This window comes from Zootoca vivipara, chromosome 3 (genome assembly GCF_965207765.1).
Source record: "Zootoca vivipara chromosome 3, rZooViv2.hap1.1, whole genome shotgun sequence".
NCBI classification, from domain to species: domain Eukaryota; kingdom Metazoa; phylum Chordata; class Lepidosauria; order Squamata; family Lacertidae; genus Zootoca; species Zootoca vivipara.
The window spans coordinates 91,658,675-91,786,860 of NC_142586.1; the positions used below are offsets into that span (position 1 = coordinate 91,658,675).

General features: G+C 44.1%; 1 protein-coding gene across 1 annotated transcript; it reads right to left on the reverse strand.

Moving 5' to 3' along the window:
• Window positions 1–28,517: 28,517 nt before the first annotated feature.
• Window positions 28,518–114,104, reverse strand: TGFB2 (transforming growth factor beta 2). Its single transcript, XM_035111355.3, has 7 exons — window positions 112,372–114,104; window positions 52,678–52,841; window positions 36,992–37,124; window positions 36,766–36,876; window positions 34,543–34,717; window positions 31,823–31,976; window positions 28,518–29,909 (listed from the first exon to the last, which is right to left on the reverse strand). Exons 1-7 carry the CDS (start codon window positions 112,715–112,717, stop codon window positions 29,751–29,753), a joined length of 1,242 nt encoding a protein of 413 aa, XP_034967246.1. The 5' UTR covers window positions 112,718–114,104; the 3' UTR covers window positions 28,518–29,750.
• Between the last annotated feature and the right edge of the window lie 14,082 nt (window positions 114,105–128,186).

Below are 128,186 nucleotides of genomic sequence, written 5' to 3' on the forward strand. Positions count from 1 at the left end.
AAGGCGTCCTCTATTTTACAGGTTCTCCGGTTTCAAGGTAAAGAAGGGAGGCGGGCAAGGGGCAAGAGCCCCCAGGACTTGCTTCTCTCTTCTCCATTGTGACCTGCTTGTTCACTCATGTCTCCCTGTGGCCCAGCAGTGGTGAGAAGGAGGAGTGGCAGGTGGCATTTCTAGCAAGCAGGTGGTGGCAAGGATGAGGAAGAGAAGATGGCGTGAGAATGGTGATGAAGAAGTAGATTCACTGAGAGTGGGCCCTTCAAATCTTGGGGCCATCTCTGGCAGGGCCTGTGAAGTTAAGCCTGAGCAATTGCTCCCTCCTATTTATTGGTGCAATTGCTTGCAGTTAAGTAAAAGAGAAAGGCAAGAGGCATAGCTGCACTTTACACATTAAGAACAACTTGTACAGTACTGTACTTTGGCCCTCAGAGACTTGGCTCGATAAATTATTAATTCGTCCCAATTTAACTTCCTGTGGACTTTGTGCAATATATCACCTGGAAAATATTTATTGATAAGAGCAGATGACTGGTGGCAGCTTAGTTAGGAACATGCTCAAAAATAAAATCTGTATATGATCATTTTGGCTTGCAGGAATGTTACAAGCTCATCTAGGGCTATGGTCATTTTCAAACTGCTTAAACCACACCCTCTGTTTCCTTATGCTTGTGACTGTTTCAGACAGGTCTAATGTCAGGTGTGGTTCCCCTGCCCCCCTGCCCCCCAAGCCTTACTGGCTTCCCTCTCCCAGGCTTTGTGCATTCGGTGTGAAAGTCTGAAGGGAGATTGGAACTGTGTTCCATTGAACTGTGGTTAGAACAGGCATCCCCAAACTTCGGCCCTCCAGATGTTTTGGACTACAATTCCCATCTTCCCCGACCACTGGTCCTGTTAGCTAGGGATCATGGGAGATGTAGGCCAAAACATCTGGAGGGCCGCAGTTTGGGGGTGCCTGGGTTAGAATCTTTCCTGTAACCAGGAACCTGTTAAGCTAAATGTGGTTAGGTTCTTTAGGATTTTCTGCAGATTTTTATGCTCACACAGAAAAGAGAAGGGGATGGGGAGGTGGACACAGGAACGTGGGGCACAGGTGTGTTCCCCCACCTGCTCTATGACCCTGTTCAACTCATTCATTTGATGCCTGAAAAGGGCTTAATTTACTATGCAGTCCTATACATATCTGCCCAGAAGGAGGTTCCATTGAACACAATTCTACATATCCACTCAGAAGTCACTCTGCTCATTTCAATGGGATATACCCCCAGGTTAAGTGTGCATATGAGAGAGAACATTATATGCCGTTATACACTGCCTATGATTTATGCTGTGGCAAGATTAATTGTTCTGGGAAAAGTCTTGCCATATGCTTATTTAACCTGTTTTTTTTAAAAAAGAACCCAATAAGGGAGATTCCCCAAGCTCCCACGGGCAATTAATTTTGTTGCCTATCTGTTCCTGGTAAGGCTGTTACAGTTCCTGAGCTGTTGCCCTAGTTGTTCTTCCTATACCATAAATCCAGCTTGCCCTCTCCTAAGAGGCCAAGCAGAAAAAAATTGTATTTTTGCATCATTTCATTCCAGATTTTTACATAACTAAAGACTGTGACCATGTTCTCTTTCAGCTCTCTGCTCTTGAGACTAAACATTCCCATTTCTTCCAACCTTTCCTCAGAGGTCTGGCATTCTGAATCTTTTATCATCCATGTTGTCCTCGGAATTCTTTCCAGTTCATCTTCATCTTTCTCAAAAATGTGTGGAACAAAAGCACGGACAATTCTCATAAAGCTGGTTGCTTATTCTTTTTGGTTAAGAGGACGTGTCAACATAGTAACTATTTTGTAGCAGCAGCATCGAATGTTTAATTCCTCCCACCACCAACACAGCAGCTACATCAGATGTACCTGAGTTCTGGTCTTCATGTGGGAGCTCTATGTGTATTATGCCCTGGCACATGTGGCAGGAGCCCTGATGTTCTCTTTCCTGAAAGTAAGTCCCATGGTGCACCATGGAATTTACTCATGGAGAAGATGCATAGACTTGGCCTGCACCTCTCTCCATCACACCACTTGGAGGGAGCTTCAGTGGCCTCTCTAGCAGGGTAGGAGAATGTTGTTGGACTTCAGATCCCATCAACCCCAGCCAGTATGGTCAATGGTAAGAGATTATGGGAACCAACCACATTTAGTGAGCCATAGACTCCCCAACACTGTCCTAGAGTGTCCCTTCTTAAACTGGAATCTTGTTACAGTGGTACCTCTGGTTACGAACGCTTCAGGTTACGAGCTCTGCTAACCTGGAAGTAACTGCTCCTGGTTGCGAACTTTGCCCCAAGATTCGAATGGAAATGGCGCGCCAGAGGCAGGCCCCATTAGCGAAAACGCACCTCAGGATAAGAACTGGTTTGAGCTTAAGAACGGACCTCCGAAACGAATTAAGTTCAGAACTAGAAGTCCCACTGTACTTATCTTTTCTTTGAAAATTCAGATAGACTAGTTTCTCTGAAGTCTGGAAATGATCTCCAGATCCGACTTCCTATAAATAAACTTTACAAAGTTATGAATTGGCCTGATGCTCGTCATCTTAACACTAATTACCCTGGCTTAACCGAGTTTTAGTTCTCTGGCTAAAACTCTGATACAAAGAACTAAGGAGGCTTCTGAGTCAGTGGTGAGAACTGGCTGGTGACATCTTCCCTGGTGGGTCTTCTTAGTTTTTTTAATATAAAGAAACCCCAATGAATAAAGTGGTAACATAACTGAAGAACTTATTGTGCTAAAGTGTTTAAGAAAAAGCAGTGTGTAATCCCCCTATCATAGTTCCCGTGCCAACCCAATAATTGCATCCAGATTATTTGCAATTTTGCTTTGAACATTAGTGGCGCTGGAAAGCGTTAGTGATCCTAATTGCAAAACCTACCATGGCTCAGGAGGATCAGCAAATGCACTTGCCCTGCTTAAATGACAGTGTTAAGTATGCACTGAAAACACCGCTAAAATAAACCTAGTCAAAAGCACACAAAACTGCTAGCCTGTTCAATATGCTTGCTCACACAACTTAAATCAACTTTACTTCCATTATTTTCCAGCCCTACAAGCTGCTCCAGGGGAAAACAGCAGGTTAGGTAAAGCACAATGACCAAAGTGCCAAAGCAATGTCACAAACTGTGGCTGTTGCACTGGCATTGCAGACTATATTATGTGTTCCACAATTTGGGTCAACGCTACCATTCTGGCAACCACAATTTTCAAAACTGCACAGTAGAAAAATAGCAGTGTTAGAAGGTAGAATTCATATTCGAGTTAGGTCTCTAAAGTTCAAGTGTGCAGATTCTGATAGGGGAAACTTCATGTTCTCTTTTCTGTTATTCATTGGAGTTTCCCTCCAAGTCTATTACTTTCCTGATGACATTTTTTTAAGCATCAGCACCATCTATCAAGCAATGGCATTGTAGGTCACTAGGCCAGCTTTCGGCTTAGTGACCATATAATGGATTGTTCATGTATGCACAGGCAGTTCAAAACTAGCAATGTCAGCATAGCCAAGGGGCAGAGGTCAGTATGTGAAAGCAGATTGTAGGCAATCAGGAAATTGTTTGAGTGATCTGGATCCAAGGCATCAAACAGAGTCAAAATCAGTTTCACCAAACCATACTCGTAGTCCAGGTGAGAAAGAGGTGATTTAGAGTTAATGGCAGGAATGGTCAGGTTGGGAGGGGGGAGAGGCAGCATACAGTACTAAAGACCTGAATACAATGGTGATTCTTATTAGTATTCTTATGACCCCTAAATCCCTGGGTCCAGTAAGTGTTAGATTCTAATCAAGCTTTGTGTGTGTTAAACTGGATTCAAAACTCCTAATCCCTGCACCCAGCTTCCCATGTTCAGCTTCCCTGGGAAATGGGCCATTAAGAAAACAAAGGCTTTGGCCCAGACGATCAGTGGGTGGGGCCATCTCAGAGTCAGTCAGAAGACAAAGCCAGAGTCTGAAGTAGAGATGAGAGGTGGCTGTGATGTGACCTAGGCAGGGGGTGGGGGGTGGGGAGTTGCAGGCTGGGAAAGGCAGGAGAGAGGATCAGAACACAATGGTTGGTTGATGCTTGAATCCAAGGCTGCAGCTTTGGGAGAAACAAGACCCTCTTAATGCTGTGAATCCCTCCATCATGGGCTCAGGTTGTATATATGTATAAATAACCATATATCATAAGGACACCACAGTCTCTGCTGTGCCTCATTCCCGAAAGGAAACACAAACCCTGGGTAAGCATGCCTGGAATCTCACACTGCTGGGAGACTTGGGTGGCGTGTAGCAATATTGATCATCTTTCTTAGCCATCCACCCTCATAAGGGCAGGTTGCAAAAAAATAAAAATACAATTTTAAAATCCTGTAAAACAAATTACAGAAATGACAAATTACAAGAACATAGGGTGAGTCCTAGCAAGAGAGAAATGATGATGAAATAGCATATCTGGAAAACACATAAGGAGGAAGGAGAGGAGGATAAAGCGTTTCCTTGTAACCTATAAGACTGGCAGGGCAACTGACAGGCATCAGAGCAGGGTGTACCCAAGCAGAGGATGTCATCACAGCTGCATTGATGGTACCCACTCTGTGCACTCTCACAGCTACAAGTAGCTTGAGGATTTGTGTAGCCTTGCATCAGAAAAGTTCAGAAAAGTTTCTAGTCCGCACATTTACCTCTCCACCTGTCCCATATACCTGTATTATTTATATGTGGCATACTGACAGTCTAAATGGAAATATGAAGAAACCAGTTCTTTTTCCAGTTTACAGAAGATTCCCTGCTGCTCACTTGGGGAGGATTTGTACTCACCGCTGGTGACTAGGTGAAGGGCTATTTACACACCCAATATAAAGTTAATCCTTGTGGACTTCAGCATTGGTCTGGGCATCTCAGCGAAGCTAGATGCTAATGAAGCCAAGAGCAGTTCCCCCAGTGCATTCTCAATGGAGGCAGCATCCGAAATGCAAAAGTATGGAAAAGCATTTAGATATCATTTTGCTGAAAGAATTACAAGGAGCCTCTTGCCACACACACACACACACACACACACACGGGCTCTGTTGACATGAAAGAATAGCTGACCGTTAGTCTGAATAAACTATTACATAACAGCTAAGCTATAATAAAACCCTGATTCCAAATCAAATAAGTCTCCCAGACTGCTTTCAATGAGTCACCAACAGCTTTATAAACATACAAAATACTTGACAAGGAAGTCTCTGATAATTTTTTAGCAATTATGTCTGCGAATTGTTCCTTGCTGACATCACCGTTTGAAATGGTTTCCCATAAGTTTGTGTTCCCTCTTTATGTCTGCTCATTAATCATTACAGCTTGGAATATTTCTTTTTCCTACCAACCCCCCCCCCCCCAGCAAAACCCATTATCAGAGCGTTTTCATGGCTCTGAAGCCAGCTGATGTGTCAGATTCTAAATTATCAGTGGCTCAGGAGAAACCATTTCCCCCCTTTAGGCTCTGTAGAAGGAGGAGGGTTTTGTCTATACAAATAAAAGGACTGCATGGTTAGAGCAGCTCCATTGTAGTGGTTTGCAAACGTTTCACTATGAAATAAATCTTTCTGCATTGATCTGTCTTGCTGCCCACCTGTCAAAATTGCTTACACTGCATTGCAAATCTCCTGCACTCCTGTCTGAGCAAAAATGCTCTTTGAAGCAGCTGCCCCTTTTCCTTTAAACACCACCATCCACCTGCTTGCTCTAATGTTTAAAGGAGGAGGTGGCTGCTTCAAAGAGCACATTTGCAAAGGGCTTCTTCTTTGCATCTCTGATGTCAGAGGTGCAAAGCAGAATGGGGGAGGATCCCACAGGGCTTTCACTTCATTCTCATGTGGCTCCTTCCCACCTCTTATGTCCCAGATGCCCTCCATTCCCATCACAGAGCTACAATTCCAGGAGTTCACTGGGAAGAGGAATGGACTGTTAAACCACCCTGAGAACCATAGCTTTCTGAGGGGAAATGAATTGCCTAACAACTCTCAGCACTCTTAACAAACTACAGTTCCCAGGCTCCTTTGGGGGAAGCCATGACTGCCTTGGCTTTGAATTACTTTTCCCCACAGCATGTGTGTAAGTGGTAATCATGGTTATGGAGAGACACTCTGCATATGTCCATTAGGAAACTTCGTTCTGAATACTCCACAAGGTTCTCAAGCTAAGGCCTGTGTAGCCCTAACTCCAGCTAGGCTCCAGGAGAGTGGAGCTCAGCAAAACATCATCTGATTCCTGCACAATTTATCTCCCTCTTCTTGGACAAGCGGATTGACATTTTGCAGCAACATACAATTAAGAAGCAAAATCAGAGCCGCCGGCCCCAAGTGTCAAATGGTGAGTTCCATAATATGGCCTGGCACAACTGATGCAAGGGAAAGAGAATTTTAAAAAGCACACCACAATAACAACAACATCCAAGGCAGAGCCGGAGGAAATGGCCTCATAATGTGGACTAGAAAGGCCCGCGCAGTCCAGTCATTCCTTCAGATCTGAGCTTGGGAACTAAGAAGCTGCTGAGTTCAAATGGGGGACTGAGGTACCAATCAGTGTGCAACCTCAGGCAAGACATCTGATGCTCGCTGAGCCTCGGTTAGCCCCAGATTCAACTGGAAACCAGATGTTGCCTGTGCATTGAACCAAATAAATAAGTTGTAAGAACACCATGCTTTCAAAACATGCCATCACTGGGGGGTTTACTAATGGCAGGCCAAATTGTGCACATTTCAAATGTATCTTACCGACATGTGAATGCTTAGCAATGGTTTGAGCTAGGGATGGGGAACCTGCGGCTCCAGTGAAGCTGTGCTGGTCCTCAAATGGCTAACCAGGTGCATTAGCATTGCCTGCTCATTCCTGTGCAAGAGGCTGCTGTTAAAGTCACAATGGCAGAGGCTGACTCATCATTTGGCAACAGTGCCCAATTCAAAAGTCTGAACCACACCACCATCCCAACCATTTTCAGTTACAAACTTAAATGTCCTTCATAACACAGATCTTCAACAGTCGAGGATTATAGTGTCTACTATTTTAGGTTGCAGGCTGTTGCCTGTAAGACTCATCTTTTATCACTGCACACATTCAGTAAGGCTACAGGACCATAAGAAAGATCCTTGCTGAATCAGACCAATGGCCTATCTAGTCCACTATCCTGTTTCCCACAGTAGCCAATCAGATGCATCTTTGGAAGCCCAGAAGGAGTTCCAAGTCACAAGTATGCTCAAGTGTGTCTAAGGCTCCTATCTTGCCCAGCTAGTGTAGCTTTTCTGGTCTACTTCCACATTGTGGCCCTCCAGGACCTTTTGCCCAGCCCAGCTCTCACCTTTTAGGAATAAGTACAACTCTATAAGGTCAGGAGTGGGGAAGCTGTGGGCCCTCAGTTGTTTGTTGGACTCCAACTCCCATCAGCCACAGCCAGGTGAGCCAATATTTAGAGATGATGGAGGTTGTAGACCATCAACATCTGCATACCCTCCAACATTTCCCCAGTAGATGGCTTTTCTAAATCAGGGACATCCCTGAAAAATAGGGACACTTCTCTGGAGAGCCACACCCTAGCATAGGTGATCTCAAAGAAGAATGACTTGCTTTCTCTGAGATACTGGATTTCAATCTTCTTTCATAAGGGCAAGCTAAGAAATATTGAGTGAGAAGGAAGATTTTGACTCAAAATCTAGCCAGGGCTGTTACCAGAGGCCAAATTCAGTAGCTAGTCTTAGCCCACCCTTCCTGAAAAGATTGCCATTGATTTCAGGGATGTTGCGACTATTTCCGAACGAATTACCATTGCTTATTGGAGAAGAACTTGAAATTCTAGCATAGCGTTGGCTTCTAAGATTCTGGAATTTTTATGGCAATGATGACTGAAAGGCCCATTTTCACAGCAGCTAAGGTCAGCTCTGCATGATGACTCACTTACACCACTGATCTACACAAATAGCATGTGCTATGATTGTCATCTGGTATAACAATCTGCATCACAAGACTCCACATTTCCTGTTCCCCAGCGTACATCCACTGCAGGCCTGAGGGAAAAACTTAGCAAGTTTCCCAAGTATCTTTACAGAGTGAATAACGTAGCTTACATGGTGTTGGAGGAAGAGTGATGGGAAGAGTGAAGGGGGAAATTATGAGGTAACTCCCCTTTCCTTTGTCCCTCCTCATGATGCTTGCCATTTCAGAGAAATGAAATCTATATAATCAACATCCTACCTGAACAAAGGATTAGAGTGGTGCAGAGTGACTCCTTCCTTAAACCCTGAAGGCCTGCTGCCAGTCAGTGTAGGTAATACTGAGCTAGAAGGACCAATGTTCTGACTCACTATATGTTTCAAAATAAGGAGAATGTGCTTTGCCAAGAAGGATAAATTACAGCATTCTATTGGAGAGGTTCTCAGACCGTGTGCAGAACAGTTGAATATATATATATATATATATATATATATATATATATATATATATATATGACATCACATTAGATTTATTTATTTTGATGGCAGAAATTAAGGCTGTTCTGTCCAGGGCCAGATTTAGCAAGCAGCATAACAACACCCAGAACTGGGGACCTGTGATAATTTCACAGTGTAACTGGAGCAGTCTACTAATTTCCTCCCCTGAAAATTATTGGCTAAAAGGCAGAACTATGGTTATCAAAATATGAGTTATGGATATAGGTTGAATTGTAGACACACACACACACACACACACACACACACACACACACACTGCGTATTAGGTGGTCCACCACAGCCCCCTGCAAGAAGGCATTACGATTTACAGTGTCGAAAGCCTTACTCAGGTCAATATACAGTGGTTGGTTTTGCTCCCTGCATTTTTCTTGAAGCTGTCGAGCGGTGAAAATCATGTCCACTGTCCCCCTAGAAGGCCGAAAACCATTTTGGGATTCAGAAAGGGTCACCTCGGATATTGTTACAAGATGGTTTGCTAAGATCCTTGCAAGAATTTTGCCGGCTGCAGCTAATACAGTTCCCATCAGCCCCAGCCAGCATGGCCAAAGTGAAGGATGATGGGAATTGTAGTTCAGCTACATCTGGAGGGCAATAGGTTCCACATTCCCTGCTTTAGGGCATAAGCGCCAGCCATTGCTGCTAAGTGACCTCTGTTCATATTAGATTCTAAACAAGGAGAACATCACACAGTTTCAGGTTCTACTGAAGACATGACAGAACCATGTCATTTAAAGCCAGTGTGGTATAGACTGTTGGACAAAGACTTGGGAGATCAGGGTTCAGATCCCCTCCCGGCCATGAAGCTCACTTGGGCCAGTCCCTGCCTTTCAGACCTACTCCACAGGGTTGTTGTGAGGATTAAATGAGGACAGGGGAACCATGCATGCCACCCTGAGCTCTTTGGAGGAAAAGGTGGGATATAAATGAAAGAAAGAAATAGAGAAACAGAACTGAAGTCTCGGCTTGCCTGCATGATTTTTTCTTCTTTCTATAAACAAGCACAGAGAATTCCTTTTACGCTTCCAAAATGCCCTCCATGGGCTCATGACCCCAAAAGACAAGAAATTCCTCCTCTGTCAAATAAAATAAAGTTCGATATGGAATGAGGTAAATAGAAAACAAGCTACTAAATGTCAGGCATTATGCAAACAAATGGAGATTCTGGAAACCTTGGAGGTTTCTGGCAAAGGACAGCCCTAAGCTCAAGAGGTCAATGGCGTCTTTCAGGGAAGAGCTGTCAGAGCAAGTCGACCCAGGGAAAAGGCCTCACTGAGATTTCAGAGATTTCATCTTTCATGAAGATTTCAATCAGGCTCTGACTGAGGAAAAATGACCCTTTTAAGGCTGGCTTAAGGAAAGGCTGCCGTGTCATCTCGGGAAGTGTTGCATGTGATCCAAGAAAACAATTTAACTTTATAAAATTAGAGGTGGTGGATGTTGATTTAACATAATTAGTGGTGATTTAACCTACACTGCCTTGCAGTCAGAAGTTCCCAAGTTCCCTGGCATCTCTTGGTAGGGCTGGGAGAGCATTCCTTCCTGACAACACCAGAGAGACACTGCCAGTCTATGTAGAAAGACTGAACTAGATGATCCAATGGTCTGATTCGGTAGAAGGCAACTTCCTGTGTTCCTGTGAGGGCCACTTGTAGAGGCCATCTTTTCAGGAGGTCCCTTCCACACAATATTGCGGGTTCACTAGCACGATTTGCGGTGGGGGCTTAGCAAACCACTCCTGGGTTTCCAAAGGTGGGGGCATGAGTGGTCACTCGGCTGTTGCTGGGCAAATTTGGATGTTGCAATTTGATGGGTCAGCCCCCTTGGTATAAAAGCCAAAGGGAGAGGTTTCTTTTTCTCTTTGGCTGCGTTTTTCGGATCCCCGCCCTCCCTCCGCTGTTTTTAGGCCTCTGTATTGACATTGCTGTGCCTCTCATGGGGTCGCCTGTATTCAGGGGCCTGGTAGGAATTTTTCCATTTGGCTGATTGGCTGGTGCTATCTGGTTTTTGCCTACTGCATAGCAAATAAGTCACAACTTGTAAGGTTGGCGGTTAGGCATTGGTTATTGGTTGTATATGGGGTCGGTTGACTTCATTGGCCCCTTGTGTTAATGCCTGAGTTAGGGGAGATTCCGGTCAGGAATACAGGGGCTCTATGCAGTGTCCATAACCCCGGTCGGGGACCAGCAACACGCATGAGCCCCTGGGAGCCTGAGGGGAGAGCCTATTGGACCCGACTCCCTGTCTCTCCCTGTAGGGTTTCCCCTTGTTGACAAGGCGAGTTTATTTCTGTCCTTGGGTGACAGTTGGAGCATAGCTGCCAAGTTTTCCCTTTTCTTGCGAGGAAGCCTATTCAGCATAAGGGAAAATCCCTTAAAAAAAGGGATAACTTGGCAGCTATGAGTTGGAGAACCAATGCCTACGCAACCACTCACTGGTTTGATATTTGTATTCAATAAAAGTTGTGGCCAAATTCATGTCAAAAACCATTGAACAAAAATTCTGTCTATGGGGTGGTTTTGGGGACCTCCACACGCAAAGGTATTGGGCCTTCAGTGTTGTGGCACTTTTACCTCACAGTTGTCTGAAATAACATTAAGACTGTTTTTATTAGAAAAGCAGAGACGAACTCGATGTATGCACCTATCCACCCCTAGACTGGGGCGGGGGGGGGGGGGAAGCTAAAATATATTGTGCACTTTTGAGTTGTCTTCTGAAGCATTATCCGCAAGGATATGCTCAAGCAGAAAACAAACAGCCAGAGAGCCAACAGCACTGCCAGTTAGTCAAGCTCCTACGGCGCCCAAACCAATTTGTAACTCCATCCCCTTCTGCATCTGTCAAATTTCGTTCAAAACGGAGCGGTCCCTGTATGAAACCCTCTATTCCCACGGAGAATTACATTACAGGATGATGCTCCATGCGAGTAGTAATTTTGTTTTATTTGCCTTTCGCATATGGGAATATTTATCTTCAAAGTTTTCTCCTCTGGCTCGGAGGCTGCTTTGTAAACCAGATGGTCTTGTGTGGCCTAATTGTACGATGATTTGTTGTGTGATTCAGTAGCATTGTTTATTTGTACAGTGGTTTGATGGAATTTGTACACTGCATAATATTGTTCCACTGTGCTCTCTTTCAGGAACAAGTCCCATTTCACTCTTAACGTTTGTGGCTGCGCTTGTAATTAGATGGGGTCCTGAAGATGCTTTGATCTCGGTTCATTTGCAGTACTGAACTGGCAAAACTAAGGCAAACGAGTCCTTTGGAAATTGTTGGCACGATCTAGAATTCGCTGACATTCAGTGTTGTTCAATGTGGAGCTGCACTTCTGGACAGTACATGCATCTCTATAGATCTTTTAGTTTGGCAGCACTTACATTTTGAAACTGCCTGCCTATTGATATCAGGCAAGCGTCTTCCCTTTTTTAAAAAAAATAAACCTTTATTTCGTATTTTATAGTTACAAAACAAGATCCTAAAACATAGATCATGAATCATAAATTATATATCAAAGTTACAAAACAAAATCATAAATCACCCCTCAGATTTACTCAAAAAAAACCAGAAAAGCAACTCCGAATCAGTAAAATAGAAGAAAGATAGGAGAGAGAAAGAAAAAGAAAAAAAAGAGGAAAAAGAAAGAAAAAGAAAAAAGAGAGAGAGAGTATAGCATATAAACATAGGAATATAATACAGATTTTAAAAAAGAGCATTTCCTATTGTTTGAACATCACTTCCCTTTGTCAGTTCTTCCTTAACCTGATTTATCTCTGTCCCCACATTATCTGCTAAGTTGACCTTTCCTCCATTTATTATCCATTTGTTGTTCATCCTATATGTATTTTAATCGAAGCATATCACCAAATTTGTATTTATCTTTTCTTTTTTTAAGTACTCTTCAACATATTAAGCAAACGGTCTGTGAGCACCTAGAAAGAAACTCTGTGATCACTAAAAGTCAGCATGGGTTCCTGAAAAATAAGTCATGTCAGACTAATCTGATCTCATTTTTTGACAGAATTACAAGCCTGGTAGATGAAGGGAACGCTGTGGATGTAGCCTATCTTGATTTCAGCAAGGCCTTTGACAAAGTGCCCCATGGTATTCTTGTAAAGAAGCTGGTAAAATGTGGGCTAGACAATGCTACCATTCAGTGGATTTGTAGCTGGCTTACTGACCGAACCCAAAGGGTGCTCATCAATGGCTCCTCCTCATCCTGGAGAGTAGTGACTAGTGGGGTGCCACAGGGTTCTGTCTTGGGCCCAGTCTTGTTCAACATCTTTATCAATGACTTGGATGATGGGCTTGAGGGAATCCTGAGCAAGTTTGCAGATGACACCAAATTGGGAGGGGTGGCTAACACCCCAGAGGACAGGATCACACTTCAGAATGACCTTAACAGATTTGACAACTGGGCCAAAGCAAACAAGATGAATTTTAACAAGGAGAAATGTAAAGTACTACACTTGGGCAGACAAAATGAAAGGCACAAATACAGGATGGGAGACACCTGGCTTGAGAGCAGTACATGTGAAAAGGATCTAGGAGTTTTGGTTGACCACAAACTTGACATGAGTCAGCAGTGTGATGCAGCAGCTAAAAAAGCCAATGCAATTCTGGGCTGCATCAATAGGAGTATAGCATCTAGATCAAGGGAAGTAATAGTACCACTGTATTCTGCTCTGGTCAGACCTCACCTGGAGTATTGTGTCCAGTTCTGGGCACCACAGTTCAAGAAGGATACTGATAAGCTGGAACGTGTCCAGAAGAGGGCAACCAAAATGGTCAAAGGCCTGGAAACGATGCCTTATGAGGAACGGCTTAGGGAGCTGGGTATGTTTAGCCTGGAGAAGAGAAGGTTAAGGGGTGATATGATAACCATGTTCAAATATATAAAAGGATGTCATATAGAGGAGGGAGAACGGTTGTTTTCTGCTGCTCCAGAGAAGCGGACACGGAGCAACGGATTCAAACTACAAGAAAGAAAATTCCACCTAAACATTAGGAAGAACTTCCTGACAGTAAGAGCTGTTCGGCAGTGGAATTTGCTGCCAAGGAGTGTGGTGGAGTCTCCTTCTTTGGAGGTCTTTAAGCAGAGGCTTGACAGCCATCTGTCAGGAATGCTTTGATGGTGTTTCCTGCTTGGCAGGGGGTTGGACTGGATGGCCCTTGTGGTCTCTTCCAACTCTATGATTCTATGATTCTATGATTCTATGATTCTATATTTCCATTCTGCTTTACTTTTCTGTATCGGGATATCTCTAATTGCTGCTGTCATCTTTGCCAAGTTCATAAATTCCACTAATTTTTCTTGCCATTCATCAATAGTTGGTACTTTCTCTCCTTTCCAATTCTTTGCTATAAGGAGGCGAGCTGCTGCGCATGCATATAGTAATATATTTTTCCTATCATTAGGGAAATTATCTGGCACCATACTTAATAACAATATTTCTGGTTGTTGTTTTTTTTAATGTAAACTTAAGCATCTTTTTAAACTTTTCATACACTTAATTCCAGAATTCATATATTTTATCACACTGCCACCAGCAATGGTAATAATTTCCTAATTTCTCTTTACATTTCCAACATTCTTTCGAATTGGTTTTATAAATTTTGGCTATCTTTTCTGGTGTGAGATGCCACCTATATATTATCTTCATCATGTTCTCTTTTATATTTGTACAGGCTGTAAATTTCATACACAATTTATCCCATTGCTTTCTGTATATCGGTCTTCCTAGATCAAGCTCCTTCCCTGTACTCCTTTCCCTGCCTGCTAAAAACATTTTTGTTTAGACAAGCCTGCCCACATTTCTAGAAGGCTGGTGCATGTTCTAATCTGTTCTTGATGAAATTTTAATTTTCTATGTTTAAAATGGTTGTTCTTAACTGTGTTTATGGATAATTTTATTCTTTTTGTAAACCACTTTGATGTTTTTGGGGTTTTTTTACACTCATGTGGTGTAGAAATTTCTTTTTTAAAAAGAAAAATCCACTAATTTTATTAATCTAGATTTTCCAAGATAGCCTACAAAAGAGAACCATAAAACAAATATAAAACAGATCAAAAACATCAGAAACAAAAGCAGTTATCATAGCAACAGTAAAAATACATAAAGCAGTAGATATTTTATAAAAGTCACCCTACTTGCCTTAAAGGTAAAGGTAAAGGGACCCCTGACCATTAGGTCCAGTCGTGACCGACTCTGGGGTTGTGGCGCTCATCTCGCATTATTGGCCGAGGGAGCAGGCGTACAGCTTCCAGGTCATGTGGCCAGCATGACAAAGCCGATTCTGGCGAACCAGAGCAGCGCACGGAAACACCGTTTACCTTCCTGCTGTAGCAGTACCTATTTTTCTACTTGCACTTTGAGGTGTTTTCGAACTGCTAGGTTGGCAGGAGCTGGGACCAAGCAACGGGAGCTCACCCCGTCGTGGGGATTTGACCTTCTAATCGGCAAGCCCTAGGCTCTGTGGTTTAACCTACAGCACCACCCGTGTAGGTCGTGCCGGGCAAAAATCCACCATGACATGATTCCCAGACATATGGCAGCCCTATCCACTTGCTTTGGGCAGCTGTGTGGGTGAAACCAAGCTGGTGGGCAGCAGTGACTGTGTGAAGATGAGGAGCAGACCCAACTGAGAGCTGCAGGGCCTACTGAGATCCTCTTGCCCAAGCCTTCACCAAAGTTGGATTCATCACTGATTACAACCTTCACTCTCAATCCAGCAGAACTCACTTACACCAATTACCACCCGCTAAGTCCTGTGCAGAGATAAAAAACAGGTCAGTTTCTCTACCTGGTGAGCTACATTCAGTCTAGCTCAGTGTCCCCCAAACTTAGGTTTCCAGCTGTTTTTTGCACTACAACTCCCATCATCTCTAGCTAGCAGGACCAGTAGTCATGGATAATGGGAGTTGTAGTCCAACAACAGCTGGAGACCCAAATTTGGGAAACACTGAGCTAGCTGATCATCAGTAATGGCCAGCAGGGCAGCATGGCCAACAAGGCTTCCCAACATGGAGGACACGGCCGGTAACCAAGAGGCAGAGTGGGAGAGGTGAGGTGGCAGGAAGGCCAGAGATACGGAGTTGCACTGAGGAGCTGTTCCCTCACCACAATGAACTCCACAGCAACTTGCCCTTCTCCCTCTTAATAACTGGCAACAACCTCCACGTTCGGAAGCCAGGTAGGAAACACAGTCTCACCCCTCTCTGCTCTGCCAGCCATTACCACTAGTCATAAATGTTGCATGGGCGTCTTTTAGAGGCAATAGGAATTGCAGCCTCTTTTACAGGCCAAGAAAACTTTTGAGAAATTGGAGAACAGGTTTCGGCACAGCACTAGGTGTCTGGTGGGCTCAACAGGGGTCCTGGCAGCTGCCCTAGGATACCAGGAGCTGATTCTTATAAAAAGGTCCTGAAAGAATCTGGCTGACCTCCCACTTTTCCTTGAGATATATACACTGTCGTTGTTTTTTCAGCTCAGTCTACAAGCCGGTACCATGAGGAGTTATCATTGCCAACTGGCAGTCTTTCAAAGGAGTCCATCAAGCTAAAGGGACAGGACTTGGATTATAAAAGAGGTGAGAGGAACTCCAAGCCAGGCTGCATTTGCTCCATGAACTTCCCACCCTGATGGGAGGCTGTCATGTCATCATTTCATATGATACAAGTAAAAGAAGAAGTGGGGAAATGTGTACTAAACTCTTGACAAATTCTTGAGAATATTTTCTTTCTTTCTTTTTTTTAATTAAAAAGCAAACTGATGTTGAAATGGTAAGAGGTGAAGTTAAGATTAGAAGAGTGAGAAACTGAAACCACAATTGACAGCACCATCCATCCCGTCACGCAACCCACAGCCACCTCTCAACAAGAAGGTAAGCTCAGTCTCTGAAATTCTTCACGCAGAAATTCTTCAAATACAGATCATTCTCCAGCTTTTCTGCTACGGAGGAGCTATCCAGCTAATACATTTCTCTACGGTTGGTCTTGAGCTGAGAGATTGACTACACGGAGTTCATTCCAAGGCCTCTGTCAGGCTATGTACCTACTGGGTCAAGTTTTGAGATCGGTCTTTTGGGCACATCCACACCCAGAGCAGCCCATGTATGAGGCAGGGGGAGGCAGCTGCCTTGGGCGGCACTCTGTAAGGGGCAGCACCCCCCCCCATACTGCCGTCCAGCTGTGCCGCTGGTCTCCCAAGTCTCTAGGGGCAGAGAGAGACCAGTGACAAAGCTCAGCCCTCCTGCTGAGTCAGTGAAAGGGGAGGCATTCCGCCACCCAGCTGTACCACTGGGTGGGGTGGGGTGGGGAGATCTCCCCACCACCTAGCAGGGTGGCAGGGCTTTACACTGGCTTCTCCTGAAGGAAACAGCCAATGCAAAACCCCACCTCCAGACGGAAGGGTCCAGAAAGGATCTCCCCCCACCTCATGGAGAAGGCCTTGCGGAGTTTGCTCCCCCCCCCATCGTGGGGGCAGAAGTGGAGCAAAACACCTCAGGCTTGCCCCTGTCCACACCACAGATGTAAACTGGTTTAGCAACAAATCCCTCTTCCCAGGGAACTCTGGGAGTTGTAGTTCTGTGACGAGGGTCTCTCGACAATTCTCAGCACCCTTAACAAGCTACAGTTCCCAGGATTCTTTGTGTGTCAGGGGAGGGGACAACCATGACTCTTAAAAATGGATATAAAATGTATAATGTGGATGCTACTTTCCCAGGATGGATGCCACTTTCAAGCACACAGGTGTGAGAATGGAAGAAGGCCTTGTTTTCTGCCTGCCCTGCATTCGTCACATAAAGCACTGTCTCTGTTCTACTGCAGTTTGTCTTCCACCCAAAACTATGTTGCTCACCTCGCTGTCCACTGTGGCAAAATTACAAAACTTACAGAATTTGTGAAATTATGTAAGTGACGTTGTTAAGTTGTCCACCCATGCATTTCGGTGCAAAGGAAATGCAATATAAATAGTGAGGAACGTGATCAGTTTCAAATCATCTGTGGACTGAAAGCAACAGCAACCATAAAGATCTCAGGGTGGTTCACAAGATAAAAACACAAATAAATAGTTAGAACAAAAACAAAACAAAGTCATAGCCCCCCCCCTCCCACAAACACAATTAAAAGGCTATATAATATTAAAGCTAAGCAAAATCAAGGATTATCACCTCTAATGGCAAATTATTATAATGAACAAATAATATTTATTTATTTATTTATTTCTACATACATACATACATACATACATACATACATACATACCCTGCCCATCTGGCTGAGTTTGTCCAGCCACTTTGGGTGACTCCCAACAGAATATTAAAAGCACGATAAAACATCAAACATAAACAGGACTGCCTTCAGATGTCTAAAATTCAGATAGTTGTTTATTTCCTTGACATCTGATGGGAGGGCGTTCTACAGGGCGGGTGCCACTACAGAGAAGGCCCTCTGCCTGGTTCCCTGTAACCTCACTTCTCACAGTGAGGGAACCGCCAGAAGACCCTCGGAGGCGGAGACGCTCCTTCAGGTATACAGTACTGGGCCGAGGCCGTTTAGGGCTTTAAAGGTCAGCACCAACACAAATAAAGGGAAATAAAATAATGTTCCAGTATTGAATGAAGTTGTCCAAGGCAATATAATAATGGCATAAAGAGAAGTGGCTGAGGACATTGATACTACTCAAGAGAAAGAGAAAAGCAAATCCTATTCCCAGGCATCCCCAAACCTCAGCCCTCCAGATGTTTTGGACTACAATTCCCATCTTCCCCGACCACTGGTCCTGTTAGCTAGGGATCATGGGAGTTGTAGGCCAAAACATCTGGAGGGCCGCAGTTTGGGGATGCCAGACCTATACCTATTTAGCTTGGAATAAATCCAGTTGAACTTCTGAGTAGGGATAGATTGTGCTCTAAGAGATTAATATGCATGGCTGGTCGATGGTATCATGGACCAGTGAGGTTGGTCTAGCTCAGCCACCACATCCAGTCACATGTATGCACTTTTACAGCCCTCTAGTTTCAGTAGGAGGTCCAAGCATAGGCTTACATGAAATAAATGACTTTGGTTATTTGAATTCTGGCTGATTCATGCCTCAAAATGAGAGAGCTCCCTTTGAGAACTGGAACACTGAGACCTTGGCACGTGCTTCTTCTTCAGTAGCATCCTCACAGTGCCAACTTTGTACATGTTGGATTTGCAGTTTCATAACAGCCATGTAGTTTGTTCATGGATAAATTATAGAATCCTAATGGCTGGGGGGGAAACATTCCTCTATTTTCTTCTTCAGTTGGGACTTCGAAGCAGCCAGTTCTAAACGTGATCAATATTGCACAGGGGAGAGAATTTTAAATAATGATTAATAGTAACTTAATATGGTCTGGGATTGGGTAGCAGCATTTACATGTCCACCATCTACCCCTGGAAAAAAATCCTTCTACTGATTTATGAAGGCCTGGATTCTTACACAGCCACTGGATTTTTTTCCCCCAGGTTGTGCTTAAATTTCCATATACAGAAAGTAGTCGAGTAATTCTTCTTTGAATTGTAATGTATTAATAATCTGAATGCTTTCATTCCTTTTCACAGAACTGCATGTTTTGAATAATTCTAGGCTGCATCAACAGAAGTATAGTGGCCCGATCAAGGGACGTCATAGTCATAGTTCTGCTCTATTCTCCCTTGGTTAGGCCACACTTGAAGTACTATGTCCACAATTTAAGAATAGTATTGACAAAGCTGGAATGCGTGCACAGGAGGGCAACCAAGATGATCAAGGGTCTGGAAACCAAGTCTTATGAAGAATGGTTGAGGGAGTTAGGTTTGTAATATAGCCTGGTGAAAAGGAGGTTGAGAGGAGATATGATAGCCATCTTCATATATCTCAAGGGCTGCTACATGGAAGATGGAGCAAGTTTGTTTTCTTCTGCTCCAGAAGCTAGGACCCGAACCAATGGATTCAAGGTACAGGTAGGTAGCCGTGTTGGTCTGCCGTAGTTGAAACAAAATCTGAAGAAGTGTGCATGCACACAAAAGCTCATACCAATGACAAACTTAGTTGGTCTCTAAGGTGCTACTGGAAGGATTTTTTTTTGGCAATGGATTCAAGTTACAAAAAAGGCGCTTCTGACTAAACACCAGAAAGAACTTTCTAATGGTAAGAGTTGTTTGACAGTGGAACGAACACCCTCAGAACGGTGGTGGACTCTCCTTCATTGGAGGTTCTTAAGCAGAAGTTGGATGGCCATCTGTCATGGATGCTTAACTGAGATTCTGGCATTGCAGGGCATTAAGTAAGATGACCCTTGGGGTCCCTTCCAACTCTACAATTCTATGATTGTATCCGAGTCTTCCTAGACTGATCCAGGCAACTAATCTAGCATAGAAGGTATCTGAATCGAATGTCAGTTCTATAGAGTTTCCATATTTACATTTTTCTAAGTCTGAGAAGTAAATTGTTATCACGTAATTAATTATGTGTACTTGCATCAGTGTGGGATTTTCAGCAATAGGGTTTCTCTGTCTTCCAAGTAGTGCCGTGGGTACAACACCATATTTCAAATCAGTGTATTGGAAGGAAGGTACATCTACAAAATTGTCAGGTTATTTTCAGAGAAGAGGCCAGGCCAAAATGGATGCCTAACAGGACAACAACTTTATTGCTAAAAAATAGTCTAGAACAGCAGCAATTCAGATACAGCACCACCTGTGGTTTGGCATAGCAGCATAACAGTTAAGCTCTCCGTTACATCTCCACTCCTCCAATTACATTTAACCCTTGCTATATATAATCATGTCCTACTTTAGTAATTCAAATGTATCAAATTAGTAATTAATAGTCCTCAAAATGAACCAATGTCCTGAAATCCCAACTATCATTAGTAACAACCTGGTCACCAGCTTTTAAGACTGCAGGTATGAACTGAGAAGTATTGTCTGCTACAAGCTTTTTCAGAAAGTCCACAATGTGCAAATATGCTCTGCAGCCTGCCTGTTATGACATGATTCATCTCAGACATACTATTTCTATGTAGTTTGTGAAATAGTCCACCATCACCAAGTACTGTACCGATTGCTATTTACATTCACATATACCATCTGCTAGCCTCCCCATTACAAGAATGATGTTCTGAATTTGGCAAGAATAAGGGTGTAGAATACCAAGGACCACCCCATACATTTTACCCACCCCTCATTCTTTATTATGTAAGCTCTCCATACCCTACTATTTAGTTGGCATGTGGCTAGTTTAAATAATAGCAACCAATCTCACAGCTTTAAGACACAAAAGATGAATTACTTAAACACTGTAAAAAAGGGGGGCCTCTGGATGCCGAATCTACTTTATAAATAGTAAGCATTGCTGAAGTATGTGCAAGCAGAACAAAAACCCAGGAAATAGTGGTCACTGGACCTTTCTTGCCAACTTTTTGGTTTGGCATTAAATGGTTCATTCAAAGGGAAGATTAGATTGTTGGACCAACACAGTGTGGTTTCTTTTATTCCCCGGAGACTCACTCTTGGATTCCAGCAGGTTACTTCATTAAACTAGCATATCAAATTTGATTGGGAGTTCTCATAGTTTTCTGTTCCGTTTTGTTTTATTTTATATACAGATGAAGAAATTACTGTTACACCCATACCCAGTGACAAGCCAACTACATGACTTCACATCTACTTTATAACCACATATAATTACATAACCTTGCAGTTTATTTTCTCCCAGAACTCATGGCTCCTGATAGACTTTGTTCTGTCTGATCTAAGAGGCAGATTCTGGACTTCTTCTTCTTCTTTGGAAAAAGAAAGTTTTCAAGGCACTTATACAATTAGGTTCTCCTCCCCCACCCTCCATATCAAATATTTTACTTTTATTAACGACATATTGACTCAACCAATATAGAAGGAGTGTAGGGAAAGTGAAAAGACAAGCACTGCTAGCAGAAAAATTGGCACATGCACCCACCTTTTAATAACACATAGCTGCTTGTTCACATTGATGGGACAGTTCTCGTATTTCCAATCCTACATCATAAACTCTTTTCACTTTATGAAAGTCCCCTCCCCCACTTATATGTATTGCATGTTTTTTTTGTAGCGTATACAGTTTTGGACATGACCTTAACCTGTAGTGGTAAATTCACAGTGCTATTTTTTCTAGAAAAAGAGGTGCCGGAACATACCATGAATGCCTCCCTTGTTTTCTTATAATGGCAATGGCCCCCACCTGAGAAGTGCCGAAACTTCAGAAGTGGAGAATCCCTTCGTGGTACATGGCCACATCCTTTCTAAGGTTATATACAAGCTTCTTCTTTTTTAAGATTTTTTTTATTAGTTTTCCAATATACCCCCAATAATAGCCAAATTACAAGAAAAACAATTAATTCCCGAATTACACAATTAAAAACACAAAGTGCCAATCAACTTCCAATTAATACATTTTAGTTAAAGTGCATGATGGTTTGGGTGTATTTCTGATGTTATATCACTGCGTTCCATAATCTTAATGAATGTCTGTTACATTTCAGGTATAATAATAATAATCCCTTAGTCCAACAGCTACATAATTAATTTCTATTCCTGATGTTACAATATATACATTTATAAAGCTTCAAGTGAGGAACTCAAACTATTATCTTTATTTTGCCCTGTGCATGAAAACTGTTATATCCATGGAGATTCCTTCTGTCCATACATGGTGTTGTCTCTTTCACTCCTTAGCTGTTGTTTTCTCTCATCGTGACTTGGGGCGGAACTGAATATCGAAGTTTCTCATAGGTCTTATCTCTCCATCCCTTGCTTCGATGTCTCGGAACAGGCAACCGTCTGCTATATATACTATATACAATCTTCTAAGATTAGGAAATGCATTGCAAAGTCAGTGCAGATCTCCCTGTGCTTCAATGGGATCTATTATTTTCTGTGGTCATACATGAGCAAATGATTTGGAGTGCTCCTGTATCTTCTTTCAGAGTGACTTAAGTTGTGTTCTCCATGTAGTTCCATTGTACATAATAGAACTTGCATGTCATTGTCTTGAAACTGAAGCACCTCGTGTTTTCAGTGTTCCTATGTGCTAAGTTTTTGAGTATAAAGCTCCTCTTTAAATGCTGATTGGATGCCTCTAGAATGCTGGTGAGAGGGTCCCTCCTGCAGAAATAGTAAGGAATCGTGACCTCACATAACCATGACCACTACATCACTGATCCCAACACTATTATTATTATTATTATTATTATTATTATTATTATTATTATTATTAAACATATTTTTATTAAAGATTTCTTAGTTTACAGAAGTACCGGTATGTGCCTTGTCTCTTTTTCAAGTTACATTTTCTACATATCAGTTTCATTTGTTGAGACATTAGTGTTACATTAGGAAGAAAAGGGGGAAAGAGGCATGGTGAGTGGGGGGGTGGCAATGTTTCTATTCTTCTTGATGTATGTGTGAGGTTTTGTGTCAGCATCGCTTGTGCGGGTTTTCTTTACTATTTGCTTGTGTTCCTTTGGTGGTGAGAGAGGTTGGGGTTGGCCTAGGGTGTGGTTGTTTGTTTGTGATTGGCTGTGGTGAACTTTGTTTTCAGGCGTGAGTGGGGTGGGTGGGTGTTTTTTAATCAGGTTAGCCATATTGATTCATATGCTGTTGGTGGATTCTTGTCGTTGTCTTGTTGGGCTGTGATGTGATAAAGGGGAGCCATACTGGGGTGAAGGCATCTTCTTCGATTTGTCCCCGTGTCAGTTTCAGTTTATTGGTTAGTTTTTCTAATAAGGCTGTTTCGGATATTATTTGGTATCATTTGCTTACTCCATGCTTACTCCTGACAGGTCTCTCCGGTGTCTGGCTATGATCCCAACACAATTATGAAGCTCACTGAGTTAATTGTGGGCTCTCAAGCTAACTAACCTTTGGGAAGACAAATTGAAGCCCCCATGTACATTGCCTGCTATTCTTGAAGGAAGGACAGGATACAAGAAGTGCTCACTTAGAACACCATCTCCTGCATCAACTTGTTTGTGCACTGTGTTCAACGTCTGTGTCCTCTGCTTCCAACCACCTTAGGAGATGTGCTCAATGCAGACCTTCCTGGCACTGTCGCCCAGGTTGCAGAACTCTCTCTCAAAATAATGTGGTTCATGAGAAGGTGGGAAATACTTTTATTATTCTGCTCTGTAACTGACCCCAGCAGTTAGTATAGAGTTATGGAATAATGTAGGGTAACTGAAACATGCCTTATTTATTTATTTATTGCATTTACATCCCACCTTTTCTCCAAAGAGAGCTCAAGGTGGCATACCTGGTTCTCCCCGTCCTCATTTAATCCTCACAACATCCCTGTGAAGTAGGTTAGGCTGAGAGGCTGTGGCCAGAAAGCTTAATGGCTAAGTTGGGGTTTGAACCCTGGTCTCCTAGGTCCTAGTTCAACACTCTAACCGTTACACCACACTGGCTCTCTCCACACTGACAGTCTCCTGTAATTAAGAAGCACTTTGTACACTGAGGTCATGCGCAAGCGATGGGCAATAATCCCACTACACTTCCAACATTACAATGCCAGGAAGAGGGGATTGCCAAGGGTCAGGGCACATGCAACCATGCACATTCTGTATTCCCAGTTAAAAAGCAGCTGTGCTGGCCATGAATCCTGAACCCTGCCCTGTTTCTTGCCTAAAACAGCCATTGCCTTTATTCTGATATTTAATTTTCCATTTTAAATTGTGACACTCATAGATTTTTTTTATCAGTTGTTAAGTCATGCCAGAAAGCCATTTCCAGCAAAGCGCAATTAGCTTCTTGCTTTTCTGAATCGGAAAAGAATAGCAAAAATACGTAACACTTTGATTGCTTCAGAAAGGTTTATTCTCCTTGTCTCTACTTCAGCAAATCATTTTCATTTCAGTTTTAAACTAAATAAAGGGGATTCCGCTCAAGGTCTAATATAAACCTGTGAAATGCCCCCCGCCTTGTTCTAAAGTCTTCTATTCTATGGACTATAGCAGGCTTCCTCAAACTCAGCCCTCCAGATGTTTTGAGACTACAGTTCCCATCATCCCTGACCACTGGTCCTGCTAGCTAGGGATCATGGGAGTTGTAGGCCAAAAACATCTGGAGGGCCGAGTTTGAGGAAGCCTGGACTATAGTAGTACATTTTGCTGCTTGGGTCACTTAGGCAAAAATGCATATATCCTTCACGAGCAGTGAGATGTCAGGATGGCTATGGACTTGTGTGGGACCACATTTTGGTCCCATTGAGACTGGCCTTCCACATAAATCCATTTTCACAAGAGAAAGCAAATTCATACCCAGTTCAGAATCTCATGTCCTGGTTCAGTCTGAGAATCATACATATGTTAATTGGAGATCACAAGTTGAAGTGCAACTTGTTTAAACTTTTCTTTAATGGCATAGGAGCCGAGATTCCATTGTCTCCATGTCAACAGAGCAGGAGGGGGTGGAGCTATCCTGTGACCCTCCAGATATTACTGGACTACAACTCCCAATACCCTTCACCACTGGCAGTGCTGACTGGAACTGATGGGAGTTGAAGCCCGCAGAAATGGTTGCAGGGCCTCAGGGACCCCATCTCAGCTGTAGGGGGGGGGGAATCTCTCAAATTTTAAAGCATCCAAATGGTTTTGATTACATACAGTGGTACCTCGGTTTTTTCTTCCGTCCCAGAAGAAAAGCTCGAGTTCTGAAATTTTTGAAAACCGAGGCGCAAAGGGCGGCCTGCAAATTTAATAGAGAAAATTGTGAAAAATACAGTGGTACCTCACTGGAAGCTGTTCGACTTCCCAAGCACGTTCGAAAACGGAAGCATTTACTTCTGGGTTTACGGCGTTCGAGTTCTGAAACGTTCGTCAACAGAGACGTTTGAAAACTGAGGTACCACTGTACTTCTGTGCCAGTCCTTGAAAATAAAGCATTACAGAATCCAGCAGACCTCTTCTATATGGAGAACATCCAAGACAGAACGACCAAGCTGCCTCAAATATCTCAGTTATATCCACTGATATAATGCGACAATCCAAGATCTGTAGTAATAAACCGTTTTTTGTGTGGAATTTAACCCTGTTGCTAGAAGCAGGCTTCTTTAGAAACTGAGCTATTAGATACCTATTCCAGGTAACCTGCACTGACTTCAGTAAGAGTTACTGCCAAGACTAGAGTTGGAATAGAAATGTCCTTCTGGTCTTCTCTTGGGGATTTTGTACTTAGACCTCCAGCTCCACGTGGAGAATGTGGGAATCCACATGGCAGCCATCACAGTTGGAAACCGCTTTTCAAAAGGTTGTCCTGAGGAATGTGAAGAGCTTCCACATCAGCCTCTGCAGCTGCCAACTCGCACAGTGTTGATTCTGAGCATTTGCACATTATTTGGTTGAACCATGAGGAAAGCAGCTTTCAAAACATCACAGCCGGCATGGAGTGCAATGTTTCTCGAGCCATTTTTTGGCAGTCTCCACACGAGAGCTGTAACATTTGATCCAAAGCTTATGAGCCTCCGGAGAACGAGAGTGTGGCCATTATTCTGGAAAACTTGTTTCAGTTTCCAGTCATTCTTATTGCAACAACAGCCCTCCTCACAAGAACTACCCACACATTGAATCAATGTGCGAGTGGAGTCATGCCAAGCGACTCCTCCCCGACTTCCCGGTGCTCATGCTGTACTAGAGATGCCAAGAGCAGCCAAGTCAGTGTGCAGGATACTGGGGGCAGGGCTGGTTGGTGTGGCTTTAGCATGCGAACATGGCTTCAACGTGTGAGTGGTTCTTGGGAAGAGGACTTACTTGTACCTCGGTTTCAGTGTTTCATGAACTGATTCAGCATATATCATGATTTGGCCCAGTGCAAGTAATCCTCTTATGTAAGAAAGTTAGAGTAAATGTACTTGCTTAATGTATCACACAAGTAAGACCCAACCAAATCCCCATTTCCAAATAAAATATCTGGAAGTCCTATTTCTGGACTGTTTTCTTAGAGGGAAATGACATCTTCATTTCATTACCATATTCCTATAGACCAGCCTTTCTCAACCTTGGATCCCCAGATGTTTTTGGCCTACAACTCCCATCATCCCTGACCACTGGTCCTGTGAGCTAGGGATCATGGGAGTTGTAGGCCAAAAACATCTGGGGACCCAAGGTTGAGAAGCACTGTTATAGAGAACTAACGCAGAACCATTCATATCATTAAAGTAACAGTGGATGTCTGAAAGTTGGTTGATGTCGACAATGCCTAAAAAGGAATGTAGTTTTAATGTGGATTATAGCATACAGCTAATGCACCCTGTGGCTGAATTTATTTATTTATTATTTATTTATTATTGACGTTCGGAAGCACATCAAAGTGCAAGTAGATAAATAGGATACAGCGGGAAGGTAAACAGATACAGCGGGAAGGTAAACAGTGTTTAGGTGTGCTACTCTGGTTTGCCAGAAGCGGCTTTGTTATGCTGGCCACATGACCTGGAAGCTGTATGCTGGCTCCCTCGGCCAATAACATGAGATGAGCGCCACAACCCCAGAGTCGGTCACGACTGGACCTAATGGTCAGGGGTCCCTTTACCTTTACCTATGCACCCTGTGGCTGAATTTATTTACCTTATTGTGAGCCCCAATATGCATGGCTTGTGTTCCTCTCAAACTATCAAACCTTCCTGAAAGTATGAATCAAACCTCGATCTTGAAACCTAACACACCCTTGACTGCATCAATTTAAAGGCACTATTGTGATTTTTTTAAACACACCCTGGATTATTTAGGACTAAAGACATGGGCATGTGATGCACAAACCTAGCTGGGGCTGTGTGTGCAGGGAAGCAGGTTTGAGCTATGTGGGGAAGTGTGAGCACAACTGTGCGGTACAAATGCCATTCTCCCATTTGAGCCAGCTGCAAACCTTTTCTTTAAAAACAAACCTGAAATATTCCCAGGCAAACTAGATGCTTCTCCTTCCCCATCTAGCAGCTAGGTTACACATCACACACACAAAAAAGACAAGAGATTTGCATGGACTTTGCATGTGTTAATTTATGTCGCGATGCAAATTTTGGAAATAATTTCTAATTTAAATAGACATACAATACATATCGCCAATGTGTAGAACCCTGCACTCAGCTGCTAAGAGTTATTGGGCATCTTTATGGGCCCCCGAGTCTTCCTTCCTGTTTTTCTCTTTAAGCCAAGCTTGGCCTGGACCAGCGCAGCAGAGGACTCCTTCAAATAGAAGCCTATTCCAGCAGCCCTTCAAATACAGGACTGTCTGGTATTGCAAAATGGGATGGTTTTTCCTCTCAAGAGCTCAAGGCGGCACACATGCCTGTTATATCCTTGCAACTACCCTGTGAGGTAGGCTCGGCTGAGAAAAGGTGACTAGCACAAGGTCACCCAGTGGGTGCTACAGCAGAGCCAAGATTCAACCCCCCTGCGCCTCCTACATCACAATGGGGGTGTAGTGTGTGACTTTCCTCTTTTCATTTTGACTGGCTGAACTGACTACAGCCTGATCAGGCCAACGAATGCTTATACAAGCAGATCAATTATAAGTCCAGAAGTCTTTGCTTCTGTGTTGTCCCTGCCATCTGGGAAAACCCCCGAAAATTGCCTTCTGTTCCAGCACCCAAAGAGAGATTTAAAACTTCAGCATTTTGAAGCCTCCCGGTTTCAAATGTATGACTAAGGGGAGGGAGGGGGGGTTGCCTCGCCTTCTGTTAGTTTTGTTTTGTTTTTACTCTTACCTTATTTTCTTCTTCTGAAACAGAATGAAATTGGAGTCAGGTAGCTTATATCGTCAGGATGAAAAACCACATACAAAGCTCATGTATAGCAAATATTACAAAACATGTATTTGTAGTGCAAGTTGGGGGGGAGAAAACAAAAAAACAGGGGCTTCTCTCATACTGGCCAGCTAGAGGGAAACAGACAATTCCAAGTGATAAACAAGAGCCCCTAAGTTCAAACTCTTCAGAGTTGACAGTATTAACAGAGTACAAAAATATGGTGAAAATTTACACGTTACACATAAAGTACTTAATTTTTTAATAGTTTACAATAGAGATCTACAGATATGTTTCCAATTAAGCTGGCTTCTTACTACCCACCTATTGTAATACTATAGGTACGGTTACATATACAAAACAAAGAAACAAAAAAAAACCCGCGCGCACAAACACAAATAAAACAAACAATCCCAAAGCAATAGCTGTACAGCAACATATTAGGGTCTGAAGATTAGACCAGTACATGTTAAATATTTCACTGGTTTACTAAACTTGACGGTTTAGTTCATTTACAGTCGTTGGTGGTGGTATGTTTGCATGTTTAAAAGAATCCTAATAGACTTGTCTTTGAGACTGAAACAAAAATGTCCTTTATTGTTAAGCTTTTCAGTATAAAAACAAATGGTGCGAGGCTTTGTATAAAGCCTTCCTAGGCTCTTGGCAAGAAAAACAACGGTGTATGTGGCTTTTTCTTTTTAAGGTAGACTTCCTTAAAAATAGCGAACTACTGTTTGAACTGAGCTAAGCAAATCATGGTTTGCAGGATTTTTTTAAAAAAATCTTCTTCTTTTTTTGAGCTCAGGTTCCTAAGGGATTAAACCAGGTTTCTTGCAGTTTATTTGGTCTGCCCGTTTTTTGTTTGTTTGTTTTGCTCCCTCATCCCGTCCCCCCTCCCATGGCAATGACATGCACCCTCATTTGATCATATAACACAAAAATAAATAATGCGCTGTTAATTTCTAAGAACTACAGGGAATGGGTAGAGCATCTATGGCGTAACACGGAGGTCAAGTAAGCCATGGAACAGATACAGCAACTCCACTGAATGGGATAGTTTTCCTGTTTTTTTCCTTTCACATAAGAACTCTATCAAATTCTTCCAGTGTTTATTTTTTTAAAAGGTTTTTTTTCATTTTCTTTTCTTTCTTGTTAGTATTTTTTTTTTGCTTTTGTTTTTTTTAAAAAGAAAATTCCTTCTTGTCTATCTCACTAACCAAGTAGTTGAAATGTAGGATAAGGCCTTCACGGTTTTTGCTTCAGGTGATTTTTTTTTAATAAACAAAACACAAAACAATGAAACAAACTCTCAAACGATTTGGACTAGTACCGCTTTTTTCTCCTTTGTTTTTTTTTTTAAATCACTGCTAGACCCTATGTTTTTCTTTACATTTCTTCTTCTTCTTATGTTTTGTTTTCTTCCTTTCTTTTCCGGGGGGGGGGGGGGATGCACTTGCTGTGCCGCTTCAGAATATCCCTTAGCTGCATTTGCAAGACTTTACGATCATGTTAGAAAGTTGTTCGATTTTGGGCGTTTTTCCAATGTAATACAAGATGGTGAGGGGCTCCAGATCTTGGGATACACAGCATGGAGACGCAGAGGCTTCTGGGTTGATAGTGTTATACAAGCTGAGAACCTGGAAAGAGAGGAAAGAGAGATGAAGGCATTTCCTCCAGATACTCAGCAGCACAGCTGTTCCATGGGTTTCAGCTTGGTTTTACAAACGTTAAGAACTGGGACGCTGGATCAGATCAAAGGCTTATCAGACCAGGATCCTGTTTCCATAGTGGGCCATAATCAATTGATTCATTCATTCATAGTGGACAACCAGTTGCTTCTGGGAAGAGCACAGGCAAGACACGGGGCCAACTGCCCTCTCGCATAGCTGCCATCCAACAGCTTTTTATGCATGTGTATACTAAAAGCAGCATATAGCCATTGTGACGTATAGCCACTGAGAGTTCTAACCTCCATTAACAGTGAATTCCACAATAATTTATACCCACTTTCAGTTTAGAAAGGGGCATAGCTCAGGAACAGAGCATGTGCTCTGCAGAAGGTGCTAGGTTCCATCACGCAGAGGTAAGGATCTGGCCATAAAAGGTTCCCCACTCTGAGGTAGATGGACCAATGGTCTGACTCTGGATGAGGCAGCTTCCTGTGAGCATTTTGATCTCTTGAAACCTGGGCTTAAACTGTTTCTGTTTAAAAAGGAGAGTAGGATGGCACTGGAATAGGACACAGAGAACGGGCTGAGGTGGCACTGGGACAGAGCAGAGAAAAAAATGGCAAGGGGGTTTGAGGTGTAGAATGGGGGGCAGAGGAATTACAAAGGGCAGACCGAGAGCCACCCTTCCCAACCTTTCCTTAGCTCCTCAAATAAGCAGGCGCTGCCCCAAATCTTTCGAGCTTTCTCTCTGCAACCAAGAGAAGCTGGCTTTTGTGTTAGCAACAAAAGCCAAGATTTTCAGGATGCCAAAGTGTGTGCCAGACCCTAGATTCTGTGCTGGGTTTTCACAAGCCAGCACATGGGAACACACCCAATCCTGATCACAGCCGCCCAGGAGAATTCCTTTCTCTAGAACAGGCCTGCGCAACATAGAAGTCCCACAGGGAACCAGGCAGAGGGCCTTCTCGGTAATGGCACCCACCCTGTGGAATGCCCTCCCACTAGAGGTCAAAGAGAACAACAATTACCAGACCTTTAGAAGGCATCTCAAGGCAGCCCTGTTTAGGGAAGCTTTTAATGTTTGATGGATTTCTGTATTTTAATGTTTGATGGATTTCTGTATTTTAGAATTTCTGTTTTGTTGGAAGCCGCCCAGAGTGGCTGGGGGAACCCGGCCAGATGGGCGGGGTACAAATAATAAATTATTATTATTATTATTAGTTGCGCAGGCCTGCCCTAGAATGACTTCCATGGGTGGAGTCAGTGCATTAGGGCTGTGTGGAGGATCAAAACCTGGCCTACAGAAGGGCCTAAACTGATTTTAGAACAGGACAGGCCCAGGAAACTGTTGCTGCTACTCCTCAGGCATCTGCTTGAGCAGGGAGAAGGCACTGAGGTCGGAATGAAATCGCCCTGGCCCTGCTTGGGCATTGACTGTTTTAGGGCATGGCTGGGGAACCTGTGGTCCTCCAGATGTTGCCGGACTATAACTCCCATAATCCCATAAAACCCGCGATGGTAGATGGAGGATATTCTGCCAGAGTGTGCCGTGCAACTGGACTTAAAAATACAAGCTGTTAAGGCAGACCTGTGTTTGAAATATGTTCAGTTGGTGTGCAGACTAGACATCTTGCACCAGTTATTTTTTTAAAAAAACTTTGGCAGCACCAGATTTTATTGCATTGGAAATGTATTATGTCAATAATACACTAGTATAATACATTAGCTGTCAGGTTTTTGTTTTACAGGGGGAGGACAAAGAAAAACTCATTTTTATTATCAAAAATCCTGCTTTTCTGCACCCACCCCCACCCAATATAGCGTTAATATTCTATCAGGAAACAACTCTAACCCCACCCCCCGCAAAGGAAGAGACTTACTCTACTATGCTGAGTATCTGAGCTCCATAAATAAGGACAAGCTCCTGCGCAGAAATTTGCATGGTATCCTTTAGGTTCATGTATCCATTTCCATCCCAGATCTCTCTTGAAGTCAATATAAAATGGGCGCAGGCAGCAGTTGTCTTGCACGTTCCTAAAAATGCAATTGCACACAAGCATATTATTAGAGTCACAACCACCAAAACTGGGCTGGGGAGCAAGAAGCTGAGCTCAATGCAACTCTAAACAGAGATTCTTGGTAAGCCCTATGCAGTGTTCCATCAAACCTGGCTGGCCATGTGCCATGGATGCTTTCATTGAGATTCCTGCATTGCAGGGGGTTAGACCAGATGATGGGAGCTAGAGTCCAACAACATCTGAGGGTGCCAGGTTTGCTATCCCTGCGGTAATAGTAATAACCCCCTTGCATTTTTAAAGACTTTTATTAGTATCATATAACAAATCTTTTATATTGTCCAGTCTAAGTCACTTCTAGGTCTTCTGTTGGGGAAGTGGTATATAAATTCTGTTAATGAAATAGATAAAAGCATGTGGGCCATCCCTGTAACCTCCAGTTGGTTACCTGTTCAGTAAACGCAAGAAAAGGCCCCTGCAGAACTCCTACTTGAAACCAGAGGGCTGGGAATGGACTCTGGACCTACCAGGATCCTCTCCTTGGTTGATTGAGTTCCATATGATATGCAAGTAGGGTCCTTTTCACATGGGTCAAATGTGTAGCCATGGATGATGGAAGCATCACTGGCCCCTAGGAGATACAGCTAAAGGTAAAGGTAAAGGGACCCCTGACCATTAGGTCCAGTCATGACCGACTCTGGGGTTGCGGCGCTCATCTCGCATTATTGGCCGAGGGAGCCGGCGTATAGCTTCCAGGTCATGTGGCCAGCATGACAAAGCCGCTTCTGGCAAACCAGAGCAGCACATGGAAACACCGTTTACCTTCCCACTGTAGCGGTTCCTATTTATCTACTTGCATTTTGACGTGCTTTCGAACTGCTAGGTTGGCAGGAGCTGGGACCGAGCAACGGGAGCTCACCCCGTCACAGGGATTCGAACCGCCGACCTTCTGATCAGCAAGCCCTAGGCTCAGTGGTTTAACCACAGTGCCACCTGGGTCCCTTAGGAGATACAGCTAGCCTTATTTAATTTATCTTTAAGAAAGCAGAGTTTAGGCTTTTGGCAGTGTATGAGAAATAATTTTAAGATTATATTAAGAATTATTAATATAGTGTAAGATTTCATAAGAGGAACCTGCTAAATATTTGAATGGACAATATCGCTTAAAGGGGGGGACTGAGGGAAGTCCCTATATCATTAAAATAACAATGTGAATAATCATGGAAAAAAAATATGTGTTATTTGTATGTATGTTTTGTTTGTTGTTAATGTAAAAAAATGAATAAAAATTATATTTTTTTAAAAAAGGAGGTACAGCTAGCCTGTGGTGACTCCACGGCCTTCTCATGCCCACTTTTAATACACGAGGCAGTTCATCTGAAACTTGCCCAATGGTGTTTCTGCATGAGTCATTCCTCTGGGTACATCTCCTCCAAAAACTGTTGATTCTGATCTATCTTGCTGCTAGGGATGTTGAAGCAATCTCACGGCAATGGAAAATGGAGCGGAAATGGCCAGTAATCAATCCAGCAAATAATTATTTACATTATTAATTCCATAAAGTCCCACCACAGCAGGCAGAGAGATGACTTTAAATCAGAAACTGAACTGCAGGAGAACAGAAACAGTGCTGCGTGCGATGAACATGGGTCGGAACGGAAATCAATGCCTTCTTAAATCCCTACTCTTTCCATCAGGAGTGAATGGATGATTCAAACAAATGCAACGCAGAAACATGACAGCATTATTCGTCTCCAATGGAGGCTGGTCGGAGGGAAGCAAGACTAGAACAGCAAATCATTCAGAGATGCAGTGGGCCGCCTGCTCTGCGGAGGGACTTACAGGACTTTCATTTTTTTTTATTCACTTAAGTTTTAGGGGCACACCAGGGGTTCTCTCTTGGCATACTGCAGTGCTTTCCTGTGCACTGTATTAAAAAAGAAAATCTCACAAGTTCAGCGGGACTTTTTCCTAAGCAGGTGTGCATAGGATGTGGGCTAGCTTAGCTTGTTTCCCATGACACCAGAACTCAGGGACCGATGGTTTAGTTAACTTATGGTTAGTGATGATATACCAGGTTCAAACTGTTGTTTCAGAACTCTGGGTTCAGAAGTGTGGGTGGGCTATTAGAGCAAACCAGTTTCCTTATGGAGTAGGAGAGAGATACAAATGTACTATGCAAGCCCAAAGCTCATCACAGGTCATTCCATATTGCCAGAAAATACTGTTTCCTGCTACATCTAAACTTGGCCACAATGTCTATGCAGTTTTTTTTGTTTTCTGCGCAGGGGTGGGGTGGGGGTAGTGGGAAGTAAATGTGCTCCCTTCATTATAACTAAGGCCAGTAGGAGATAAAGGAATTTACTGGGAACAAAATTCAGATTTTGATACATTAAATCAGTTGTAAGAAGACTATAAGAACCCGGGTGTTCAACTACTGCTCTTTGTTCATACCCAGCAAGAGGCATTATCATTTTTTTTACAGAATCAATGAATTATGGGGCTGTATTTATATTCTATGAATGTTAACCTATTTCTATGCATGCAGGCAGACAGGCAGAGACAACGCCTCAATCCATAATTACCTAAAACAATAGGCAGCATCTAGAGCACGCTTCCTCCGCCGACTGGACTGTTGCGACTCAAGTCTGTAGGAGGGCAATAACATTAGCAGAAGATGTGGGGTCTTCCCACTGTTTTTTTTCCTACTGGGCTTTAAAGATTTCTCACCACTGGGATATGTGTAGTAGTCATCAATACCTTTAAAAAATACATTTTGGTAATAAATATTGTGCTGCTCTTCTGGAACAAATTATATAAACCAACCTTTTACAAGAAACTTGAACCACAGGAAAAAAATCAGGGGGCACTGGCATTGGGTGGGAGCATTTATCGCATGCTGATATGCATATGTAAATTTCATAAGAAGTTCTCATTATGCTGATTGCTGTGGCTCCTTTGAGACAACCTTCCAAACCTTTGTTTGGGGAGTTCTATAGCACTGCCTTCCTTCATCACACACCAACACTCATCTTTATTTTACTATAGTATGACGTCTGAGTTGTAGAAACTACGGTTAATGCTGAGCCCCAAACCATGATTTGAAACGTGTTTGTAAACCATGCTTTGTAGGTTAGCACTAATCATGGTTCGGCGTAGGATATCATGGCAAACTATGGTTAGAACAACCTAGAAATGGAAGTTGGAACTGGTGTACAACAGAAGGTGGAGGCTGTGTGAACCCATGGCATGTTCCTAATCTGTCAAGCTTGGAGAAGTATCTAAGCTGAACACGTATTCTGCCCTCAATCAGATAAAATAAATAAAAAATGCAATTTCAGCACATAACAATGCCAGGAGATGAACTATATCATAAACTTCATCTGCATTCATGATTAGTCACTGAGTCAGTTGTAATACAATACAGTATATTAAAGTTTTTTTTCTTTCGCAGTTATTTCAGTACAACATGCATTTAGATATTTATTTAATTCAAATATTAACTCTATGCTTCTGATATATTCTACTCATCCAAGCTAAAAATGCTGTGCAGTCCACTCCTAAGCATGCTTACTTAGAAGCAAGTCCCACTGAGCACAATAGGACTAACACCCTAATATGCATGCTTAGGACTGCAGTCTAAGGCTGAAAAACAATAGTCTGACTCATTGGTTTGTATGGGGTTAGATTGCAATAGAAGATAACAGGAAATAAATTTCGACAGGATACCGAAACCCACCCAAGTATCATCACTAAAGGAAAAACAACAACCCAATCTCTGTACACAAACACACACTCATCCTTCCAGATCCCATTATTTGAGGCCCTGTAAATTAAGCTACACGCAAAAGCAACAAACTCAGGGCATGATTTAAGATGGACAATGGGATGGGGACCCTTCATCTTGCTTTCTCAGGCAATTTAAATTATCCCTGAGTTTGATTCCTCTCAATTTTGTTGTAATTTTTTGTTAAATCGATTTATGGGTTCCTTTATTGTTGCAAGATGGATTTAATTCCAATGTATTGCACTGAGATCCAGCACCGAGGGCCTTCTGGCGGTTCCCTCATTGCGAGAAGCCATGTTGCAGGAAACCAGACAGAGGGCCTTCTCGGTAGTGGCACCCGCCCTGTGGAATGCCCTCCCAGCAGATGTCAAGGCAATAAGTAACTATTTTACTTTTAGAAGACAACTGAAGGCGGCCCTGTTTAGGGAAGTTTTTAATGTTTGATGCTGTACTGTTTTTAATATTCGGTTGGAAGCCGCCCAGAGTGGCTGGGGAAACCCAGCCAGATGGGTGGGGTATAAATAATAAATTATTATCATTATTATTATTCCACCCGGAAACCCTCTTGTGGACTGCAGTTTTTTTAAAAAAATATATCCACAAATGTTTCCTTTGTTCTCATTTGCTAGTACTCAATAACCACGATCCACTTGCTTCCACTTGATTCAGTTGACGAATCCACTTGGATTTTGGAGCCAGTCAGGGATTTGCATCACGCTTCTGGGAATCCCAGTTATCATCCAAATAATATTTGGCTTCAATAAACTTTGGTGTTACGATGAGCTTTCCCTCTTAGCTGCACTAGAGAAATGTGGTGAGCTATCTTTCAGGAAGGAGACTAATATCACTCTTTCTGCACACACACACACACACACACACACACACACACACACACACACACACACAATACACACCCAGACCTCAATCTTTTCAATGAACTGGGTTTTTGTATTTTCCATGTACTGTAAAAACTCCTCTTATTTATCACATAACAATTTTAATTTTTATGCTTTGTCATTACCTGCAAATCTTGCCTCTAGCTCTTCACTTTTATTTGGGATGATATAATTATTTGAAGGCACGAACGTGCAACATGGACAGTGTAAACTTATCTTAAATCCAAGATTCCTGTCTGCAAAACACAAGGGAAGGGAGGGGAAATTGCCTTTAGATCCAGTGCAGACCTGAAACTATTTAGATTTAGCATAGGCAGGCTCTAAATGATCAAAGGCTTAGGATACGGTCACCTCGGTGGTGGAGCCACTCGTGTACTGCATCAGTTACATCGAAAGATAGCCACTCGCCTTCAGCTCTGGTTTTAACTACCTTGCTATCAATGTAGCGCTGCATAGGTGATGTTAGATCTTTGGTTTTCAGAACCTGCAAACGAGAAAAGACAACATGCATTCTGTTGGTTATGGGCTTTCAGGATTTCACTGAGAAGAAAAACTAGCTCAAAACTAGTTCAAAACAAGATGGTACAGAAAATAATTGCAGCACCCAACAGGTTACAAACAATCACATACAGTAGATATGGATATAAATGTATAGAATGAAATTGGATTCCAACATTGAGCCTGCAAATTTTCATGTTGCAACCAGACCTGGTGGCATCCTGCCTTTCATCGGGGCTGCTGTCTATGTTCCTGTGTTGCAATGAATGAATATGGCAGGGTGGTTAGGGTTTTAAAGATCAGAGTAGCTTTAACTCATGGCTCCAAGATTCTTTGCTCATCCCATTCTTTGGCTCAATCTCTCTGTGCATTACAAAGAGGTAACAGAACTGAGATCCAGGCTTTCAAGGCCAGAAGTTACTACAAACCACAGCAAAGTGGGTTAGAATTTCATCATTGCCGGGACACTGGAGGAAAATAAAAGCACATTTCAAACCCAGACTACATCCTCTTTCACTTGTGTTGACCTGCTTTACGTATTTCTGATATAACCCAGAGTGCGTTAGCTTTTCAAAAAGCATATAAAATTCTCCACAGGACAATGTGATTCATTGAATTCAATAAGATCTTGGAAAATAAAAACGCTAGTCTTGCTTTCACTGATTTATTTACTAGCAGAATGTCCATCATTAAGACATGACCTGCTTAGCTTTAACAGTGTAGCAGCATCTGTGCCCAGATACCATTGTCCATTGCCCAGAGCCAGATTTAGTGGCAGGTGACAGGCTTGCATTGCACAGGGCTTGGGAAATGCCTTTCATGGGCTAGATACTCCCCTGTCCCACAGTGATCAGCTGAGGCAAATAGTACTAACAGTTTGAACCATGGTCCATTCATGGACATCCTATCTTTTTCTCCAAGAAACTCAAGGTATACATGGTTCCCCACCTTCTCGTTTAATCTCTACAACAACCCTGCGATGTAGGCTAGGTTGAGAGGAAGTGACTAGCCCAAGGTCACCAAGTGGGGATTTAGAACCTAGTCTCCCAAACCGTAGCTAACCATTACAGAACACTGATGGGAAAGAGACAAAGTGAGTCGGGGTCTCTAACTTTTTAAAAAAAAATTAACCACACTTTCGTGTGCTGTCCAAACCCTAAATGTAACCGTGGTTTGTTAAAACAAGCCAATTTCAAACCACAGTTTGTCGGATTCAGGCAAAATGAAATCTAAAAAGGAAACAAGACCTTCCCACCTCCGCCTCATGACTGCATTGGAAGAGGAGGTGGGGAACAGAACACACCAACCCAAGGCCCACAGCTGCTCGCTCTTGTCAAGATAAACCATGGTTTGTTGTGACATCCCAACTTGCCCAGTGCTTTTTCTTGTAAAACTGGCAATCCTGACCTGCACTACCAGTGTCGCATTGACATGTTTTAACTTGCAGTGAAAAGTGAAACATCCATGCATGCAAATTTCCCTTCTTATGTGTCAAGGGAAGTACAATGAGCTACAACTGCAATACGATGCAATACCAAAATAAGATACTTTAAAGCTGAAAAAAGGAAGAGTGACAAATCCGTACTGCACCAAGTACCTATGTGGGCAAAGCTGGGTTAGATCAGTTCCATCCAGATCTCAGTAATACATGCCAAGTCGCCTCCATCTACAATCAAAAGGTGGATGCATGAGACTTCATTGTGAACCAATAGAATACTAGCAGGCCAGAGGGCACAGCAGCCATTCCACAAGGTGCCTGCCTAGTGGGATGGCCTGTAGGCATCTGAGTCTCCCCACATAGTGTCCCCACCTTAGTGCCCCATCCCCCTACCCACAACCACCATTATGGGAACCACCACCCCTCCCTCTGCTTCACACCCAAAGTACTAAATGATGACCTCACACAAACCTCCAAAACCTATACTGTAAGGCAGGGGTCCCCAAACTAAGGCCCGGGGGCCGGATGCGGCCCAATCGCCTTCTAAATCCTGCCCGCAGATGGTCCGGGAATCAGCAGGTTTTTACATGAGTAGAATGTGTCCTTTTATTTAAAATGCATCTCTGGGTTATTTGTGGGGCATAGGAATTCGTTCATTTTTTTCTTTCAAAATATAGTCCGGCCCCCCACAAGGTCTGAGGGGCAGTGGACCGGCCCCCTGCTGAAAAAGTTTGCTGGCCCCTGCTGTAAGGTGATGGTTATTTGGTTATATAACCGACTATTTGTTAGCAGTGTATCATGAGAATACAGAGTTCGGCTGTACATTCTTTAAGGTCGCCAAGGTGAGCAAACATCCCCAGGAATGCTCTTCTGAACCCAGCGCCATCGATAAACAGACATGAATGCAACTTTAAACTACAAGTCGACTTCTAAGTTACATTGGGTGCACCATAAACACTGACTCATGCACACAGAGAGAGCAGATGGCAGTGGGGACCTGTTGATTCTATCGATTTAGTAAACTTTCCAATAAGGTACATCAAGGACAAACTAGAGAGCATCTGCTGTGTGGCTGCATTTCAAGATTTTAATGGTGCAAAGAGAGGAGGAGTTTAACCTCCCCCCCCCCAAAAAAAAAAGAAATCCAGAACTAATATCAGCTTTGTGGGTACAAGGATTTTCATTGGGACTGCAGCATGTGGTTGGCATTGTGGACCCAATATACTCCACACATATTCATCGAAACTACACAAATCACACAATGATTTTCTGGTCTAGTTTGACCATAACTCCCCCTGTTCTTCCTACTTTTGCTGTAGCAGAGGCTGTGAGTTGTTAATCTGTTCAAGCGATCCTTCCTGATGGCAGTCTGAACTCCTAGCACCAAGATCCCTATTTGTTAACCTCAATTCTCTCACCTGAACTAGCTCTGATTAAATATAAATGTTGGCCTTTTCATCGTTCTCTTGGGTGGGGGCCATCACTCAGTGGTACCTCCTAGAAGATCCATGTTCCACCCCTGGCCCTTGGCTAAGGATCTCAGGCAGAATGGCTGGGGAAGACCCCTCCCTCAGTACTTTCCTGTTGAACTGAGCCAAAGGTAGTCAACAACATGGTGCCATCCAGATGTTGATAGACTACAACTTCCATCAGTCCCAGCCATCACGACCAATGGTCAGGGGTGGTGGGAATTGTGGTCCAGCAACATCTAGAGGGGGCTACCCCTGAACTAGACAGCGCCAGTAGATAAACCAACAGAATGACCCAGAACAAGACAACTTCACATGCCCTTCTGCAGCAGTTCTAGGACTCTCTTCATACAGTGTCATCTGTAGCTCATCATTATCATTGCTGAGTTGCACCCGGTTTTTTTCTCAAAAGGAAGACCAAACCAGATAGCAATATTGTATAAAAACAAATTCTGTAATATCAGGCCCTGTACACCTGAAGGTACGTGTCCAGCCCAGACACTGAGATCCAGCTCCAAGGGCCTTCTGGCGGTTTCCTGTGAGAAGTCAACTTACAAGGAACCAGGCAGAGGGCCTTCTCACAATGGCACCTACCCTGTGGAACGCCCTCCCACCAGATGTCAGGGAAATAAACAACTATTTGACTTTTAGAAGACATCTGAAGGCAGCCTTGTTCACAGACTGTTTTAATGGTTGATGTGTTTTTAATAATTTGTTGGGAGCTGCCCAGGATGGCTGAGGCAGCCCAGTCAGATGGGCAGCATACAAATAATAATAATAATAATAATAATAATAATAATTTAATACCACCATCATCAAATGTAGGCAAAAAACATGAAAAGGTAATAAAAATTCTACATGAAACTGACAGATTTTCAGATTTTATATGCACAGGGGTGGGGAAAACGTGTTCAAAACAAATTGGTAAGTTTAACTTGCGAGTACCTTCACCTACCATCTTAATTGCTAAAGGCTGGCCCATGCCACACCTGGGTTGCAGTGCTTGGAGCACCGGGCTATGATGGGAGCGGATCCCAGTTCAGCTGCCCACTCAGCCCTGAAGCCCATTGGATAACCTTGGGCCAATATCTATCACTCAGCCTAACCTGCCTCAGAGGGTTAGAAGAATCATGGAAGTGTGGAGTTGGAAGGGACCATCTAGTGCAGGGGCAGGCAACCTAAGGCCCAGGGGCCAGATGTGGCCCAATTGCCTTCTACATCCGGTCCGTGGTCGGTCTGGGAATCAGCGTGTTTTTACATGAGTAGAATGTGTACTTTTATTTAAAATGCATCTCAAAACCACCCAAACTATCCCAGCTGTTATGAAGATAAAGCAGGGGTGGCAGAGAACCATTTATGTTTCATGGAAGGAAGGGGAAAAACTTGAGTTTTCAGCTCTGGTGTCAACTAATCTTATGTGTTTTTCTCTCTCTCTCTCTCTCTTCTGGGAAAGTGACTCAGGTTGTCCATCACTCGCTGCAAAGCCACTCCAGCACATTTTGCACGGACGTCATTCAACAGGGGTTCAAGCAGGCCTTTTTAGGCAACCAGGCCTACCTGCCAAACCATCCACGTCCTGCTCATCTGCTGGCCAGCCTTGCGTAATGGTGTGCGATTGCAAAGGGGAATGGCATTGCAGCCACGGAAGCCAACAGGGGTCTTTCCCTTGGCTTCAACGAGGTTTGGATCTGGCAATAATTGAGAGCAGAATGTGGTCCTTATAAACTATTGTACGAGGTGCAGAGTTCTTGCCAGAATACAAAAGGTACATATGACTTGCCAAATGTTTTAAAGCCTATAGTTCTGTGATCCGCTTCCTGAGAAATTGCCAAGCACGTTCATCATGCAAGTTTGCAAATAAAGAGAACATACTGGAGACACAGCCCAAACCCAATTACGGCTTGGGTGGATGTAGCAGCCACATTAGTTCACACAGTCACAACAGGGTTGCTTCCATCCTCTGCACCCATGTTGAACAATAGTAAAAATCAGACACGTTTTAAAAAATTGAATGTTACTAGCCCTCATGACTGCGAGAAATGGTTTTCAAAGTGTGCAGAGATCTGCTGACAAACTACAATGGGCTGGTGGGTCTCCTGTCTCCATCCACAGAGGGCCTTCTCAGTGGTGGCGCCCGCCCTGTGGAACGCCCTCCCATCAGATGTCAAAGAGAAAAACAGCTACCAGATTTTTAGAAGACACCTGAAGGCAGCCCTGTTTAGGGAGGCTTTTAATGTTTAATTGATTATTTTATTTCATTTTTCTGTTGGAAGCCGCCCAGAGTGGCTGGGGAAACCCAGCCAGATGGGCGGGGTATAAATAATAATATATTATTATTATTATTATTATTATTATTATTATTATTATTATTATTATTATTATTTCCTTTGGGCGCCCCATCTTTTCACTGCCAGCTCTTAATACCTGCAAAGGTAACACTACGTATACAGAACGGCTCTGTGTCAGTTTTTTCCTGGAGTGGACAGTCTGATCAAAGAGCCACATTTGCCAACAATATCCCATTTTCATTGCCGGCTACAACACTATACTGTCTAATTTTAGTCTACGTTGGAAACGATTACTCTCGATATTGCCAGAGAGTGTGTTTAAGAGGCAGGTATATATGGAAAGTGTAGAGCAGGGGTACCCAGACTACGGCCCCCGGGCCGGATGCGGCCCAATTAGCCGCCCAATCCGGCCCGCGACGACCCCCGCCGCCCGTTGCCGCCGCCCGCTCCTAAGGCGCGCGGCGCGGCGGCAATCTTCAAAATCGGCAAAAAATCGCCGAAAATCCTTTGTGCGCATGCGTATGGGTCTCTCCCGACCCAGAAGAGGTCATTTCCGATGCACTTCCGGGTCGGGGGAGGCCCATACGCATGCGCACAAGCGATTTTCAGCGATTTTTTTCCCCGACCGTGTGCGTGTGCGCATGCGCACGGGCGCGCACTTCCCCGCCCTCCGGCCCGCCGCGCAGTCGGCGCGGCGGGCACCGGCCCAAAGCCCGGTAAGTCTGGGGACCCCTGGTGTAGAGAGCAATAAAGAATGAGGAGGGGCTGGAACTGCAAGGCTGTATCCTTAACACATGACAACTACCTGTGTGGCAGAAAATGTAGGAAGTGGTACTTCAACAACCATAGCACAACAGTAACACAATCATATGGGCTGCTCATATGCTACCAGGCCAAGTTCAAGGTAAAATCTTGGGTCCAGGACATCATAAGGCCTGTCTGGTGCCTGATCACTGAGCTATTCAGGGGAGTCACTGTTAGTAGTCTCTCATGGGTCACAGGGGTCAACAAACTTTTTCAGCAGGGGGCCGGTCCACTGTCCCTCAGACATTGTGGGGGGCCAGACTATTTTTTTTGGGGGGGGGGGAAATGAACGAATTCCTACGCCCCACAAATGCATTTTAAATAAAAGGACACATTCTACTCATGTAAAAACATGCTGATTCCCGGACCGTCCGCAGGCCGGATTGAGAAGGTGATTGGGTCGCATCAGGCCCCCGGGCCTTAGTTTGGGGACCCCTGGGTCAGACGCACAGCTCATCTCCACTAGAAACTGTGTATTCAGATTTGTGGGCCTAATTCTCTGGATTTCTCTCCCGGCTGAGATCACACAGGTCCGTAGGTCAGAGCTTGCCAAACTTTTCAAGTTGGCGACACACTTTTTGGACAGGCATCATTTTGTGACACAGTACAGTGGTACTTCGACTTACGAAGGCGATCCGTTCCATGGCGCTCTTCGTAAGTCGAATCCTTCGGTTGTCGAAGCGTCTGTGTTGCACATGTACAAAGTGCGATTTAGCACTTCTGAGCAGGCGCAGAACGTGCACGTGGTGAAAAGACTTCCGGGTTTGCCGACTTTGTAAGTTGAAACCTTCAGAAGTCGAGTCATTCTGATGTCGAGGTACCACTGTAATTCAGTTTGCGTCATTTCATGACACAGTAATTCAGTTTTACTAGCAAACCGAAAGTTAAACGAACCCTGTCCAGCCCCAGAAGGAGTGTGGGGAGCATTTGTGCAACATACCTACACACTGTAGTCGACATACTAACGTGTTGCGTGACACACAAATTGAAAAGCTCTACCATAGGTGCTAGTTCCTGAGGGCTGAGGCACTTTGAGCCCCACATTGTTCAGAGGGCTTTTGGTTCCACCCCCTGGCTCCATGCGTGACATCAGGGCCCCCTCAGTCATCCTGAGAAGCTGGGCCCTTTAGACAAGTCCCTTCCCTTTTGAACATCAGGTGTCTGATGAAGACTTTTAAAGATTTCAACAGGCATTTTAAGTAAGCTTTTCTGGTTTAAGAGTAAAAGGGTAAAGGTAAAGGACCCCTGACCATAGCTGTCAAGTTTTCCCTTTTCTCACGAGGAAGCCTATTCAGCATAAGGGAATTTCCCTTTTAAAAAAGGGAGAACTTGACAGCTATGCCCCTGACAGTTAAGTCCAGTCGCAAACGGCTCTGGGTTTACGGCGCTCATCTCGCTTTACTGGCCGAGGGAGCCGACGATTGTCCGTAGACAGTTTTTCTGGGTCATGTGGCCAGCATGACTAAGCTGCTTCTGGTGAAACCAGAGCAGCGCACAGAAACGCCGTTTACCTTTCCGCCGGAGCGGTACCTATTTCTCTACTTGCACTTTGATGTTCTTTCGAAATGTTAGGTTGGCAGGAGCTGGGACTGAGCAATGGGAGCTCACCCTGTTGTGGGGATTCGAACCGCCGGCCTTCCGATTGGCAAGCCCTAGGCTCAGTGGTTTAGACCACAGCGCCACCCGCGTCCCCAGTTTAACAGTACATTTTAACACATTTTATCCTTTGCACATCTTTTGTATCTTCATTGTACACCGCTTAGAAACTACTGTATGAATTTGCTGAAACTGAAAATTAAGCAAATAAATACCACATGACATCAGTATTCTTCCATGTGAATGAGGTTATTTCTCACTAACCTCCATAATCTGGTAACACCCACGCACCCCAACAAGTGGAGATCCATGCAAAACATTTTCCTTAATCATGTTGCAGGATAATCTCATGGTAATGGAATGAGTTATCGATTGTGGGAATACACTGCAAAGAAGTCACTGACCATCTGGGCTCTGGAGTAGGCAATATTATGCCCTCCAAATGTTGTTGCTGGACCCCAACTCCCATCAGCCTTTGCCAGCATGGCCCATGGTCAGGGATGATGGGAGATGTAGTTCAGTAACATCTGGAGGCCACCACACATTGGTTGGCTGCTACCTCTGATCTAGCTAGTGGAGCAAAATAATGTCTACAAAGCTGGGAAGGCTTCCCAACAACTCGCCCTCGTTTCTGTCTTGTTCACTTTACACTTCAGCACAAAGCGGTCTCAGTACCGTCAAGCAAAAAACAGACAAACAAAGTTTCACCCCAGGAAAATGCCGAAATGCTCGGTGCAATTTCCTGAAGTTTAGGGAGATGTTGAGATTGTCAGGAACGAAGATGTCATGCAAAGCAAAACAAATAAACCTTGGCAAAAAAAAGGCACGAGCATTTAGCTGTAGCTCGCCTGAGGCGGGGTGTGTTTTATTAAAACATCAAGCCATAGAAGGCAAAGCCACTAAACCAGAGCAAGCCCACTTTTTTGTTTTGTTTTTAGGGGTGCTGATTGACACACCTCTTCCAATATTTGGAGGTCACCATTCAGTGCCATTGCATCCCAACAGGAGAATTAATAAATAAACTAGGGTGATAATTTGATGCTAGATTTTATGCCCAATATAAAGCCTGGTGTGGAATGGCTCTTGCACAACCCTGTCTTGGCTTTCCTCTAAGTCACATACATTTGCTTGCAGGAAGACTGGATGTAGCCAAGAGACAGAGCTTAGTCATCAGCATTTTGGTGACAAACAAGTGAGGCTACACAAGAGGAATCCTGTGGACAGCTGCAAAGTCTCACAGCTGCATTAACACCAATATCTTAAGGAGCAATAGTAGCAAACATTTAAGATGATCAGTGGGTGCAACCAGCAATCTTGATTTCTATACAAGGCCCCTGTATAGCCTGTCTAATTTCAGCTGGTAACTTATTCCAGAAGGCTTATTCTTCAGCAGCCTGCGTCATCTCTGCCTCTTGGCTACACTTCTGCCTCTGATTCTGGATTGCCCTCTGCCACAGCCTCTTCCTGCTCACTAAACCCTGTTACTTCTTCAGATTCTGACCACTCATCGTCGACCCATCACTAATCCCCTGGCTCTGAGCCTTCTTCTTTGTGGGTTCCCCAACTGGTGCCACCCACCAGCGGGTGGCGCTGTGGTCTAAACCACTGAGCATCTTGGGCTTGCTGATTGGAAGGTTGGCGGTTCGAATCCCCACCACGGGGTGAGCTCCCATTGCTCTGTCCCAGCTCCTACCAAGCTAGCAGTTCGAAAGCACACCAGTGCTAGTAGATAAACAGGTATCACTGTGGCAGGAAGGTAAATGATGTTTCTGTGCGCTCTGGTTTCCATTACGGTGTCCCGCTGCACCAGAAGTGGTTTAGTCATGCCGGCCACATGACCCGGAAAGCCGTCTGTGGAAAAACGCCGGCTCCCTCGACCTGAAAGCCGAGATGAGTGCTGCAACCCCATAGCCGCCTTTGACTGGACTTAACCGTCCAGGGGTCTTTTACGTTTACCTTTTACCTCTCACCACTCCTCTGCATCCAGCCAGTCCATTCCCTGCTGGTGCAGGGAGAATTCAAAAAAAGATGGCCCCCACCCACTTCCAAGTGGTACAATCCATTCTACAACTCACACCCCGAACCATTCCACCTTATTCTGCTCTTTGTGGAGCCCATCCTGCAATCCCGCTCCTCCTGGGTGATCTCTTCCCGTCTATTTCAGCAGGATCTGAAGGAATCGTACTGGTGATACGAAATCCCACACCAGTGTAACTGAGAGCAGAAAAATGCCTTAAACCTTTTGCCTCCTCAAGTCCTTCCTTGTAATATAATGTCCCCCCTGGGGTCCGAGCTGCCGCTGGAAGCCCAGTGCAGCTCAATGCGACCCCCCTCCTCCTCCTCCTCCCCTGTATCATATCATTGCATTCCTCCCTTCCAGCAGCCTATCAGGTACCTAAGCAGGCTAAAGCCTCAGATAACAGTAGTAATAAAACCCAGAATTTCAGCTCCATTCCTCATGATGCTTTATGATGTGTTACCAAAACATGGCACTGTTTCCATAGGAAGTCATTTGAAGACGTTATTGTTTTATAGTCTGTAGCTAATAAACTGCCATAAAAACAACCTCGCTGCAACCACTCCAAACAACGGATAGGATTTGTGCCCCGCTCTGCTTCCTCCCCTCCCCCCACCACAGCCCCCCCCCTTGTCCTACTCTGCCAGGGTGCCTTTTGGGGATGCCTATTCATAAAAGGAAAAATGGGAGCAGTGGTTTATTTCTAAATACAGAAGCACCTTAATAAAATAAAGATGTGGTGAAGGCTACCAAAGGGGCCGCCAAGTCGACGGGTTCAAAGACATTCCCACAACATTCAAATTTTTATCTGATCAAATTCCAATAAATCCCGCATTTGGCATCAATCTTTCAAAACATAGCAAGAGACACTGGTGGATGCTTGAGCTTGTTTGTTTAATCATTTTATTTCCCTCCCCCTTCCCTCTTTTAAAGGACTTTTATCCGTCTTATATTACCTAAAGTCTCGGTCTTTTGTTAGAAGTTATGTTTTGAGGACAGTCTCTTATGTAAGCTCCCATTAATGGGAAGAGACAAACACAGGAAGGGTACGGGGCGGTGGGAGGCTCTTTAATATGTTTTGGTGTTCACACGACCCTTTACTATTATGAGGGACAGGGGAATCCTGTGCACCCTGCCTGGATGGAGCAAGCTTGTTTACTCCTGCTCCGGAGGGTAGGACTCGAACCAATGGCTTCACGTTACAAGAAAGGAACTAAACATCCAGAATAACTTTCCGTCAGTAAGAGCTGTTCGACAGTGGAATGGACCTCTTCGGGTGGTTGTGGACTCTCCTTCACTGGAGGTTTTTAAGCAGACGTTGGGTGGCCACCTATCTGTCTTGGAAGCTTCAGTTGAATCCTGCATCACGGAGGCTGGACTAGATGACCCTTGTGTCCCTTCTATGATTCCTTAACAACAATGCTGTGTAGCTCTGAGGTTAGAATGACATAGAATCATAGAATCATAGAGTTGGAAGAGACCACAAGGGCCATCCAGTCCAACCCCCTGCCAAGCAGGAAACACCATCAAAGCATTCTTGACATATGGCTGTCAAGCCTCTGCTTAAAGACCTCCAAAGAAGGAGACTCCACCACACTCCTTGGTAGCAAATTCCACTGCCGAACAGCTCTTACTGTCAGGAAGTTCTTCCTAATGTTTAGGTGGAATCTTCTTTCTTGTAGTTTGAATCCATTGCTCCGTGTCCGCTTCTCTGGAGCAGCAGAAAACAACCTTATTGTCTGTACACATATTGGGACAGAAATATGGCTGCCAACAACACACTCTCCTGCTCAATCTGCTTCATTGGCTGATGATTGTGAAACACATTGACGATGATGTCATGGCATGGCATGATGATGTCATGGCAGGCATGTTTCTTGAGACGCGTTCTCCTATATCATCCACCTTTGGGTCACTGCTAAGCTTGCCCCACTGGGTTGTGCCATGTGCAAAGGCTACCTCTGTTGTGGGTCCCTACCTATGGAACACCCTACTGCCAAAAGAGCCGACTACAGACCCTGATGGATTTCCACCATCAAGGGAAAACATTCCTATTCTACCAGGCATAAACCAGTGAGGCCGCTTTCTGTTTTCAGTAATTTTAGGATGCTCTGGGGTGGTTTTTTTATTAGTTTTAAGGGGTGTGCATAATAAAATTGCAGATAATACACAAAAACTATTAGAAAATCAAATATGCATAAAATAATCATCATTGAAACAATTAACATTAAAACAAAAATAAAATTGGTAGGATGTTGAGCATGAATACAGGTAACTAATTCATATGTCTGGGTAGGCTTTAAAAATGTTTTAGGTGCTGCCACACTGATTCCTTGAAAATGTGGAATGAACATCATTTAGCACTTGTAAAAGGGCAAGTTCTTCAGGCTGAAATTGGTCGAGAAGGCATGTCTTTATATACCAATAGTAAAACACTCAACTTGGCCCTGTAACGAAACAGCAGCCCGCGCAGATCTTTGAACAAAGGTGTAATATGCTGACAGAATCTTATTCCTGTCAGCAATTGGGCTGCAGCATTCAGCATTAACTACAATTTTAATGATAGTTTTAACTGGTGTGTATTTTGTAAATGATGTTTATTTTATGATATTCTGGAAACTGCCCTGGGATCATTATAAGTGATGAAGGGTCATCTACAACTCTAGATAAGGAATAAATAATATAAATTACTAAACATTACTGGAGGGGAAAGGAGGCATAGCCACTGTTTTTGGCGATTGTCATAACATCTTGTTGCAGCCTGATGATGTATGTACAGCAGTCAATGGGTCTGTACACAAACGGTCCTATTTGGAAGGACTAGAATTCACACATCCGCCTTCTAGAATTACTTTCCATCCACGGAATTACAGTTTCTCCAGCCTCAAATTAATGCGGAAGTGGTAAAATAAATCAGCTGAGCACATTTATCACAGGCCGAGATGGCAACTGCAAGTGGCTTTTTGCAGACAGTATTAGAGTCCATGAATAAACCATGAGATGATCTCTTTCAGTTCAGGCTATGATCATCTTAACTAAACGTTTGCTAATTGTTAACACTTGTCATTACTGCGCGTCACTCAACATTTTGTTGGAAAAGTTGAATGCAAATATTAAATCAAGTTTTGTTACGTCAAACTAAAAAGAAGAAGAAGAAGAAGAGAAGGTTAAGGGGTGATATGATAGCCATGTTCAAATATATGAAAGGATGTCATATGGAGGAGGGAGAAAGATTGTTTTCTGCTGCTCCAGAGAAGCAGACACGGAGCAATGGATTCAAACTTCAAGAAAGAAGATTCCACCTAAACATTAGGAAGAACTTCCTGACAGTAAGAGCTGTTCGGCAGTGGAATTTGCTACCAATGAGTGTGGTGGAGTCTCCTTCTTTGGAGGTCTTTAAGCAGAGGCTTGACAGGCATATGTCAAGAATGCTTTGATGGTGTTTTCTGCTTGGCAGGGGGTTGGACTGGATGGCCCTTGTGGTCTCTTCCAACTCTATGATTCTAAGCCACTGACACTTCCACACACAGCAGGGGCTGTAACCCTGCTTTCTTCGCTCACCAACCCTGCCTATCCACACAAACCCCCTACCTCCCCAAAGCCCCCCTTCCCCCCTATTAGCTCTGGGGTGGTGTTGTTAATATTATCTGGTTGAAGATGTAAGAGTGTAAGGCAGGCTCCTAACTTCAACTAATCATTTCACAGACATCATTTGAGGGAAATGGCTAAACACAAACGCACAGAAAATCAAAGTGAAGTTAAGCTGAAAATGCCATGTCCCTGTTGCTGGTTTCAGGGGGAGTAAAAAAAGAGAAAAAGGTAAAGGACCCCTGACAGTTAAGTCCAGTTGCAGACGACTCTGGGGTTGCGGCGCTCATCTCGCTTTACAGGCTGAGGGAGCTGGCGTTTGTCCACAGACAAACAGGTCATGTGGCCAGCATGACTAAGCTGCTTCTGGTGCAACAGAATACCGAAACCAGAGCAGCGCATGGAAACGCCATTTACCTTCCTGCCGGAGTGGTACCTATTTATTTACTTGCACTTTTGGGCATGCTTTTGAATTGCTAGGTTGGCAGGAGCAAGGACAGAGCAACGGGAGCTCCCCCCGTTGCAGGGATTTGAACCGCCGACCTTCTGATCAGCAAGCCCAAGAGGCTCAGTGAATGTATGGCAAGAACTGCCCTCCTGGCCTGGACACTGTCACTGACTCTGCTCCTGGATCTGAACAGGGGGCAGGAAGAGTGCGTCCGGGGGGGGGGGGAGGTTGCACTTTATCACGGAAAAGACAACCACTGACACTGGCAAGGAGCTGCTACTTTAGACGGCCGAAATCTGCTTGAATAGAATCATATAACTGTGTTTAAAGCACTTGTTCTGAAGCTTGCTTTTTCCTCCTCCCACCCACTCCTTTTTCCTTATGTGCCATGTCTTTTTAGATTGTGAGCCTGAGAGGGCAGGAACTAATTTAGTACAGCACTGATTTTTTGTAAGCTGTTCTAAGAGTCTTTCTTATTTTTATTTTTTTTGCTAAAGGGTGGGGTATAAATGTGTTAAAAAAACAAATAAGTGAGTCAATGCTTCTTCTTCTTTTAAAGTCAGTTAAGTGACGGAATGGTTAGAAACAAAAATAAAACAACCTCCCAGGAATGTATAGCAGCATCAATAATCAAAGACGACAAAATGGGGTCAGATGGGTTGAGGATGAGATAAAGACTCCACCCAGCTTTCAGCTCTGATTTTTAACAAACTAAGGCTCCAATCCTGAGCACATGTCCTTGGGAATAAGAACTGGACTGGCTTCTGAGTAAAAGTTTATAAGACACAGCTGTAAAGTTGGGATCCCATCGTTGCTTAACTGTAGAAATCAGCGGGGCATAGTTCTGAGTATAATATAAATGTATGATATTATTTATATGTGTTTATATTATTATACATGGGTGCAGCCCTCATTAATACTATGTTTGATATTACCGTTAGTTCAGGATTCTTATAAAGTGCTCGCCCTAAACCTCACTGTTCAGGGGTGCTGTGCTATCACCATGCCAACAGGAGCAAGACACAAGTGAAGAAAGAAGCATTATTCACGCAGAGGAATATAGGAGCTGCCCTATACTATCATTGGTATATCTAGCTCAGCATTGACTATGTTGGGTGTCAGCACCTCTCCAGGGTTTGAGGAAGGGTTCTCTTCCAGCCATACTTGGGGATGTTGGGGTTTGAACCTGGGACCTTCTGCATGCATGGGGTTGACAAGACTCCACCATTTCTTTGTTAAGGGCATCTCTTCAGTAATATAGTGCAGTGTTCCTTAATAAAATACTCACGCAGCTACTTAGTTTCAGACCACCTAATACCACTTGTTTAATTCTACCGTAAAGGCGTCTTAAGGAGAAACCTTCTTTTCCAGCTCCCAAGAACATAAGACAATCCCTTCTGGATCAAAGCAAAGACCCATCTAGCCCAGCAAGAGGGAGACAATGAGCTCCAATCAAAAGAATTCAACAGATAATGGTTGTTTTCACATCTGAGGCTTAAACTGTGGTTTCTAAAGTTAAGTGTGAAACTGAATTGCCTGGGCTACATGTTCAATTTGTTCTTCCCATTTCTCTTATAGCTGACAGAAAACGTGCAAGAGATGCTTGAACATGTTAACACGTACACTACAAACTTAGATCTGCTTTATACTGTTTTTATTCTTTATACTATTTTCATTGGTCTGGCATCTCCCAAAGGATCCTGGGAATTGTAGTTTGGTGAGCTAGTGAGAATTCTGTTGCAGATCCCCCAGAACTGCCTCACATGAACTACATTTCTCACAGTTCCCTGTTAAGAGAGGGCGTACATTAAAATCAGCCGAACTCTACATTGCGCAGAAAGGGTCACAACAGGTAACAGTCATGAGATAGCAATGATCACCACAGTTTTACCTGATACAGTTCTATCCGTTGTTCCGAGACCCGAGCCTTTGGATTCTGCAATCGAAAGACTCTAAATTCTGCCTTCACCAGGTTGGAAGCATTTTTTTCCATCGCCGAGACATCAAATCTCACTCGTCTAAAATAGGGGATGGGGTGGTTTGTTGAGATGAGATCTGCAAGAAGTTAGTGTAATGGTTTAAAATTATGAATATATTGTTCTTTTACAGGCCACAGCACAAGGCAGACTCAAGAAACAGCGACGGAAATGTCTGCTGGATGATTCAGCTTCCAGCAGCCAATTTCGATATCATTAACAATTTAACCAGATAAACAAACACATGTGTTTGATTATAGAAACAGCAGATTAATAGAGATCAGCGAGCCATTTCCAACTCTCTTTCAGGGCATGCATTTAACCCTGTTCTTTGAAAGCAACGTGGAAAATCCTGGATGATTATAAATTGGAAGAAACTCATGACAGCTGATGTTTCACAAATGACTCCAGACTTGCATACGCTTAATAGCAGCTGCCAAGAAAATAGAATTTAATGACAAGCAGTTTGCTGTGGGTAGCTTTATGAAAGAAAGAAAAAAAAGTCTGGAGGAAAAAATATCCAAACTCTTGACAATATGTTTTGTCTTTTAAATAGTCCGACTGAATCTCAAAGAAGAGGAAAGGAAACAGACAATTGCATAACAAATCTAAGACTTTACACAAAGCAATAAAGTCCCTCTCCTCTAAAGAAGGGGGGATAACCAGTTGTATTTCATCATGAAACTGAAAAAAAAATCATTTCTGCACGCACCAGAGTAACAATGTAGGTGCCTCCTTTTAACAATTTGTGTAGCTATACTTAAATATTAATTGCTGGTTTAAAATGTTAAGTGTTTTAATGTTCAAGTGAGCCTCACTTTAGATTAAGAGCCATTGTCAATATTAGATGGTAGCGCGCCATATTGTCTCCATGGCAATTTCTAAAACAGGAAGTGCTCCTTGAGGAGAGGTGATCAGGATTGCAGAAGTGGCAAGGGAGGGAAGATTTAGCCCAGGCATCCCCAAACTTCGGCCCTCCAGATGTTTTGGACTACAATTCCCATCTTCCCCGACCACTGGTCCTGTTACCTAGGGATCATGGGAGTTGTAGGCCAAAACATCTGGAGGGCCACACTTTGGGGGGTGCCCAATTTAACCCTTTCTCCGCACATAATTTCCCTGCTCCAAACTGCCCTGCCCTACCCCATGACATTCCAGAATGTTTCAAATGTCCCCAAAAAACAGATCTGGAACTCCATAGGGGGGAAAGCTGCTCTCTGAAGGATCTCTCTGAATTAAGTACTAGTAAAGTAGAACGTGCTACATCAGGCATCCCCAAACTGCGGCCCTCCAGATGTTTTGGCCTACAACTCCCATGATCCCTAGCTATCAGGACCAGTGGTCACGGTTGATGGGAATTGTAGTCCAAAACATCTGGAGGGCCAAAGTTTGGGGATGCCTGTGCTACATGGTCAAAAGAGACTGACCACAAAAATACCTAGCAATTACTATGAGCTCCTCAGTCAAGGATTCAGAATTAATTATATTTACTTAAAATGTTTCTCAGACTCCTTTAAAGCTGGGGAAACTATCTCAAGTTTTTTTATTAAAAAAGTATACGAAACCACGGTTGGAACCATACCCTCCAACTCCCGGTAAGAAAAATCTGGGATCAGCAGCGGTGCAGCACTGGAAGTCACTTCTACACATGTCTGGACATGCGTAGAAGCAACTTCCGGTGCCGATTTCTGGTACCCAGACATGGGCAGAGCGGCACTGGAAGTCGCTTCTACACATGACCAGACATGCATAGAAGTGACTTCCAGTGCCCAGATATGGGCAGAGCGGCACCCGAAATCATTTCTGCGCATGTCCAGACATGCGCAGAAGGAGTCTCCCTGGCAGGTAGGAAATCCGGGGGATTTACGGGATTTTTCTCTATTCGGGATAACAGCGGGAAACAGTTTTAAATACGGGGGTTTCCCGTGAAAAACGGGAGACTTGGCAGCTATGGTTAGAACAACAAAACCATTATCATGAATGCGGTAACAACACACAACCCTAAAAAATCTGAAAGACAGAAGTTATCAATAACAAAAATTAGCATTAGGAGAACAGAGCAACTTAGGGGGTCTCCTAAATAGTTGTAGGGATAAAACTTGTCCCAGTGCAGTTGGTTACGTGACTCAGAGATGTGGGGCTACCATAGAAAAGGCCTTCTCTTTGTCTTTCATACCCACAAACTCGGCGACAATTTGAGGCCTCTGTTGATATCTTCAAGTGCTGGCAGGCTGACAGAAGTGAAAGTGGCCCATCAAATAGAGAGCAATGGTGCAAAGTCACCCTCCCCTGAAAACCAAGAATCCCCACGACTGAAATGCAAACCCCACTGGTAGATCTGATTTCAGAGGATATGGAACTTAGCCCAAGCTTCCCTTGTGCCCCTCAAATAAATGTCTATGTCCCTCAGGATGGTCATAGACCTCTGGATCAAATTGTAGATCCTGATTGGCAATCAGCAGGTGCCCCTATTGGGATTCTTCACCTCATCTCCTGGAACATTGCTGGATGGGGGGGGGGGCAGTGACCCTGACTTCATAGATGATCTTAAAAGCTTTGGTTGTATATTACTTCAAGAAACCTGGTCAGGGATGATGGGAATTGTAGTCCCAAAACAGCTGGAGGGCCAAGTTTGGCCATGCCTGCTCTAAACCTATATTCTGATGTTAACTTCTTTTCTACTGTAGTCCATACAGAAAGTGAGCACCCCCATTTACTTCTGAGTATACAGTACAATGTGGCTAATAAGATCTTGAAGCCTGGTAACTCAGATCAGGCCTCTCTCATAGTATTCTGAAAAGGATTAGATGGTCCCCACAATTCGAAGGGGTGATCGCCAAATTCCTGGACATGGACAAAATGTTACAAAATAATGGTTAACTTCTGTAATAATCCCAATTCATTTTTTTTTAAAAAAAAAAGGCGATTCTGGGCAGCCGTGTAATTATTGCCCTATTAGTCTTCTGTCCACTATAAGTATACTCTACTCTAAACAGTTAGAGCACTATCTATTGGATTGGATTAAAATGAACAGAATTATTGGCCCTAAACAGATGCGGTTTACAAAACAGTAATCAACTATTGATCACTGTCTCTCACTTGCCTTTTTAGCAGATAGGTATATGAAATCCAAAAGGGGAAAGTTATATGTAGCTTTTATTGACCTGTAAAGTGCTTTTGACTTGATACCCAGAGGGCTGTTATGGGAGAAATTGAATGCTGTTGGGCTAGAACCGTGATTACTTTTCTTGATTAAAAAACTGCATAGGAATACTATGTGTCAGGTGAAGATTTCCCCAGATGGCCACTTATCACCTAGCTTTACAACTACTAAAGAAGTCAAACAAACCGGTATTCTTGCTCCAGACATCTATTTAATGAAACAACATCTACTTGTTGTGAAAGCTAGCTTCCTAGGTTAGGTCCTAAGGTGGTTCCTATACTTTTATATGCTGATGACACTGTCCTCCTCTCCTGCACCAGAGTTGGGCACTTTTAGATGTCTAAAAACGTTCTTTCATTACTGCCAAGGAAATCACCTAGTGATTAATTACTCAAAATCCAATATCTTGGTATTTTCAAAGAGTTGGCATTCATCTAAACGGTGTATTGGTGATCAAGAAATCAAACAAGTTAAAAGCTTTAAAGACTTGGGGATCACCTTTTATTACAATCTAAAATGGGTGACCCATAGTAACAGGATAACCGACTTAGCTAAATGCTCTGGAGCATGAATTAAATGATTCTATTTTTTTTTATGGTGATGTGCCTGCAGCGGTTAGGGGCTATAGTGCAAAAACCGTTTCACAACTCCTTTATGGATAACTGAGGGTATACAGGCCTCTTTCTTCCGACAAATTCTAAGAGTTCAAAAATACGTCTCCTATCTTGCTACTTGTGCAGAGTTAGGCCAGTATCTCTTAGAATCTAGGGACTGGGTTATGACTTTCAAATACTGATTAAAAATTCGTTTTATTACAGACCCAGAAAGTTTACTAACTTCTTTATTGAGAGATACACATAATTTTACATGGTTTTCTGATATTACCCTATCAGGCAAATAGTGGTTGCAATAGATTCCCTTCTTCTATCGGATGAGTCACAAATCTTCTCTGTCACCAAGCAAAGACTGTGAGACCATGAAATCCAAAAATTCTACCCCCCCCCAGCCTTTTGTATGTTCATCTGCTTACTTAGGATTGCAGCTCCACCATGGAGCAATGCCTAATTACCTTTATAAATTAGATACTCCATAGCATCGCAGAGCTTTTAAGCAAGCTCATCTAAATGCATCCCCCTCATCTGCTTTGTTTGGAAGATTTCAAAAAAGTCCCCTCCAGAACAGATTCTGCTCCTGTAATAAGAAGACACCAGATACAATACATCACAAAATTTTGGATTGCCCTCTTCTCAACACCCTTCGCAGAGATCTCCTAGTGACTCCCTTACAGTTTAAAATATAGATTTACAAAGAGTCTGTAATCCAATTATTTCTTTAGGGATGATACTCCCCAAACTACCGAAATTGTTTTGGGGTATTTAGCCGAGATCTTTAAATCTAAATATAAAGTTGCCTGATTTATTCAATGGTGGCTATCTAGTTTTTTAATATATTGTATGTGTTTGTATTATTAATGTATTTGGATGCCTTTATATGATTTTATTTTTTTAAACCTACGCCAATAAAGGCCAATAACCAAATAACTTACACCCAGATCATTTAAGGCTATAAAGCAGGAGTAAAGGTAAAGGCACCCCTGACCATTAGGTTCAGTCGCAGACGACTCTAGAGTTGTGGCGCTCATCTCGCTCTATAGGCCGAGGGAGCTGGCGTTTGTCTGTAGACAGCTTCCAGGTCGTGCGGCCAGCATGACTAAGCCGCTTCTGGCGAACCGGAAGCAGGAGTAGGTAAGGTCAAAAGTTTGGCCTTCCAGATGTTATTGGAAGCCTATCAGTTCTAGCAGCTCTGGTGAATTATACGGTTAAAAGCAGCCACTTTAATTTAGGCTTGGAAATACAATGGTGCAACTCATACGGAATTAGTGTTACATGACTAACATGTGAGATTTGGTGCTGACTGAGGAAGCTAATACCAAAATGCATGCTCTGCATGTTAATTTTGTCCCTCTTTTTTGCTTCCAGTGCAAAAGTGCATGAAAGTCAACTCTGATTTTACAGCTGCTTTATGTCATGGGCAGTATCCAGTGAAGTGGCTCCACTAGTGCAAGGTCTTTTGACAGGGCAACGGAACTTGCCCTCTCCTCTCCCTGATCCACCTTAAATATGTTCTGTGGGTTCCTCAAGCCATCCAGAGCAGATCTGGAGCAGGTACGGAAGTCATGAGGGGAGAGGAGAGGGGGGGCGGGAGTTCAATTGCCCTGGGAAAATCCTTGCACTAGCAGAACTACTTCAATGGATGCCACCTCAAGTATTATGTTCTCTTCCAATCTACCAGTTTATCCATTTACCCCTCCCCCCTTTTCAACACTGCTGCTTACAGTGGTTGGCTCATGGACAGGTAACTCTTGCACCAGCTTTCCGTCTGTCCCAGGGTATGGTCTGAATGCATATGGAGCTGCTAGCTTGCTGAATCTAAGCAGTTATGGGTTTGGTCAATGTGTGGATGGATGACTGCTTGGGAACCACAGGTACCCAACCTTGGGCTCCATCTCAGGAAAGGTGGACTATGAATATAAGGGGGAAATGACTATCTACCTATTCACCTGTCCATCTGGCTTGGAAGCTTCTAAAGATCCTGGGACAGTCAACAGCAGATTACTAAGGAAATGGTTACATCTCATAGATAGATGACAGATAGATAGATAGATAGATATACACATACACTAATTCATAAAGGAAACATCGAAGCGGTTCGCAACAAATATACATAAAATGGTACCATAAAAACAATATTTAAAAGATAACATCAGAAATCTGATATATATCGTGGAAATATGTATCAGTTATGTTCATGGTTCCATCTCAACAAGTGATACTGACTGGGGTAAAAACACCTCAAGTAAGAAGTCAAAGCCCCGGACAGCTATGAGTCTGGCTCAGTATTTGAAGTGGAAGCTCCCAAATCACACTAAACAGGAGTTATAAAGTCTGCAAAGTCACCGCAACCAAAGTTCACCAAAACTTGGAAAAACTCCACAGAACAACACTTTCAGATGCAATGGCAGACAAGAAAAAAGATTTATTATGTTCTTTACTACTGTTTTAAAGAGATGTTGAGTGCCCCATCCCCATGCACACATGAATTTAATCAAACTGCTTCTTATTTAAAAGCAGCTAATTGATGCTGGTGTGAACCCTACTTATATTCACAGTCTGAAACTATAAGGGGACAACAATGCAATTTCCCAAGCATGCACAACTTGTTCTGTCACCACCCCTGAAGCAGAAATCCAGCTGGTGGCCTACCTTGGCCCCTTCCCCTCCAATGCATGCTAATCTACAAGGGGCACAATCTGCCAGAAAGGTTCCCTGTGCAAAAAAAACCTTGCAAAAGGAACAAGAGCTGTGCAGGAGCACGACACTACGCTGGTGTTCCAGTCGTCGTATCTCCACTGGGCTTTGTCTCGTACTTTCTGATAGAGCACACCAAGTCCTTTCTCTGTCTCCTAGTCTGTCATTGGTGGCACCCATATGGAGCAACCACTTCCGTTTGTCTCCTGGTACAGTCACCTCTAGTGACAATTTGAAGCTGCTTAGACCCACTGGACTGCAGCAAAGTGCCACGGTGCTGGGCCACAAAGGTTCTACATGAACAACAATGGCGAAACAAATCATTATTGTCATTATGCCCTCTGGAAATCTTTCAGATTTGATGAGAATCCCAGCTGATGCGCGCCTGGTCCATTTCAACTACAAGTGCAGCTTTTCTTGCTAGAGAGCAGACACACCAGCTACTCTTTGACAGACTATCCTAAGTGAGTGGAACTAATTCAATATGTTTCCTGTTTTGGGGAGACATAAACAACTTTCTCTTTGTTATTTGGGCGGGAGGGGGGAGGGTAGGGAGTCAGACCATCCGGGTTGATTTTTATTTTTTTACTATTTTGCAATCTCGCATCCACACACAGAGAGGGAAAGCTGAGAGCCCCGACCCAAGCCTTCCAACGAAAGTGGGCAATAAATGTTCCAGAGATTTATTTTTATTTCTTTCCGTGTTTGTTAAAACTTTGGCGGGCTCCCCCTCTTCCTCCGCACGTCTGCTCTCTCCTGGTGCTCTGCCCATCCTTAATCCAAGCAGCCACAAGCCATGGCGGTCCTGTTGCTTTCCCCTTTCTCTTTCATGACTGAATCACATGAACGTACGAGGCTTTGATGCGGCATATATGCAAATATTTATAAGAGTCACTTGATTGTGATTAAAAGTGGTTTGCAGAGCTCTCTTTGCTCTGGCTGGCTTCCCTAGACCTCTGCCTTGTAGAGATCTTTCAGTTGTTTAAGTTTCAGCCGATAACACACACACACACACACACACACACGGTTTCAAAAACAAAGCAGAACTTCTGTACAAGGTGGAAGAGCTACTTCCCACCCTCTGTTTTTAAAAGCCTGCTCCCTGATCTGCATATGGGATTCCATCCAGAAACATCTCCTCCTTCCACAACAATGAAACAACGGTAACTGATACTGCTTGCATGGAAGGCAAATCCAAAGGAAGAGGTTATTAGGCCGTCACCACAGGTCTTCCCGGCAAGATCCTCTCCTCGCTGTGAGGCATGCGAGGGTCACAAACCTTCTCCCCTCTTTCATAGGAGGCTTCTCCAAGAAATGAGAACTGAGTGGAGCGCAGCTGGACTTCAAAAACTGCTAATTGCCACTGTTCACCCCTTGTGACCCTGATGTTAACAGAGGGCTATTTTTCTAGAAAAAAGAGGTGCCAGAACTCACCAGGAACACCTCCCCTGTTCTCTTAGAGTGGCAATGACGCCCACCTGAGAGAGGTGCTGGAACTGAGTTCCTGTGAGGTCTGGCTGGGGGGGGGGAGAAGTGTCCCAGGCATGCATCATATATGAAAATATATGTACAAAGGAGCCAAAAAGGAGCCAAAAAACCCAACCCCCACAAAAAATTCTGAATTTCACATTCAGGGCCAAATCACACATGGCCAAATCACGGCCTGTGATGCCGTCCCTTTTATTAAAAAAGGACCACTTCTGAAGGGGCGATTGAGATTGGACAAGCAGAGGGGAGGGAAGAATTTTTAATTCCCCCCAGCCTGCCATTTTCAAGTCCCCCCTCCCCCAAGTGGGTTCACCGCTTCAAATGAGTTCCAATAGGATGTTTGCATCAGCGAACCTTGTAGTGGAGAGCTACTTTGAAGTGGGGGGGGGAGAGGGGCAAAGCAGGTTTCCCTGTTTTAAAAGGGTGCAATGCAGGGGTGGGTAGCTTGTGCGCCTCCAGATGTTGCTGGACTCGACCTTGCATCAGTCCCATCCTGTAAGGCCAATGGTCAGGGATGATGGGACTTGTAGTCCAGCAGAATCTGAAGGGTCACAGGTTCCCATATCTGATGCAATAATACAAGTGTCTGGGGGTAACATCTAGTTTGAATGTGTATATAGACTTGCTGTGACCACCCAGGAAAGAGATACTGGGGTTGGGTTGGGTAGTTCTATGAAACTGACTGGTACTGGGTGCAGGCTGTTTTTGTTTTGCAGGCACCTGCCAGGGAGAATGCAGCTACCTGAATGTTTTCAGGGCATGCACACATATTCATGATGGGAGGGAAACAACTAATTTAAGGTGAAGGATTTCGTTTGCCAATCCTCAACTTGGCTTTTTTTCGAAACCCGCAAAACCGATTCGGCCAGAGGTGACAGTGGGACAAAAGAAACGACTTTGTGCATACGGAGAAACAATGACAACCTCCTCCAAGTATCTTAAAACCTATTGTCACATGCCAGCCTATGTGTTTCAAATGTCTTCCAATGGGGTGGGGGGGGTGGGGAGGCCACATCCCCAAGAGGACGGGATGTTTTTATTTCTCTCTGGCGAAATCTGTGATTGGCAACTGAAGAGATGCTTCCCTAATCTGTTTACAGTGGCAGCAAAGCATCTGCCCACCAGATCATTCGAATTTAATAACCACATTTCCAGGGACTGTTGTTTTGAGTTAAAAATAGCTGCTCCCTACTTTACATGGCACATTCACCATATTCACAAGCTGCTGTTACTTTAGCTAAAGAGCTTCTTCTTTTTTTTAAAGGCTTCTGTGTACATCCCAGTGGTTGTTTTGAGTAGGCATCTTCAGAATTAGCAAACACCCAGGAATTGATGATGTGGTCTCCACCATGTTCTAAAAAAACAGCTGGGGGACAAGTGGTCATCCATATGTTGTTTTTCCCAAGCTCTTTGGCCTCAGCCAGTACCAAAGGATGATAGGGTCCCCCATCCCCATTCCAAGTCACCTCTGTCTCACTGAACAATAAATGCTTCTTAAGCAGGTAATAAATTTTCACACAGTGTTCCTGGCCATGTACAGGCAAAACACAGCACTAGAAAACCCTGCTCCTACTCAGGTGCCTTTGCATATTTCCTAGTCACATGGAAATATTGACTCATTAGTAGATTCGCTTCCCCAAAATGTACACTGATTGGCTCACCGACAACTTCTTCCCAAGCAATTATTCCCTTTGCGGCTGGAATTTGCTTGGTCGGGATGGGTCAGGGGAGATGATGGCATGGCTTTCAGGGATCTTACGCTGAAGAGTCCCTGCCTGTCTCATCAAGCTGCAGGCTGGCACTCGTCTCACCCATGGACCTCACACAAGCATGTGCCCCAGGCTGCCACCTGACAAGGCAGACTTGCAAGCCATTCAGGGCTGCCAACTGCAACAACAAAGAAATTTGCAGGACCCTACAGGGAAAACGTTTGCTCTTCTTTGACCTAGAAATCATTTCGTAAGGGAAAGCAGGTGTGTGGACCCAGCCCTAAGAGTAGAGGGCTTTCAGGAAAGGGACACCACTGTGGTTCTGTCTTGATCCTGAGATGCAGACAGACCTACATCTTGACTCTTTTAAACCTGTGTATCTTCTAAGCACTGGTTGCCAAATATTTGCAAACCACTGATGGAACTGATAATCCATTGATGCATTCACACAATAGTTTTTGTGGGGAGAGAGAGAGAGAGAGAGAGAGAGAGAAATGAGAAAGTGTGGAAAGAAAACAGGAAGTAAGGATTTTCCCATTTGGAAAGTTAAACAGGCAAATGATTTGATCTTCCAAAGGTACAACAGATCATACTACATGGACTTTACATTAAACTTGGCAAGAGTTGTCTTTTCTGTAGCTGGCTTTCCTCACTAGATTATAATGTACAGCAGAAATGTTTGAAGACTGTTTCCAATTCTCTGTCCAGTAGCTGGATATTCAGGGTGGTCTGACAAAAGCTTCTATTTGGACCTCCATTAGCACACTACAGCATGCAGAGTTATATATTGATCAGCAATTTTTCACATCTCTCCTGCAGTTCTCCTGAGGTTTTTTGTGGGCTGTGCTCATTCCCAGCAAGCACTGTGATTTTGCGTTCTTTGATTTCCACCACAGAAAGCAACAGCAGTGGTCTCAAAGTGAGTAAGAGGGGGGAAACACAGTAGTAGAATGGAAGTGAGATAAATCTGGAACTTTTATTGTTTGCTGAAATATGCCTGAGTTATATGGCAAGTCAACTTAGATTGCAATCCTAAGCCCATTTACTGGGCAGCAAACCCTATCAAACATAGTGTCTATCTAAGCTACTTAAGACCAAACCCTGTTCTACCCAGTGTGACTTGCTTCTGTGTTGACATGCATAAGATTGTGTCATTGATGGATTAATGCAAGAAGGACATTTAGTACAATCCTCCCCAATTTGGTGCTCTCCAGACATTTTGAACTACAGCTCCCTTCAGCCCCAGCCAAAATGGTCAATGGTTAAGGATGGGAGTTGTAATTCAGTAAAATCCAGAAGGCGCCAGATTGACAAAGGCTCATTTAATAGATAATTTAAGATCTAGTTTTTCAACTGAGAATAAATCAACTTGCCAATTGTCAAGGAAGCCCAACACAACAGTCACTCCAGAAGAAGGAACTCTCCCAAAATGAGATCGGTAAAAAGGAAGGTGAAAGGGAAAATGGAGATGGCCAAATCTCTCCAGAAAGCCTGGGTGTTGTTCAAAACCACAATAGAAGAAGCTCAGCTGCGCAGATCAGGAAATGAACCACTGGGACCAAGAAGATGCCTGCAGGGCTAACAAGCAGAGGTAAGAAGCCTTCCTTCAGAAAATGTCCAAGACTTGCCCAAATGGGGAAAACAAAAAGGAACGCAAACTTTGGCTGAAGTAATGCAAGCAGGCAATAAGGGATGCAAAAGAAGAAGTAAGGAACACATTGTTAACACACACACACACACACACACACACACACACGGAGGCCAGCAAAGGAGGCCATTGGACCTTTGGATTACAAGGGAGCCAAAGACGAGCTAAAAGAGGAAGAAGAGATTGCAGAAAGCTATGGTGTGGCTGCACTTGGAATACTTTGTATGGTTCTGCTTGCCTCAACTGAGAAACGATACTGTCCAGATTCAAAAGGAAAATGATCAAGGGGCTGGAGCAACTCCCCTAGAAGGAAAGGTTACGACATTTGGGGCTTTGTAGAACAAAGAGGTTAAACCAGGATACACAATGTAGGGCATTACTGTTCAAGTAATGCTACAATTAAGAAGAAAATTGGCATTGAACATAACAAGTAACTGGTACAACTGCTGTTATTTTAAAAATTACCCGAGTGCCTTAGCAGCAGACATGTGTTTCTGCTACTGGGGAGGTGCAAGATGCAGTCCATTTCCTTTTGCGTTGTCCCTTGAATAGAGATCTCAGGACTCATGGGGGGGGGCTTTTTTTTAAAGCAAGAGCTGATTGGGCCTTGACTGGTATTATTTGTGATCTGTTGGCAGACCACAACAAACCAATAACAAACAAGGTGGCCACCTTTGCAGCAGTAGCTCAAAAATTCAGTCCATTAGTCTGAAGCCTGTCATTTCTAAACAGCAAAAAGATGCTTTATCTTCCCTTTATAAGTCTGAGCTGTATTTTCCAGTGAAGATTTCAGTTTCTGATGGTGGGCGGGGAGCAACTAAACAAACACCCTTTGCTTTAGCAATATAAAGTTAATTTCTAGTAGGGCCAGATTAAGAGGACAGATTCATTATAAAGCAAAACATTTACAGCTATTGAAAAACAAAGCAAAACCCTGAGTTGGTTACGAGTGGAACTCTTAATCAGTATAATATATCCAAACATTTCTAGAAAACCAGGTCTGCGGATTTTCTCATTTTTGAACTGTGAGCGGGAAGTTGTCTGCAGTCTCCTCCAGAAAAACTATGTTTCTTTCCCCAAGTTATCCATCTTCTAGGTCTCATCTTTCTTCACCACTGTGCTAGACTATTATATTTGCCATGTGAGTGATGGATAATGTTACATTTTAGGGATTACAGAATGATTAATGAAGTTCTATATCCCTGCCCAGTGAACAGGGAATGCATCTGGGACTAAGCAATCACTGCTGGTGGCACAGTGACAGATTGGAGAGTTGGCTTGGCGTGGCCAGTGGTGAATGTGGAGCCTTTCCCAGGTTATGCATCTCCCGTACTACATTGCACTTTCCATGCTGAGCACGACAGGGAAAGCATTCATTGGAGGGCTTAATAATTATGTTATTTCCCACACCTGCCCCTTCTGACCCCCTTCGCAAAACCAGAAGGGTCCATTGGTGGCCGCTCTGTAAAGGCTTGTAAATTTCTTGCCAACCAAACATGGATTTTTCCTTCTTCCATCTGCCAACATGGTGTGTCCTCCAAATGTTTTTGGACTACAACTCTCATCGTCGCCTGTGCTGACTGGGGAGGATGGGAGTTGAAATCCAACAAAAGCCAGAAGGCACCACATTTGCTACCCCTCTTCCACATATTCTGCCACTGTCTCCAAAAGAGTTTGGTAATGATAAGAATCTTGAGGGCCTGTTGCCCGGATCAAAGTGGCCTAGCGCGAATGTGGGTGGAGCGGATCTGTGCTGAAATGCCCTCAAGGAAAACTTAGCTTTGGGGCAATTGCTTTGCCAACTGCAGAGCTTGCAAGTGAACCCGACTCACCACACTGCTCAATTTAGGTAGCTTTCGCCCTGAAGCAGCTTTCCAAGTCACCATGGGCTTTGGTGGTGAAGGCATGGCAGGCAATAAACAAATAAAATAATGAAGAGCATGTTCTCAGAAAGGTTAAAACTTTTAGGGCTGTAATCCTAAGCATAAGTAAAGAACCTGTGTGATGCAGTGGAGGTAAAAGCAAAAGAACGTAAGACTAGCCCTGATGGATCAGACCAAAGTTTCAACGTAGTCCAACATCATGTTCTCACAGTGGCCAACCAGATACTTATGGGGAGCCTGTCAGCAGAACCTTCCCTTGCAGAAGGGTTGTCCAATCTCCAGATCATTTCGGTTGCCCATGTCTGGACCTTTTCAACCCCCACCACACCTGTTGCACCGAGTTAGATAATAATAATAATAATAATAATAATAATAATAATAATATATTATTTATACCCCGCCCATCTGGCCGGGTTCCCCCAGCCACTCTGGGCGGCTCCAGCCACTCTGGAGAGGGTTGTAAATCTTTACTTCTGATTGCCACTGTCTCCAATTTCTGCTTGCCGGGTAGAAATTATTGATCACTCATTGGATAGGAAAACTGGTCTAATGAGGGGGGGGGAGAATTCTAAGCCACTCAAATCTGATTGGTTGAATGGTAGGTGGGCTGGATAGTTCTGACTCTGCTCAGAGGGAGTGTGTGACCATCTGACAAGAAGCAGCTAGGAGAGAAGGCTGGAGTTGAAGCAGGTGGAAGATAGGAAAGCAACTATTGAAGAGGCTAGCCTGGTAAAATAACCTGCCTTCCCCACAAAAGAGCTGAATCACTATCTTAAACTGAAGATTGGCAGAGAGGTCATCAAAGGGCTGTGAGCAGCAAGGAAGAGTTCAGCAAGGACCAGAGAGAGAACTGCTTGCAAGCTTGGCTATAGAAAACCAGCAGAAGGCCTCTGTGAGACTGACTGCTAGGAAGACTGACTGTCCCGAGAAAAGGGGCTAAGGGTGATTACAGACCCTCCAAGGAACGTCCCTGATTTAGAGAAGCCGTCCCGGTTTCTGATTTGATCCCGGAATGTCCCACTTTTCCTTAGGATGCCCCTGTTTTCATTGGAGAAATGTTGGACCCCCAAGCCGTCTGAAGGCAATCCTGTATAGGGAATGGTTTTTTTAATATATATATAAAAAGTTCAATGTTTTAATATATATTGGAAGCTGCCCAGAGTGGCTGGGGCAACCCAGTAAGATGTGTGGGGTACAAATAGTAAAATTATCATTATGTAATGGGTCATCCCTATTTTGATCAGAGAAATTTTGGAGGGTATGTAATTAGCATATAGGATTTAATAGGAAGATAAACTAAGATTTTAACAGCAAGCCTCATGCAAGCTTTTGTATTTGCAAGCAGCTGCCATTTATAACAGTAACCTTACAAGTGCAAGTCTGAAAAGAAACTGTAACCAATTTATGTATAGTATTTACATTTCCCCCTCTCTTTATAGTTAATAATAATAAAAAAAGCAACTTCTTCCTTTGATTTACTTAAAACTTGAGTTGGGCTGGTTTTGTACCACGTCTCCTGGGTTATAAATTAAGGCTTTGGCAAACACCACAGTTTAGATACATGGTGGCAGGAGTTAGAAGGTTTTGAAATTCGACTACCGTGGTGGGAGTTGGCATAAAATAAGAGCCCACCCCGGACTTATCAGCAGTGACAAGTAAAAGCACATACGAAGTGGGAAGACTCTCCACCATGATTGACACTACACCTCTCCTGATGAACAGCAGTTGGTTAATAAGGGAGGTTAGGATGTTACTAACCCGAGAGTTAGGCTCTCTGGAAAGGGCTACAGCTCAGTGACGAAACATCTACTTTGTAAGTAGTAGCTCCAAGGTTCAATCGACGTCATCTCTTATGCAGTGCTGGGAATCTGGAGAGCCACAGCCAGTCAGTATGGAAAGATACTAAGCTAGAAGACCCAACGGGTATAAAGCAAAGTATAAGGCAGCTTCTCTTGCACCTAAGTCAAGTTCTTGGCAACTGAGGCTGGCAGAGGCATTTCTAGCACAGTCTAGGCTGTCCATGTTCTCCTCTGCTATTTCAGACGAGCAACAAAAAGTCCTTCACGTTTTGCCAGAACATCTGAGAAAGGCAACGCTCCTTCCAAATCACCATCAGACTCGCATCCTTGGCCTGCAATATCCCAGGCTCTCATGTATCGCTGCCGAAATCAAATATGCAAGTCAATGTGTGTTGTGTTTGGAAAATTCTCAGGTATGCACTTTGCTATTCTGCTTATGCTGGAATCTTTTTCTTCTTCTTCTCTAAATCAAATAAAAATATATATCCAGAACACTTTCATCTTCTTCCACGAAGTGCTGCTCCTTTTCCAGCTTGGATTAATGTGTTTGAGTCACAACCCTGTCTCCTATCTGCTCCTAGGAAACAGGAGGAGGAGGGTGCAAGCCGACCCTCCTTTTGCTGGCAAAAGGTAGATCTTCTAGCTTGGTTGTGCAAAGTTGGTTGAGATGGCCATTGAGCTAGTGTAGTGTAATGGCTGAGAAACTGAGCTTTGAACCCATAAATACCCATTTCAAACTTTTACTCTGCCATGATCTCACTAGGTCAGGCATCCCCAAACTGCGGCCATCCAGATGTTTTGGCCTACAACTCCCATGATCCCTAGCTAACAAGACCAGTGGTCAGGGATGATGGGAACTGTAGTCCAAAACATCTGGAGGGCCAAAGTTTGGGGATGCCTGCACTAGGTGGCCTTTGGCAACTCTCTCTCTCTCTCTCTCTCTCTCTCTCTCTCAACATCAGGGTGAGTATGGATGGTCATATATTGGCTCAGAAACTGAGATATGATTGATCCTTATGACCTGGAATCTTTGCTCAAGGCAGCCAACCAGGATTTCTTCTCCCATTATCTAACGTTTCCCAGTTTGTTTGAACGATTGCTGTGGTTTACAGCTTCAGAACAAGCCAGGAAGGCTACTACCCAACTTCAAACCATGAGTTAATATTCAGACTTGTTCCAAACAGTTAACCATGGTTTACTGATTCATATGAAATGGCAAACTACGGTTAATGGAAGAATCCCTGCTTCTTTGCACAAAGGGCAGGGCCGGCTCTAGGTAGAATCATAGAATCATAGAGTTAGAAGAGACCACAAGGGCCATCCAGTCCAACCCCCTGCCAAGCAGGAAACACCATCAAAGCATTCTTGACATATGGCTGTCAAGCCTCTGCTTAAAGACCTCCAAAGAAGGAGACTCCACCACACTCCTTGGTAGCAAATTTCACTGCCGAACAGCTCTCACTGTCAGGAAGTTCTTCCTAATGTTCAGGTGGAATCTTCTTTCTTGAAGTTTGAATCCATTGCTCCGTGTCCGCTTCTCTGGAGCAGCAGAGTGGTGGCGCAGGGCACCACGGCGCCGGCCCGCCAGGAGGGCGCCGCAAACTGCGCCTGCCCGCTGGCCGGCCGGCCGGCCGGTCCACCGGTTCGACGCGCAGCTGCACCTGTGGCAGCCGTGCTGCGCCCGCCCGCCCACCGCACTGGGAAACGGGGCGGGGGGGCATCGGAGGGATCCGGCACTCCATGGCGCCAGGGGCGCTTAAGACGGCCCTGACAAAGGGGCTGCAAGGACTGCAATATGCTTTATATCTTGGCTTTTAAACCGACATATAACCATCCAAATGCAGTTGCACTCTCCCCCTCTGCAATGTGGGGAAATAATAATACTGGCTTACTTTACACTGTGGGTAAATCTAATAATATTTGACATCTACACAGTGCTTTCGGGTGTTCAAAGTGGTTCGTGTGCATTATCTAGTTGTAATCCTAATCTTGACAGGGTTGTTAAGGATTACAACTACATAATGCACTCCAAAGTGCTAAACATATGTTAAGTATTATTATTATTATTAGATTCACCCACTGCCACATTTGCAAGGAGGAGAAATGTTCTAAAGTAAAAGCCTTTTCCTAGTGGCTTGATGGCATGGCATCTAAAATGACATTTTCAAGGGTTCTCTTTCTCCGCTGGAAAACAGGAACAAAGAAAGCTTATAACAGGTCAGACTACAATTTGTTCATCTGTCCCTGTGTTATCTATGCTGACCAATTCTGGCTTCATTTGCACATTATGAGAAACCACACTTAGGGCTTCACCACAACTGCACCTTTCAGGTCCTTTTTACTCCACCATGCTCTTGTATAGCTGGAACAAACCACGACCCTTGGCTTAGTGTTGTACCCAAACCAAAGATAGTGGTTGGTTTTGCTCCAACAAACCACAATTAGTTGGATCAGAACGAGACTGTGGTTTGTTGGGAGCATCCCTGCTGGTTCAGATGGTAAAACAAACAGGAATTAAGTCTCAACGAAGCCCCAAATTTGTGTGCTCCTCCCTCTCCTCCTGCCATGTGCCCAAGAGAAGAAGGCTTGTGTTCACATTTAGTGTCACTTTCCATGAATTTTGACTTGTCATTACGTATGCACAAAAGATTGCAACTTAAATTGTAGGGAGTTTAACAAGACAGTTTCTTGAATGGTAGGCTGACGTACGCTTGCTTGTTTTAAACCATCGTCTCTAATTTGTGCATCGCAACAAGCCAAGATTCATGGAAAGTGAAGCTAACAGCAAACAAACTCCTTCTCCGGCCAGTGTGGAAAGAGAAAAGGCTTAGGCCTTTTCCAGCTCGTGCACACAGCACTAAATCATAGTTCAGCATTACCTGCAAACTAGCCCACTTACAGAGCTAGTAATGTGCCTACCCTCTTTGCTAGCTTATATAAGATCATCAATTTACTTTTTGCTGGCTCCTTCCTGCCCATTTGCTTATATGTTCTAGATATAAGGAGTCATGAGGCAGAGAAAGGGAACATGGCATTGGGATTTGCTTTTAGAAATAGCCGAAATCTACACAAACATTCTCAGTTCAGTATGTAGGTCATAATATTTGAGGATTCTGGGGGCCATCCAGGAGGTTGGGAGGGAACTTCCTAAAGTCTCCAGAAATTGCACCACTCCTCTCGGCTACAAAAGTGAACACATGCCTCAGCCCCGACTTCAAACGTTAGAGGAGGAGATGAGTGAGGAACTTAGGTTTTTTAAAGAAAATAATGAATTAAAACCAGAAGCCCACTTTATTCTTTCACCTGAACATTTTTCTTTTAGAATATGCAGGAGTAAAAAAACCACCTTACCCTCAAAGGAAGCTGGGCCCTGGAGTGCTCTGGGCTTGCCCTCATTCCAATCAAGGAATCATGGCTCAGTGGTAGAACATAAGCTTTCAATGCAGATGGTCCCAGGTCCAATTTGCAACATCTCTAGTTAAAAGGCTTGCGTGGTGTCAGGGACTGGCTGGACAAAGAGGATTGGGGTGGCACCAGCTGGAGAACCCCCAAGGGAAGGGGACTGGTGGTGGGATGGCGGTGAGTGGTCAGAGAGAGAAGAGGGAGCAGGCTAGGAGAAGGGGGTGTCGGAAGGTGAAGAGGTAACAAGGTTTTGTGAGCAGGAAGAGTGTTGCAGAGAGCAGTCCAGAATCAGAGGCAGCACCAGATGGGGGTCAAGAGGCAGAGTGCTGAAGAAGCCAGGGAGGTCCCCCCTCCTCTGAAACCAGCTTCCCTCACCTGTGGTCTCCCAGAACACAGAGAGGAATGAAGAGGGCAGAGCAAAGAGAGGCAAGACGAAGCTGCCTCAGGTTGCTGGAGAAGGATCCAAGGCAAGAGTCTTAGAGAGTGGTTGGAAGGCGGGGACCTTCAGTCCCTGCAACTGCCTTCTTGGGGCAAGACCTACTGTCATCACTAGGCCTGAGCTTTTTTAGATTCTTTGAATAAGGAATTAACTTTACTGATACTGGGTGTTTTATTGCTGTCTTGCCCCTGACTCCGGCCCCTGACAGCTGATGCAAAAGATCTCTGCCAGAGTCTGCAGCATTGCTACCAGTCAAAATGGCAATATTGGGGAGATGGGAAAAATAAGTCTGGCCTGGCACAGTGCAAGTTCCTATGTAGTCCAGGTGCAAAGCTGTGAACCCTGGAGAAATGTATCTGCGGATGGCTACTCTGGGCTCACAGGAGTTCTTTATCCCAAGTCTTACAAACAAGGCACGAGAGTAGGATCCAGGCTCCTTACACTCTACGCCACCAGGACAGCACTCAGGCTTGGGGAGTTAATGGCCTGATCTTTGCTGAGGAACAGCATCACCTACCAGTATATAATGGCCAAAAGGGGCAGTGTGACGCCATCAGCCCAGCCAGACCATGTGACATTGGGATTCAAGAGTGGCCTGACAGACTATATAGATACTTCTTCAAGGTTGCTTCTAGAATTTGACCACCAGCTCATTTTAGACCACATCCGTCTTTAGCCCTTGGGATCCTTGTCTGTCCACTCTAAAACCTGACCTCTGACCTGTCCTTAACCCTGTTGCTTGTCTGTGGCCCTGCCAGGCCATGACCCAAGATCAGACAACCTGACTTACTTCATAGAGCTGAGTTTTTCTTATGTATTCCTAGGACAGTGGGCTCCCTCTTTGAACAAACACTCACAACTTCATTATTATAGCTGCCTGTGTCAAAGGACTTGTAGCTACAAGTGTGGTTCCACGTCCAAGAAAATGCTTTGAACACCACTCTCTCCCACATCACGCCTGGGAAACCAAACCAAACCCGGAGGTAATAAGAAGAGGACAGATACTTGCTCTTCTTACATTGTATGAAATATAAGGCACAGTTGAAGCATGCTGTGCTGGGGGAAAGACAAATTGAAAACATTTTGAATTATTTAGAGAGCTAAATAAACTTTCTCCAAATCCAATTTTCTCCAGCAGTGTCACAAGAACCACAAAGCCGTCATCCATGACAAACTTGGTAGTGTTGAAATCAAGGAAATGGCAGTAAAACGACATTCTCAAGCTATTTCACAATTCAGCTGGGCTCATTATACTGTTGTGTTTATGTGTCTCCACCTTAGCGCAGGGGAGTCCACCCCAAATCTGCTTCTTTCAACCCTCACAATGTTCTTGCTTTTGTAAAATGTTTTTAAACAATAAAACCCTAGAAACATTTTAACTGTTTCTTGATTAACCTCCAGGGACATCTGGATAACTGGAAATAAATGTGTGTGGGATGGATAGATGAATAAAATCATGATGAACAGCATGATGGTGAGAATAATTATTACTACTAATGTAATAATTTACATTTACAGAAAACTCAAGCCTTTAGCTATATAGCCAAATGAACTTCAGTTTGAGGGTTCTCCTAAAAACTAATAAACTGAATTAATTATTTTTATAACTTTTTTAAAACCAAGGCTGATAGGAGTGGGGGTAGAAGATAGCTTTAGTGATTTAAAAAAAACTGCTGGACTGCATCCCTCTATTTGTCCATAATGCAAAGCTGTATGTAATACTATCCTGCCAACATCCTTCAATAGTGTACTGCAATACTACTCCGCAGAGCAGAGGAAAAACTCTGCCAGCATGCCATTTAACCTGTCTACTCTAATTCACAGTTTCTTATCCTTCTTCCATGGTCATTATTTCTTGATTCCTTTCCCGTAATCCAGTCACAGTATCCAAATCCTTCAGTATCCATATCCTTCTAGCAACGGCACGAAGGGGCATGCATAGGAAGCTTCCTTAATAATGGACTCAGGCCAATGGTCCGCCTGGGACTTTACAATGGCTAGCTACAGATCTCTCTATGGTTCCAGATTATTTCGCAGGCCTAGGTGTGAACCTGTGGCGATCTGCATGCACTGAACTACACAGTCCTCCAGTGCTTCTTTACCAACATCATCAAGCAGGCATAACCTTGGCCATGGTTACAGGTAGGTAGCCGTGTCAGTCTGACGCAGTCAAAACAAAATAAAAAAAATCCTTCCAGTAGCACCTTAGAGACCAACTAAGTTTGTCATAGGTATGAGCTTTCGTGTGCATGCACACTTCTTTCGTAGTTCCCACACCCAAGGCAATAGAAGCAGGGACGTGAGAGATAAAGGGACGGAAGAGGGGGGAGATCAAAAGATGGTAAAGGAGGATCCAAAGAAAAATGGGAGTCTAAGTCACAAGGGGCCTAGAGATAGAATGAATGATGTGCTGTTGATAGGAAGCAAACAGATAAGCAGGAGAGCTGTGGATTCCTTCATACTGTGGGCCCTCATTAGAGCTGAAAGTGGACCAAATCAAATCAGTCAAACCTAATTGTCTACCTCAGTGTTTCCCAACCTTGTGCCTCCAGCTGTTTTTGGACTACAACTCCCATCATCCCTAGCTAGCAAGACCAGTGGTCAGGAATGATGGGAATTGTAGTCCGAAAACAGCTGGAGGCACAAGGTTGGGAAACACTGGTCTTCCTGAATGCATAAACAAAGAACAGAGGAAAGTGTTAGCTCTATCATAGTAGTTTCTGTAAATAATTCTTACTCCAGAGGTTGGTTTAACTGCAAACCCTATGAATATAAGATTTTTAATTTTAACATGCACATTTCTCATTTCTTTTGTAGTGGTGTATATTACGATACATTTACTAGAGGAAAAGGAAGCCTGGGTGTGTAGTAGGTACCTGGACCTCCTGAAACAAAGAATTTGCTTTTGATCTGTAGCCTGGGTGCTGCTTTGTTTGGAATGGGAGGCAGAAAATAGCCTGGTCAGGTAACCTCCAGATGACATTACTGCAATGTGTTGTATGTGGGGCTGCCTTTGAATCAACTTGGTGTGTGTGTGGGGGGGGGGAATCAGTAATACAAATGATTGTCTACATCCACCTGCTGGTGCACTTCACATCATCTGCAGAGGCCCTTTCCTGAATCCCCCCCCCAAATGTCTGAGGTAAGGCTGGCAATGACTAGGAAAGGGTCTTCTCAGATTGGGTTCCTGTCTTCTGGATTGTACAACCCAAGGAGACTGGAGAGGAGGGGCGCCAAAAGGCAGAGGTGAGGAAGGCTGCTGAAGGCAAGGCAGCGAAGTATCAGTTTGCTTGGGAAGGAACTGGAGGAAGGAGGAGAATTAGGAAATTGTGGGGAGACAAGAAACTTCAGTCCACACATTGGGGCAAGATCTACCAGGAAGAGTTGCTGTGCTCATTGGGCCTGGCCTCCTGAGGTGTCTTGCTTCTTTGAATAAAGAGTTAACTTCACTGGCGCCATGTGAGTCATTGCTGACCTGCTCCTGACAGTTGTTTTGTTTTTTAACCAAAAGCTTTTATTGTTTTTTGTTTGTAAATAATGATGATGATTATGATGATTATGTTACTTTCTTAGTCATGCTGGAAACACATGCATTGAATGGCAGGATATAAATGTATTAATTAATTTAAAATATTTACTGGTCAACAATATTATATAGACCAGGCATCCCCAAACTGCGGCCCTCCAGATGTTTTGGCCTACAACTCCCATGATCCCTAGCTAACAGGACCAGTGGTCAGGGATGATGGGAATTGTAGTCCAAAACATCTGGAGGGTCGCAGTTTGGGGATGCCTGATATAGACTAACTTCACTGCTTGCTGGGCTGCCTGAGTCCACGTAACAGAAAAGATGACTTCCATCCTGGAAAGCAAATCAAAGAACTTAACAACACGCTTTTAGTTTTGAAGCAGAGTTGGACCTGTTTTTCTATCTTTTTCCAAAACAGCGTATATTTCTGGGTTTAAAATGCCATGGTACACCTGCATCAGCAAAACTGGACATCTTCATCTGCTCCACCTGCAATAAAACATGTCTCTCCCATATCGGACTCTACAGCCACAGCAGGTGCTGTAACTCTCCAACGGTTTAACTTCACTCCCAAAATGTGCACTCTTTCATTGCCTCCTGAGAGACAGATGCCAACCAACATGCAAATATCTATAGTACCTACTGGGCTTCTATTTCCCCTTGTAAGGTTCCTTCTTAAAGAGACTTGAACTCTACTCTGACTTTTGGCACAGGTTAGGTTTTCAGGTGTACATCTAAAAACGTAGCAGGTGAAATAAACACGTGGGTCCAGGTTTGCCTCTGTATAATGGCAGCTTTCCACAGTTGTCTGCACTGCTATTAAGGCCGGAGCGTGAAGCTCTGTTGAGAAGTTCTCCTGCACTGTTGCTGAAGTGATAGAAGTGATTGAAGAATTTGGACAATTGGCAGGATTTAAAATGAATAAACAAAAGACGAAAATGATGATAAAAAATTTTGGTAAAGAAGAGAAGGAAGATTTGCAGCAAAGACATGGTATTGCAATCGTAAAAAAAGGTACAGTACCTTGGAATATGGATGACAACAAAAAATATAAATCTGTTTAATGACAATTATGAATTGGTATGGAAAGAAATAAAGAAAGATTTAGAGATATGGAATAGGAGGAAGTTGTCGTTCCTTGGTAGAATAGCAGCTATAAAGATGAACGTATTACCCAAAATGTTATTCCTGTTTCAAACAATACCTATTATAAAGGGGACAAGACAATTCAAAGAATGGCAAAAAGATTTACAAAGATTTGTTTGGCAGGGGAAGAAACCAAGAATAAAATATAAAATATTGGTAGACAAGACAGAAAGAGGCGGATTCTCCATGCCAGACTTGAAACTATACTTTGAAGCGTCATGTCTCTGTTGGATAAAAGAATGGATAACATTGGAAAATACGGACTTGTTGGACTTGGAGGGATTCGACAACAGAGCAGGTTGGCATTCATATCTATGGTATGATAAGAAAAAAACCCATAAAGGATTTACGAATCATGTGATAAGAAGATCGCTATTTGAAGTATGGGAAAGAAATAAAGCCTTGTTAGAGACTAAGACGCCATGGTGGATCTCACCAATGGAAGTGATCATAGTGAAAAAAGTGAACATGGAAGGTGAGAGACCAACATATGAAAAATTTTTAAGACAATCGGAACAAGGTTGGAAATTGAAACCGTATGAAGAGGTTAAAGTATATTTGACGAGTTGGTTGCAATATCATCAAATTAATAATGTATTTGTGAAAGATAAAAAAATTGGTTTTGAGGAGAGAAGGTCCAAATTTCAAACAGAGTTGCTAGGGGGCAGAATAAAATTGTTGTCCAAAATGTATAATTTGCTGGTAGAGTGGTATACTAAAGATGAGTTGACGAAAGAGGTAATGATAAAATGGGCTAAGGATTTTGGGTATAATATTGAATATGATGCGTGGTTGAAATTATGGAACCAAACAATAAAATTTACAGCATGTACTGCTTTGAAAGAGAATGTCTGGAAGATGATGTATAGATGGCATTTAACTCCAGTGAAATTAGCAAAAATGTATAGAATGAGTAACAGAATGTGCTGGAAATGCAATGAAAAGGAAGGGGACTTTTATCACATGTGGTGGAAATGTGAAAAGGTTAAAGGATATTGGGAAATGATATATAATGAACTGAAAAAGATATTTAAGTATACCTTTCCCAAAAGACCAGAGGCCTTTCTGTTAGGACTGATAGGCCAAGAGATAACTAGGGAGGACAGTACCCTTTTTTTGTATGCGACAACCGCGGCGAGGACATTATTAGCCCAAAAATGGAAGACCCAGGACTTACCGACAATTGGAGACTGGCAGACAAAGATGATTGAATATGCAGAACTAGCGAGACTGACTAGCAGGATCCGAAACCAGAGGGAGACAAGGTTTCTAAGGGATTGGAGTAAATTTGTGGATTATATGGAAATGAACTGTAAAGGTTTGAAGACACTTGCAGGCGTGAAATAAATCCTACGAATTGATTCTAAAGATTAGATACAAAGAAACTGCGAGATAAGAATTGATTAGAAAACCTTTTGAAGGGAGGGAGGGAAGTCAAGCTCGGCGGAGCATGTTTTTTTTGGTTAAGAATACAGTGGAACCTCGGTTTATGAACACCTCGGTTTATGAATTTTCGGTTTATGAACGCCACGGACCCATCTGGAACGGATTAATTCACTTTCCATTACTTTTAATGGGAAAGTTCGCTTCAGTTTATGAACGCTTCAGTTTATGAACAGACTTCCGGAACCAATTACACCCATGTTTCAGTTTATGAACGCTTCAGTTTAAGTACTTCACGGACCCGTCTGGAACGGATTAATCCACTTTCCATTACTTTCAATGGAAAAGTTCGCTTCAGTTTATGAATGGTTACTCCGCGGACCATCTGGAACGGATTAATCCACTTTCCATTACTTTCAATGGGAAAGTTCGCTTCAGTTTATGAACGCTTCAGTTTATGAACAGACTTCCGGAACCAATTGTGTTCATAAACCGAGGTACCACTGTAATAAGATTGGTAAAAAGAGTGATGTATGTATTTTGAATGTTTGTTTGTTTGTTTGTTTTGTATAATGTCTTAAATGTGTTTATTTGGAAAACTTAATAAATAATTATTTTTTTAAAAAAGAGAAGTTCTCCTGCACTGGCTCTATTTCAACTAAGAAGTTCTTGACCTCTGGGGTAGGGTAGTAATTAGAGTGGTATGGTCAATTTCAGTGGCACTTATTCCACTTGACCAGTGGGTCAACTGAGTTATGAACCCATTCTCCCTTGGAAAAGCCTTATTCCCAGGATATGGTCTGAAGGCACATGAGGCCACCACCTTGTTGAAGCTAAGCAGATCTGGATCTGGTCAGTGTCCAGATGGGCGGCCACCTGGAAGCCACATGTGTGCCAGCTTGGAAAAAAGGATGGTCTATAATGGCAAGAAAATAAATAAATAAATAAATAAATAAATAAATAAATAAATAAATACATAACTAAACGTTCCTCCCTCTGAGCACTGAGTCACTTCCCTCCTTAATTAATTCCTTACAATAAAAACATCCCTTGTTCTTTAAGAGCTATTTTTCAATTTATCATTTTATTTTATTTTTTGCAGCACCTTCCACAAACTGCAGTCTTGAAAAAGCTAATATGTTTGTCTTGTCTGGGGGAGAACTGGCAACTTCCTCCAATTCCTTTCAGTTCTAAAGCCTGGGAAATGGCCATATTTCTTCTTTTAGAACTGCAAAGATGGTCAAACACAATGCAAGATTCGTGACATCAGACTGTCACAAACAAAATCAGCTTATGGCAGCCATTTCCAGTCGTTGTGATTCTAATTACTAAGCAAATGAACGGAAAATGACTTGGGCTCATTATTCATTTGCTGATCCTATTTTTGAACACAAATGTTCCAGTGATGATCAAAGAACTACCTTCTCCATTTCCATCCTTGGAAAGTATTGTGGCTAGTTGTGCTATGTGCAAATGTATGCTTTCACATACAAGCTGATTTCCTACAGAGTTTTATACCAGCATAATAGGGATTTTGATTTTAATGGTTTGATCCAATAAATTTATTCCACTGTCAGCAGGGCACTGTTTCAAATTCCTTATTCTGGGACAGGCAAACCTTTCAATAAATGAAGATATATAAATGAATATAATCTAGATTTCTGCCACTTCCCCCACTCCCAGAGGAGCGGTGACAGTCCCTAAGTGAATGCTCCCTTTCCACTCCTCCTTTACAAAATGAATCAGCAACTGGAGGCTGTAAATGAGAGGTGAACATTGCAACGAAAACAACACAGCACTAATTTGACAAAAGCACCAACTCCATCTATATCAGAGCCACTCTTTTGTTCTCTCCCTGCTCTCCTCCTCCCCCGCCCCACCCCCCAAATGGTCTTTCTGCATTCCCAGCTGAAGTGAAACCTGGTAAATATTACACTTGCAAGAAAACAGGTTTGGAATTCAAAGCATCCAGGCAGAGTCTCTTCTTGGCATCTAACTGCACAGACATGGTTGCCTGGTGCCAGACTGTATTCAACCGGCTGCACAGAATTCAGATAAAGACATTGAACCTGTGGCCATAAAAGCAGCTTCTTGTGCTCAGTGATGCAAAAGTTACTTCCTAGCGTCTTTACACAGCAATGCCAGTTTGTGCACAAAAACTACTTTTGCTGTTGCCTAGAAGAATACATGTTTAGGGAGAAGAAGAAGAACCTTGACACGGAAGACCAGACATCTTTCCACATGTACCTACCTGGAACCTGAAATCTATATTCAAAGTTCTTCTTTGGGTACCTCTTTTACAAGTTAAAAGGGATTTTCCAGTGGTGGAACCCTGGTTGTGGAATATACCTGTACTTCCCAGGAACGCTCACCTGGCACCCTTTTTGGACAGTAATTCTGTATCACTACCCAGGAGTGCAGCAAAGTCTTGTGGCTCCTTGCCTGGAAATAATTCTAAGTGACACGTCTGAGTAGACATGTCTAGGATCATACTGCTATTGTCTTTTCAGGACCAAGTGAAACTCTTCTCTTCCTAGGCTTTCAAAAGCTGGCTGCGACTTTTTGTTTCTTAGCTGTTTTATTCCCTGCTCTTTCATCTTGCTCTGAATTTTAGCTCGGAGCTGTTTTAATGCTGCAATCTGCCTACTGCGCTGCATATTTTTTATAGTTGTCTTTAAACTGTTTTTATTTTGTGAGCTGCCCGGAAACTAGGCCTGGTGTATGAAAGGGCAATGCAACCAGTACAGTACACTCCCAGAAAGTAGCCCCAATCAGAGTCCCCCAAGGGAGTGCAGCCTTTGACAGGAGAAATAAAACCCCGCCTCTACTGTTCAGGTTACGAAACAGCTCTGGAGAAAAGCTTACACTGTCTGAAGTGAGGAGGGATACACTGAAATATAAAGGGCATCGTTCAGTCAGCTAGGCTGGGAAGCATGGAATTGTGCAAGAGGTTGGAGAGCTGATGAGCTATGCCAACTTATGAGCAAGGAGCCCCTGACGGCAGTGCTCTGAAAATTCACATGATGCTGTCATGAAATTCATCTGATGCATCATGAATATTTACGACGACGCATGTTTCAGAAGTCCCTTTTCTGGTATCAAATAGAGGCCTGTGTATTTTATGTCCCGGACCTGGAAAAATGCTGTCTAATTCAGCTACATCTGGAGAGAATTAATCTCCACCACTGGCACTCAGTGGGTCAGAGAAACCGAGTGTGCCTGAAGAAATATAGAGGGAAGTGCTGGCTTGCACACTGGTGTCCGTAGCAAAGCTCCCACTGAGCTGGAAAGTTAAGAGAAGGGAGACCCCAGAGTTTGACTCAAGGGGGCTAAAGGAAACAGAAGAGGAAAGCAAACAAGCGAAAGATAAGGTGGCAAACTGAATGTGGATGCAAGTGCCTAACATTTTGTGCTGTGGAGTGCAGGGCAGTCGACACTGGGCTTTATTCAGGAATGCTTGAAATGAAGTCAAACTCCTGCTCCCAAAAAACAATGGTCTTCTTTCAAAGCCGAGAAGTTATTCAGATGCAGAGGTAAAGGAAACCTGGGCAGGAGAAAGCTCAGGAAGCACCCCAGAGTTCAGCAGGTGAGTTACCTGCAAAATTTCTTAGGCCAAGAACCTGACTGCTAGGGTAGGGAAAGGAAACATCCCTATGTTGTTGAACTCCAGCTACAATCAGTGCCTGCCAGCATGGCCAATGGTCAGGGATGATATGAGTTGTAGTTTCTAGAGGGTTGCATTAAATACCATTACACTGGTGATTTAGAAACTCTTTGCAGGGAGGAGTTTTGAGGCCTTGGAAAACCTCAGTGATTATGGACCTATCAAGGAAGGTTTGCGCAAAACTAGATAAAGGTAGATCACCACCTCAGTAATAATAATAATAATAATAATAATAATAATAATAATAATAATAATAATTTATTATTTATACCCCGCCCATCTGGCCAGGTTCCCCCAGCCACTCTGGGCGGCTTCCAACAAAATATTAAAATACAGAAATCCATCAAACATTAAAAGCTTCCCTAAACAGGGCTGCCTTGAGATGCCTTCTAAAGGTCTGGTAATTGTTGTTCTCTTTGACCTCTGGTGGGAGGGCATTCCACAGGGTGGGTGCCACTACCGAGAAGGCCCTCTGCCTGGTTGCCTGTAACTTGGCTTCTCGTAGCGAGGGAACTGCCAGAAGGCCCTCGGCGCTGGACCTCAGTGTCCGGGCAGAACGATGGGGGTGGAGACGCTCCTTCAGTGAGCCAACTCTGGCTAGTGGGCGGGATGCCATTTCCAACTACCATAGTGTGTCATTAGTTTAAGGCAGTTGTTCTCAAATGTGGTTCTCTCTGAACCACAATTTTCTCTGATAGTTCATATTCGTCAGAGTTGAAATTCCCTGTTCACAACAATATGTCGTGGGGAACTGTAGACGAATAGCCAATGCTCTTGGAGTCATGGGTACTGCATCTGGTTGTACATCCAAATGTTTTATTTATTTTGATACTATACTACAGGCAACTCCCAATTTATGTGGTGTTACATTCCAAAGCACCTCACGTTTAAATGAAATCATGTATATTCGAAACACCATTGAAAACGCCTGCAAACTCCCATTCCACCCTGCACCGCCCCTTTCGTGACGTTTTCCGGTCACTTCTGGATTTGGTGTGATGTGCACATGCGCAGTCAGGCACATATTGGATGTGCCTAAACCAGTCACTGCCTGTATACTATGCTATATTACAGCTAATGTAATAAATCAATTTCAAACTGGCTTGTCAAGATAAACCATAGTTAAAACTAGCCACATTTCCAAGTTTTGACATGATGACAAACCATATTTAGTCAAAGAAAGGAGCAGATGCTTCATTTCTCTTCCTCATGGCCATTCCATGGGACAGTAGGTTCAAGCATCTAACACCAAACTATGGCTTACTAATCTGTTCAAATGGAAACACTGAATAAAGAGGGAAACAAACTAGTTTTACTTTCCTATTTCTTCAACCTGACTTGTATATATATTTCCACAGAAATTCTATCCTTCCATGACAATTTGCTGAGTACGCACATTCAAACAAGCCTACCCACTAAAAACCACTGGAGGCCACTGGGTAAAAAAACAAAAAACAAACAAACCAAAAACAAACCCTAAATGGCCTCTTTTCATTATTTATCTATAAATCTCAATTGCCACCTCGAGTTGCACTTTGCCCATTCAAACCGATCAATTCAATGCACATTTTGTCAAAGCTACCTAAATACCTCCTTTCGGCATGTTCCTCGGCGCTAAAAGAATTACGTACAGAACACTGCTGATTTGACAAGAAGAACTATGTGTCCTTTGTAAAGAAAGATGGCGACCACAGCAGTGGAGACAGAAAAAGAAAACAAAAACCTCCCCTTGAAGTGAACGGGTAAAGGCAAAGTAGTGCAGGCCCCAAATAAGGCTGAAGGGATATGTTCAGAGAACGTGAATGCCTCCCCTAGCCCAGCCCCCCTTTCCCTCAAGTGGATGAAAAGTTAATATTTCAGGCAAAGGCTCCAGGGATCTTGGTTAGCTCGAGGTCAGGCATGATATTCTGTGAGACTACTGGGTCAGCAGCTGGAAACTTAAACAGCTGCTGAATTCATTCAGTATGCAACTATCAAAACAGCACCATTTATGCTTCTATCAGGGTAGATTCATCCCTTGGATAGCCCCGCACACCCTTGAGATCTGCTTCAAAAATGGAATTTCCATCCTAAAGAAAGTTCTGGTGTGCCAAAGGTTTTCTTCGTTCTTAATGGGGACAGAATGTCAGAACATTTCCATTTAAAAAATAATAAATCACAGGCCAAGCGCATAAGAAATGGAGAGGTAGGGTTTCTCTTCCCACACTGTTTGACTAAAAGCATTCTGAAGTAACTGACTGCTGCTTCTGATCTAGTGTGCTAATAAAAACACCCAACGTTGAATAAACAACTGCAAATAGATTTCCTTATGTTCTCTTTCCCAATTTTCTCTTCTACTTGGCAGTAGTACAGTGATCCCCAGGTTAGAGGACACCCCACGGATAGTGGAGTTAACACTCTCCTACACAGAAAATTTATAAAGGTGCTCCCAGAACCCACACAAAGACATCATACAACAACCTTGAATAATCAAGAGTACTTTTGTTTTTAATTTATTTCCCAGGGAGATAGTGTCATGAGACATCCATCTGAGATAATGGGACCACCTCCATTTTGACAAGGTTTCTAAATCTAAACATGTCTTGGTGCCCAGTTATGTGGGCTAACTGAAGGTGATAGGGATTTAATTCAACATAGATCTATGGTCCATCCCACAGCTGGGGTAACACAACATATTTTTAAAAAGTTTCTCCATCACACATAGGGTTCTGGTATCAACACACATTGGGGTGCGAACCACTTTATCCTGTCAGCTAAACATACATGCAATTCAGACGCTCATGCAGATTCATCTTCAACTTTGTTGATAACACAACTCAAGCGACACACAACTAGTAGGCGTAGCTGATCAAATACTTGGTTGGTTAATGGGTGGTTGAGTCTCGGTGACACAAAAGAGATAGTATGGATGAGGAGAAAAGAGAATGAAAGGCCAGGACTTCCAAGCTGCAGCTCAAGAGGCTGTTCTTCTGAGGAGAACTGAACTGATCTAGTCAAAACAAAATTTAAAAAATCCTTTTTTTTTGACTGCGTCAGACCAACACGGCTACCTACCTGTAACTTGAACTGATCTGGATATTCTCCACAGGAACAGCTAATCAATGCAGGGCACTACATAAGAGTACAGTGGTACCTTGGTTTACAACCATAATCCGTTCTGGAGGTCCGGTTGTAAACCAAAACAGGTTGTAACCCAAGGCGCGCTTTCCCCAATGGGGCCTCCCCAAAAAAGGGGGGTTGTAATCCACACAAAAAAATGGGGTAATCCAAAGAAAGGGACACGTGCTTCCGGGTTTGACGTGGTTGTAATCCAAAACGGTTGCAAACCAAGGTACCACTGTAGATCCACAGAATGCTAGCAGATCCAGAGGGGAAATTAAAGAAGTTCTAAATACAGAGACTGAGGGGGCAACATAACAAATAACAATGCTAAGCAGGGGCACAACATTTGCACATTTCATTTGTTTATTCACCTTGCCTCATCCAAAGTTCTTTGAGGCAGCTTACAAGTACAGTCGCACCTCTGCTTACGTATGGGCCGCATGATCTCGATTTTGCAGCCGCATGATCTCCTGCAACGATTTTGCAAAGTTTTTTGCAGATAAAGTCGCTCAGATTCAGGAAGAGGTAGACTCCACCATGGGAGCAGGGCCGGGGCGGGAGAGTGCTAGAGTCCTGTCTAGTCCAGTTGTGTAGGATCAATTCCAATCTGTTACCTCCAAGGATGTGGACAGGCTGCTTGCACAAGTGAAACCAACCACCTGTCTCCTTGATCCTTGCCCATTTATAAAAAAGCTAGCCAGGAAGGGCTGGGCGATGGGCTTCGCGGGATGGTGAATGCTTCTCTCTGTGAGGGAACCTTTCCAGACCCGCTGAAAGAGGCAGTTATTAAACCGCTTATTAAAAAACCATCTTTAGATGCGGCCAATATGGCCAGCTATTGCCCAGTCTCAAATCTTCCATTCTTGGGCAAGGTGATTGAGCAGGTAGTTGCTGAACAACTCCAGGCATGCCTGGAAGAAGCGGACCATTTGGATCCCTTCCAGTCGGGATTCAGGCTTCATCATGGGACTGAAACTGCCTTGGTCGCACTGGTTGCCCGTCTCCGGCGGGCTAGGGACAAAGGTGAGAGCTGTTTCCTAGTTCTGCTGGATCTCTCAGCGGCTTTTGACACCACCGACCATAACATCCTTCTGGACCATCTAGTGGGGTTGGGAGCTGGGGGCACTGTCATACAGTGGTTCCGCTCCTTCCTCCTGGGCCATGTTCAGAAAGTGGTGGTGGGGGGTGAGTGTTCAGACCCCTGGGCTCTCACTTGTGGGGTGCCTCAGGGCTCTATCCTCTCCCCCATGCTTTTTAACATCTACATGCAGCCGCTGGGAGAGCTCATCCAGCTGTCCATGGAGGTGCAGGTCAATTCTGTGTCCAGGACAGCTGTCTATCAGCTCCACCTGGTACGCAAACTGAGACCTTACCTGCCTGCAAATTGTCTCGCCAGAGTGGTGCATGCTCTAGTTATCTCCCGCTTGGACTACTGCAATGCGCTCTACGTGGGGCTACCTTTGAAGGTGACCCAGAAACTACACCTAATCCAGAATGCGGCAGCTAGAGTGGTGACTGGGAGCGGCCTCCGAGACCACATAACACCGGTCTTGAAAGATCTACATTGGCTCCCAGTACGTTTCCGAGCACAGTTCAAAGTGTTGGTGCTGACCTTTAAAGCCCTAAATGGCCTCAGTCCAGTATACCTGAAGGAGCATCTCCACCCCATCATTCTGCCCGGACACTGAGGTCCAGTACCGAGGGCCTTCTGGCGGTGCCCTCGTTGCGAGAAGCCAAGTTGCAGGGAACCAGGCAGAGGGCCTTCTTGGTGGTGGCGCCCGCCCTATGGAACGCCCTCCCATCAGATGTCAAAAAGGAAAACAGCTGCCAGATTTTTAGAAGACATCTGAAGGCAGCCCTGTTTAGGGAGGCTTTTAATGTTTAATAGATTATTTTATTTCATTTTTCTGTTGGAAGCTGCCCAGAGTGGCTGGGGAAACCCAGCCAGATGGGAGGGGTATGAATAATAAATTATTATTATTATTATTATTATTATTATTATTATTATTATCCCTCTGGATACGGAAACTTCAGGTTACGACCACGGCAAACCCAGAAGTGTATACTTCCGGGTTTCGCCACATGTGCAGAAACACTCAATCGCGCCACGTGCGTGCGAAGCGCACTTCTATTTACGTAATTTTCAGGTGTGAACGGACCCCTGGAACAAATTAAGTTCGTATCCAGAGGGTCCACTATAAAAATGAAGCAGGAAGAAGGAAAAGGCCTTTTTAAAAAGCATAGCTGCGGGGGGGGGAATTGGCTTGCCTTTGCATCCATAGCAGCTACTTGTGTGATACGTTGGTTTCGTGAAAGCAGATGGAAAGTGCAAAATCTACTTTAGTCTAACAGAGGCATGCACGGCTTGCAAAGCCAAAGAGCAAACCACTAGCCATGCCATGTAGCCTGCCAGGTGCTTGGCAAAACCTTTGCCATTTCTGCAGACTGGTCAGGCAACGAAGCCAAGAGCTTCATCGAGCTTCTGGTGTGCCACCATGGCTGACGGGCTATGTTAAGTATTGCACTGTACTCTCTAGGTCTCCTGGTCTCCTGGTGCCACCCACTAGGATCCCCAATAAGCTTACCTGGCAGTAAACAGTGGTGGTCCTACAGCTACCATTTAATTCTTCTAGAACACCCTGAACACAGTATCTTCTAGAGCACTGAATTTAGCCAGACCTCAAAAGATCCTGGGAGAGATTCCCTCCCCCCCCAAAAAAAAACCCTCCTCAGCAATTAATACTGCCATGTGGTTTCCTGAAACCCGCAACTGCTATAGTCTTGCCTGCTCACCATGGGCTACATTTGCATGTTCAAATTTTTCCTTACAGTCATGAAAGCAAGCCAGGGGCATGCCCTCCTTTGCTTGCCCCCACTGAAATGTGGCTTCCCCAGAAGGCCCCCCCCCTCAGGGGCAATTATTCCCCTGTTCTTTTATTCACATAATAAAAAAGAAGCTGCGATTTTAGCCATTTCAGCACCAGGGTCTTTGAAACACAAGCATGAAACACAAACTGAACTGACTTGCAGTGCAGTTATGACTAACTGGCAGCACGATAGGAAAAAATGATTCTGAATCGAGGGGCTTTTGCCTGCCTTGAAATGTACTTATACTTGGTTGCTGTTTGTTTTGAGCGACTTTGATTAGCATGGCATTTTAAAGAGTTAAAGTAACGCAATACGAGAGAGAGGGGGGGCAGGGAGATGTGCAAACTATACCATTGTCCCTACTATAAGCGAGACATTTTGAGCACAGCTATTTGAGAAGAGCCAGTTCATGCAAGGTGATACTGATGGTACTTGGCATAGCATATTTTCCCTTAACGAGTCCTCAAAATCACACTCGGGATGGAGAAATTCACTCTTAAGCTGGATGCCTGCCCCTTTGGCACAGGCTAACTTAACATTTTTACTCAATTACTATTTATAAAAGGGTGGGGGGGAGAACCAAGTAGCTTTCCCGTTATCTTTTCAAAACGGGACCTCGGTTGTCTAGTAATCTGTGCACAGAAAACGTTGAAGTCATCGGCGAAAGCGTAGCATCCTTATGGAGAAAGAGATAGAATGATGCAAGAGGTTTCTGTTGCACAGATAAATTCTGTTCATCAAACCTCCGCTCCCCGCGCGCTCTCTGCCAGGAAGAACTCCTGTTCTCTTTGGCACGCTGCAGTAATGCTGGCTTTGGAGAGTTCTCCAGGGCTCCAAAGAACAGAATTTCCAAACCATTCCCTGGCTACAGAAGGAAATGAAAGTCAGTCATTTTCAAGAAAAGCAGGTTGGACTGTCCAAGGTTACTATTCTGCGCCATTAAAACCAACACGAAGTTTGCCGCCGGTGTCTATAGTTGGAGGACCGCACTACAAGCAAACTTTAGGGGAAGTTTAGCACGTCAACCAAAGAACCAAATTCGAAAAGTTCTAGGAAACTGAAAAACAAACGTAGGTGATGGCTAACTAAACGCTGAATAAACCCAAGCCAAGTCAGACAAAAAAAAATGCAAATATTTTAACAGCAGTAAAATCCTGGTGCTTCTAATTTCTTTCCAAAAGTCACCAAAGAAACCAATGTACACTATAAATAGACATTGGATTTATCTGTTTAAAAGGGGGAAACTTGCTTGTAAACTTCACCGTGAATTTTCCAAATGAACTGTATCTCAGGCATTACCAGTACTTTTCATGACAATACAGAGAACAAATTTATAAGCCATGCAAATTCAATTAAAAACAAGGGCAGGGGTCACTTAATGGGTCCCATCAGTAGAAGCCCTTTGTAAGGACTTCTGCTTGCTCAACAGAGTTTCCCCCCCCCCCACATGCCCCCCACCATCAGGAGAAGCCCAAGAACAGCACAAGGAGTGGGGAGCGGGAGAATCATTCCATCTGCAATGATGGAAGGATCAGAATTGCATGACAATGAATTCCTCCACAAGTCTATTTAAAGATTTGGATCTGCCAGTGAAACAGAGTTGTAGCCCATCCAATGCTAGTCCCTACTCAGTGGTAGAGCCATTGAAATGAATGGCCATGACTCATTTAAGTCCATCAACTTCAAGGGGTCTACACTGAGTAGGATGAGCTAGAACCCAGTGTTACTGGTTAGTTACTATATCACTCATGGCTATACAGTGTTGTATCCAGTTACAAACTGTGCATAAAGAAAACCTTCTGTTCACACACCAGAGGGGGAACAAGGTGTTCACTGGCCCCACCCGCTGCATCACCCTGGAAAACTGTTCTGGGAGGAATCGGTAACAAGAACCATTTCTGTTAGTGCAAAGCCAATCATGGTTCCAGTGCAAGTTCAAATGAAGTGTGTCAAATTACTTAAGTGTAAAATCCGGCATTGTTTTCAATGGGAGAAAACTGAGCCAGCCTTTGCATTATTATTGAGTTTGTATGGAGCTAGCCATTTCCAGCGTCTGAGACCCAATTTCAAGGTGTCAAAATTGCTAATGAATTCCAAATCAGCGGTTTCAGGTCAACGTGTCCTTTGAAACTTTTTTAAAAAAATTTATTGCTGGCGCACAGCAGCTACAGAATCTCCTGGAAGATCGAAATGCTCCCCTGCGGTGCTATTCATGTTACTGGTTTGTGTCCATGTATAACGAGTGACCTGTTTGGCCTGTGTATAAATGGCAGAATGACATGGTTGGCAGGCGGTGCCTTGTATCAATGCGAATCCCAGATCATTTCAGAGTTACATTGTATTTCTTGCTGTTTTGGAGACTCCCAGGTTGTACGCTTGGCTGGCGTACGCACATGCACAAAATATTTTCTTCCATTTCAAAACAGGAATGGTGTCAGTTAATTAGCAGCTATAGAAATGGCTGCTTTGGAAGTGTTTTGAGCAAAGGCTGTTCTCTGCAGTCGTAAGTAGATTAGTTAAACACCAGTGTGCTAGTCAGTCTTCCACTAGAACAGGAAACGATAGGGGCCTCCCCCATTTATACTAAGCATCCCCACATCCATTCAGATACATGGGACATCATATTTAGACTTTAAAAATCCTGCGCTCTGCCAAAAGAGTAACCATGAAAATGTCATTCATATATCTATATACACCAGCATGACTTTTTTCAGATGGAAATGCCAATGGAATCATAGAGTTGGAAAGGACCCCAAGGGTCTCCTTGGGATTCTGCAGTGCAATAATATTTTGCCCAGTGTGGGGCTCAAACCCACAACCCTGAGATTAAGAGTCTCACGCTCTACCAAATGAGCTGTAAATGCCTACCAAGAAGGACCAGTTCCTGACTTAGAGATGCTCCCTCACCCATCCCTCATTGGTGATCCCTGGAAGTCATTAAATCAATGGTAACAGAGAAGTGCTCTCTCACACAGTTTCTTTATTACAATATACCTTAGAGCAGGCACCCCCAAACTGCGGCCCTCCATATGTTTTGGCCTACAACTCCCATGATCCCTAGCTAAGAGGACCAGTGGTCAGGGATGATGGCAATTGTAGTCCAAAACATCTGGAGGGCCGAGGTTTGGAGATGCCTGCCTTAGAGGATTGATCCCTGACACTGCACCCAGGTTTGAGGGTTAAATCCCTGTATGTCACTGGGATTGAATCACAGTATGCCCAGAAGTCCTGCTTTGAGGCGGCCCAGGAAGCTCTGATAGGTCATTCATAAAAGGTACCAATGGCAACCAAGCTGCTTGGTTTGTTTGTACCCGTAACAAATCTGAAGCTATGGTCTTGGCTGGACTGGATGATCCCTTGGTAGGATTCATTATGCAAGGTTATGACCTGGATGGAAGACCCCCCAAATCCAACCAAATGGCCCAAAGTGACTACAATTTCCACTGCATCAGTTTACTTCCCAAGCAACTTCCTTGATATTATAGACCACGTCATGCAACTATCATCACGATTATCATCTGTTTACCCCATATAAAGCCAAACAACACATTTCTCCTTGGCACACAGGCCTCGTTCTGAAATCATATTGCTTCCAAGATGCCAGGCGAGGCTCGTACTTCTGTTGCCAGCTGACTCCATTTCTCTCGGTCAAAAGTGGCTGACGGATGTTATCCTTGCTTTTCTTTCTAATCATAGCTGCCTATTTGTAGCTCTTGGAAGATTTAGTGCTTATGCACGTAAAAAAGGTGCGAGTTTGCATTTGTTCCTGGAGAGCCTTTCAGATATACAGCCCACTTCGACTCTTAGATGAGTAACAGCTTTGGGAGAAGAAATGATGGAAAGGCATTAAAACATGTTTATTTGGAAGGTCTTCACGGTCAGATTATCATTTATTATGGGAAGGAGTGTGCGTGTAGAATACCAGAAAGGTACAGTGCATAAACTTGTGCTTATTTCCCTGAATTCTGAAACCACACGCTATTCCCATCTTGCTGCCATATGTTGCTACCAGATGACAACTGCAATCAAATGCTGCTACCAGTAACCTGCCACTCTGTTTATTTTTCCTTTATTTTTTTTTACAGCTCATGTAGAACTACAGCTCTGATGGTAATTCATCAAAGGCAAAGAACCACATTTCAAAAAGGTGTTCCAAAATACCTTGCAACTGGGGCTCTTTCTTGAAAGGGTGACTACAAATGCACAGTGCCATTTCTTCAACAGGAGCACAACCAAGCCCAGATGGCACTCATTTCACTCTCTTTTGCCTGGCCTGGCCAGATTTTATCCCTGAACTGCGATACAGCCTCCCCCCTGCCTGTATGCAGAGATTTTTTGAGGATAACGGGTAGAAACTTCTGGATTTTGCCTGGCTAGAACGTCACCTGCTGTACAAAGGTAAGCATCTCATGCATTGCCCCGCCCACCACTGGGCTTGCAGCTCCAGAAAGTCATGTGGCCTTCAGACTGAAAGAGATTCTAGAATCATAGAGTTGGAAGAGACCACAAGGGCCATCCAGTCCAACCCCCTGCCAAGCAGGAAACACCATCAAAGCCTTCCTGACAGATGGCTGTCAAGCCTCCGCTTAAAGACCTCCAAAGAAGGAGACTCCACCACACTCCTTGGCAGCAAATTCCACCGTCGAACAGCTCTTACTGTCAGGAAGTTCTTCCTAATGTTTAGGTGAAATCTTCTTTCTTGTAGCTTGAATCCATTGCTCTGTGTCCGCTTCTCTGGAGCAGCAGAAAACAACCTTTCACCCTCTTCCATATGATATCCTTTTATATATTTGATCATAGCTATCATATCACCCCTTAATCTTCTCTTCTCCTGGCTAAACATACCCAGCTCCCTAAGCTGTTCCTCGTAAGGCATCATTTCCAGGCCTTTGACCATTTTGGTTGCCCTTCTCTGGACATGTTCCAGCTTGTCCGTATCCTTCTTGAACTGTGGTGCCCAGAACTGGACACAGTATTCCAGGTGAGGTCTGACCAGAGCGGAATACAGTGGTACTATTACTTCTCTTGATCTAGATGCTATACTCCTATTGATTCCCCATCCCAGCTCAAGTAGCACAGTGAAGGACTCACATGAAGCCACCTTATACAAGTTCAGACCACTGCTCAGTGCAACAGAGCTCGATATTGTCTACACTAACTGGTGGCAGCTTCCTAGGGTTTCAAAAAAGGATCTCTCCCAGACCTGTATGGAGATGCTAGAGATTGAATCTAGGTTCTTCTGCATGCAAAGCACAAGCGTTTCCACTGAGCTACTGCCAGGAGGCAAATGGCCACACCATTGCAAACGCATCATGCCTCTGAATGGCACTTGCTAGGAATCGCAGGTGGGCAGCAAGCAGGCATCCTACAAGCATCTGGTTGTCCACTATGAGAACAGGACGCTGGACTAGATGGGACATGGGCCTGAGCCAGCAGAATGGTCTTATGTTCTTATGCTCAAAAATCCAGGGGGAGGAGAGGACATGGCGACGCTTATGTTGGCATCAGATCTACAACCAACCAGAACTTTGTGCAATCAGAAGTGCCATACTGCAAATGGCTGTTTGGAACTATTCTGAGAATAGCAGATGTAGAAGGTGCTGCCAGTATTCAAAGGAGTTGTGTGAGGGTTCAAATTGTGTAGGGGTGTGAGTGCCCACCCGCTCCTTTTCCCCTCCCTGTGACCAGGAACCCTGTGCAATAGGAATCCCAAATTGTGGGAGAGATTCTAACCATGTTCAGCTTGAAAGTGCTTAGTCTCTCCCTGCTGAGCTTCATTTTCAGTGAGCAAAAGGCAAGGGGAAGGAGCGGTTGGGGCAGGGCACACAGGGATGGGGACTGGGGGGGAAAATTGCACCATATTTGGAGCTCTCACACGCATCCATTTGGTTCTGCATGACAATAAAGGGCAAACTCTGATATCTGAAAGCAGCAGGAGGAAAAGAGATAGACATAGCTTTGAACGTCTAGAGCCTTGCTTTCTCCTCCTCTCTGCATGGGCACTGCCATAAATGAATGAGGGCAAGAAAGACAATGCCTTGTGCTCATGCATTGATGGAAAACCACAGAGGAACTTGCTGCTTTTTACTGTGGTCAATATAAAGGTAAAGGGTAAAGGGAACCCTGACCATTAGGTCCAGTCGCAAACGACTCTGGGGTTGCACTGCTCATCTCGCTTTACTGGCTGAGGGAGCCGGCGTACAGCTTCCATGTCATGTGGCAAGCATAACTAAGCTGCTTCTGGTGAAACCAGAGCAGCACACGGAAACGCCGTTTACCTTCCCGCCAGAGCGGTACCTATTTATCTACTTGCTCTTTGACATGCTTTCGAACTGCTAGGTTGGCAGGAGCTGGGACCGAACAACAGGAGCTCACCCCATTGCGGGGATTCAAACCGCCGACCTTCTGATCGGCAAGCCCTAGGCTCAGTGGTTTAACCCACAGCGCCATCCATGTCGTAGCCAATATACTATCCCCCAGAAGAGGCATTCTCAACCTGTTTGAGTTTGGGGGTTACAAATTGAAGCCAAATGTATAACAGTCCCTGATAATGCATGAATCAGACTTAGTGGTCATGGGTAAGAAGATTACGGTATCTACTTTTAAGATAGCAGCTCAAGACTTTCTGGCCTAGTGGAGATGCTCTTGTGTGCTTCTTTAAAAAAAAGTGGGGGGAGATTGGGGCCTTTTCTTGCAAGATATATGTAAGTCCAGTGATCCCACATTTTTGTCTGCTATTCTCCTTTCACCATAAACCTGCTTCTCCTGTTCTACTCTCTGTCCGCTGTCTTGTATAATGCTAAACCATAGCTCAGTGCTATGTAGGCAAGCCCGAGTGAAGAATCAGGCTCACAAACTACCCCACATGGCAGGGAGGAATTCAGCAAGTATTTAGTTTCACTTTTTTAAGGATCTTGGTTGAGCATTAGTAATGGTAAGTTGCTAAACAACATGACTTCAAACCATGAGTTATAGTGCTGGCTTATTGAACTAACCATTGTTTGTTCTAAACCAGTATTCCTAGGTTTGAACATAAGGCTAAGCTGAGATCCTTTCAAAAGTGAATTTTTATCTGGAGGGCCGAAGTTTGGGGATGCCTGGCCAAACCCCTTCTCTTGCCCATGTGACAGGTAGAAAGCCCAGCACTTTCCTTGTTCTCATTCAGGCTCATCCATACAGTGCTAAACCATGGTTAAACATCACATGGTTAAAAGGCATACAGATACACCTTAGGTGTTACAGTGGTACCTTGGTTTTTGAACGTCTCCATTTTCGAACACTTCGGTTTTTGAATGCCGTAAACCTGGAAATAAATGCTTCAGTTTTCGAACACGCCTCAGAAGTCAAACATGCCACGCGGCTTCGATCTTGAGTTTTCTGTCTTGAGTTTTCGGTTTTTGAATGTTTCGAAACTCGAACGGTCTTCCTGAACAGATTACGTTCAAAAACCGAGGTACCACTGTACAGTATCTCTTTTTATTTCCTTTGGCACCTCCCCATCGCTTTTGTGCCTATTAAAATGCGCCTGTTAGATATCTCAATTCTCTCAGTTGCTTCAAGTCAGTTCACAAACTTTTTATAATGTTGTACTGGAGTAGGAATATTTACTGCTTCCCTCTGAAGGTTTTTAAGGCTGAGCGGAAATGTAAGTTTTGATCGCATTCCACTTGCTATAACCTCTTCACCTCACAGACCATGTTGCTTTTCCTGGTGCATCCACTCACATGCCAACGTTTGTCCTGTGAATCTTTCAACTGTGCACATGCACACAATTTCTCCTCTTTTTGGGATTTCTGTTTTAAAATGAAGTAGCCGGCATCCTCACACAAACACACACACACACCCCAGATACCAGTCACCTAGGGATCTGCTCAAACCCACTTTGGCACTGAGCCCTTGTGTGTGCCTGACATTCCTTGTGCCTCTCTTGGTATCCCTACTGTTTCTATTGATAAGGATGCAAATCATTTCTGTGGACCTCTGTGTTAAGTATCAGAAGCCTGCCACACTTTGGAACATGGCACCAGTGTTTTCCATTCCTCACAGACCAGATACCATCCTCATATTTGTGAAGAGACGTAGACTTCTGCAATTCCCTACCTTCCAGGCAAGGCAGTGCGACAGATGCTCTGTTTTTTTACCCACAAAACTCTATCTGAGTCGACCAAGCTGCTGACTTGCAAATGCTGAATGTAAACAAAAAAACAGAATCAGAAAAACCAAAACGCCTTCGGCAGCAGTTGGGCTCCCTTTTAAATTTCAGGGCAGAGTTTTGAATGAGAGCATGCCAGTGTAAACACCCTGACACTGGCCAAACAAGGAAAATATCATGGGTTTCTATGAGATGGAGAAAGGGAGTTTGAAAGAATGAGAGATTTACTGCTGCATTTTGCTGCGTGTGTACAATCACCACCGGCAGACTCTCCCCAGGAAGTGTCGAAATTCCCATCCATCGCTGACACTGATCCAACCGCTAAAAATTAAATTATCTTTCCCAGAACATTCCAATTTGGGCTTTGGCAACAACATATGTTTTGATGCTGTTAAACAGATATACACGTACTATCTAAAACATATATAACACAGTGCTCTCTCCCAGGCAAGACTTCCCTCTTGGATTTTTCTGCAACAACTTTTTTTTTAAAAAAAGGAATCAATTGGACATGAAAAATCGAGTGGAGATTCGTATCACGAGATCTGGATCCAACCCCAAAAGATGAAATCCAAAATTGTGAAAGGAAGTAACAAATGGATCCTTACGAGAACCTGGCGTTATGAATGAATGCCTGCAGATGTGTCAGGGCAGATGGGGCATTTGTCGGTACAGTGTGAATTTGACAGTGAGGCAAAGAGCCAAACAAACGTGGCCAAGGTCAAATTCACAGCATTTTTCCTCCCCTCACTTTCCTCTTGCATTTGACTTAGAATAATGTTACCAGGGTTACTGAAATGCAATGTGCAAGCCAGTATTTTTTTTTTACTATCAACAACAGGATTTTGTTTTCAAACTTTTAGCTTTAAAATAAACACCATTCGAACAGTGTATAGAAATTTAAAGAGGGAAGGTACCTCAGAGGGCATCTAGTCCCACCTCCCCTGCTCAGTGCAGGAATCTGCAACATGATGGCCATCTAGCGTTTGCTTAAATACTTCCAGGGAAAGAAGTACAGTGGTACCTTGGTTTAAGAACAGCTTAGTTCATGAACAACTTGGATTAAGAACGCTGCAAACCCGGAAGTAGGTGTTTTGGTTTGTGAACTTTGCCTTGGAATAAGAACATGTTTTGCTTCCTGTTGAGTGTGTTCCATTGAGTCCCCTGCTGCTATGGGAAAGCATGTCTTGGTTTAAGAACGCTTTGGTTTAAGAACGGACTTCCGGAACGCATTAAGTTTGTAAACCAAGGTACCACTGTGCTTGACTTTAATGCAAAATAATATACAATGCAAATAGAGCTCTAGACTGCTACTCTGGAGTTGACCACAGGAACAAATTGCCAAGGTAGAAAAGAGTTAAGCATACTAAAATTTCCTTTGGAATGACTTCCTCAAGGCCTGACTGACCTTGTACATAAATGATTATGTACTGGAATCTTCCCCTCAAGTCACATTGGCTACAGATGATCAGAACCCTGTGCTTTCCTCTACAGCAGGAAACATCCAGATGTGGTTAGACTACAGCTGCTGGTTCAGGCTGATGCGAGGTTGAGTCCCAACAACATCTGGAGACCCAGAGGTTCCCCATGTCTGCTGTATAACATGCTTGAAGTACCTCAAACTATTTGCTCTGCAATTCCCTCTCAGGTTCTTATAGCACACATACGAGGAACCTTTGGCCTTCCAGATGGTGCTGAACCATAACTCCTATCATCCCAAGTTATTGGTCATGCTTGCAAGGGCTGCTGGGAGTTGTAGTTCAGCAACGCCTGGGGGGCCAAATGTTCTTGTTGTGGGATGGTTCAAGTCCTGTAGGGGTATGCATGCCCCTTGCTGTTTGAGCTGCTAGTGGGCTGAAAGCAACAGTGGTCCTGCCTTATTACAATGGTTGACCTTGCAATTCTTGCAACCAGGAGCCCAGGATTCCGAGGACTGGGGAAATCTGTGAACGCTTCCCACCAATTGCCTTTCAAGTAGGACAAATGTCCTCTGAACACTCCAAGGTTTTATCCTCTAATGTAGTGCCATTATGGAGAGATCACTTGAAACAGCAAATTCTCTTTTTAAAAGACACCAAGCTACTTGAACAATGACACAATACTGGCGGCCAGTTCTTGGGGAATTAGCTACAGAATTAATCACAGACCCCATGTTTACATGAATACAGTATTTTTAAAAAGATACCAACACTCATCACACACCAGAGATAATCATACAAAGATGCTGTGGCCACCATCAAGGATTTAGCTACCGACCCCCATCTGCCTTGCCCCTCAAAACTGTAAGTCTTCGAGAGGCAGTTCCCTCACTGCAAGAACTGAAGCTACAGGAAACCAGGCAGAGGGCCTTCTTGGTAGTGGCACCCGCCCTGTGGAACGCCCTCCCATCAGATGTCAAGGAAATAAACAACTATCTGACTTTTAAAAGACATCTGAAGGCATGTTTAGGGAAATTTTTAATGTTTGATGTTTTATCACGTTGTTGTTGTTGTTATTTTGGGAGCTGCCCAGAGTGGCTGGGGAAACCCAGCCAGTTGGGTGGGGTATAAATAATAAATTATTATTATTAATTGTTATTATTCTTTGGTGGGGGCACCCAGAGAAACGCCCACAAATGGTAAGTTAAGCAGTTGCTGGCATACAGCAATTGTGGGTGGTAATAAGTAAATAAATCATCTTGTTTTTTCCACAGACTCTTACTCAAGGATAGTTTATGCAATACATTGACTTTACTTCTGCCTTTGCAAAGTTATACATACTGTATGTGCAGTTACAAAGTGCCCCAATCCACCCTTCCACATGTTCTTGTGTGCGCGCAGGGCTTCCCATTTCAAAAGGGAGATCCTATCCACAGGCAGAACAATGAGCTCCCTCCGCTGAAAGAGTTGCTCCTTTCTGACAGAGTAACCTTCTGCAAGTATCAGAGCTCTCCTGACTTTTAGCAACTGATGACTCCGCAGATGTGTATTCAATGTCGGTCACTGGAATGGAAAGCCCAGCAGTGAAATGCATGGCATAGCACTCTGGTGCAGGGGTAGCTAACGTGGTGGCTCCTTTCGGATGTTCTTGGGGCTCTAAACTCCCACCATCCCTAACAACTGGCTAGGCTGATAGGAACTGTAGTCGAATCTGAAGGGCACCACTTTAGCTCCCCTGTTCTAGTGAATCACAACAGGGATGGAAGCATTGCTTGAAAACTTAAGCATCCATAATCCTAGGCTCATTCAGTCCTGCCACTTCTCAATATATGAATAGTGGCATTTGTCCTGAGGCTCCTGCCAGGATTCACTGACAGCTCGTTCTATACCTGGTAGGTGCAGGGAATCCCAGAAGCAGCGCGACTGTCTTCAAAGTGTATACCTGAACCTTGACTGACCAGGCAAAGGGAGACACAGAACACCAAGAGACAATTTTAACTACAGTGGTACCTTGCAAGACGAAATTAATTCATTCTGTGAGTCGCTTCATATAGCAAAAATTTCATCTTGCAAAGCACGGTTTTCCATTTACCCGGTTTACCCGGTCTACCTATTTAATTAATGCGTTCCTATTCGTCTTGCGATAGGAAACTTCGTCTTGCGAGACACCTTGCGCAACGCATAACACTTTCGTCTTGTGAGTTTTTCATTGCACGAGGCATTCGTCTTGCGGGGTACCACTGTAGTTTATTCAGCTATTGCAAAGAGGATGGGTACCAATTTGTTGGGAGCTGATTAAGGAAATGCAGGTGTATCTTTTTGAATTTAGTAAGTGAAGTGCTATTCCAGTTACAGCCTAGGAAAAAGAAATACGCTGCAGATATGAAGTTTAGGGAACCAGCTCAGCTCAGTTCATGTTACGTGAATGAATCATGGATTCCCACACTCCCTTCCTTCTTGTCTTGCAAAAAGACATCTGTCAGAGACGCTGTGGGCTTATATGTTCATTGTAGATTCTGCACTGAGTTAGGTTGCTGCACTCCCAAGATCTTTTTCAATGACATAATTCTTTGATTCTATGTAACCACAGGCTAACTATAGATGGGTGGTCTGTATTGTTTTATTAATACTATTGCTACGAGTTTGTCATGGCCTTTGGCTAGACCAATAAATTTATGAACTAGAATGTAACCACAGTTTGCCTTTACATTAAGCTGAGCAAACTATGGTTTGCTTGTGTACAAGCTAGTACTGGAAACCACACTGTGTCTATTTCTGATTTACAGATGCACTTTAGTTTGTAGTTACTGGACATAATTAGGATTTGCCATGACAGAGTCAAGGGTGCAATGAGAGAGGGAGGACGCACGGATTTATGACTTCTAATTCTGACATTCCTTTCCCCATCATACACATTCACTAAATGGCGCCCTTCCTATACTCTCTTTGTCCACTGCAGACGTTGCGTTCTTAGCCATTAAATCAAAATAATGTGGGAAAATTTTATTTTGTCAACAAAGAGAAACAACTACGGTATTAGAAACTGAACCATGCTGAAAAGCACAGTGATAGAAATCATGGATAGCATCTTTGCAAAAAGTAGCAAAAAAACAACAACAACCCCAGCCCACAGTTCCAATTGGGTTAGAGTTACACACTCTAAACAAACGGGCAAAGAAATGTGTTTAGTTTAAACAATGCTGTTGATGCACTTATTTAATTAAAATAATACCTGGGGAACATATCATTCCCATGCTGTAAAATGCCTTGGTTGGGAGAGAGAGAGAGAGAGAGAGAGAGAACAAAGTATAGCATATGGTTTTGCAACGGGAGTGGAAACATTGTGTATTCTCACTAATGACTTGTTTTGTCAAAGATGCACTGGGAACTTCCACTGAATCTGTAACAGAGAAAGACTTTGAGGCGAGAGACACTGTACAGGCCAAGGCAGCAGCGGGCCAACTGGAAGGGGCTCCTTAGCCTTTCCCAACCTGACCCCTTTCAGATGGCAACAGCTGTCAGCCCCAGAGGGCACAGTCATAGTAGTCCAAAACATCTGGAGGGCACCAAGTTGGGCAAGCCTGCTCTCAGATCACGCTATCCCTGAAAGCAGAAAAACTAAAAACGGAGGGCCTAGTATTTCATTTCCTATGTCGTCGATGGTTAGTAGCCCATGCTGCGTGAGGCGTTTTGGTAACTGTTCACTCCTCAGAAGGGAGGTGGAGTTCTGATATTAGATTCATCGTGCATAAAAAGTTCCTGGGTTCTCTGTCTACACTCTAGAGCAGAGGTGAAAATTAGGATCTTTATCAATGACTTGGATGATGGGCTTGAGGGCATCCTGAGCAAGTTTGCAGATGACACCAAATTGGGAGGGGTGGCTAATACCCCAGAGGACAGGATCACACTTCAAAATGACCTTAACAGATTAGACAACTGGGCCAAAGCAAACAAGATGAATTTTAACAAGGAGAAAAGTAAAGTACTACACTTGGGAAAAAAAAAAATGAAAGCCACAAATACAGGATGGGAGACACCTGGCTTGAGAGAGTTACATGTGAAAAGGATCTAGGAGTCTTGGTAGACCACAAACTTGACATGAGTCAACAGTGTGATGCAGCAGCTAAAAAAGCCGATGCAATTCTGGACTGCATCAATAGGAGTATAGCATCTAGATCAGGCATCCCCAAACTTTGGCCCTCCAGATGTTTTGGGCTACAATTCCCATCTTCTCCAACCACTGGTCCTGTTAACTAGGGATCATGGGAGTTGTAGGCCAAAACATCTGGAGGGCCGCAGTTTGGGGATGCCTGATCTAGATCAAGGGAAGTAATAGTACCACTGTATTCCGCTCTGCTCAGACCTCACCTGGAGTACTGTGTCCAGTTCTTGTCACCACAGTTCAAGAAGGATACTGACAAGCTAGAACATGTCCAGAAGAGGACAACCAAAATGGTCAAAGGCCTGGAAACGATGCCTTATGAGGGACGGCTTAGGGAGCTGGGTATGTTTAGCCTGGAGAAGAGAAGGTTAAGGGGTGATATGATAGCCATGTTCAAATATATAAAAGGATGTCATATAGAGGAGGGAGAAAGGTTGTTTTCTGCTGCTCCAGAGAAGCAGACACGGAGCAATGGATTCAAACTACAAGAAAGAAGATTCCATTCCACCTAAACATTAGGAAGAACTTCCTGACAGTAAGAGCTGTCCGGCAATGGAATCTGCTACCAAGGAGTGTGGTGGAGTCTCCTTATTTGGAGGTCTTTAAGCAGAGGCTTGACAGACATATGTCAAGAATGCTTTGAGTGTTTCCTGCTTGGCAGGGAGTTGGACTGGATGGCCCTTGTGGTCTCTTCCAACTCTATGATTCTAGGATCGAGCCGGCACCTGACATCACAGTGGTACCAAGTGACCCAAAGTATTTTTTACCACTTTGAGCAGCAGATTCCATTGGGGCTTGCTGTACAAGAAGTCCTGCTATGGGGAGGGGCTGGGTGCACTGCGGAGTCCCACAATTCTCACCATCAATCGGCTAGAGAACTGAGCGCCAGGGTAGCAAATTCAAGTCTTCATGGTTTTCATGAAATTGAATGGGACAGCTTTAAGTGGGTGACCCCCAGCAAGACTGATGGGTGGGGGGAACCCTATCCTCCCCCCCCCAATGGATCTCCCAGGGACAAGGGTAATCCCAACCACAAATGGAGCCCCTCTAGGCACAGAATTTTACTTTCTCCTGTATCAGGGAATGGCTGCCATTCACTCCTGTGATAAAAAGGAAACTGCTGCGTTTGACACTGAGGTACACACAAAACTTGCCCCCTCCCCTGTTGCGAGGTGGCCCAGGCTCTGCCGAAAATGTTCCCTGGGGAATGCTGTGCGTGTGACAGTCACTGCAATACTTTAAGTCCCCTATATCACACACACACACACACACACACACACCGATGTAGATGGGCATTTTGTCAATGTTTATTTACACAAATCATTGTGACAAATGTTCTTAAACTGTGTACTTTAATCTTCCCCTCCCTTGAGCATTTGTCATTTCATAAATATTTTTGTCAGATATTGAGGTAAGGATGGAAGACAGTTGTGCCCGATGAATTTCTTGGCTATTGGATGGCCCTCTCTAACTCTTAATGCTTTTGCAGAAACTGCAAGGTTTTTATTCTGTTATTCTGTCTTCATGAGCTCTAGAAACTTTACAATACACACATTATATTGATGGGCATTTTGCCAATATTCTTCTCAGAAATGAGTTAAAACTCAAAGAATCTTGCAATTCTCTATGAAACGTCAGGTTCTTATGAGCTACAAAGGTTACTTCAGGTCATGCAGATTCCGACACTCCTTGCTCCCACTCCACACAAAAAATCATTCTGAAGTCTCTTAAAAGTCAATAGGAATAGTTTGGCGAATCATGACTAAATCCTAATGATTACAATGAACAGCTCCAATTCCATACACATCTACCTGGGAGTAAGTCTCAGTGGATTCAACAGGCATGTCATCTGTCATGGATGCTTTAGCTGAGATTCCAGCATTGCAGGGGGTTGGACTAGATGACCCTTAGGGTACCTTCCAACTCTACAATTCTATGCACATATTTAAGCACACCTAGCTTTAAGCACATATATTTAAGCCAGGCATAGGCAAACTTGGCCCGCCAAATGTTTTGGGACTACAATTCCCATCATCCCTGACCACTGGTCCTGTTAGCTAGGGATCATGGGAGTTGTAGTCCCAAAGCATCTGGAGGGCCGAGTTTGCCTATGCCTGATTTAAGCACACCTAGGTTATGCAGAATAGCTATGGATATCAGGGTAAGGGAGAAAGTCCATCAACCCCCAACAGTCAGAAGAGCAGACCCCCAAGTCCATTTAGTCTGGCATCCCTTTTCCAACAGTGGCATGTAGGCAATAGCCCCCCCCCCAGGTGAAAACAACGACTACTTCACCCAGAGACAGCTCATACATTTGACGGCTGGGATCTTGGAACACCGCAATAGGGAACCTGTGACCCACCAGATGTTACCATTTCTATTAAGATATTCTTTATTGGAGATCCAATTACTCTTTTCATAATTTAATAAGGAGCAGTGGAGAACCCTGACCCTCTTCCTCTAAAAGCCTAAGCCAATTTAATGTGAAGGCACTTTTCCTCTCAGCAGATCACTGTCCCTGGTGACTATAGTTTTCACTTTTTACACTAGAGGGTTCTGGTACAAATTGTACTTACAGCCTATAAACCTTTCCCAGATATGACTCATTTTCAAGTGTCTGGATTTAAGTCTCTGTTCCAAAATGAGAGAAGCTCATCTGAAGCCAATTCCCCCAATAGGCTCAGAATTAAAGACATGTTCTACCATTGGCACGTGTGGTGGTGTCCCGTGAAAATGTCATAATGCATGTTTTGCGTAGCAGTGCCAACTGCAGACAATGGGGAGAAGATGCACTTCATTTTTCAAGTCTCTGCATTTAAGTCTCCACTCCAAAACGTTACTCCAGGCAACTTCTCAGGAGGGTCAGAATCCAGGTCCCAGCATTGGTTAGCTTCTTTGCTTGCAAGCCACCTTAGATATTTTATTAAAAGGGTATAGTATAAACGCCAACAATGAATAGTAAACTGTCATGCACGGTGATATTCTATGATAATATTATATATGATAATATTATAATGATAATATATGGGCAGCATTGCCAGCTGCAGAGAATGGTGAAAAAGGATAGTCACCTGATGAAGATGCCTTGAGAAGTGGTGGCTGCTGCCCTTTGGGTAGAAGGCAAGGAGAGCAACAGTAAGTGGACCAGCCTCCACTGGTTGAGGTACCAAATCTGAGCATCTGAGGCAATGGAGTGACACAGCAGGCCACTGTGGGGCACACCATGCTTCACTCACTTGTCAAGGTGGCCTCTCTGTCTCACAGGGCATTCAAAGTTTCAGAGAAGATGATCCCACAACTTTCCTAAGCAACATATTAATACAAACATAGCCAATTTGGTGACCTTCAGATGTTGGTGGATTACAGCTCCCATCAGTAACAGCCAGCATGGCCACCGGAGAGGGATGGTAGGCATAGCTGCCAAGTTATCCCTTTTTTAAAGGGATTTTCCCTAGTGCTAAATAGGCTTCCTCGCGAGAAAAGGGAAAACTTGGCAGCTATGATGGTAGGGCATGTTGCCCATACACCGTTGTGGAGGGCACTACTCTGGCTACCATGTATTAATGATTCGAAATCTGTTTTGGCAAGACTTGAGAACTCATTGCACCTTACCCATCTCCTTCAAATGTGCTGATCAAAAATTATGTCCTCAAATTCCAGCAGATTCCTGACTAGTCTAGTCTCTGCATCTTAGTTAAATTCTAGAATTCACTCCTGCAAGAGGTAGCACTGGCCACCAAATTGGATGCGTTTAAAATAAATTCAGACAGGTTCGTGGAAAATAACGCCTATCAAAGGCTACCAGCCATGGTGGCTATGTTCTAGCTCAGGCATCCCCAGACTTCGGCCCTCCAGATGTTTTGGACTACAATTCCCATCATCCCTCACCACTGGTCCTGTTAGCTAGGGATCTATGGGAGTTGTAGGCCAAAACATCTGGAGGGCCGCAGTTTGGGGATGCCTGTTCTAGCTCCACTTTCAGAGGCAGTATGCCCCTCAAGGCAAGTTTCTGATTCACAAATTGGGAGAACGCTGTCAGGTCTTGCTTGCAGGCTTCCCATACTTCTGGTTGGACATTGTGAGAACAGGATGCTTGACTAGGTGGGCCACTGGCCTGATCCATCAGGCTCTTCCTATGTTCTTTGCTATGCATCTGTCCACCTATCGGGCACCTGTTACAAGGAGCACTTAATCTTACTTCCGCATGAAGAAGAGGAATGTCACTCCACACCAATACGTCCCTCCTCCAAACACCAGAGCAGCAGCAGCACACTTTCTGAAGCTGTGATACTCTCAGTGTCTCCTATTCCCTTCAGCCACCTCGCATTCCCATGACCCAAATTCCTCGCAGCCCAAATCCTTACTGGAAGTGAGTTCCACAGAATCCAGTTACTTCCCAGTAAGTGTGATTAGGGCTGATACCTTAATTCCCCCATTATCCATTCCACCCTGGCGGGGCTGTGTAACCCTCTGGAAAACAAAAGCCCACAGCTACTTCTGTACTGTACTAGTAACCCAATTCCTCTGAAGACAAGAAACCTACACACATATAAACACTAGTAAATCAAATCCTTGTTGATAAAGTAGAAACATGCCATTGTATGTAGCTGGTTTATAATGTTTTCTTTCATTAGGTAAAATACTCAGCAAAGGGGGGGAGACGACGTGAAGCAAATATTCATGCAACAGAGCTAATGGAAGGATAAATCACACCAGTGGCTCTCATAAAATTGAGGTGTAGACTAGAGATTCAATTTAAGGAGTACGGTTGTGCAGGGGGTGAACTGTTCTGCATTAAATTAGTTAACTTTCATGTGGAACTGCTACGAAAAGTATAAACAGTTGCAGTTTTTCAGGACTCTGTAAATTTATATCCCAACGTCCAAACTTCAAAGGGGTAAGTTATTCTCTAAACTTAAGCCCAGCTCTTACTCAAGCAAAACTCTCATTACAGAAAGCAAAGTTTTTCCTCGGTGAAAGGAGAAAGAAAAGACATAATTGGTCTTTTTATAGCTATTAGAAACAAGGTGTACAACTCAGGCTCTGGAAAGGTACATTGATAATTCTCTGGAGGAGGAACTAAATTCCCTTGCCATCCTAATTTCCCTTCCAGTGTTCCATCCTAACACTGAAACCATGAATGTGGTCCTGGTTAACCTCAGGGCTAAAAGAAATTATGTAAAAGATGCAGTCCCATAATTTAAAGGTCTCTAATGGATCAGAAGATCTGGAATGTTTTTACGCGGCTACATGGTGGGAATTTTTTTCTTACACTTTTGGAACCGATACACAAAAATCTGCCCCAAATGAGGAAACTCTGGTTGTCCTGATGAACTCTTATCCTCAATGCCCTATGTATGATATGAGATTTGCTTTTATATTCCCCTCCTGTAATCCTGTTATTTTTTTTAAATACAGTAAAGTTTATTAAAGGAAGAAGAAGAGGAGGAAGAGGAAGAGAGGGAGAGGAGAATTGATCCTATAACTACCGGTAATGCCAAAAGAGGGAGAGGATGCAATTCACATCCACTAAAAGCTAGAGAGGCTTTGTTATTGCATTCAAATGGATGACTGATGTTTGGAACCAAAATACTGCACCAGATTTTGCTTCATCAGCACTTAAACTACCAAGACCAGCCCTATCCCACACAGTTCTGCTTGTGATTCATGCATCCATGTTTATGGACTGCCTATCAAATGATGACCTACATGTGTTAATAATAGCCATCAAAGATGTAATACCCCACATTTCGCCCTTCCAATATCATGTTTTATATCCTCTTACATCATTTCAAACATAATACTTTCAATAGACTCCATCCGCACACTCGGGGACAAGTAATCAAGCGTGCATTTATTTCTCACTCATTTAAAAGCTGTTTAAGGTCATCCTACAGGACTGCAATGGGGAACCGGTGGACCTCTAGATCAGGGGTCCCAAACTAATGCCCGGGGGTTGGATGCGGCCCAATCACCTTCTCAATCTGACCCACGGATGGTCCAGGAATCAGCATGTTTTTACATGAGTAGAATGTGTCCTTTTCTTTAAAATGCATCTCTGGGTTATCTGTGGAGCATAGGAATTCATATTTTTTTTCAAAATATAGTCCGGCCCCACACAAGGTCTGAAGGACAGTGGACTGGCCCCCTGCTGAAAAAGTTTGCTGACCCCTGCTCTAGATGTTAGTGGGCTACAATAATTCCCATCATTCCCCCGACCATTTGCTCTTCTGTCTGGGTCTGATGGGAGTTGGGAGTCCAACTACAGCAGAGGAGCCCCAGGTTGCCCGTCCTCACTATACAGGACAGCTTACTCTCTGGGCATCTTACCAAATCACCAGCCATGAAGGCATCTTCTGCTTGCAAGATGCCCAGAGCATCTAGTTAGCCACTGTGGCAACAGGATGCTGCACTAAATGGGGCCTTTGGCCCAATCAACAAGATCTCTTCTTATGTTCTTAAAATTATAATTCCACACACAATCAACACAGGTTTTGCAGCCAGAGAGCAACGAGTCCTTCAGAGGTAAGGAGGAACACAGGTACAGTGGGGCTGCAGGGACACATGTTAAGCCCCTCCCCCAAGGCTTCACAACTGTTGTATCTATGGAGGCTCCAGGGGGGTTGAGAAAGCCTGGGAGATCAGGGTTCTCAATCATGTTGCCTGGGGTTCCTTCCAACTCTACAGCTCTATAATTCTATGATTCCAGTGACTGCTCACTGGAAGGACAGATCCTGAAGCTGAGGCTCCAATACTTTGGCCACCTCATGAGAAGAGAAGACTCCCTGGAAAAGACCCTGATGTTGGGAAAGATTGAGGGCACAAGGAGAAGGGGATGACAGAGGATGAGATGGTTGGACAGTGTTCTCAAAGCTACCAACATGAGTCTGACCAAACTGAGGGAGGCAGTGGAAGACAGGAGGGCGTAGCGTGCTCTGGTCTACGGGGTCACAAAGAGTCAGACACAACTAAACGACTAAACAACAACATGATTCCTAGATAAAGAGAACTGCTATTTATGTTTGTGGTGTTTATCTAGAGCAGGCGTGGCAACCTTTGGCCTTCTAGATGTTCTTGAACTACAAATACCGTACCATCTACCTCACCAAACATGGCCAGTGCTTTTTTTCTCTTAAAAATGTTTAGGGCTACTCTCATTTTCCTACTCATATTGAAATACTGCCTCTCGATGAGGCCAAACTTAGATTCACAAAATGTTTAGGGGCATACGTACCCCTGCACCTCCCCAGAAAAAAAGCACTGAACATGACCATTGGCCATGGGAGTTGGTCAGTAACATCTGGAGGAACAAAGGTTCCCCACCCTTGATCCACAGCTATAGGACCCATGGAAGTCCATTAAGCTTTTTCCATTGACCTCCATTGACCTCCATTATACTGTAGTTGTGAACTTTGTGTAACCTCAATTGCAGCAAATTTGAGACTTGTAAGGGAGACCCAGAGCACAGCTAATGAAAGGATGCCCCGAGCCACTCATGGATATTTCCTTGCCTGTATCTTAGAAATCTAGGCCTGTTAATTCCTGATACACGTTGATTTCCATGCCCAACCCGAGTCACTGTCTCCTTTTGTGCTCCCACAGACCATCATGCAAAAAAGCCCAGTGCCCTTCGATTCCCTTGGTGCAAACTATCGGGCAAAACCTTAACACAACTTCGCTTTGAGCCTTAAACTAACAGCACGTGAAAAGATTAATACGAATAAATTCTGAGCTAATCAGATCCCTTCTTTAAATGTTGACACAGTATTATTTATATCCCATAAATACCTTCTTGACTAAAATTCATCCCAGGAGATTGGCAACGTGCCAGGGCTATTCATATTTACTGTATTTATATAGTACAGTTGGCCAAGGATAATATTTAAGACAAAATATGCCCTGGGATATATACAATATCTCTTTGCGTTTTCCTTTTAAATCTCTCCATTGCTAAAAATATTTAGACTGAATGTTACAAATGTCCCACAAAGACCTATCAGGGATCTGCTTAGTGATATATAGCCGACTGTGAGTATAATTAGAGCATATTTGCAATACTTGGGCCATAGTCAGTTACCAAATGCTAACATCTCTGTGGTAAAAAGGGGGTTGTTTTTTTAAAAAAAAAGAACTCTGAATGATGGCTCTTTCCCATGCCTTTCACTCTATGACCTCAGTGTGTTTGCAGAGATCGCCTTTCTCTTCCCGCATCACTGCCTTCTCAACTAATGCAGGAACTGGAGAGTTAAAAAGGGGGGGGAGACCCACCACCCCCTAAGTCTGAAGGAAATTGTACAAAGCAGTCCAACCCTGCATTTTCAATTCACTCATTCAGATTATATGTTTCTTCTTGGCTGTATATATTTTTTTCTTCCTTAGAATGGCTTGTCCAGCCCAGCGTATATAACTAGACAGTGGAAAAACAGTTAACCCACTTACTGTGATCTTCCCAACCAAGCATTTCCACAGTGAGGCTGGCTGAAGCTGGAGAAGGGGCCTCAGCTCTTAAACTCATGATGCTCTCTATTGGCGGGTACCTGCAATATCCACACTTGTCCTCCAAGGGCTGCTTCGCCTACAGCCGAAGCTTTGGAGGAGATTCTCACAGGGTTTTTAATTATTCCCGGGATCGCAGCTTGGATCGTTTACATTCTCCAGAAGGCAATGTTTAGCCAGGCTAGCGTTGCCTCTTTACGGGGCGGGGAGGAGAAGTGTGGTTGGAAAGATGTCCGAAACAAAACAAAACAAAAAACCTCCAGCTAAAAGGTGATAAGCCTAGATCAAGAGGCTGCTAAGATTATAGATTGGCTGGTAAACATTCTCAGAGCACAGACTCATGCGGAACAAACAAAGAGATCTCCATTGAGCCAGCGGAAGATCAGTGTGGGTGGGTGAAACGTCTATTTAAGTGGGGGGGGGCAGCCTTGCCGTTCTCTACTGTGTCTCAATATTATTGCTACAAATTACGCTGCGCATACCCACTTAGCTCCAGCACACTTGACAAAGTCTTCCTTCCCTCCGGGCAACAAAGGTGGAGCACATTTATCACAGACATTCTGGATGGTGCCTTAATTGCAATAATAAAAACCCTTTGATTGCCAGCGGTGTCCTCTTCCAGAGATTGTCATTTTTAACAAATAAAAAAGGGGGGGAGGCAGCAGCACAGGTAGAAAGGGGGGGTTCTGAGATCTCTGGCTGGCATCCTGGGACTCTCGCTAGCAAGCCCCAGCAAGCCTCAAAAAGCTACACCTTGGTTGCCTTCAAAATAAATACAAGAGGCTACAATTAGAAAGTCTAGGCTAAAGCTGCCAGGGTGGCTGCGTTACGCATTTCGGAAAGAGGTATGCGCTTTTCAGAGACAGACCAAGTATACGAGTATCAAATAAAGTTATAGGGGTTGGGGGGGAAGACTGGAAAACAAATCAGGGAAAAGAAACACTTATCCTAGGCATGTAGTAAAGCTGCCTCGTTTTTTTTCTCATACGAAGTTTCCTACAATGATCGACATTGGGGTTTAATTTTCTATGTATTCTTCCCTTCCTTCCTTCCTATCCACCCACCCCAGCTGGCCAAAAAGGTGAACTGACTACAGTGGAATGTGAACGGGTCCATTTTACAGCTGAAGAGACTAAGGCTGCTATCCTATGTGTAAGTCTCGTTGAACGCAGTGGAACTTACTTCTGAGTAAGCTTGTAAATTACTGCACAGCAAGGCTGCAATCTAATGCACACTTACTCGGGCACAAGCCCCGTTGGCCTTAATATTCTGAGTAAATGCACAGAATTCCTCAGAAAGGCTGCTAGACAAGAGTCGGCCGGCCAAAGCCAAACCAGCAAGTCCAAGTCAGAGGTGGGATTTGAATTCACGTCTCCCACCTCCAAACACTAAGTCTCTGGACCACAGTGGCTCTGGCCCAATGCACAGAGCCAGCTCTTTCAAGCTTTAATTTATTTTTCAGAAAAGAGTGCACATAATCAGTTCCAGCTGAAGCCTTCACAGACTGCGTCCAGGAAGCTGGACTTAAAAAAAAAGAATTAAGGGAGTATCATTTTGTACCTGGAAATAAGGTCACCACAAATGGGAATGACTAAATTGAAAATAGGATCTAAAGAGGCACTTCCTGGAGGATCTGTCCTTTTTTTGCTTGTACCAATTGCAGCAGCCAGCTTCAATAGAAACTTGGTTTTGGGGTGGATACACTACTGAGCTAGATTGTGCCCCTCTCTCCAAGGTACAGTACATTGAAATGGACTGCTGCTCATATCAGACACAAACCAGCAGTGGGAAGTGAAGTGATCAACTTTGGAAGCTACCAACTGAACTGAAGGGGGGGGGGGAGGCTAGGCAGGTGATAAGAAAAGAGCTGAGAGAATACTTTGCCGTGGGGTGGGGTGGCTTTAACAAAGTAAACTAATCCTATTAAGGGGAAAGTTTGCTGACCCAGGTGTTGGCAAAATACTAAGGGGAAACATACACTGATTGCTGCCTGGCTAGGGGCAGGCAAAGACTCGGGATGGAGAGCATCCAGGGAGAACAGATTGAGAAGCCACTGTTCCCACCCAAAGTGGGGGCGGAGGGGAGGGCTTTGAAAAATAAACAGAGGGAATTTGAGGATGAGAACAGATAAGGAGGCTTATTAATGTATCTGGCATCGGAAGGCACCAGGCACTGCCAAAAACTATGGGAGTGAGGCAGGAGCATTGCCAGATGTCCCCTTCCTTTCGAAGGGTGATCCCCCGGTGCTTAGATTCCAAAATGAGAGGTGCCAGAGACAAATCTTAGGTGGGAGTCGCGCAGTATTCCCAGGAAGCCCTTAACTCTGGATCTCGGATTTGCTGTCCAGTAGAGAGGCAAAGGAAAAGCACTCTGCACATGCTCTGGAGAATGCCCTTCTAGAGACTATGTGTCATGTGCCACACCTAAGGTCCCACACGGAAAAACAAGGGGGAGGGTGTGATCCCCAAGACACAGGAGCCTGATCTCAACATAAACCCCAGCGAAGATCCCAGATTTCAGTTCCTTAGACCTCCCTCTGGTGCAAAGGTGCTTCATTCACCTTGCCCTCTCCGTATCTCATCTCCACCCCAGCATCACAGAACCAGATCTGGAAAAATATTTAAAATGCAGAAATATTTTAAATTATTAAATATTCTTAGACGCAACCCCAAATTTTATTTCATTCTTGGGTAGCTGTACCCCTGGGCTGCGTTTAAACAGCCAGGACAGCCTATACTGTTATTGTTTTCTAGAGATTTTGATCCGGCAGCAGCCCTTAGCAAGTCTCGCTGTGACCGCGTGCGCGTTTTCTGCCCCCAAACAAGCGCAGGCGCGCGCATTCGCACTTACTTGCGGAGTGGAAAGTATGCTGCATGTCTACTTTGTAAACCTCTTTGGCGTAATACTCCTCGTCGCTCCTCTCCTTCTCGCAAGAAGCTGCCCTGTGGTTCGCCTTCTCCTGCAACAGGTCCCTGGTGCTGTTGTAGATCGAGATGACCTCCGGAGGAACCTCCTCGGGCTCCGGGTACTCTTCCGGAGGGCTGTTGAGTTTCAGTTTGCTCAGGATCTGCCCCCGGATCGCTTCGATCCTCTTGCGCATAAACTGATCCATGTCGAGGGTGCTGCACGTCGACAGGGCGAAGGCCACCGTGGCCAGATCCAAGGTGAGAAAGACGCTCCACAGGTAGCAGTGCATTTTTAGGAAGGTTTAGAGAGAAAGCACCAAAAAGCGCGCTTTTTCACTCTTCACCTTCTCACCTACCAAAAAAAATTAAGTGACCGGTTTCCCCCCCTCCCCCCTCCGGTCTTCTTCCTTATGTGGACGCGTGAGAATAAGGCTGAGATTATATATATATATATATTATAGATTTTGGAGAGAGGGGAGGAATGCAACAGATCGCTAGTCCAAACAGTAGCTTGCACCGGATTTCTGGCCTCCAAAATGCTGGGATTTGGGTCGCAAGATCGCGAGCAGCCGTGGCGTGGCAGCAGAAGCAGCAAGTTCAACCCGGCAGTCGCTTCTTATTAAAAACTGCAACAGGTTGATGAGCGGTTTTTCTTTTTTTCGAAAATAGCTGCAACAGGTTGCAAGGATTTTCTTTTAAGCAGGTTGTTACCACCACAGCAAACAGATTGCAAATCAGCAATGGTGGCTGCGCTTCCGCCAGAAAGGGGGGGGGGGAGAGGGGCGAGACTGATAATAAAAAAACCCCGAAAGAATAATAATAATCACGTCAATAGTTTCTTAGAGAGCTGAAGAGGTTTGGGCGGGTGGAGAGAAAAAGAGAGGCAACTGGCCACCAGTTCAACTGCGGGCTTCCGAGACGTGGATCTCCGGCTTCCCACGAGCTCTCGCGCTCCTCAACTGAGATGGCACCGGCTGGTAGTCGGAGGGAAGCGCGTCCAGGGGGGGATGCCGCCCCCCGGTCCTCCTCCTCCTCCTCCTCCTGCCAGAGACAGTCCGCAGCTCCCCCTTTGGCCGAGGGGCCGGCGCCCCACCGCGCTGGGAGGCGGCAAGCGCCCACGTGTGTGCGTGTTTGTATGGATGCGTGTGCGCGCACGCCGGGGGAGCAGCCGAGCCGTGCCAGGGGCGCGCGGCCGGGCGCCTTAAGGTGGCTGCGCCGGGTTCCCCGCCGTCTCCTGCACCCGCGTGGAGCTGCTCCTCCTTTTCCCCGAGCCCGCGGGCTGCTCCTCTCGCTATTCCTGCTGCTTTTTGCGCTCCCCAAGCAGCCAGCTAGTCTCCCTCCTCTCCTCTGGCTACTTCAGGCTGCCCGACTTTTCCAGGAGCTCCCTCCTCTTCCACAATTAAAAAACAAAAGGAGAGGAGAAGAAAAACTCAAGACACACAGTCAACCGAGCTGAGCTGCTCCTTCCCCAACCTCTTTCTTTTTTTCTTTCTACTGGACTGCAAGAGCCGGAGTCTTCCAGGCAGTCTCTCTCCTCCTCCTTCGCTTGGCACCTTCCTCCCCCGAGTAGGTGCTTTCTTGCTGCTGCCCAGGACTTCTTCCTCCCCGGCTTGAAGCGCAGCCCCAGGTCCGCCCCTTTCGCCGCTCCTGCCCTAACGAGAGAGAGACCCTTTCGCCGGCCGAGAGCAACATCGCGGGCTTGGGCCGGCAGAGGGAGAATTTATAAGGGCTGCCCGCACCGCGTGTGCGCGCGTGTGCTTGGCCTCCCCGACGAGGTGACGCGCGGGGGTTGCCGGCGGAGGCGGCGGAAGATTCCTCCGCCGTCGCTTTCTGTCACTGGTGGTGCCGAGGCGCCCCTCGACCCCGGGGCCTGGGAAGGAGACGGGGAGCCCCGTCCACGGCCAAGGGAAGAAGTTTCCTTGGGCCAGGCGAGCTCTCAACATTAAAACTTCCTCCTTTATGGAGAGAAAGGGCTCACTATTTCACGCGTCTTGCCCCCCCTTATGAAATAAAGGAATGCGGTGAGATTTAAGGAGCCCCTACTTTTAAAGTCAGCTTCGAAAAGATGAGAGGCTATGCAAAAAGTTGGTTTCCACCGGGATGCCAACTTGAATAATATTTTTTGGGGGGGGGAGTCAGGTAAGCCCCGCCCTGCATAATTGGACATGTGCATGCACACCATTTGAATGACAAAGCCCATCAACTTTGGAGGGGAGGGGAGCCCTCTCAAATATTTAATATTAGGGGGCCAAAGGGACCTCGGCTCCTGGGAGTTGGCTCCTATGGTTCCCACCTCTTTTTGCCATCGGAAGGAGCCATATATATGACATAAAACATGTCTCCCGTGTCCGTCTTTAGAGCCACCACAGGTGTTGCAACCTTCCAACAAATTGACCTCACCTCTCCATTGCCTCCCAGGCAGACGGATGCCAGTGAGCACACACACACACACACACACACACACACACACACACACACACTGCTTGGGTAGTTATTGTGCAGTAGGATCCCAATAAAAGTCTTCCCTGACCTGGTGTTCTCCAGATGTTTTTGCCTGCACCTCCCATTAGCTCTAGCCAGCACAGCTGTTCTGACTGGAGATGGTATGGTGGGTTGTTCCAAAACATCTGGCGGGCACCAGGTATGGGAAGGCTGGCATAGCATGTAAACCCTGTTTCCACGTCTCCATAGCCAAGACTGTGGAACTCACTCCCCCAGGAGGCAGTGATGGCTTGAATGGGTTGAAAAGAGGTAGACAAATTCATGGAGGAGAGGACTATCAATGGCCAGTAGCCAGGGTGACTACATTCTACCTCCACAGCTAGAGGCAGCAATGCTTCCGAATACCAATTCCTGGAAAGCATGGGAGGGAAGAGGGCTCTTGTGCTTGCATCCTGCTCGCTGGCTTCCCACAGGCATCTGGTTGGCCACTGTGAGAACAGGATGCTGGGCTAGATGGGCCACTGGCCAGAGCAAGCAGGCTATTCTTATGTTCTTATATTGGTTTGGTTTCATTTGTAGAGTGGGGGGGGGGGTTGGGGGAGGGGATGTTACAGCTTGCCCCAAGTATAAATGCAATAAGGCCCATCAGTTATTGAATGCTTACAAACTTCCTAATGTCATGGGAGATCTCTTCACATGAACAATGTCTGCATATGGTTGCTACCTGGAATGATATAGATTTATTTTCCAACAACATCTGAAGGATCGATCACAGCTTCCCCTTACCGGACGTATGTCCTGATCATCACATACAGACCACTTGATGGCACACAAGGAAGAATTTAAATGCAAGATAGAATAGAGAATCACATGGAAACATTCCAGCTTAAACCACCTCGCTGCACTTTATGGTTCAAAGTATTAAAGTCCCTGTCAAACCAAGGGATAAAGGAAGAGCAAGCAAATCATCCACGCAGAGACAAAAAACTGGCATATTGTGGCTGTAAACCATTCATGAACCCCCCACTCCTACTACAACTACCAAGGGTCTGTGCATGAATTAGGCCTGTGAATCAGTGTGGCTGTTGACCTCTTCCTAAACATAGAATCCAGAGCAATTATTTGTTATCTTTGGCAGAATCCTAAATATCTCAGCACTCAAAAATAGCAGCCGAGGTTTAGTCATACGGCCATACTTCTTGCATGACAACAAGAATCCCGCAGTAGCTTGATTTGGTACTATAACGTCAAGCCATAGGTGAGCTCTCGTAGACTTAAGTGAACCCTAAAAATAAAGGGGACGACAGAGGACGAGATGGCTGGACAGTGTTCTCGAAGCTACGAACATGCGTCCGACCAAACTGCGGGAGGCAGTGGAAGACAGGAGTGTCTGGCGTGCTCTGGTCCAGGGGGTCACGAAGAGTCAGACACGACTAAACGACTAAACAACAACAAAAATAAAGACCCTTCAGAAAGGGAGGACAGCACAAATGGCATATACTTGAATTATATCACAAACATGATGGGCGGCAAGCCTATGTGCCCAATCCTGTACTATGTTTATAACAATAAATCCTGAGATATACCTCAAAACTAGCAAATTTACAGTCAGGGGTGCCAACTTGAATAAAATATTGGGGGGGGCAAGTAAGCCCTGCCCTGCATAAATCAATCACATAACATGGAGCACGGACATAATTTGAATGACAATGTCCATCAACTTGGGGGGCAGCCCCGTGAAATATTTTATTGGGGGCCCAAAGACCCCTCAGCCCTTAGGAGTTGACTCCTTAGGAGTTGACTGCTAGAATGAGGTTTACTCGCTTTTACATTTCTATCAGGAAATTATATGCAAAGATCTCGTTCCTTTGTAACTAATATGAGTTTGACAAAAGGAAATAACTCTTGACATGAAGGCTGACATGACATTTTTCAGTTTGGATGATGCCACAATGCAGGCTTTGATGCCCTGAAAGCAAATGCCTCCCAGGACAGCATATGTATCCTCAAACTAAGCCCACCATTGCATTGCAATTGTTGTTGTTTAGTCGTTTAGTCATGTCCGACTCTTCGTGACCCCATGGACCAGAGCACGCCAGGCACTCCTGTCTTCCACTGCCTCCCGCAGTTTGGTCAAACTCATGTTCGTAGCTTTGAGCATTCATAGCATTGCAATATGTTCCCCAATTAAGCAGTTGGCGGCAAAGTGTTTGCTTTCCTTTAATTTCACTTTCCTTTCGCTTGTTTGTGTTACATTTAGGCCTAAGCAGGTCCCAAAAGAAGTCTGGGGCTTGACTTGAATACATTTCTGAACTCTTGTTGTTTGACTGCCTGGTTGTAATTACACCCACCACCCTTAAAATGCTGTGTCCTCCCTCTCCATCAGCTTCTCTTTCCTTGAAAGCGTAAGACCCTTCATGTTAAGGCACTTGTGCTCTCAGCTGATCATCTGTCTAGAGGACCAGCTCTTGCATTTGAAGTCATTAGTATAAATTGTACTGGAAACCCTTTCCGAGCACAGCTCCAAACTCATTTTCACTCTGCATTCTGAAAAGAGGTGTACTTTTCTAAAGTCAACTTCCTAACATACATATTCCACCACTTGCATGTGAATACAATGGTGTCCTTTTCCACATACTTTTTTTTTATTATTCTCTCGCTCTCTCATGTCAAAAATAGGGACACCTGGAAAGTTACTTTATTGAGCATAAGGATCTTCTGTTTCCTGTTAACTTAAAAATTAAGTGATCTAGATTTTTAAAAACAATCTTGTGGTTTCTTTTTACATTGTTAAGTGCAAATGCACTATGTAAAACGTAAAAGTAAGACTCTTTCTCTGCTGACGACCAAGTCATTACATAAAAAGGCTGGCTATGTTCCTTACACTAAAAACCATTGTTGGAGGAAAAATATGTTTTGGAATTTAAGAGGTAATTTTCATGCGCTGCACAATGACAACAAGCGTCAGAGAATTGCACAATTTCCCTTCTCTGTGGCAAGGTAGCTACAGACCTAAGGCAGATTTGAAGTCTTATTCAAAAAACTTGGTAATTTGTGTTCTTTCTCTCTCACTCTCTCTCCAAGTTATATGCTGGGACTAAGATAGTTCTTGTAAACAGTTGAAAGAAGGCTCTCCCCAACAAATACAATTTTAGAACACAAAACCCGCATTGTAATGACATAAGTTGAAATTTGGAAGCAATGTGGAAGCCTTCCCAATCATTGCCTGCAATGGTGTGGTGTCATCCTCACGACCATTCCAACTGCTTAATTCTAAACAACTAGTCGTGAAGCCCGTTAAATTAACGGGTGCTAGAACAGACCTGTTGCTCTAGCAACCTCGGGGACATGCGCAGAGCTGACATTGCTCGCCCGCCGCCACTTGTAACGGCCGCTGCCGCTTAGAAGTAAGTCCACGTGAGAAGTAAACGGCCTCGTGAGTGCGCCTGCGTGGAGACAGAGCGCGCTCGCTCGTGAGCACGGGGCTATCTCGTGTGTCCTCTGGATTCTCTCGCGAGAGCTGCTCCGAATGCCGAGAGGCCGAGCTCCCTTACGCGCCGGCCAACACGCTCCGTCTCTGCGCTCCAAGTCCCAACGGCTGTCCGTGGGGCACATGTGCAGTAGTGCAATTCCACGGACGCAGGGACTGGACGCAGGGGCACTTGGACTTTATTATAGAGGACGGACCATCTGCCAACAACTTCAAGTGAGGGAGGTGAAAGTTTGTCTAGGAAAAGCTTCACACTGGCTTTCAAAAGGTAGGTATGGAAACTGAACAGTGGAAAGCCGCACAAGGAAGAAATCCTCTCTTTGCCAGTCTTAAAAGGCAGAAGATCCTCTTGGCACAGACTGTGAGAGATAATCTGCTGCCCTGGGGCAAAGGATAAAATGGGACTCCACATCCTGCATACAGAAACTGACAAAACTGGGAGTGAAATCTTACTTGGAACACTGGGCAACATAGCTGAGGGGACCAAGCTAGTTTGGTCGTACAGGGCAGACCATATGGTATAAACCATGTTTGGCCCTTTGGATGCTGCTGAACTAGAACCCCCATAATTCCCAGCCGTTGACCATTCTGGAAGTTGTAGTCCAGCAACATCTGGAGAAGCAAAGCTCCTACACCTGGTTCAAACAAAACTGTCCACACCTGCCATAAGCAGAGATGTGCTCTGCTCCACACTGCTGCCTGAGGAGGCTGCCTCACTCTGCCTAATGATAGGGCCAGCTCTAGACAATTCAAGAGCACAGGAGACAGGAGAGAAGAAGAGACATGACAGAGGCCAGGCCAGGCTGATTCAGCTATGCTGCCTCAGCAGCTTACAGCAAGCTGGCATAGTGAGCCGTGGAACCAGCATTTCTCTCATTTCATGACAATAATAGCTTTGCCTTCTCAGCAGCACATCTCTCATCTAAAAAGAGGCACAGGAAGGACCTCTTTCATATACACTTTTTTAAAAAAACACACACAAAACAACCAAAAACCAAACCTGTCATATAAATCAGTATTTTCACTTTCATTCAGCTGTTCTGCTTCTTCGGTTTAGAATCCTGAGAGATTGTTCTGTAGCATTCCCAAATTAATCCACCTTTAAAATAAAGTGGCAAACAGCTGCAAAGGCCACCCAAGCTTATAGTTGGCTCTCAGCTGTCCCTCGTTCAAACCTCACATTTACTCCAGGCTCCATGACTTTGGTAGAGCTCCATGTGGAACACAAGAGCCAAGGAACGAAATGCACATTGAGCAGGTACAGTCACCGCATTTTGCTAAACATGGAAACTGGCTTGAAATCTGGGGTTTTCGTAGCCCCCCCCCCCCAATGCCAGTATTTCAGAATATATTGATGTGACTTTAGACCACCTTCATCTACAGCAAGCATCCCCAAACTGCGGGCCTCCAGATGTTTTGGCCTACAACTCCCATGATCCCTAGCTAACAGGACCAGTGGTCAGGGATGATGGGAATTGTAGTCCAAAACATCTGGAGGGCCAAAGTTTGGGGATGCCTGATCTACAGCCTACAGCAGGTAACTTCACCCCGTGGCCTAGCATGCCTTGGGCTTGATGAAAGTGCTTCAAAACAGCTATAAACACTCAAGCTCCTGATCCGTGTATTTCTCAGAAACTCGGATGCTGCTAGAGGGGCCAAACCTCTTCATTTTTTTTAGAAACCTGGGACCAATGGAGAGACAAATTAAGCCCAGGTACCTACCTCCCCACGAACAATAGTTGAAAGAAATATTTGTTTTTAGATGGTAACCTCGGAGACTTCAACTGTGAAAAACAACGGGGGGGATTCCTATGACATAGTTCTTTTAAGGGCTGCACAATGGAATATCCCTACCTTTCCCATACACTGCTGTATATATTTTGGGGGTCCCCCAACCCTTGAGAGCTGATGGCAGGGGTGTAAGGAGAGGGAGATTGTTGCTCTAATGAATCTGCTTCATTGGATACTACTCTTTAAGTATTTGTAAACGTAGGGAAGTTGGTAGTTCTCACATACTGTTATCTCCCGTCCTCAAAAAACTATCCCTTGTCCTACCTTAACCTATTGGCCTCTTGGCTCCCTTTCCCTTGTGCCAAATTTTAGACTGTAAGCTTCTCAGAACAGGGACCTGTCCTTTCCTGGTTCATAATGGGAGAACATTACTGTATCCTTTACTAAATGTTTGTGGCCAACATTTAGTTCTCTGGGCAGCTCACAGAATACAGCCTCTTAAATGCCAATTCAACATTTACAGCAGGCACAATAAAATATAGGGGTGGAAATATTATTATGCAACATAGGTAAAGGTAAAGGGAGCCCTGACCATTAGGTCCAGTCATGGATGACTCTGGGGTTGCAGCACTCATCTCGCTTTACTGGCCGAGGGAGCCGGCGTACAGCTTCCGGGTCATGTGGCCAGCATGACTAAGCCGCTTCTGGCGAACCAGAGCAGCACACAGAAACGACGTTTACCTTCCCGCTGGAGCGGTACCTATTTATCTACTTGCACTTTGACGTGCATTCAAACTGCTAGGTTGGCAGGAGCTGGGACCGAGCAACGGGAGCTCACCCCGTCGTGGACCTTCTGATCAGCAAGCCCTAGGCTCAGTGGTTTAGATCACAGCGCCATCCACATCCCTGTATGCAACATATGTAGTTTTCCACAAACTGATCTCACATTAATGAGTTTCCTCAGAAGGTGATAGTGAACAGTGTAAGGAAGGCAGGATTTGTTTTTTTTTACAGTACAACATATAATTTGCTGTTTTTAAATATTTATCTATTTAATTTATATACCACCCTTGATCCAAAGATCTCATGGCAGTGTACAACATTTAAAACATTTAATTTACAAAGCATAATAATAACAACAATTATAAAAATTAAAACAATATTGGGGGGGAAACTCATAACCTTTTTAAAGGCCATAGATTGTTGGGTAAAGAGGAATGTTTTCGCCTGACACCTAAAGACATGTAATGAGGATGCTAGGCGAGCTTCTCTGGGGAAAGGATTCTACAAATGAGGAGGCACCATAGAAAATGCCCGTCCTCATGTTGTCATTCTCCGAAACGCTTGGGGGACACACAGATAAGGGCCTCAGATGACAAGTGCAGGGTCTGGGCAGTTCATATGGGGAGGGGCAGGCCTTAAGGTATTGTGGTCCTGACACATTTAGAAGTGTCAAGGTGTGGTTGAAATTTATGATTAAAAAAATCTTTCATCATGTCCATTCTTCTGAGAGCACAACATAAAATAGTGGTGTCATTTTAATATGACTAGGGTTATAGCTTTTTAAAAAAATAAAATAAAAATAAACCTGAGATTTAAATGGTGGAAATGCAAAGCAGATTTGAACAACCCCCCCCCCATTTATAGTGTAGGTGCAACCACGTACAAGCTTACTAGTTTCAAATATTGGAGGTTCCCCATTACATTACTGGTGAGAGTTTAAGGAACGCCCTCCCATCAGATGTCAAAGAGAAAAACAACTACCAGACTTTTAGAAGACATCTGAAGGCAGCCCTGTTTAGGGAGGCGCATAATGTTTAATAGATTATTGTATGGTATTTTTCTGTTGGAAGCCGCCCAGAGTGGCTGGGGGAACCCAGCCAGATGGGTGGGGTATAAATAATAATAATAAAAAATAATAATAATAATAATAAGCTTGTAACTTCCACCTTGACTTCCACCATGGAAGAAAGGCAGTTCTATAGATGTAATTACATTAAAAATAAATACCATAGGTTGAACTGGCATATTTCCCTAGCTTCAAATGCAGAAAGGACAAAATGATTGAAGGTATCATTACTGGCAGAATGATTTGATTAATCAAGGAAGTAGAATAATTTGGCAGAGGAACTGCTGAGCCAGGTTTGCACAAATGCAACCTCAGTATCAGGAACTATTTTAACCAGTCACTCCAAATGCAACATAAATATATTGCTTTATTACATTTCAACGTTGTTTTAGATTTTCCCCAAACCTACTTTTGGGGGCGAACTAAGTACTTCCACCTGAGGCATCCCTGCCACCCACGTGGATGCAGCCTTGCACATCCAGGCACAGTTCATCCTCCTGATGGCAACTCTTGTGGTTGCAATGCATTGTAAAAGCTCTCCTAGGACCGTAGGCATCATTGCCGGGCAACATACTGGGAGAGTTCAATTATCATCTCTCATCTTAACAAGCCAAGATATGAACAAGCATTTTGGCCAGCCTTGCAGCTCTTCCGTTCCTCCCTTTATGGTGGGAGCAGACAAACCAAGACTGTCTTCCATTAACTAGAGTTTCCCGTTTCAGCTCTGGAACAAGCCAGGATGTTAAGCCAACTTCAAATCATGGCTTAATCTCCTGGCATATTCCAGTGATGTTAACCATAGTTAACAAAATGGGAAACTATAGTTAATGGGAGACTTGGTTGGTTGGTGGTTTGCATAGTCAAAAGGATCATTACTATCTTGGCTTAATAAAGTGAAATAAGGTCATTTCCCATGACTCAATGGCTTGGAAAAGTTACACTGGACCACAGGCACCATTGCCGGGTCACATAATACGATTTTAAGTCTGGGCAAAACTGATGACAAACCACGTTGCATTGTATGGAAAGGCTTTTGACTCTGTGCTCTGGCCCCAAAACATCCTTCATTGTTTGTTTAGCCAGCATTTATGCAAACATCTAGTGAATTATTCCCTGATTAACTCCTAGTCTTGCACAAGCAGCCAAGTATTTAGTTTTTTTTAATCAACAGGTCTACATGTGGGAAACAGTGAAGAGAACAACAGTTTATCCTTATCTGTGCTTCATCAAAATCCAAATGGCCAACAATCCCCAACAGGATTCATGTCTTCTAAAGAAAATGTTCAGATCCACTCATTGCGCTCAGTTCCTGACCCAAATGGTCTTCACTTGGCTTTCTTTAATTCTTCTGCTCCCTGCTGTTGACATAACATTCACATTTACTGTCACCAACCATGCATGCTATCTGGCTGGAAAATCTAACTACTTGAATAACATGACTTGCAGGGAGAAGCAAATTAATCTAAATTACACTTTGCCATTTGGATAACTTTATTAGGATGATGAAAGCAGGCTAATTAGGAGGAGGAATGGCCTGGAATTCAGATGATTTCATCATGGCTGAAAGATTCTTAAAAAACCTAAACAAAAAAACAAAATGAATGGCTGAAAGGAGTAAAATAATTAAGATTTATTCACAGCCTTTTAGGAGCTGAAAAAGAGTCAATTACTGGTCTCAAGCTGGCTCAATACAGAAAGACCAGCACTGATTTCATGATGTGCCAGGGCAACAGACAAGCACAAGATGAAAAAGGAAGTGGCCCCCACACCCCATCAGATGTTGGACACAGACCCCGGACGTCTGGGTCTAAATCAGGGATGGGGAACGTTTTCCATTCAGAGGCGGCAGTCAGCCATCAAGGGGCAAAAATGGGCTGGCACAGCAGGTGCCACCACTGTCTTTGCACAATTCGCTGCATCCCAGTCACACAGGAGCCAGAGGTTCACAGCTACACATCCCTCTCTACCTTCGTTTTCCACCCTGGTCCAAATCCTTAGTCAACCGTAGCCTTATTTGTAATGGTTTCAGCACCTTGTCAACATCAAGTTGTTCCCATTTTACAGATGAGAAACTATTTCACAAGGTTACTGAAAGGCTCACTGGTGGCTAAATTGCTCACTACAGACCTTGGGTTGTATTCAACATAGCGATAAGGAAACCATTGCGTTAGTGGAATGACTTTTTCTTGCCCAACAGACTTCCCCCTTCCACTGCATGCTTCTTAAATTTTGTTTTTGGGGTCCCCGCCCCCCCCCAAGTCTCCAGAGCAAATTTGGGTGTGGCGCAAGATGCAGGCCAGGGGAAGGGGGGTAGGAAGCAAAGCGAAGTTGTTCCACTTGCACAAGGATCTGGTTCAATGGAAGCCCCTTGCTTCCAATTACAGAACCCAAATTGAGCACGTAAGGAATGCACATGCCCACCCAAGGATGGAAATCACAGGAGAGCAACAAAGAGGTCAAATACTATTTGGGCATGCTGAACGGAGCAAGGAATGCTTCATAAACCACCCCAAAGAAGAAATTAGCAGTATTAGCTACACACATTTCAGTAAAACTAGGCAAGCATGTATTAGAAGTCAAACTGCGTAAGAATCAACCATAGTTTTGACATATATGGTATGCAGCTTCAAATCACTGCCACCATGAAGACAAACTACCCTTTCATTATATGAAGAACATCTCCTAGGAAATCAGGTTCTGTTCCAGAATCTATTCTATGCTCTACAGCGGAGATGCAGACATGCAGTTCTTAAAACTACTCCTTTTGGGGGAAATGGCTTATTCTAAATATGTTTAACTTTGCTTTTTAAAGATTGTATTCCTCTTTATTTTATTGCTTTGAAGATCCAAAGCAAAGTACTATTTGTTGCTGAGCAGCCTATCCGTGAAGGGATCCGATTCATGATCTGTCCCAGAGCCGCCATACTATCAGCAAGAAAGAAGACAAATGAAACTCACAACTTGAAACTGGGTTTTAAATCCCAGCACCTTTTATACATGCCTCACAAATGCATAAGCTAAGCTAATGTTGGTTCGATATTAAAAAGAACTTGGCCCTAGCCCAACTTTTCAAAAACTGATTATTTTAGTTCAATATGTAAAGGAGCAGAGTCCTGTGGCACCTTCAACTACAAGTATATTTATTTAAAAGTGTTTCTAAGCTGCTTAATATTTAAGAATCTTTAAGCAGTATGCAAAAATACCAACATAGAATCTTAAGAGTTGGATTTTGGAGAACTATAATTCGGGTGAACTATAATATGCAGCTGATTAAGATATTTAAAGGACCCATGGAGGGGAGACCTAATATTCGGAAGAATCTTGTTTGAGTTTTTTAAACTTTAATTGTGTTATTTATTTTGTAAAACCAATAAAAAATTATTTCAAAAAAAGAAGAATCTTATAGTTGGAAGGCACCCAAGTGTCATCTAGTGATAAAACAGCATGGGGGGCGGGAATTGTAATACAGTAACAGGCTCCAAACTTATAGGTCAGAGCAAAACCATAAAAGTAGCACAGTTCACATTAAAATTAGTAGGTTATTCCTGGATGGATCATGGAGGCTTGGGAGAAAAGGGCCACACAAAGTGACTCTATTCTAGAAATTTCACAAAATATAATTTCGATGCACTGCATGTATATGTGAGTGACTGCTTATACTCAAACTCGTAATTACTTTCCCCACATTGCTAGGGGGCTGCCTTGCTTTGACCACACCATCCATGCATCAAGCCGGCAAAGCAAGGGTGCAAAAAGGGTGTTTTTGATGTGTGTGTCCCCCTTTCCATCTTTTGACTGTTCACACAGAAATCATCCCTTGAAGAAGTGCTACAAAATGGAATCTGGGTTGCCCTAGGGTTGGTCAAAAGCTGAAGCTGGTATTTGGAATACTGGTATTGACGTTGTCTGGGGTTTTACTCTGATGTTTTATATTTCAGCTGTTTCCGTTTAATCGTTTTGCTTGTAAGAACGGTTGTAACCTGCCCTAAGCCCTTAGTTAAAAAATATATATCACGAATTAAAGAGCGCTTGCATCTGCTGCTATAGGAGACGTATACTGCAATACCTGGCAATTTACCACCCCATCCAGATGCTCAAATGTAATTTTCCTTCGGTGCCCTACTAAAGAGGAAGATTAACCTCACCCCTCCATGCATTAGGAACATCAAACAAGGATTTCACTAGGTATAATTGGTGCCTTTCTACTGAATTCAAAAGCAGGCTTGTTTATTGAGAGCAAGTTTCTTGCGGTTTAAATCAGTAGCGCCATATTGGCACTAAATGATTAAAGATGCAGGAGGCTGTTTTCAAGCTAATATATATAAAAAAGCAAACCTAGAGAATCTAGTTTCAAATAGGTTACAGTAGGAAAATTGTAGAAAATTTGTCCATCCAAAACTCCTAGCTATCAAGCATGAAGGCCTATTATTATAACAGACATTCCCATCCATCTACTTCATTATCGTGTGATCCGCAAGTGGGTTTCAAAGCTTGTGCGCATGGGGGTCATGGGCTCTAGATTTAAATGCAAAATAACTGTTGCTTTTAATCCTTAACCGGTACAATAGGCAGCCCCTGGTACATCTGCAGCAGCACAACTGGACACCTTCACCTGCCCCAGTTGCAACAAAGTAGGTCTCTCCCACACCAGTCTGTCTCTACAGCCACAGCAGGAGCTACAACTGTCCAACGGCTTGACCTCACCCCCAAAGGCACGCTCCTTCCTTGTCTCCAGAGACAGACGGGAGCCAAGAAAAAACCTGTTACAATCTTTAACTGTATTGGTCTATCATAAAGCTGCGTAGCCAAACTTGGGAGACGCCTGAGTCTTATCTTACATTTTAACAACGGGTAGCAGCCCTCTGGTGGTAGAGTTGTTTTGAGTAACTGTTGCAGCTTACCTCTGAGGTGAACCGCAACAGTCACTCAAAATACAGTGGTACCTCTGGTTAAGAACTTAATTTGTTCCGGAGGTCCGTTCTTAACCTGAAACTGTTCTTAACCTGAGGCACCACTTTAGCTAATGGGGCCTCCCGCTGCCACCAGAGCACGATTTCTGTTCTCATCCTGAAGTAAAGTTCTTAACCCGAGGCACTACTTCCGGGTTAGTGGAGTCTGTAACCCGAAGCGTTTGTAACCCGAGGTACCACTGTAACTCCCTGTACAAGCACCTCGTGGTAAAGTGTCACCAGTGCTCCCCACCCCCTAAAAAAATAGGTGCTGGCACTCACCATGAAGTTGTTTCAGTAAGAGCCACACATTTTAACGACGGTGAAAAAAGTACCCCCTGGAACAGGAAAAAGCACCCAGTGTCACCGTATCTGCCACCAGTGGGGGGGGGGAGGTGGGAATCACTGAATTGTTTGGGGTGGACATTTGGAGGGCTGAATGAAAGTGGCCAGCTGCTTCCTCTACTAAAGGAATGTCCAAAACACTGTCAGTGGTCTACCCATTGTATTGACTGGAGTTGTTGAGTTTCTTTTGGGGAGCCAAAGTTAGTTGTTGAGCTTTTCTTAGGGAGCCAGAGTTGTTCAGCAAAAACTGGGGGTCAAAGATCAATCAGGGGCACCCCTCGATCGACCAGTAGATCGCGATCGACCGGCTGGACAGCCCTGCTCTACTTGAACCAAGGCAAAGACTCTGCAGTGGAAGGAGGTTAATCTTGCTCATCCTACTGTCCTTCGACTCTTAGAGAGTTCCTTGAATTAGAGGGATCTTTCCACTCAGTGGATAGACACATCAAGCAGTGGCCAGGCACCAAGACCAAGACAAACCCAGTCAATGACTTCTGGCCAGAAAAGGGAGTGGGAGCAATTCACTCCAATTCCATGGCCCTGCAGAAGAGGAGTGGGGAAGCCTCAGCAAAGAGCGTGTTCTCCAGGCGTCATGTTGCTATTGGGTGAGGATCTCAGACAGGAGATGGGACAGGCACAAGAATGCCAAGTTCTGTTACCTTCCTCCCTTCAGTTTTTCTGTTGTTATCATTGCCCCCCAATCCATTGGGATCATTTTCATTCCAGAAATGAGAAAATTCTGAGCAGGACTCAAAAGATATCCTTTAGCTAGGCCAAACAGCTTCCACATGTCTAGATGGCTTTTATTTGTATTTTTAAAAAACCCAACCACTACACCGGGCCTTGCACTGGATTACGGCGGCTTTTATTTCTTGCTGTATCTGCTGAAGGATCTGCCAAATTTTATTTGCAGTTCAACACACCGTTGTTTCTCTTGTTTTATTTTGTTTGCT

Bases quoted from the DNA above. Each gene is read 5' to 3' on its own strand.
- TGFB2 (XM_035111355.3), bottom strand. From the start codon at position 112,717: ATGCACTGCTACCTGTGGAGCGTCTTTCTCACCTTGGATCTGGCCACG. The intron at 52,842-112,371 runs GTAAGTGCGAAT...AACTTCTTGCAG, and splicing joins GCATACTTTCCACTCCGCAA to ATCTCATCTCAACAAACCAC. The intron at 31,977-34,542 runs GTAATTATGGAT...TTGCATTTTTAG, and splicing joins GATGCTGCCTATTGTTTTAG to GAACGTGCAAGACAACTGCT.